This window comes from Leptosomus discolor, chromosome Z (assembly GCF_034619465.1).
Source record: "Leptosomus discolor isolate bLepDis1 chromosome Z, bLepDis1.hap2, whole genome shotgun sequence".
Taxonomy (NCBI): Eukaryota; Metazoa; Chordata; class Aves; order Leptosomiformes; family Leptosomidae; genus Leptosomus; species Leptosomus discolor.
This window is the reverse complement of record NC_141419.1, coordinates 50,460,336-50,604,514: the sequence shown is the minus strand read 5'-3', so window position 1 is coordinate 50,604,514 and position 144,179 is coordinate 50,460,336. Positions and strand designations below refer to the sequence as shown.

Genomic DNA, 144,179 nt, shown 5'->3' with positions numbered 1-144,179 from the left:
TGGCACACCCATCAAGTGAAGCGAGGCTTAAGCAAGATCTCTGCTTTACTTTAGCTATTCTCAGTGCCTATCTTCTCAAAGTGTAGTTGGAGAAGGAGGCTTGGGTCAAAGCAACAGTGAAATTGGCTGAGCTTTTGGAAGATTTTCAAAGGTCACCAGTGTTCCTGAGAGCGGGGAAAAAAAATTAGGACTTTTTTGTGTCCATTTTAATGACTTTGGAAATCTTTCAATGAGCACAAGAATTACTGTAACTAAGAATCAAGAACTGTCAAAAAAAACAGATTTATATATAGCCCTAAGGAAGAATGGGGTTCCATTCCTTGAACGCCTCTACTACTGGGACAGGCACTTGAAGAGTATTCTCTCTTATTCAAAGAGAAGTTTTCCATTACGCACTCCATTTTAAATAGCAGCAGACTGAACTATGAGTTTAGTTCAGCATACCCAGGACACCAAAACCACACAGGAAGACAAGATTTTTCTTTTTTTTTTTCCTTCTGTTTTGTGTGGGTTTTTAGTTGTAACAGTGATTAAGCTTAGTCCCAGAAAGCTGTCCGATACAGCTCTGGAAGGAAGAAATCATTATGACAAGTCACATCTTTTTTCCCAGCAAAATGGCTCAGAAAAGTAGATAAAGAAGGCACCCCTCAGCCACTGAAACCATAACTTTCCCATCATCTTACATGCTATCTTTTACAAACCTGTCAGACTCCATCTTGCTGTAATTCAGGCTTCTTAGGCTGTTCCAAAAAGATGACTTGCAGTTGCTAGAAAGCTGCTAATTTCTGTTCTCAACATATCGGTGATCCCTTGTTCATATGCCACCACTGCGTGTCATCCAGCTTAGCTCTTCTCACTCCCAGCTGGTTTTCCATTCCCTCTGCACTGAGGACTTTGTAGAGGACACTGTCACAGAATCACAGAATCACAGAATGTTAGGGGTTGGAAAGGACCTCGAAAGATCATCTAGTCCAACCCCCCTGCCAGAGCAGGACCACCTAGAGTAGGTCACACAGGAACACGTCCAGGTGGATTTTGAATGTCTCCAGAGAAGGAGACTCCACAACCTCTCTGGGCAGCCTGTTCCAGTGCTCTGCCACCCTCACCGTGAGCAAGTTTTTCCTTATGTTAATCGGGAACCTCCTATGCTCCAGCTTGCACCCATTGCCCCTTGTCCTGTCATTGGACATCACCAAGAAGAGCCTGGCTGCATCCTCCTGACACTTGCCCTTTATGTATTTATAAACATTAACGAGGTCACCCCTTAGTGTAACAGGTCTGCGTGGCAAGGTTTTGGTAGCGGAGGGGTTACAGGGGTGGCTTCTGTACAAAGCTGCTAGAAGTTTCCCCTATGTCAGATGCAGCCAATGCCAGCCGGCTTTAAGACGGACCCGCTGCTGGCCAAGGCCGAGCCAATCAGCGACAGCGTTTTTCGCCTCTGTGATAACGTATTTAAGAGAGTGAAAAAAGTTGTTGCGCAGCAGTAATTGCTGCGAGTGAGAGGAGTGAGAATATGTGAGAGAAACATCCTGCAGACACCAAGGTCAGTGAAGAAGGAAGGGGAGGAGATGCTCCAGGCGCCAGAGTAGCGATTCCCCTGTGGCCTGTGGTGAAGACCATGGTGAGGCAGGCTGTCCCCCTGCAGCCCATGGGCAGTGGAGCAGATGACTGCCTACACCCCATGGAGGGCCCCCACACCGGAGTAGGTGGATACCTGAAGGAAGCTGTGACCCCGTGGGAAGCCTGCACTGGAGCAGGCTCCTGGAAGGACCTGTGGCCCGTGGAGAGAGAGAAGCCCACGCTGGAGCAGGTTTGCTGCCAGAGACCCCATGAGGGGGGCTCACGCTGGAGCAGTCGGTTCCTGAAGGACTGCACACCATGGAGGAGACCCACGCTGGAGCAGTTCATGAAGGACTGAACCCGTGGGAAGACTCACGTTGGAGAAGTCATGGAGGACTTTCTCCCGTGAGGGGGACCCCACATTGGAGCAGGGGAAACGTGTGAGGAATCCTCCCACTGAGGAGGAAGAAGCAGCAGAAAACAACAGTGTGATGAACTGACCCCAACCCCCATTCCCTGTTTTTCCCCTGTGCCGCTGGGGGGGAGGAGGGAGGAAAATTGGGATCAAAGTTACGCCCGGGAAAGGAGGGAGGGGTGGGGGGAAGGTGTTTTAAGATTTTGTTTTATTTCTCATTAGTCCTCTCTGAGTTAATTGGTAATAAATCACATTTCCTTTCAGTTGAGTCTGTTTTGCCCATGACAATAAATACTGAGTGATCTCCCTGTCCTTATCTCAACCCCACAAGCCTGTTGTTATTTTTTTTTCCTCTCCTCTCTCCTGTCCAGTTAAGGAGGGAGAGTGATAGAGTGGCTTTGGTGGGCACCTGACATTTTGGCCAGGGTCAACCCACCACACTCAGTCTCCTCTTCTCCAAGCTAAAGAGACTCAGCTCCCTCAGCCTATCACCAGAAGGGAGATGTTCCACCCCCTTAATCATCTTTGTGGCTCTGCACTGACTCTTTCAAGCAGTTCCCTGCCCTTCTTGAACTCAGGGGCCCAGAATTGGACACAATATTCCAGAGGTGGTCTCACCAGGGCAGAGTAGAGGGGGAGGAGAACCTCTCTCGACCTACTGATCCCTTCTAATACACCTCAGGAGGTCATTTGCCTTCTTGGCCACGAGGGCACATTGCTGGCTCATGGTCATCCTGCTGTCCACCAGGACCCCCAGGTCCCTTTCCCCTACGCTCCTCTCAAACAGCTCAGTCCCTAACCTATACTGGTACATGGGGTTCTTCTTTCCCAGATACAAGACTCTACAGTTGCCCTTGTTGTATTTCATTAAATTTCTCCCTGCCCAGCTCTCCAGCTTGTCCAGGTCTCTCTGAATGGCAGCACAGCCTTCTGGTGTGTCAGCCACTCCTCCCAGTTTTGTGTCATCAGCAAACTTGCTGACAGTGCGCTCTGTTCCCTCGTCCAGGTCATTGATGGATATATTGAATAGTACTGGTCCCAGTACCGGCTCTTGAGGGACTCCACTAGATACAGGCCTCCAACTAGACTCTCTCCCATTGACAACAACCCTCTGACTTCTTTCCTTCAACCAGTTCACAGTCCACCTCACTACCCGATCATCCAGACCACACTTCCTCAGTTTAGCTGCGAGGATGCTGTGGGGGACAGTGTCAAATGCTTTGCTGAAATCAAGATAAACCACATCCACTGCACTACCATCATCTATCCACCTGGTTATGTCTTCATAAAAGGCTATCAGGTTGGTCAAACATGACTTCCCCTTGGTGAAGCCGTGCTGACTGCTCCTAATGACCTTTTTATCCTTGATATGCCTAGAGACAGCGCTGAGGATAAGTTGTTCCATCACCTTTCCAGGGATGGAGGTGAGGCTGACCGCTCTGTAGTTACTCGGGTCCTCCTTCTTGCCCTTTTTGAAGACTGGAGTGACATTTGCATTCCTCCAGTCCTCAGGCACCTCTCCTCTTCCCCACGACTTACCAAAGATGATGGAGAGTGGTCTAGCAATGACTCCCACCAGCTCCCTCAACACCCGCAGGTGCATCCCATCAGGGCCCATGGATTTATGTATGTCCAGCTTGCTTAATTGATCCCTAACCCAGTAGTCATCAACCAAGTCAAACTCCTCCTTTATCCCGACTTCCTCTTGGGCCTCAGGTGTTTAGGGCTCCCGAGGACAGTCTCCAGCAGTATATACAGAGACAAAGAAGGCATTCAGTAGCTCCACCTTCTTTGTATCCTCTGTCACCACGGCACCTGCCTCATTCAACAGTGGGCCTACATTGCCTCTAGTGTTAGTTTTGTCTGCAGTGTATTTGAAGAAGCCCTTTCTGTTGTCTTTGACCTCCCTTGCAAGGCTTAACCCTTTTCCCTCTACAAGATAAGCCTTTGCCACATATTACCATCAGGCCTGGTGACTTATAAAACCAGCCATGATGAAAGAACCCAAAGCCCTGCCTGTAGCACCAGTCTTGGAGTCAGGTATTTATGGACTGGATCCTTCTATTCCATCCCATATTGTCAGGGAAGGAAGGAAGAGAAAATAACTTGTGCACCAGACTCTTTCAGTAACTGTCCCAAGGTCTTAAAGTCTCTCTTCATTCTCCTCAGACTATGGGATGCAGCTTCCTCTCCTCCTGCCTGGAAGACCAGTAGTGGGTAATAGTCTGATAACTGCACTAGGTTGGGGAATTTCCTAGTGACATCCCTAATATCCTAAAATTCCTGGAGCCCTAATTCAGGCTCCAGGAAGACTACAGACTTCCCTATGATGAGGGCCAACCCAATATATTGGGCTCTCTGTTCCCTTTAGGAGTGAGTCTCCAACAACTATAACTCTTCTTCCTGTGGAGAAGGTTGCTATACGGCTGGAAGGCCTATCTGACTGTGGTAACACCTCCGGTATATCATCCACATCCTTATTAGACTGGCCATCCTCCAGCAGGGCCTCATATCTGTTTCTCAGAGGCACCTAGGGAGGTGAGGCAGGCAAGGAGGGTGCTCGCCTTCTGTCATGGCAATGAACTTGCCTCTACTCACCTCTCTCATTTAGGCTTCTGTCTTCCACCTGACACAGGCAGGATACAGGGGCCTCTTTAACCTGGGTGCTGTCTGCTGGGTGCTCCCACTTCAGTTGCAGGGAGGGCAGAGCCTGGTTCCACCAGTCTATTTCCATTTCAGCCTCCCTAATGCTCCTAAGCCTTTTTATTTCAGCCTCATCTTGCAGCTGTGCCACTCGGCTGAGCAGATTGTCTACCTGCTCACACCTTGCACAGCCGTACTCATGGCTGCCCACTGCTGCCAGTGAGAGGCTGCGGCATTCCCTGCAGCCTGTGAGCTGGACACCTGCATGTTTACCTGGGACCTCTGTCGGGACAACAGGTTTTGCCCGGGTTGCCACCACATCTGCCTGCACCACCGACTGCTCAGGCTGCTGCAGTACACCCAGTTATCACCAACCGAAATTACTGAGTTCACCCCTTGCACTAGCAGAGCTCTGAGATCTTTCCAAGAGGGTGACAACCACTAACGAGGTTCACGATTTTATGGTTGCAACCGTATCTGGTCCTGTCCGCACAGCCAACTGCTCAGACTGCTGCGCCACACCCAGAAGACGTGCCCCGCCCCCTTTGCTTGGCCTTGCTCCGTGGGCAGGGGCCTTAGGATGAAGCACCCTCGGCTTCTCAAGATGGCAGCCTCAGCACTCTTCCCTCACTCCCTGCCTGCGCGAACCGCTGCGCCACTCTCTGGCTGACACACCATGCTTTGTTCGCCCGCTCTGTCAGCAGCGCTCCCCAGGCCGCTTCGGTAGGCATCAGAGAGGGTGGGCGGCGTGGTCTGGCAATGTCCAGGTCTCGCCCGCATGTCCTGCGAGAGCTGCCGGCTCCAGGTGGGCCTCTGCGCTGCCCTGACGTCTCCTTCCCTCAGGAAAAACCACTGTGTGCTGAGATCTGCCGCTCTGATGCAGACTAGTCTGGCTCCAGAGCAGCTCCCCTCGGCGACTGGCTGTCACTTCACCTTGGCCCCTTTTGGCTGTGCTGTGCCTGCCAAGGTTATCATTTGTCACACCAGGTCTCATTTCAATATTGCAAGTGAGCAGTGCTGTGCAGTGTTTCAAAGGAGGCCTCAACAGGTCACTTGCAACTGAAAGTGTCTTTCCTCTCTGCTGGCGGTGGCCGTGACATAGCTGAAGAGCTTCTCCACAGCTGTGCCCCACCGGTACTCTGGTGATCTTCTAACAGGCATGCTATCACATGTTTTGTTTTTCCTACACCACCTCTGATGTATTTCCAGCTGATAACAAAGATTCTGGCTGCTGGTTCTCAAGAGCATAATCTTACCACTTTAGGTTACTGAAACTCATGCTGTATCATTCCTCTCATCTCCTTAAATAATCGAGTTCTAATTCTGGTGACAAAAAATCATTAGTAAAAACGTAAACAAGTTACGACATGACAGACTGGTCCTGCCTCTGAATGGGCTGTTGCAGTCAGCACCTACTGCCCCTGTCCTTCCTTCTGTAAATAAGCTATTCCTCAGCATCCCAAACCAACTTACAGTATGTCTATCCTCCTCATTCTGTTGTTTTAACATGACTCTCCTGAACAGGCATTTTCTTTATTTCAGAAGCTCACCATTTCCATTCCTAGATGAGGATCGTAAACCTCTCCACCTGAGAACAGGTTTCACTGCCACTATGCTTCTCTCCCTGAACATTTCTGTCCATCATGTTACACTGTTTTTATCTGGTCCTATGTCCCCTCCCAAGTACTGAACGCAACAACAAAAATTATTTTTTGGCTTTTCCTCAAACTATAGCAATAGCAATCTTAGTAGTTATTAACAGCTTAGCAGTCCCTCAGTAGCTTGCATCTCTTTCTGGTGAAAAATATGTTTCAAAGTCGTCTTGGTTTTCTTTAAGTAGTTGAAGAATGAGTTAACAATGGAAGCAGTAATAAAAAAGACATTTAAAAAAGGGAGAGAAACACAAACACACTTAACACATGGAAATCTAGAGCTGCAAAGAAAGATACCAGGTTCTGAGTATGATGCTTCAGGATATACCGTCTATCCAGGTACAGCAGCATCTTGCTATCAGTTTCTTGCTGTGTGCAATACCTGAAGAATATTCAAAGGTGAGAGAGGAGAAGATCTGTCATGGTTGGAAGGAGTTTGGGGAGAGCAAAGCATTGTGAAACACTGACAGTCAAAAAGAATGAAGCCATTTCTATGACAGAGGCTCCAAAACCACGAAGAAATAATCAATCCTGTCACCAAGCCATGGTTCCTAGGAAGCAGCTTGTCCTTCTACATGGAATAATACAGCATTTCTTCAAGGCTGTATGCTGCCTATGATCTTTAAAAAAAATAAAAAGCAAACAAGAAAAAAACACATAAAATGGCCAAACAGTGCCATCTGGGGACTGCTGCCATAAGAATAGGATGAGAAAAAGGCAATAAAGTTAACCAAGGATGTGCTTTTTCTACGCAGAATGAGCAGAACTTTATTCTGTGTGAAGTTTCGTTTATTTGCATGGGGCCAGTCTTGGGATCAGGCGCTGACCGGCGCATGCTGCTGCATTAACAGCCAGGACCGCTCCAGGAAAGGAACACCAACACACTTCTAAATGCAAGCACCATAATCAAGCAGCAGCTTTGTTGTATTTTCTGAATACAAGTAATTTTTTTCATTTGAAGTTTGTAGGGAACAGGAGACTACATGGAAATCAAGCAAAGGACAATATGATATAGCACCAAGGGAGAAATGCTTTCAGACCTTCCCATTTTATTACACTACCAAACAGGAGTTTATTTTACAAAGCCTCCAGAGCACAGTGTTCCCCCATTTAAGCAAAATGTTTTCAAATGAGCTCTTGAGATTATGCTTAAGGACTGCAATGAAATGGCAGCAGCTGACAGGTACTGGTTTTGATGAGAGCAAGATTCTGGTATAAATCCTGCACTATTTTATCTCTGCTGGGAGTTGCTGCAATGAAGGTGGTCCACTTGGACAAGGCATGGGTGTTTACATTGGTGTCTCACCCTTTATAGAGAGGGAATGCAGCAAGCACCACCATGTAGCTAGCTGTTTATACAAGCAGCAGGAATATGCTTGGTTTCCAGTCTGGCACAGCTGATAGGAATGGCAGTGGAGATCTCTTGGAAGGACAGTTGCATTGTTTCAGAATTGGCATGAGGCAAAGGAGGGTGTGGGAGCAAGGCACCTGGTAGTGCCTTCACTCAGCCAAAGATCCAGTCTGGGTGCTTGCAGGAATGAAAGAATAGCTGCCTGGAGAACACAGGGAAGGTTTGCAGGCTTTTCAGCAGAACGTAGAAAGCCCAGAGATGGACCAGAGCTGCTGAGCTGGGTGTTGTACAAGCACAACAAGGGGTGTCTGCTTTTATCCCAAAGTTGTATATACAAGTTGTATATACAAAAAGAAGTAAGAAGGTAACAAAGGCAATAAATTTTTGCATTTCTTTCAGAGGCCTTAGTTCTTTGAAGGATTGCAAGTATTGTGTTAAGACTTTGGCTTAAGCTGAAAGAGGAACCAGAGAATGAGATCATCAGCAAGAAGCTAGAAAAGTAGTGCAGGGTTTTTTTTTTGTTTTACTCTCTAGTGGCTCAAACTGACTACAAGATAGAGGGCCAGGCTAGTTCTTGTAAAACCAAAGTAACATAACTAGGTTTCATTAGCAGTCTGAGCAACGTTTGGCTAGCCATCTGTGGTATTTTAACATCTTCAAGCTTGCAAAATGTTCAGTACAAGTATTCCTTTCTGATATATTTATGGAATTTATATCATATGCTATTTATTCTGTTTCATATTTATAGTGCATTCATTTCAATTCACCTGCTGCAGTACACAGTTCATTTTCAACACATTACTTCTAATTTCAGTTCCTTTGCAAAGTCTGCCTTCTCTTGAGCTAACCCCTGGAACTGAGTTCTCATCTGGAGACCAGGGGCTGGGAAATCTGCTTAAACAACAACACATGCTCTGCATCGTCATGAATCTGCCTGACGTCTAGGGTTGCCACAGAGCTGATGTTATGCCTGCTGAGTCTGGACGGAGAACAATAGACACCAACCTCATTCCCTTTTGCCTATGCAAGGAAAGCAGAACAAGTCACACAACCACTACCGATGGAGTAAACCCCACTTCTCCACCTTCCCACTCAGTCTGAACAAACATAAAGTGATGTTTTGGCTGTCTCTCTGTTGTGGCCACTCTAGCCATGGTGCAGCCCTGAAGATATCATGAGCCTTACTGGGGACTGCTCTTTTTCAGAACAGGAACTAAACAACCTGCTCTGGAGGAAACTAATTGTCAGTGAAACAGAAAAGGCATAGTAAACTAACTCCCTCCAGCTCACGGCACTTTTCAGGCACAGCAGGCAGTTGCTGGCAGGCACATGTGTCCTCCCAGCACCAAGTAATTCCCCTCAGCTGCAGCCAGAGCCCCGCTAGTTCCTTGGGGAAGTTTCTGTAAGGCACAGCTGTGGGTCTGTTCACAGGTGCTCTCAAGACCACCCTTGAGCTCTCTTGAACACTCTGTTGCTCTGCCTTCTTGCACCCAGCTTCCTGGACAGCTTGACTACCCTGCAGCATGTTTGGCCGTTGTTACATAGGTGCTGCATCCTCTGTTTTCACAAAACAGTGTTCTTTAAAAGGTGTGTTACCACAGACAAGGTAGATGCTGTACACCAACTGGCAAAAGATGCCTCTTGCTGATAGAACTTCTTTGCTTGCTGGAGTTGCAAAGTTCGTACTATGCAAGTACACCAGGAGAACTAGACTAACAAGAAAGTTTTAGGTAGCTCCCAATACAAAGCATCAATAAAATCACACTTTTATTCAGTTCTCTGTATACAAAAGAACTATGTATTGAGTTCCTTTGGGAATTAAACCATTGACCTTTCTGTATGCCAGAGAGGCTAGAAGTAGGCCAGAGGGAGGATGATTATAATATCATTATAACAGCAAACTCTGAATTCTAGTTACTGTTAGACCTGATGCTAGCTGGGGAGAAGGAGGAAGACAAGATGCCTTTGTTAGACCAGGATCTGTCTGGAGAGGTGGGTGGTGGTTGCACAGAGGATGCAGGCTGGCACACGTTTCTCTGAGTTTTGTGAGGCATTTGACTTACTTCTGCATGATGCCTGAAACAAGTGACATCCTTACTAAGGCTGCAAAATGCAGGAAGCAGCAGTGACCTGAATCAGGAGGTTTTTCTCCTTGGGATAACCCTCAGAAGCGTGCTTCTGGGAGAGGCACTCAGGTGTAGTGTGTTGTCCTGGACACTGGAAGTCCCCATGTTGGTGGCACACTGAGTGGCACATACTCTGCTGCCAAAAGGGTTTGTCTCAGCGAGCTCCCTCAGCTCCAGGGCAGGTGGTGCAGAGCCCTAACCTAAGGGGATTCCCCTAGCGTGATTCCCCTAGCCCCTGCAGAGTCCCTTGAAAGACACCCCGCCCTGTGTGCAGACCCCCCTCATGACTCATAGCAGGTGTACAGGTGCCCCATGAAGACACACCCACAGGTCCCTCTCCCAGCCCACTGCTCAGGAGAGGGTGCAGTGGGCACTGCTCGAGGACATGGCTTGTGCTAACTGCTCGGCAGCCTTTGATAGTTTGTTTAAAGCCAATTTCCTCTCCAGGGCCTTTGGAGGTAAGAGAGCCTGATCCATGCCTGGGTTTTGTATGGTACAAGTAAATCCCTTTTAACTGTGTAGGTGTGGACAGCCCTCACTGAAGATGACACCAGGCTCGCCAGTGGCTGCCTTAGCCTGGGGCCCAACCTTGTGGTTCACTAGTGGGACTTGGTGCCAGGCCAGGGCTCAGCCACTGGAGGTACCTGTTTCTGCACAGCATGGAGGGCTTGTGTGTGCCAGCAGACATGGGTTTCATACAACGGGCTGAGACACTTCAGAATCTTGGCTTCCCCAGATGGCCCATCAGTAAGCACAAGCCAGCTTCTACAGCAAAGGGAAACATGAAAGGATAAGTGGGGAGAAGGCAGTATTTTTGGGAGCCCATTGCTAAGGTGACTGCATGTTTAAGCCAGTAGCTCTGTGCACTAGTCACTAGATTGCAGGATTACAGCTGAAAACCAAGCATACACCTCTGAGCTGCACACTACCTGGTAATGTGAAGTCCAGGCTGTATCAGGAGGAACAAGTTTTTCTAGTTTGCAGCTGCGTCTGCCTGCCTGATTTGCCAGCCAGTTGGGAGCAGCAAGGACAGGACAGGTGCTTTGCCAGTAGCAAACAGCCCCAGCTGTAGCTTTCTGCAGAGTCTGGTGGCAGACCAGGGTGCAGCCGCTTGTGGAGAGTATGGCCTGTGCCATTTTCATTTTGACAGTATTCCACATGCTGACAGTAAGTGTCCTCAGGACTGAACTGGAGCCACTATTTGGAGCCATCCCAACTGCAGTGATAAGGCAGGCATTTTCTTTCACAAGCCAAGAGCTAGCAATCATTTACTTACAGGTTTCACTCAACACTTTACTGCTGGTAACCAGATGACATTTATTAAAGCAACTTGGCCCTTGTGGGTTTTTTTTTTGAAAAGTTTCCTTCTGTCTTTACCTGTCACCTGTCCCATGTGAAAAGGCATGTCCTGGACAGGCTGATACAGGAACAAAGATCAGCTGTTTTCACAGGAATATTTGACTACTGTACATTTAATGAAAAACTAAAATTATTTTGGAAATTAAAGACTGCTAAAGAATTTTTGTTTCTGCTTCCAAACCAAATAAAATCTGTGTTTATACCCAGTGAGACAACCAGATTTCTTTACTGACAGTGGTGGGATGTATTTCCTTTGGAAAAAACTAGTGCACACAGTTACTGGCAGATACATCCCTGCCCGTTTCTAGGCTGCCAGAAAGCAGAGCACAGTATTTCCAGCATAGGAAAAGCTGCTTCCCAGGGTTGCTGTGAACAACTCCCAGTCCAAGTCGCAGTCCTTATGACTTAACAGTAGAGGGATGTTCTCAATGGGGAGCTGCTGTGTCATGCTGAAAGGGGCAGAGCTAAGGCTGAGTAAATGTTCTGACTTCCCTGTGTCTTGTTTAGCAGCTGCCTCGTGCTTTGAAGGGAGTTGTCTGAAATACTAAGAGGATCCCACAGAGAGGTCCCTCCAGGTGAGAGCTACTGAATGTCAGGATTCAAAATGCCTGAACTCCTAGGTTGGTGAAAAAATCATAAAATCATAGCATCATTAAGGTTGGAAAAGTCCTCTAAGATTATCAAGTCCAACTGTCAACCAAACACCGCCATGTCTACAAGTGCCACATCAACACAGATTTTGAACACCTCCAGGGATGGTGACTCTACCACTCCCCTGGGCAGCCTGTTCCAATGTTGGACCACTCTTTCAGCAAATAAATTTTTCCTAATGTCAAATCTAAACTTCCCTTGGCGCAACTTGATGCGATTTCCTATCACTCGTTACTTGGGAGAAGAGACCGACTCCCGCCTCACTACAACCTCCTTTCAGGTAGTTGTAGAGAGCGATGAGGTCTCCATTCAGCTTCCTTTTCTCCAGACTAAACAACCCCAGTTCCCTCAGCCACTCCTGATAAGACCTGTTCTCCAGACCCTTCACCAGATTCATTGCCCTTCTCTGGACACACTCCAGCACCTCAATGTCCTTCTTGTAGTGAGGGGCCCAAAACTGCACAGTATTCAAGGTGTGGCCTCACCAGTGCCAAGTACAGGGGCGCAATCACTTCCCTGGTCCTGCTGGTCGCACTATTTCTGATACAGGCCAGGATGCTGTTGGCCTTCTTGGCCACCTGGGCACACTGCTGGCTCATGTTCAGCCGGCTGTCAACCAGTACCCCCAGGTCCTTTTCTGCTGGGCAGCTTTCCAGCCACTCATCCCCAAGCCTGTAGAGCTGCATGGGGTTGTTGTGACCCCAGTGCAGGACCCGGCACTTGGCCTTGTTAAACCTCATGGCATTGGTCTTAGCCCACCAGTCCAGCCTGTCCAGATCCCTCTGCAGAGCCTTCCTACCCTCCAGCAGATCAACACTCCCACCCAATTTCGTGTCATCTGCAAACTCACTGAGGGAGCATCAATCCCCTCACCCAGATCATCGACAAAGATGTTAAGACCAGTCCCAATACTGAGTGCTGGGGGACACTGCTTGTGACCAGCCACCAGCTGGATTTAGCTCCGTTCACCACAACTCTCTGTGCTCGGCCGTCCAGCCAATTTTTAACCAGCTTCATGTGCATCCATCTAGGCCATGAGCTGCCAGCTTTCTTAGGAGAATGCTGTGGGAGACTGTGTCAAGGGCTTTACTGAAGTCCAGGTAGATGATATCCACAGCCTTCCCCTCATCGACTAGGCAGGTCACCTGGTCATAGAAAGAGATCAGGTTGGTTAAGCAGGACCTGCCCTTCATGAACCCATGCTGGCTGGGCCCGATCCCTGGTTGTCCTGCACGTGCCATGTGAGTACCCTCAAGATGAACCATAACCTTCCCCTGTACTGAGGTCAAGCTGACAGGCCTGTAGTTCCCCAGATCCTCCTTCCAGCCCTTGCTGCATCCAAATTCATTGTCGAGCAGTTCTTCTTTTTTTGAAAGTTACTTTGTTTGATTAGGCTTCAGTGACTCTTGCAGTATCTCAAACCCCAACACTAATCAGAAATATGACAATAGCTTTTGCACTCCTAGGACAGCTTCTGCAAGTCTGCTGAAGAACTACTGTGACTCACAGCACTGCAGTTTGTCTTTATCTCATCTTCTCACTGCCCTGTATTTCCAAGAAAAAAAAGGAAATGAAAACCAAAGAAAGACTATGATGCGATCACAAGGGGAGAATTGTCCAGATCATCAGTAGTCTTAAGTTTAGGTTGCCAAAGCTGAGGGAACTATGTTCCCACATCCCAGGATGTGTGTGGGGAGCACTCTCCATTCAGGAATGGAGGTTCATCCGCTTCTGTAGATTGTAACAGAGGTGCCTAAGGAAGGACTGGTGGTTACCCTGGAGATCAGTTTCCTAAGTGAATATCCAGCACTTCTGAGATTCTGTGGTAGCAATAGCTGCTGGTAACCAGCTACCAAGGCATATTTCAAGGCATGTTTGAGTTTTTCTGCAACTATACTGCCTGAGGATGCACAGGGAGCCTTTCCATCTCTCTCCCAGCTGCTGTTTGCTGATCAGCTCTCCATTGCAGGTGTAACCAAGACGGGAAAGTGTCCTGTAGGGTGCTGTCTTCCTACACCGAGATCAGGCCAGGAACTTCCATCATTTTTGTTTCTGTGCAACTAACTCCTACCCAGAAACCTACTGAAAACAGGGAGAAACAAAGCCTCTTTATTCCCATCAGCAGAAAGATTTTGTAAGCTACTAGGTAACAGGAGTGAGGGGGTGGTGAGGAGTTACTACCTTTGTAAGATTTATTTTGAACAGCTGTTTGGCTTGTAGTGTTGCTTGGAACAACTGAACAAGAGTATTAGCTCTGCTCCCTGGGGCTCTCAGTGATTAATTGACATACAGGCATCCAGAGCAGAACTAAAGGTTTGTCTTACAGCTTTAAGCTTTTTCTATGTGATCAATAGAAACTACAAAGCAGTTCATCTCGGGGACTATTATGCTGTCAGTACAGCTCTAGACTGTTTGAGACCTGCAAACAGGCCCCCGCAGAAAGCACCTGAACATCAACTGGCCGCAGTGTTTAACATGAGCTCAGACGAAAGCTGCCAAGAGGAGCGAGCCTCTGCAGGGATGTTTGTTGGTCCATGCTGTCCAGCTCTCCACTGCTCTCATCTAGATAAACCCTCCCCAAGAAGAACATGGTTCTGTTTGAGGGATGCAGAAGCTTCCCGCGCCTCAAGCACTACCTCAGACACTGCATTTGTGCTTGCTTCCCTGGCATTCTGAAACAGCAATTCAGGCATGTGGTGAGAAACAGGCTGTACTGGGTTAGCCAAAGGAAACAGTCTCCTGTTTGACTGTAAAGAAAATACAAATCCCTGGGTCAAACACTGTCATCAAGCAGGAAGGAGAAGAAGCAGTGGGTTTCTCCAAAGGTTTTAGCTCCACCAGCCTGGGGAAGAACCCTTTAACAGGAACCAGTTCCTTGTGGTGGAGGAGCAGGGTCACATGTACCTGAGAGAGAAATGCCACTCTACAATGTTAATTAGTGTAATAAGTACCAATGTTCCCCTGCTCTCCTCCCTATCTGAGCTGGATTGAGATGCAGTTCATGGAGGAAGCTCCCAATGAACCTCTCTGAAGAGGCAGAGCCCCCACCGCATGCCTTTCAAGGCCCATCAGCTCCTTCTTGGGGTGTGGTGGGACTCAAAAGAACCACAGCTCCAACTCAGAAGCTGGCAGTTTGGAGGCTGGACCAGGTGGGAAAGACCCCTCTTCCTAACTTTGAGAGCATTTGGAAGAGGAAAATTGACCCCCAGATCTGGGAGGATTTCTTCAGAACACTTTCTTAGTGCCAAAGTTGGTTACTTCACTTTCCCAGCAACAGCTGTGAGCTGCCCTGGTGAGCGACCCTGCCAGATAGTTTGCAAGGCAGAGGAAGCCATTGCCTGCTTATAGTGCAAGGCCAGCATCCAGAACTCACACAAGTTGTGCAATACCTCAGCTCCAGTCCCAGCCCTTGGATGGCACATTGTCCAGGGAGAGGAAGATGGAGCTCAAGCCTACCTGGCATGCTCCCACCTTCATCAAACTGGGAGGACACATGAGGGAGGAGGTGCTGTGCTCAGTCTCCAGAGGAGTCTCACAAGATGAACTGGGGACATTAGGATACTACATGGCCTTCCATTAAAAGTCAGTCATAAGGCAGCTGAGTCACACCTGTTTCTCACAAATTACACCCTGCCCTGTCCTTACTGCCCTCCCTGCAAGGTGATGGTGGGAATGACTTGGGTGGCTGCTCTCTGCATCTGATAACCCATGGACGGTCCTGGGACTCAGCCTTGCAAAGGACTCTGCCAGTAACTCAGGACAGAGTGTGATGGAGGAAGAAGGTGGAAATTTCCAGGCCATGGTGAGGGCTGGCTAGGTTTCATAGGCCATTCAGAGATGCAAGAAGTGACTGAACTTCACAGGGAGGAGAGCTTTTGGAGACCTTTGGTGGAACGACTCTTGCCAGGGCAGCAGCCACCTGGGAACTGCATCAGTAATAGCATGGAGATTACATGGATAACTGTATCAGAAATACCAAACCTGGCTATGGATGTAGGAAAACGAGCCAGTGGAGCAGCAGTAATTTAGAGGGACTTGTTTATTTGGGAGGGGTTTGAGCTGAGAAAGGGAAGGACAAGTGCAGCAGAGGATCAAGTAACAGCATACTAAGGTATGAAGTCAGGGCTGTCCAAGGACAACTGCCACGCAGCACTGCACCTGACCACCACAGCCTGGGGCAGAAAAAGAAACCGAAACTTTCTGTCATACCACATGTTACTGACTGCATCCAGGAGGGCTGAAGAGAGCCAGGAGCAGAGGCTGGCTAGCAAGGGAGCACCCAGGACAGACAGATCAATCATCCTCATGCCTAGACCCATTCCAGACCTGATGGCCTCAACATCTTCCTAACACGTACCAGATTCCTAATGTTACAGTTTTAAATCTTTGATTTTTCTTGTGAACACATCTGCATGTAAGTGCTCCCACCTCCCCATGTGTGCATAACCCCTTGGCAGATTCAAACACATGTGCAGGGAAGCAGGGAGACCTTTACGGTGTGAGACGCTGTTCAAAGATCTCTGGTTAGGCTGATCGTGTCAAATGTTGCAATGACAGAAAACCATTCCTCTCAGCTGCAACTTCAAACTGAAACGCTAAAAATGGACTAGAAGAAAAGCAGTCACTGTTTGCAAACTCATCCAGAAAGCTGAAACACGGAGAGAAGAGGTCTACTTGCATTAACCAGGAACAGAAAGAGCAGATAACCAAAATGAAACCTGGAGTCAAAGCCAGTTGATGAGAGGAGACTGATTATGAAGTCTTTCTTGGATCAAAATGCAATCTGAAGTGTGAGCAGCAGTAAGCACCTCTTTAAGTCAGCCTTCAAATGTTCCTACTTTCATACACAACTAGCCTCACTAGAGCAGTAAGAGCTGCCTGAAGTCCCCTTAATGTAATCGTTGCTTGTGGAAAATTTCCTCTTGCATCTTTGTTAGTTTCTCCCACAACATTTTTCTCTGAATAGGTGATCATTTCAGTCAGAGAGTAGGAGGAAACATCTGGCCACATCTGGCTCAATTAAAGTACCATGTTCCAAAAGGATAATCCACCATTTTCTGTTCATGTTGTTGTATTTTCACTTTTATCTGAAATTAGGACACACTTGGAAACACTAATTATTTCATGAACCATTTAACATCGGCCTTAATACATCTTTTGTTGTTGTTGTTGTTATGCAGAACCCTTACTTTCAATTCTTTTGTCCACCGATACCAACACTATTCAGCTTATCTCATTTCACGGCCATTAAAGCCTTCATAGCAGTAAATCTGGCCATGCGTATGGCAACATGCTCTTCATACCCAATGCATCTGTTCACTAGCAAGTTAAGTCTCTGTGCTCCAGCATACAGAGAGGGCGAGGAGGCAGCAGATCGTGCTGTGCGGACAACAGAAACGAGATGCTGTCAGTTCCCAACACCCAGACCCCCCAGCTGATGTGGTGCATCACCTCAGGGCTCTGCATTGTTTGCAACCCAGCAAGCCTTGCACCCAGACACGCAGCATGACTCCAAAGTATATACGTAAAAACTATTTTGGGGCCAAAACACACTCAGTGCTAGGTGCAGACCTTATGATCTCAGGCCCAGCTCCCTGGCAGCTCGTTGGGCAGAGGGTGGGAAGCTTTTAAAGATGCCATGCCCCACAGCTCAGAGCAATCGTCAGATGCTGGGGAGTGGGAGGGGAGCCTATGGGAAGCACTGGCCACTCCACAGTGTGCAGAAGGACCAGGCTGAACAGCAGAGCTTCTTGTGCTGTTGTATTAGGCAGAGACGTGTCTGCTGCAGAAGGACGTGTAGAAGACTTAAGAAGTGCAACTTTGGGCCATAAGGAGAACATGATGCCCTCTCCCTGCTGTGACACGAAGAGGAGCAGGGGCAGGGATCACCTCCTTCTCCAGGACATTTGTGACAGGATTTACAAGACATAGCAATGGGCTGGTTCCTCTGGTCTCCTGCCCAAGCATGAGGTTATGGCAGGGCAAAGAGCAGGAGCAGGAGAGCATGTGTCTCCAGAGGGCTGGCTGAGGGCACCCAATTCCTCGCCCCAAGGCACAAAAGGATACGTTGCCATGACGTAAGCCACTGGAGAAGGGCAGATCCCTTCTCTGATGCTGAACTATTAAACTTGCATTTGCATTGCACTGTCAGCTGTTCCAATGCTTCAGGGAGCTTTCCAGAAATACCTGGAGCCACAAGAACAAATGCACCAAGACCCTGTTCCAGGGGCCCAGACCACACAAGGCAAGTGGATCTAGGATGGGGTCCTTGGGGAAGCAGCATGCAGATTCCCATGTTTCCAAAATGTCTGCTCTGAAGTTAGAGGTCCAAGACTGCACCAGGTACCCAGCATCCTAGAGCTGCCCTACCCCCTGCAGCAGCCCCTGCAAGCCCTGAAGCAAACTCCTGTAGTGATGCTGAGCCAGCTCACTTGTCAGATTTTGGTGTTGAGTCTGCAGCAGCAGGAGCAGAATCAGTTCTGACTAGCAAGGTGTTTCTTCCAGCCAGAACACTGCAACCACCAGTCTGCATAGCTGCAAGCTGCTGACACAAAGCCCTATGGTTCAATTGGCCAGCAGTGGCTCCCACCACTCAGGATGCACCTAATCCTGGTGACTGTGCAAACCATGATATTGTAAGTAGGGAGGAAGAAAACAGCTCATGCCATCTCATCTTCGATGTCCCTAGGGTTGAAACCTCCATATTGGCATATCTGAAGGCAGGAAACATGCTAAGTGGATTTGTTATTTGCTAGAGATCAGTTACAGACTAGTGTAAATAGCTGATCTCCTACTGAATTCACTTCTTTATTATGCAATTTATTAGAGGATTATTCAGACAGCTCAGCTGGATCTTACTAGCACTTCAATATTTATTTTGCCCTTTAGCAAAAAGCAGAACTGCAAAGCACTAGTTTCTCACTTCCTGCTAGGAAGACAGCACTTTGCTAATGCCACAGAAACATTTTCTCTTCTCCACTAAGGCTTATGGCCTTCCACAGACTGATCCCTGGGCCTGGCTTAAGGGCACAGCCCAGGCAGCACCAGCACCCACACATCACCAAGGAGGCACATCTGCCCAGGCCAGGTACCCAGCTGCACAGGCTGGTCTTTGCTGCAGAAGACTGAGTTGTAGCTGAAAAGCTAAGTTGAGGTATGACTGCAGTTATACTTAATGTCAAGGGAAACACTTCAGCTTACCAAAAATACCATAGCAAGAAAACTAGAAAAATCACCACTATTTCAGATGACTCTAACACTGGAGTTGCAGAAAGGTGGATAAGCTGCATATCTGAAAACAAGGCTGTGCCTCAGCACACATTTGCCAAGAGTGTCAAGCTGCTTTCTTGTTCATGCTAATTGCTCCAACACTGAATGGCTTCAGCATCAGTAACTGGACATGTAAAGGGCAAACAAGGGCAAATGTTATCTCACAATCAAACATCTGAATATAGGAAACACAGAGGCCTGTAAGACCCATACTAAAGGTACCAAGCCTGAGATTTTTTAGAAGTTATCTAAATAATCAGATGTATTGACCTCCCATTGCAAAGTCCATGGTATTGTAGGTTGTTTGAAGAACTTAATTACTCCTAACTCTTGGAAATTCCTCACAGGGGAAGGTGGGTTTTTCCTTGCCACAAAGAACTTCGGAAATTTCAAGTCGTAAGAGGCCTTGCACTTGCCTTTTCTCACCTAGAAATTGTAGCCTTGTAGTTCAGCCATACTCGTAACAGACATCAAGCTTTGTAACATTAATTTGCTATACTAGACTTCAAGACTTGTCAGGCCTTGAACATCTCTTTGCTTGATTCAGCCATCTCTGCAAAATTAGCTAAGGTGCATCACCTGCACCTGCAACTTACTATAGAATTAGACACATAGTTGTCTAGCTTGTCCTAGCTGCAGCAGCAGTATTGTGTAATGGCCAGTGTCTGCCCTTGGCCTGTGGTTTTGAGCTTTTTTTTTTTTCACTATTGCCTAACCCCTTTAGCATAAGCTTTGTTTAGCTTGTGCAGTTGTGTGGTTCTTAGTTCCTAAGAAATCATATTGTATAAAAAGAAACAGCAAACCTGAGTAGTTATGGTATAATTAACCCTGTGGACCCATAGGAGAGAAGAAAGTATAACGTATTAGCAAGTGTGGGATTGAAGCATACAAAGATCATCCTAAATGTACCCAAGAACAAGAAGGAAGAAATTGCCCACTCTCAACAGAGCATTGCTCCTGCAAAGGATATGGGATAACAATGAGCAATGCACAGGAAGGGCTAAGGCAAGACGTTGATACAAGTAACTAGTGTTAGAGGGTAATCATTGTACATTTTTAGGGTAAGGTTTTTACTCTTTTCCTTTTCTCATGTTGGAGAAGCCAGCTCAGAAGCAAGCTGTACCCACAGATGAAGCCAGGACACATCCAGGCTCTGGGCCCTCAGCGAACACGTGCTTTGGGTTCAGACAGGGACAGGCTGCAGCACTGCTCCCAAGTAGTCAGCCGCTGGCACCCTTTATGATACTTTCCTTCCAGCTACGTACTTTCCTTCCAGCTACGTACACCTTTCCCAAGCCTTCCTATACAGGCGTCAGGAAATTTTCATTCATAAGACTCAAGCTGTTTCTAAGAGAAGGGTGGAAGAAAAATGCTTGATTTTTCTCATGTTGAACTCTGGTGACTTACTGGGAGAAAGCATAGAGGTGGGTCTGGCAGGAGGGCAGCAGGTGGATGTGTGCCTTCTCCTGTGTGTTTTCCAGTGGGGATCATTAACAATACTGCAGCTTTTGTGCAGTTAAAGGATGCAAAGTTGTGTTCTCCAGTGTTCTGTAGACCTGGATAAGTACATGGCCTTTTACCATCTCCTTCCTTGTATGCTTCTGCACAAACAAAAAATGCTTGTGCTAGGAAAAGTGCCTTTGAGAAATGCATTTGCATTTCAGTCTATCTACGGAAAAGGATAAGAAGTATTGAATACCATCACGGATCACAGCAATAGTTCTTCCAGCCTGTGCTAATATTCCAGCAGATGTTGATCTTCCAGCATCAGGAGTAGTCTTCTAATACTATTTGCATAGTGCTGAAATTAAAGAATGGTATTTATGATTTCTGAGTTGAAGCAGACACATTACACTTGACAGCAACAGAATTAGAAGTGGAAGCTCATCTGATTTTATTTACTATACACAAGATGCTTGATCATATTAAAGGTGCAGTTTCCAACCATTCCTCCAGGTAAAACTCAAACTTTGCTCTTAAGGTCTTGTTGGTATCAACTACTTGTAAATTGCTGTTACTTAGGGTGAATTTTATACCTTCCTGCATGAGGGTAAATAAATGCAGACCAAGTTTTCTTTGAAGTTGCTGGCATCTTTCTTCAGGCAGGAAACTTCTCATGGCAGATCTTAATACAGCACCAGCATCTAACGTGCTGACAAAATTAATTTGGTAGCGTTCACAGTGGGGCATAGAAACAGTGGTGAGAGATCAGTCTTTTCTATGAGAGTGTGTTGAGGATGCCCCACCCTTGAGACTACTACTTGACAGTGCAGGCAGGCATCCTTTGCGAACACCAAGGAACAGATGATGATGGCTCAACAGCCTCACCATGGGTGAAGCAGCCTGGGCTGAACAGTCAGCACAACCTCATTTACTGGGAGTATAGCAGATTTATTAGGACAGTACAGTAGATTGCACTGCCAGGAAGCTTTAGCTGCTTACTCTATTCTTCCTCCTCCCACTGCAGACAACTGTGTCTGAGTATCTGCACTCTTACACGTCTGTACTGAGGTCACATCTACTTGCCACAACCTGGTCACATGCAGTTCACAGCCCTGTGATCTACCTACTTACCTCTTAGTTTTCCTATGCTGTTTTCAGTTGTCCCGTCTCCTGCAGTTCAGAGATTCCTGTGGTGCATGTCTCCTCTTCCCCTTTTCTCCAGGTCTAAGACAACAATAGCAAGGTAGATTACTTGCTCCTGCTTCAAGTAGCGGATCAGCTATTGTCATGAGGTAGCAGTAAAAAAGCAGCAGAGGCAGAGCCTGTGGACTCCTGCGAGGGGGAAAGCAGACAGCAGCGCCCCAGCTTGAAACAGCAGCTGCAGAGCACATTTCCCAGAAGAGCTTGGGGAGATGAGCTGTGTGCCTCTGCCAGCCGCAGCCCCATAGACACCTGTGAGCCGTGCCTCAGGCATCATCAGCTCTATGAATTCAGACATCCTAAAGCAGCTCCTTTTCTGCAGCATTCACATACAAAATACACAAACACATGCAAAATTATTGGTGTGGCGCAGGCTTGGTTAAAAAAAGTGTGTGATACAAGTGTGAAATGGCTACGAAGACGTCCTTCTGCCAGCAGATGGCAATCAAAACAAACAATTACTTACAATAAATAATTCCACTCGTAGTCAGGTGCATTTTTTTTCTAGGAAGCAATGCAGCTGCCACCCACCACATGGGTGGCCAAGAGTTGGTGCTCCTCACTCCGCAGCTCCTGCCCCCTGACCGCAGCCCTACCTGTCATCAGAAGGGCTGGCTCAGGGCAGGCACTTCCCCTCCTCCTCTCCTGGCAGGATGGAGAGGATTATCACTTACCGTAGAGCCCACAAGCTCGAGGACAGGCTGATAAGAGCTGCTGGCATTAGGATATGCAGATAACAGAACAGAGACCCTTCTGCCACTCCCTCTTGACTGAACTCTGAGGAAGATTTTATAGTCCTAGGAAATCGCTCCACTCTCCATGGGAGATGCGTTCCTCATGGTGCCCCACACACAGAAGAAGAATCACAGAGGTCTGGAAGTGGCCCGTGCCTTGCACATGTGGGGAAGGAGCTGCAGCAGGTAGGCACAGAAGCAGATGAGGAATTTACAGGTCTAATAGCTTTTAGGTTAATGCAGAGCAGCAGAAAAGCCTGGTGAGGAGAAGTGGGAATGGGAGAAGGAAAAAGGAGGGCAGCTTCCCTGGTGAAGCAAGACAGTTGTGAAAAAAAGGTGTTGGTAATAAAAACCCTGCATTCATCCCTGGTTGAGGGATGAGTCAGTGAGGGCAGGAGAGGCAGGTTTAGCTATAATATACAAAAAAGCCTCAGAGTGAAATTAAGCAGAGCATACACTGGTTCAACGACCTTAATTCAGTCTATTAAAACACTTGTGGGAGTCCAGTTCTCATGGTTCATACATCTATATAAACCTGGCACCTTATTTGCATCTACAGTGAACAACAGCAAGGTTGCAGACAGAGCAGGCATGCAGCAGGAGAGGAGGAGCCATGAGACATCACAGCTGCTTACTGATGCAGGTTGACAGTTTATGATTCTGCTTTTTCTCTCTGTGGTCAGTTACCACATGAAGTCTGGTAAACCCACTGCTTTAGATACTCCAGAAGCCCACAGGAAGCTGAAGTCATGGAACCAAAGACAAAGGGAAGGCTCTGTGTCAAACACTCCATTAATAGCTACTAGGAAGTCTGTCTACATCACTTAGCATTTTTGAGATTCATAATGAATCTGACAGGACCTAGCTAGCAGGGATCAGGAGAGACACAGACCCAGTGGAAGCACTAAGCTCATACACTAAGCTAGGGAGCACTCAGCACTTCACAGCACATGACATTCCTAAATTAACAAACATCAAGTACAACAAGGTTTCTGACCTCCCTGTATTTTTCGAGGCACTTCCATTCTACTTCGTATGTAAGTTGTTCCACAAACACAATATTCCTCTTTCCAAAGCCAGGAAGGTTTAGGCTGGAACTCAAAATTCACAGCTATGTACTTCAGTGTATTTCTCCTGTTTCATACAGGAGAATAAAGAGATTTAGCAGCTGCAGTCTTAAACCTTTGAAGAGGCTTGTCAATATATATTAGTTTCCTGAGCAAGTTGCATGAGCTGTCCTTTCAAGTTTTGTCTTGCGCATTAGAAATCTGCTGAATGCATTGCATATTGTTTGGCAGGGAGGCAGCGCACTGACAACCCCATCTCCTCAGAGTGCAACTTGCAGAGTGCCTCTGCTGTTTTGTGGCTGACCAAAACCATGCACAAGGAAGCAAGCCATGAAGTTCACCCATTGATAATGGGCGAGGCCTTACTAAATGTGAGCCCCCAAACACTCACACAAAGATAACTCCTTAACTCTTAGGTCTGCCAGCAGCATTACACACCAGAGAACTTCATTATTTTGTGTGTGCCCAGACCTTTGATTAGGAGTGGAAGCCACCCCAGGAGAATAGTCAGCACTGTTTTACAGATTACAGGAGATGAATTCCTTACAGTTTGTGCTAAAATGGGTTCTTCCAGTTCAAATCTTCACCTACCTACGCTCTCCATTTTCCTTTCTTCTGTGCTGTTTGCTCAGTTCTGCTATAGAGGGTAAAAATCTGCCAGAAGGTAGTGGTGAGGTGGTGCTGAGGCAGGGCAAATTGTAGCCTCCAGCACTCCAGCATCCAGATTAGGTGTCTATGGTGCAGACTTGGAAGACTTTGACTCAGATTGCTACAGGCTGCTATACACACCACAGTACACACAGTATTCTGCACAGTTTCTGATGCCATTTTTAAATCCCCCATTTGCTCTCGCTGTTTTGTTTCTTCTGCTCAATACTGAACTTAAGGCCATGCTATTTCTTTGCAACACATGCCTACCTGGTGTAACTACTTAGTTGACATCCGCCAGCTTGACACTGCTGGATTTCCATCTGCTGTGGATTGTACTCCTAACTCAGTCTTTCTAAATACGTCAGAGTAGTCAGAGGCTTTGTATATGGCAAAGAAAGATGCAACTTACTAATGTTATCCTTCTTCGTTGCATCAGTAAAGGACTGGAAGTAGGTATCAATACATTTTTCAGCAGCTTTGCACATTAAGAGTAAACAGATTAACAGCAAAAGTAGCAGCATGATCTCTATGGGACACAGAGAGACTACTCAGAGAGAAAATTTTAAAAGACCTAAATATTAAGTTCCCATAAGCCCATCAGACTATTCAAAGTAGTAAGAATAATATGAAAAACATCCCTGGAAACATTCAGCATAAGGTTGGATGGGGCTCTGAGCTAGGTGAAGATGTCCCTGCTTACTACAAGGTCTTGGACTAGATGACCTTCAAAGGTCCCTTCCAACCCAAACCACTCTGTGATTCTATGAATGCTGGAGAAGGGGTAGTCGCTGCTGGGACAGTACTAGCAAGGTGCCTAGAAGCATCTTTTGACTCCATGCTCTCAAACAAGACTGGGGGAAGCAGTGTCTTTTATAGTTGTGAACAAGTCACTTGGTGACATTGACAAAGTTTCTTTAAGAAAAATAAAAGCATAGCAGTGTAGGTTTACCACAGGGGATCTGCAAAGAGAAGGGTGGAAAATGGGGAGGAAATGGGAGAATAGATGGGCATGGGGGATGGGTGGAATAAGCATGGGGCAGCAAAGAGAAGCGTTAGCAAGCTGAGCAGCAAGCACAGCAAAGTTCTGTTAGGGAAAGCTCAGGGTTGGGGCTTCCACTACCTCTCTGGGCAGCCTGTTCCACTGTTTCACCACCCTCATCATAAAAAATGTCTTCCTTCTATCTAGTCTAAATCTACCCTCTTTTAATTTAAAACCATTACTCCTTGTCCTGTTGAAACAGGCCCTGCTGAAAAAATTGCCCCAATCTTTCTCTTAGGCCCCCTTTTAGTACTGGAAGGCAACTATAAGGTCTCCATGGAGCCTGCTCTTCTCCAGGCTGGACCACCCCAACTCTCTCAGCCTGTCCTCGTAGGTGAGGTGCTCCAGGCCCCTGATAGTCTTTGTGGGCTTCCTCTGGACTCGCTCCAACAGCTCCATGTCTTTCCTGTGCTGGGGGCCCCAGAGCTGGACACAGCACTCCAGGTGGGGTCTCACCAGAATAGAGGGGCAGAATTATCTCTCTCAACCTGCTGTCCACGTTTCTTTTGATGCAGTCCAGGATGCGATTGGCTTTCTGGGCTGTGAGCGCACATCGCTGGCTCATGTCCAGCCTTTTGTCTACCAGCACCCCCAAGTCCTTCTCTGCAGGGCTGTTTTAAATCCCTTCCTCCCCCAGCCTGTATTGATACCGGGGATTCCCCCAACCCAGGTGTGGGGCCTTACACTTTGCCTTGCTGAACCTCATGAGGCTCACAGGCCCACTTCTCAGGCTTGTCCAGATCCTTCTGGGTGGCCTCCCATCTTTCAGGCATGTCAACCACACCGCTCAGCTTGGTGTGATCTGCAAACTTGCTGAGGGTGCACTCAATCCCACTGTCTCTGTGGGACACAATGTCCCTGTGTCATTGACAAAGATATTGAAGAGCACTGGTCTTGGTACAGACCCCCGAGAGATGTCAACAATCTTTATCTGGACATCAAGCCATTGACCACTACCATCTGGATGTGACCATCCAACCAATTCCTCACCCACCAAACAGTCCACCCATCAAATCTGTATCTCTCCAACTCAGAGAAGCATGTTGTGGGCAACCATGTCAAAGGCCTTACAGAAGTCCAGATAGTCAGCATCTGTAGCTCTTCCCTTGTCCACTGATGTAGTCACTCCATCACAGAAGGCCACTAGGTTGGTTGGGGAGGATTGGCCTTGGTGAAGCCATGCTGGCTGTCTTGAATCACCTCCCTCTGTTTTCCATGTGCCTCAGCATACCTTCTAGCAAGCTCTGTTCCACAATCTTCCCAGGCACAGAAGTAAGGCTGACAGGTCGGTAGTTCCCAGGGTCCTCCTTTCTACCCTTTTTAAAAATGGGTGCAAAGTTCCCCCTTTTCCAGTCACCTGGTACTTCACCTGATTGCCATGACTTTTCAAATATGGAGAGTGGCTTGGCAACTACATCAAACTATTCCCTCAGGACTCAGGGATGCATCTCATCAGGTCCCACAGACTTATGTGTATTCCCTCACGAACTTGCCAGATCTGCAGTCCATCACCGTATGTCCCTCTCCTCCACCCTCCCTACAGGCTGCTCATTCCTCCCTCCTGCCTCAGTCTTGTCCACTTGTTCCAGCCCTCCTTCCCTTTGACTGTCACACAGCTATGCAAAAGCATCTCTTGGGTGACAGGACGGCACTGCATTGCACCAGGTCCTGTGCAAGAACCCCTCACAGCATGATACAGGCAGCCTCAAGAAATTCAGCTGCCAAACCACAGAGCACACTGCAGGGACTCCTCTCCAACAGGAGAAGAGAGACTTCTGAAGAGACACTTGGTTCCTAAGAGGTTCAGTCAACCTCAACATACTAATGAGAACCATTTCACTAACACTTGCATATTGTTCTGCAAGAGGCAGTGGAAATGCTTTGGATACTCAGGTAATTTTTCCCTTGCTAAAGAAAGAAACGAGCAAAGTAATTTTGTTTCTTTTAATTGATCACTGGTTAAGTCATTACATTTAAAAGCGAAATACTCTGTTCAAGGACATGGTGCCAAACATTAAATCTACTTTTAAACAAGGCTTAATTTTACTATGTTACCTTTATATACATACAGGTATAATTTTCATTTCACTAGTAGCAAAAGTATTCAGTACATTGCATTTCCTGAAAGATGGCAAAAAAATAGGACTTTACTATCTGTTTTGTCCTTCCACACACCCCAAACCAGAAAAATCACAGGTATATAAAGTACAATCACAACTACAGGTAGGACCTCAGAGCAAGCTAAGTCCTTATCAGAGATAACAATCACTTCTAGAAACCTACATTGCAAATATACAGTACATTCCACTAAAGAGTTTTGGGAGTTCTCACAATGCCTCTTAATCCTCTTTTGGTAATAAAAGCTTCTATGACAACATGTATCCTTCATAAAAATGACTGAATTTATATTTTTGGGGCATATGTTGTAAGCTTAATGCAGTCTAAACTGCAGTCTACAATAAGCTCACCCAAACAGAGAGCAAGCAAGCATTGCAAGATTCATGAGGATCACAACCACAGCTCAGCTGAGTCACCCTTTGCTCCTAGTCACTGGGCATCTGGTAGCTAGAGCTACTCTGCACTAGGGACAGACTCAAGGGCTGGGAAATGATATATTCCTTCTACAGCTTTCACAGGTAACCACCTGCAAGTTCTTGACAGAAAATGTCAACTGACTCATAAGCACGGGCAACTTTACAAGACCTACTTGAACTTATTTACAAAGCGTTTGTTACATTGCAGTTGCTGGACAATTAAGAACAGAGCTAAGGAGCAACAAGTTTTCCACATTTACTCTCCTCCTGAAGTATTCCTGTGAGCAGCAGGGAATGCAACGGCCAATGACTATGCAAACATACTGCCACTGTTGGGAAACTGCAGTCTGGCCATGGGAGGTGGAATGGTGCACGTAATCCAGCAGTCCCAAAAGGCAATCAAGACTTCAATTACGCTCAAACTCTGCTTTGGTTTGCGCAAAATATTAATCCTGTGCATGCAGCTTTGAGATGTAGTCTGTATTCAGGAAGGAATTGTCACTCTCTGCTCAGCAAAACAACATTGGAGGAACTTGCTAGTATTAACATGAAAATGCGAGGTAAACAAGGCATTATCCATGAGCACAAGTTAAAGGTGCAATAACAAGGACTTGCCCACTGTTCCAAGGAAATGTATGTCATCAGCACTGTTGTAAGTTTTCCATTCTGTACTTGCTGAAAGAGGCTACCATTGATTAGCAAACTATCTGAACTTTACCCAAGTGACAACACAGGGGAACTTTTCCTCCCAGGCTTAACGTCAGGGAATCACTGCTCACTAACAATATTGAGCATAACCCCATAATTTAATATGAATGTTAAGTGCTTAACTGCTCATTTTCTTTCTCTTCACTGCTGTTAAGTTCCAGGAAATCTGACAGCACTAGGAAACACCACACAGGCATGCCCAAGGTTAAAGACACCAACTGATTTCCTCCAACATAGTCAAAACATGTCATTCTTCTTCTTGCAGGTTCTAGCCACACACCCTCTTAACACCAATTCTTCACTGATCTCTATTTTAAAAGTTAAGTTGCTTGACTTAACTTGCAAATCTAACAGCAATGTAACATAAGCAAATTAATCCAGAAATAACTAGTGGAAACCTGCCCTATTATTTTATAAGCCCTGCTTTACGGCAGCTTCTTCTGGAAAAAAAGAAAAAAAAAAAAAAAAAAAAAAGACAAGCACTTGGTACTGCCACTTGTCTATAGCCAGTCAGTAGTACTTCTAAAAGGGCTGGAAAAGCAGGCTACAAACCAGGTTCTCTCTACTAGTCTAGACCTGCTTTTAGCAGAGGTAGGTAGGAATAGGTCAATGAAGAGAATTAGAAAACAACATTTGAGGTCTGGATGTTCTTCTCTACTCTTCCCTTAACCTATGTTGCATTTTCTTTGCTCTTGCAATAACCATGTCAAGCACTTACTTTTAAGAACTGGATCCTGGTAGCCTGCAAAGAAGGCATGGTATTAGTCAGCTGTCATTAAGAGACAAAGGAACTACAAACTTGGGCCAAATGGCACTATGATTTACTGCAAGAGTCAATAAGATGCTTCACAATAGAACTTCAAGCTCCACATGTGAAGTCTGGTAGACATAACATCAACTACTGGCAACACCCAGTTACCACAACCTCAAGCTCTGTAGTCAGCAGAAGCAGGTAAGAAGTCTAGCTTTCAGATCATGATTTCACTTTGACATTTCAAAATGTAACTGTGCAATGAATAAGCAGCACAAATGGAAAACATACATTTTAAGCCCAGAAAGAATTCACAGTACCTAATCAAGTCTCAGCTTAATTTTTCTGTAGCCTATTCTAAAAGCTTTTCAGCTTGTGGACATTAAGAATACAGCTACAGTTAAACGTGTGTGTAACAGTTTGCATGCAGTCCTATGCTATACAGCAGACAACCAATTAACAATGAAGTACAGAGCATGAGAAAGGTTGAAAAGCCCTCATTCCCCCCGCCCCCCCCCCCCCCCCCCGCCTTTTTTTTTTTTAATCATTTTTTATTACTGTTTTAAGATTAAATCAAACAAAACTTCCGGACTTTTTCTGCCAAGTGACCCTCTCCTTTAAAAACAACATGGAGACTCAATATATGTTTACATATAATTTATCTTAACTTCCCTCCTCCCAGATTCCTGTAACTAAAAAATTTAATATATAAGCCTTACACTATAGTAGTTACACCTTTAATGGTCCTCATGCTGCTTTACCTTCTAAAGAAAACAAAACTTCAGTTTACTATGTTCATATTCATCACTTGAATTTTTAAAGTTTGCTTATCAGGCCTTACTGAAATCGAGTCTTGTATGCAACACAGCTAAACAAGTTACACACATAAAAAAAACCCCAAAATCGTTTCATTGTTGAGATTTGAGTTTATCAAACTGAGCCTCTCTCAGGTTCTTAGCAACAGAACTCAACTATGTACAAAGGAGCAGGACAGAGGACTCCCCCAGTTCCCCAATGAGGACCAGAGCTGATTAAGCCACAAAAATAAGTTGAGGGGTCCTGTCAACCTGAGTGAAGTTTCAGTAATCATCAAATGGCTTTTGGAAGAATCCACAGTGAAACTTCATGATTTTCCATAATTTTAAAAAGGGGGAATCAATTTCAAGAGATCTTTGGTTCCAGATAGAACACTTGCACTCATGTTTCCCTGGTCACTTAAAATCACACCTAAGGTTCTTCGCTGCTGTTAAAGAAAATTTTGCAAACAAGAACAGAGAAATAAAAACAGATAAATGTAGACATCACCCAGAAAATGCTACCAAACATACAAAGCAGATGAAGATATTTTCCTCTCAATTTTCAGTTCTCATTTTTTTTTATACAGATATTTCAAGAAAAGACCAATTAAAAATGTGTCCCTTAAAATTAAGTAGTTCGTATGTGCTGAAAGGAACATGCGTTTTTAAAGTAGTCGTTCCTTACTACAGGCAGCTCCCTCAGAAATGCTTTCTCTCTCAGCTGTATATAGGAGTGCAGTCACAGTCATATATCTGTGTATGTCTTTTTAAACCTATTAGTAAGTGTCATTTGGCCAAGAACTGTAAAAAGCCATGCAGCTCTCTTAGCAAACCTATCCATCAGCAGATGCATTTAATTTCCACAGATGCAGACCACACATGCAGAGAATTAACCAAGTAACCCAAGGAAAAAAATATTAGCTCTTACTCTAAATCAAACAGAAAGTTATCTGCTTTTTTATGAAGAAATCTATTTAGATTTAAGACTGCTTCAAAACAGTAAGTGAAATACAACTGCAGCCATGAATAACATGTCACCTTCCTGATCCATAACTGATCCTGGCTTCCATCTTAAAAAAAAAAAATCACAGTAGCTGAATATACATACATAAAAACCTTTTATCAGAGGTCAATAAGTAACTCTGTTAGATCTGAGCTTAGAGACTACGAATGGCAACCTGTGTTCACAAGTCTCTAACCCATCAGCTCTCAGGCTTGCATGGCAGTGGAAAGCCTCATCCAACACACTGCTCAGGTGGCTCATTTTTTCTGTTCAGATGTTGCTCAGCTGAACAGTTACCTCTGATGATGGTACAGCTTCCCTCTTCCCTCTCTGCAAAAAGTAGAAAACAGCAAGATGATCAAAATATCCCTTTGAATGCCCAGCTCTAAGAGAGAGATTGCTGCCAAAGCTTTAATACCACAGTACTAATTTTAAACATTTTCAAGCTTGATATGCAAATTACATTTTGTTATTACACAGAGTTTAACAGTCATTGGTCATTTCCATTCATTCACCCCAGAACTGGTGAAAAACTGCCTGCTGAATAGGGATGAGATAACATGGCAAGTTGTGTGTCTACTCATCTTGCACTAGCCAGTGCATGGAAGGTAGGTGAGCAGAAATGCAACAGGCTATCAATACACCCCATATTTTCACATACATTTATGTCATGCATATCTCAAAAATACAGAAGTTCAGACAAGCAGCACAATGTGTTAAAGCACTTTAAAGGTTCTCCAGATGATAAATAATGTGGTATTTACTGAGAGAAAAATGTTTTGTGCTTACAATTCAAGTTTCAGAATAACATTATTTCTACCAGAGTATCTGAAGCCCGATGGAAGGAATGTTCCAATGAAATTGGAAGCAAAAGACAAAATTTAAACAACTAGGAAAATATGCACTGGTCAGAGTACTGCCTTCCAAAGGTTCATAATAAATAAAAAAACAGCAGGAACATGCAGACCTTAAAGATTTGTTTCTAGATTCACGATATGTAAAAAAATTAAAAATCAGTAACAACCCTGGCTGACACTCCCACATTTGGGGTCTTTTTGGCTAAACAACTGTTACTTTATTGTAAGAACACAGGTATTGTCAGAAAACATTATTTACAGAATGATTATCAGATTGATTACATAAAATACAGATGAAAAGATACACCTTCAGGTTTGAGATAAGCCAAGCAAATTCACTGCTGATAACTAAAGCACTTTGAATAAGGCGACAGACACCGAACAGCAAAATTGAATCACAAAGCTACTGAAAGTAAGAGACAAATTGGTGAAGGTAGAGGTAAAGCAAAGATCAATGAAGCTGGAATGATTTATAATACTAGTACACCAGAAATCATGGAGCTTCATTAAAATTCTGTTTTAACATATATAAAACCAAAATGAAATCTTTACTCCCAAACTGTGATTTCTCGAAGTACTGAGCAGCTGTTTTCTTAATGCATCTGTGTAATGCTTTGTACTCTACATCTTACAAGACACATCACCACATTTAAGTGCATGATTAGAAACTGTGCTGAAATAATGGAAAAGCACTTCAAAAATGATAGACGCAGTAAAGTCACAAAAATGCTCAGCTCCAGTTTTTGGAAGTAGCTCTGTAAAAGGTGAAGTTTTAGAAAAGTGACTTCGATCCCTGGTTTTCAAACTCTGACCATGCATCATTCAATTCCATGAAGATCATTTTGGCATACTGCTCATAAGGTTGTCCTGTGGCCTGAAAACAAACAACATATCAGAAGCATAAAAACATTAGGAATTACATGACTTAGCAAATATAAAAGGGGTAAGATCTTTCCTGTCTCATTCAACAACTTTAGACTGCCGTGCGAATATAATTGTGCAGACACACAGCTCTCTTCAATCACACCCAAAGTTTGCCAAGAGTATTTTCAAAGCCAAAGCTTTGTTTTCCCTACATTACTTCAAACTTTTAATGCAATTAATAAATAACTGAAATTTAGTAAAAATAGTTTTCCAAGCTGTTCTTTTCATAAATATTTTTAGTTAATATTAGGTAATGATCAAATCCAGTCAGTTTTGGAATTGCTTCCTGACAGACCTTGCAGTAATGTACAAGAATAAAATTTAAGCACTATTTAAGATGACTCCTTTTGGATGTGACTTCCTGGACAGAAATCTGTTGCTGAATGTGAATGACATTAAGATTCAACATTAATGACAAAGCACTTCCTGTGCATTTGCCTCCATACTCAAATGAAGACAGTACACTACCAATTCCCTGCCTATTTCACAGCATCCCTGCTTCTAAGGCCAACCCAACCCCCCCGGTTAGTAACGATCCAGTTCCACTAGATGAGTCATTTTAACAGGTTCTTTCCAACAGAGTATCCTTCCCCTTCTGCTGCTTGGCTTTTGCCAGCTGCAGTACCTCATAGACACTTTTAGGAAGTGCTTTAACTAAAGTGGCAGAAAAATGCCTCAAAAAGACCTGTGTTCTGCCACTGATGCATTAAGGGGCTTACAGAAAGCACCAAAAAAGCCACCACAAAGGTGGAGGAAGCCACATGGCCAAGAATAGCAAAGGATGAGGAGAAGAAAAGAACGAATAATGTCTTGTTTCTCTGTTATGGGTACAAGACGACATGGGACTTGGACTTCTCCTCACTGAGACACCAGTAAAGGCAAGTCTGAAAATTCAAACCAGGTATATTCACTTATCTTTGTATTTAAAACACAGCCTAGAGCGATGACTCAGAACAAGAAGCTACCTTCATACATTGGGAAACTAAAACAGCAATGGAATGCATTAAATATTTTAAAAAGACAACTGGATTGGCAGTCATATTCATCAAGTATTTTTCAATTGCTAAGTAAAGCAAAAGTAAAGTTTACTTTTTCTAGTTCTTAATAAAGTTGCTTAGTAAAGCAGGTTCAGCAGGTTTTTCCCACCAGTTTTGCTGTGGCAGCCTCTGGGTCTTCATATACTGGTAAGTAGTCCTCAAGTACTGAAGTATCAGCTGGCACTACTCAGCACTAAACCTGCCAGCAGGCAGTCAGAACTCAGCACAACTGACTTCGGTGCTCAGTACAACCTTCATGGAATCTATCATCTGTTAACATTTATCTGCTGAATTCTGTGCTGTGTCAGGATGACAAGAAAAATCCTGCACTACTTGAATGCAGTAACACTCCAAATTCTGAAGACAATGGAAGCAAAGCGAAGAGCACCTAGGGTGCTGTCAAGAAGCAAGGCTGCAGCATCTGTCAGTGACTAGTACGGTGCAGTAAAAGCAGTTTGTATTCCTTCTGAAGGAAAGAAGATCAGAGGAACATCCTCACCTTATCTGGATGAACTACAAGCACTGCTTTCCTGTAGTACTTCTTTACTTGTTCAGGAGTTACTAGATCTGCCATGCTGACTGGTTTCCACTTATTTTCCCCTTCCCAAAGCACTGTATGAAGAGTGGATATTAATGCTCTGATATTTCTCTCCTTTCCTTCAATCCATTCAAGAATCTGGGAAAAACAGAATGTATAGAGCTGAATGCAGTACTGTAAGCATTTTCAGTCTATCCAGAGACATAACCATCACTCTGTACAAGACCACAATATTAAGACCCAAGTACAGTTGTCTTGGTGCATTTGCTCTCCAAGTCCAACTGTCTTACTACACTCTTCTTTCTGGCACCCAGACCATTAGCCACCCAAAAGTGATACTTTGCATCTGCCACTAGGGAGTAGCTCATTGTTATTAGCTTATCATAAATTCAGTCATTGCAAGGGAAATTTCTGAGATAGTTAACATACTACAAAAACCTGTAAAATCAGTGACAACAGAATTGACAGGAGTACTTAAAAACTTAAATTCTTACTTGATTTGTACAAAAGTTTCAGATTACATATATAAAGTTAATGTTTACTTAAGCAACCTGCAAGGATGCACAAACTAAAGTGTTCTTTCCGATATCCCCATGAAAGGTGATTAGAATAACGAGCCATTTCAGACTTTAACAGCAATATTCAAGCCACTGTGATATAGTGATACAGTGTCTTCATTGAACACTGTGTTATGCAATATGAAAATCTCTGTCCTCTATCAGCAATGGGTATGGCAAATAAAAATCTCTATTTATTTTCGTTTATGGTGACTGGTGTTAAAAAGGTACCCATGCAAGCTGTGCACACTCTCTTCAGGTAAGATACTGTGAAAACAAATTTCAGCATCCCTCCAAAGTTTGTAAAAACTTTTCTAAAGCACCGTAAAGACCACAAAACTGAAAGTATATTAATATGTGATATTATTAATGAGAAATACATAAAAAAAATCTGAACAGCTGATCAGGTATCACCCCACAGACTAGTTCTATAGCCCATCTCCAGAACCACATCTTTTACTAATGTTTTAAGACAGCAGTAGCACTTGTTAACTGCTAAATGCAAGTAAGTGGCCACCCTGAAGAGAGCTATTTTCACCTGCCTGTTTTTTAAAGTAGAGTTTTGTATAACCAGCCAAATCCATCTTTCTTAAGGAGGCCTTTGGGAACACTAGAGATAAAGAACAGTTCCGGCTTCAATAAACAGGCTCAAACAAGAAAACAGGTTCTTAAATTCTCCAAGCTCAGCTGCAACAGGAAGCGTTCCATCCACACACTTTTTGTGCTATTGTCTTCCGCTTCATTGTCAACTGACTCTTGTTCATGCTAATTAACTTCTAAGTCTTATGATTTAAATACAGATAAAATTTCATTTTGCTTTATTAGTTTGCTCTGTTAGTTGTACCTTCTGCTCTATTATCAGCAGTTCTAAGCATAAGCTCAGATTTTCACTTAAATCAAAATCACTGTTAAGCAAACCTTGAGTTTCAAGGGGTCCATATCTTTAGACATTTCTTGTTTCCTCATCTCAGCAATGGTCTTTGGTCCTTTTTTATCAGATTTAGCCGAAAATCCTTGATTAGATAAGAGATCCTCAAAGTCATTTTCAGAAACTTTTGGCTTCTGACCTATGAAAGAAGAAAAACATTAAATGAAAAGTTACATATGAGAATACATTAAGGGGGGAAATATATTGTCCTTAGATACACTTGCATGACATTTCCCACTACCATGATAAATATCCTTTAGTGGCTGGATGAACTCCACAAGGCTAACAGGATAGGAATAAAAGGGATCGTTGACAAGCTTTCAATCCAGAGCAGATAACCTCACGTGCTTACGTGTGGCTAAATACGTGCATGTCCTCATTTTTCCAAAGTGCAGTAGATCTGAGGGAGTACACATCTACCTATTAACGATTTTGGAAATGGTTCCATGTCTCCACTATAAAGTCATTCTAATTGCTGTGTAGCAGTTTTTCAAATGACTGTATACTCAACACTCTAGCCGAAAGTATGTTGTCAACATTTAAGTATGTTGAAACTTAGGCAGAACAATGAAGGAATAAAACATTAACATGAACAGTCATTACAGAACCACCAAGGTTTAGAGAACTGTAGAATAACTGAATTCTGAAGAGGCCTCTGGATGTCATCTAGTCCAATTCCCACTCAAAACAGGGACAACTAGACAAATTTCTCAGATCCTTGTGCAGTTGAGGTCCACCTGTTTTCAAAGATGAGAAATCACAACATCCCTTGCCCCGTTTCAGCATTTCATCAAGCTAATAGAAATTTTTCTCCCTGTTCTCTGATCAGACTTTCCTGTGCTGCAACTTGTGCTCACTGCATCTCCATCCTGTCACTTCTCTCCAGAAACAGACCAACAGAATCATTTCAACTTACAGAATTACCTGCTGTTCATTTATATGCCAGTTAAAGGGAGGCATAATCCCACTACTAAAACAGCAGGAAAACAAAATTCTCCATGAAGGTTAATATAGAAGAGGCCACACCCACCCCTATACCGCTAGGTTTGCCTAATCAGTTGGAACATCTTAAGGGACTAGTTCCGAGAATGATTTCACCTGCTCCCATCCCTTAAGAAACACAAGAATTTCCAGTAAGTTGACCCTCAATCTTTCTTAAGACTAGCTACTATTCTTCAGCTAGGAAAAATGTTGCATCCTTTTACTTTTACCCGTGTAGCACAAGTGGACTACCATGAAGCAACACTATCAACCATCTCTCCCTAGATAGATCAAATTTACGTTTCTAACCCAGCGATACAAAACCAGTACCCATGTGGATAAGTGAATATAGCCTTGAGTCTTTATGCCCAAACTTGCAAATATTTAGGCTGTGCTCATCTCTGATATTCTAGCATAGCTATGCATAAGCAGGACAACAGATTTGCCAAGCTCTTCTCTGATTTCTACTAGATATAACCTAAACATAAATAAAAAAATGAAGGTACAAGAGTTTCTACAGCTAACAGCACATCTGACTAACTTCAGAGGCCATTATAAGTAACACCTTCAGAAAACTTACCAAAGCTTGGGGTTCTGACTCCTCTTTCTTCTCGTCCTCCAATAACACTGAAGTTTACTGTGTAATTTGGTTTAGCTGTTGTGCTGGATTTAGTCTGGGCCTGCCATGAAGTACTTTGTGGTTTTGTGGATTTCTGCCACTGATTTCCCAGCTTCTGAGATGGAGCAGTCTTCTGACCAAAGCCACTACTTGAGAGTCCACCACTAGAGGAAACTAACAATAAATACTAAATTAGTTGTTCAGCTCAGTATCTGTCACCTGTATAATATAAGAAAGACAGTTTTGTCTTCACACCAAACCACACACTTTACAGTGATACCACTATACAAGAGAAAGCGTAACAGCAAACTGTGTGTAAAATAAAGTAACACGGCTCGTTAACAAATAATTTGGATGGCAGGAGCTAGAGCCATTACCAAAAGTCTTCCAGTCTCTCACAACTCAAGTTCTCAACTGTCAGTTTTAGCAGAAGCAATCACCTTTGTCTGATTGGCCAGGAGGCATGGGTAAGGCCAGAAAATAATTCTGCAGTGACAGTAGTTCCGCCTCCCAATTCATTACACTTCAACATCTGTTATACACAGAGGACTCTTAAAAACTAACTATATGATCACAAAAATGTAATACATTGAAAATATTTTCAAATGAATGCTTTCAAAGTCTTTAGTGATTTCTTGCACTACTGTTTAAGAAAGATGAGAGATTATATACTGCACATCAGTATAACAAGGCACTGAAGCCTGCAGGAGACACTGGTGTGATCACCCTGGTGTGATCTATAGGCCTCTGTCTTATCGACACAATATTGACTAAGATTTTAGTATCCCATTTCCCTTCATTAAACCACTAGAAATAACACTGCTTAGCAGCTTCACCTGCTACTTTGGGAAGAACACACAGGGCCTTTTCTCCACTCACTGTAAATAAACTGAGCAGAATGAAGTTCCAATCTTAAATTTATTATTCAGCTTTTTGTCTCACTGATGAGAATAAACTTGAGATTTTTTATTCTAAACCAAGCCACCATTAAATTGCCCTTGATTGACTTCCTTTGGAAAGATTCCTAGAAACTCAGTTCCCTTGACAAGTTGCATATAATGGGCGTATACCCATCACAGGGAAAAAAATAGCATGATTGAATTTTGACACATCTAGATTTTTTGCAAGAGAAACATTTTATACCACACTTAGGGCATCCTAAAACAGATTAAGGCCTCTTCATGTTGGAAGAATTCCCTAAAAATGACAGAATATGAATTCAAGACTGGTGCTCAAATATGGTTACACACCTGAAGCCAGACAGGAAGTATAACATGAATGAAATATTGACACCTCAAAACCAGAAATCCTTATCACTTGGTCTTGAATGACAAACTTATGATCTCATCTACCTATTTCTTGGAAGAATGTGAATTAATATTTGCCTTTCCACATACATTATTAATCCACTGCTGATTAGAACTTAACTTCCAGCTCAAACACATCCCAAGCCACTTTAAACTTACTTGTTCTCATTTCTATTTTTCCCCCATTTTACTCACCCTAAAGTCTCAGAAAAAACACCCAAGTTTATCTGGGTATGCACAGCAATGTAAACTCAGTTTTCTTTTTTAAAACTGGTTCCCCACACCTCAGCTCTCCTGATAGCTCTCTTGTAGCTGCTGCTCACAGTTACAACAGCTTACACAAGAAGGTGTCTCCCTGGGGCCATGTACAAGATAACATACTACACCTCTAAATACCACACCTGATAAAACCTAGTATTGCAATACAACACTTGATAAAATCGGATTGCACTGTTTTTTCATGAAAGCACCCAATCGCATAGTCAACTCAGTCTTCCATCACTTCCAACTCGTGAAATTAAAAAAAATAATCCCTGTTACTAGTAATAGTACATGATCTCACACACTGAAAAATAACCTCATCCTACTATTCTTTCAAAGCATTCCATATTCATTATTTCAGTCTTCAAGGCCAACCAATTCTTCCTGTAGGACAAGCCTACACCTCACTATCAGCAGCAACTTTTCACCACACTGCTCCTTTCGGGTACAAGATCATTCCTAGAATCAAGGAGTCTGAGAACAACTATCACAGAACTCTATTGGTATCCTACCACTGGCCTAATACACTACTACTACCTTTAGCTATTGTTTCTTTTCTGTTTATATAGCATTCCCAACTAAGGAGCTTTCACTCTCATAACCTTCTTCCAGAATAAAGACTTGTATGTGAAGGCCAAAAAACTATGAAAAACACAACACCGAGTCTAAACTCCAGTTCTTCTAACTCCCTGAAAATTCAGTTCAAGGCTGAGAAGGTTAACCAGCACATTGACATCTGGCTACTTCTTAATACAGTCATTTTTCCTATTGAAAATTAACTCAGACTAGTTGATCTAAATCCTGCTAAAATCAGTACAATTTCTTCCACTGGTTCAGTGTGCTATACCTGCACCTCTGAGTCAAAGATAATAAACTGATTTACTGTCACACCACCTATAGATTTAACAAGTCCATCTCAACCTGGATTAGAAATTTTTTTTGTAACTGCTTACTGCAGAGCAGCCTTATTGGTACCGCTTCAGCACTAAAATTTTGCAAGTAATTACGCACAGGCAACATAAAGAAGCCAAACAGCATATGTTACCTTGTGTTCATTCCAGCAAGGTACTTGATTCAATACACAATGCTAACTGACAAGGGAACAGGATGAAACCTGTCAGCTCCAAGCTAAGGGAAAAGCACATTTCTGCAATTCAGCAACTATAGGCTGTTCCAAATCATTCCTTGGACTCTTGGCAGCTAGTCACATTCAACATCTACAAATTATCCATTTGCTATGGCAGTGTGGTCCCAAAATGCAAGGACCTCAGCTCTTTTCATTGCCTGTAGTTTTTTCTGCTGTTTGAGAATGCTGCAGGGCTAATTCCCGAGTTTGGGCTGAATATAACATCCTGGCACAAGTGTTACTCTGCAATGTGTCTCATCTTACATAACTTCTAGTGCACACCACTGAAAACTGACAAATGTTCATAATGCTCATGGTATTGGTGTACAAGTAGGGGCTTGATTTGTGCTCATCTTACAAACATGACAGATTTGAGCAGCAGAGCTATGAAGGCCTACTGAATTTAAACAAAAGTATTGAATTAAAAGGAAAACAACTGTCACTGGATCTAACAAAGAATTTAATCCAGTTTTCATTTTATATCCTTCACAGCACAGTATCAATCAATGCTAGATAAGAAACCTCATGCTCAGTTACTGAATCAACAACCCCTGGTTTCTCTTACCTTCTCAGCTAGATTCTGAAGCATTAAGTATTTATACTGTTTCTGAATCACAGCTGTGGTTATCTTCTGAAATATTACTCTAGATGCTTCACACAGTCTCTGTAAAGATGCAGTCTTTTCTTGTTACTTGTCTGCTCTCAGAAACTGCCTCAAGCTGGTTGTTAACAATTAAAAGACTTTCCTTTATATAAGCTATCAGTTACGTTTATTGGTACAAGAAGCAAATCAATCCATAGAGGCATTAAGTGTAGCCTCTTACAAGTAAGATCTTACCTGGAAGACCACATCCAAGATTGGCTAGATCAGCAAAAGGATCAAAGTTCTGAGATTTAGCCTGGCTGAAAGAAAGACCTGAAGACACACTGGATTGGCTCACTGTGCTAGAGGCTTGACCTGTATAATAAGAAAATATATTATGTACTTGGTGTATCTGGAAACAGAGAGAATGAATAAAAGTACTATTTCCACACCACCTCACGTAAACCTCCCCAGCATTCTACTCCGTGACATCTTTCACAGTGACAAGAATCACCATTACTATAGACAACGGAAACTATTTGGTTCCTCTGCCTTGAACTTATTCTAAAAAAACTATACAAGTGCCTTACCAAAGAGGCATTTAAGTACAAGAGCACAGAGTCCTTTAAGCAACAAAGCAAAAAGGCATGAAGACACATTCAGCAGCTTCAGGTGATTAAACTGACCAAGTCTTGAGTATTCCTTATTCCTTCTAATGGAAAAATTTCATTTCATAATACCTTCAAAAAGAGGCTTCAATTGTGGTGACACTACACTGCTGGTTGCTGAGGAATCTGCCCAAGAATCCCATCCACCTAAGAGATCTGGGTGGCTTGTAGAAGATGATATTTTAGGTGGCTCTGGTGTCAAATTCCCTACAGCAGAAAAAGAGATCTTTTGATTATTCTTTTAAGAAAACCATCACAATAATGGATGTTTCCCCAATACCAGTAGAACTGTTCACCACATTATCAGCTACAATGGCCAACTACACGGCTTGCTTAAATTTCTCCATAACACAGTCACGCAGTCTTAAACAGGACTGAGAAGGTTTTCATCACTGGAATTTCTCCATTTGTATTTGAAACATCTCATACTTTTCATAGAGAAGGTATTTTCATGCACAGGCAATGCTAGGAATTTAACAGCTCAGGTCACTTAGGCAAAAGGACTAGCTAAGGCGTGGCTTCAGGGCATGCTGCTGTTGCAGGTAACTAGAAAACAGCACTGCTTCATGAAATAGTGCTCTGTATCACTCAGCAGTCTGCGTGCTACACAGGTGAAGCCAGGTCACTTTGAACTGCAGGTTTGTTTACCCCAGGCCTCATAAGACAAAGAGAGCTCTTGACAAACTCATTTAGATCCTTTTAGGTTCAGTACATGAATGAACGCACAAAATTAAAGACCAGAATACAGGAAGAGTAATCTTTTCTGGGAAGAGATTGAGAATCACTAGCTCCAAGGATAAAAACCGCTTTTCTACGTGCAAAGCAAAACCCACCACGCCAATTGAAAACAGACAATGAAACGCTCACATTCAAAAGGATGCAAAGGTGCTTCCACTAACCTCTAGAAAGTGTCACATCCAACACAGGGTTATAACTGCCACTCCTGATGCTTGCAAATTATTCCCCCCTTTCTCACTCACACACAGTATGAGGCGAGTCATCCTCAGAATGAGAGGTTCTAGGTATGGAACACTCAAAGTTGCATGCCAGCTCTGAGCACTCCCTTTGAGCACAGCTTGTAGAGACTCACAGTGAAGCAGGACAGCTTTTGAATGTAACCACCCCCTCAATGCTATGACAACAGTCAGTGCTACAGGGAGAGATGATATTTCAGCAAGAACAGTATGTTTAGCAGTGCTCTAAAACATTTTGAAGACCTAGAGTTCGGAAAGCTAACTCAGCCATCTTTACAAAAATAGCAACATTTTGATGCTTTGGATGTTTTGACTACTATATCACACCTTTTCACTTCTCTCAGCTTCTCAACTTTACATTCTGAATATTGATGCCAAATCATAGAAGCTTTTTTATCTTATTTGGGGAAAAAATTTGAAACAAATCAAATATCCCCTCCATCACCTCAGTCCACTAATTCTATTTATGCTTAGATCTTACAGTTGCAAAGAGAGCCCATCAAATACTCTGCAATAAATGTCTGCCAAGAGCCTGTATTACAGCAGTCACCTCTGCTGCGTGTGAAGGAAAACAGAGTAAAACTCAGGAAATAGCTGCCAAAGTCTTTCGGAGGTATAGTACAATTTTCAGCCCTTTCTCCAGACTCAAGCCTCATCTCCCTGTCTCTGAAACCATGGGAGAAACAGTACATATTTGCCCTAGTAGTCATGACCCCAGCTATCTGCTACACAGCAGTCACTAGCTGTAAGTATCAAACTATCCAAAACTGTCTCTTCAACGGCTTAGAAATTTGCTGTTACCATACCAAAATGTCAAGTGGGCCTTGAATTAACATTAGTAAAAATTTTTAAGCTAGAAATGATTTTGGCTTATGATCTCTGCTATTACAAGTTGTTTTGGGGTTTTTTTTTTGCGTGTGTGTGTCTTTTGGGGTTTTTTTTGGTTGTTATTTTTTGGTTTTTGGGGGGTTTTTTTGTGGTTTTTTGGTGGTTTTTTTTTTTTTTTTTACAGTGGAATGAAGAAATTTACAACCACTTACAGAACTATGATAAAACCAAGTTGAGAGAAATAAAAATAAACTATAGCTGAATGCATCTGAAAGATTAAGAACACACTATAGGAATCAGGTGTTTTATAACTGCTGTTTAAGAGCAGACAAGTTCATCACCTCCCCCACCCTGAACAAAGCAGGGAGTAGCCTACTGCTATGTACAGCAGTAAATCCACTATGAATAGTACAAGCTCACATCATTCACTACTTTTATGAGAAAAATCTGATACAATGGAGTACAATGTGCAAAATACTGAACAGATAAGATGTCCTCCTGGAACTGTTTATTCTTCTGCTGTATTCTTTATACTTGTACAACTTGGGCATTACAATAGATTTTAAAAGAAAGAAACAGCATTACCAACATGATACTCTGATTTCTACATATTCTGAAGAGGTACAACAAGACCACATGCCGAATCCCCCACTTTTGTAACCTGGGACACTAGAATTCCATACAGACACATTAAGGGAAAGGAGTAGAATATCTAAAGAAGGGGTAGAAGATGAAGCATAGCTAAATATTCTGGAAGCTGAAGCAACTGAGATAATGGGCAAACAGATCCATACCTGCTTGTCCCCCAAGTTGTTCTTTAATGCACATATTTATAATCCTTAGCCATACAGCAGTAAACCACTTGAGGTCAGGGCATAGTTCTTTACTAACACCGCTCAAACCAAGCTAAGATGTAAGAATAAGTTGGTGGTAAACAGATCACACTTTCCAGCTTCCCAAAATATGAGACCTGCATTTTGCTATATCCTACATACAATTTCACATTAGGTTTTCTTTATTTAACCTGTCATGTCTACAGGAAATCCTTTAATCACAGAGGACAACAGGATTTTCTGTGAACCAAGAGGCTGACTTAATATGATGCAAACTTATCTAAAGCCAGACAGAACACTGTCATCACAGAGTCTATCTTCTTCCGTACTTGGCTCAAATGTTACTAACAGGTGAACATTGATGGTGGTCTCCTTGAGGTCTGAGCACTCCCTTTGAGTAAACATTTAGAGAGCAAAAATTCTCATTTATCTATTTTTCCAACTTAAATTTAGTAAGTTTAGTACATAAAAGGGTTCTCTGTCATGTAGGGATTGAAGCACCTCTGATATGAGGACAGGCTGAGGGTGTTGGTATTGTTTTAATCTGGAGAAGGACTGGGGGTGGGCAATCTTATCCATGCGTATAAATACTCAATGGGAAGCAATAAAGGCTGACCCAGACTCTTCTCAGCGCTTCCCAGTGGAAGGACAAGAGGCAACCGGCACAAACTGAAACACAGTAAACTCCATTTAAACAGAATAAGTTTTTTCTGTAAGAATAGTCAAACACTGGCACAGGTTGCCCATAGAGGTTGTAAAGTCTGCATCCTCAGAAATAATAAAAATCAGCAAGGACATGGTCCTGAGCAGCCTGCTCAACTTGACCCTGCTTTGAGCAGGTCAGCTGGGTAGTCTCCAGAGGTCCCTGCCTCTGGAGAAAGATATATTTTGGCTGAGATGATGCTACACAGATCAGTATTGATCAAATCTTCTACTGAACATAAAAAAAGTCATCATCTGTTTGGTAACCTCATGCAGTGACAACAATAGTGTCATAACGAGAAGTGGTATAAAACTGGCAACCATAAAAGTATCCAATTAAAACATACAGCCGTTACTGTATCTATGGGACAGAACAAAAATACAGCTAAGGAAGCAGCAAGTGATCTTCTCAGCAAATCAACCACAGCTGGAATATAATGCTTAAGTACATGGTAGAGAGGGCAATCAGCTGGCTAGCCTTTTATTTCAAGGGGGAAGCCCTCATCTCAGCCAGGCAAATACTGCATCTATCTTTATCATTTCTCTCTAGCTAACACTCAGACTGCATCACCCACAGGCAAGGTCAACTAGACAACTGTCCAACAAGGAGGGGCAACTCAAAAATCACATGCAGTAAGCTCTGGGAAGAAATTGGTCCTAGACTAATGGTAAGGAATGTGATACCACCATTCCTAACTACCTCAAGTTTATAAGTGGGTGTCTGCAGGGGTGGCCTCTGTGAAAAGAGGCCTGGGCTGCTTCATGCCCCACACAGCTCCCACAGACCCATCACAGGACACAGCACAACCCCTCAGCCAAGACAGTGGCACCTCTGGGAAAACATATGGAAGAAAGGGTAAAAAAAACACTGCACAGCAGCTCTAAGGAATGAGAAAAGTGTGAGAGAAACAGCTCTGCAGACACCAAGGTCAGTAGATAAGGAGCTCTGCCAGAGCAGAGATTCCCCTGCAGTCCACGGAGAAGACACAGTGGAGCAAACATCCACACTGCAGCCTATGGAGGACCTCATGCAGGTGGGCATGTCCTGGATGAAGCCACAGTCCATGCAGAGGAGCCCATGCAGCAACAGGCTCCTGGCAGGAGCTGCAGGCCCTGCGGCACCCATGCTGGCACAGTGTCTTCCTGAAGGACCATACTCTGTGGAAACCTATGTTCTTGAAAGACTGTATCCTGTGGGAAGGACCTACGTAGGAACAGTGCAGGGATCAAACTGCAGAGAAAAGCTGTCACAGACTGAACACAACTCCCACCCCTGCGGAGAGACCCATGCTTTTCTTTGGAAGTCACGTTTGAAAAGCAACACTTCTGACACTACCACTCACCACTTTTGCAAGGGTATGTTTCTCTTTAAATGAGCATGCTTAGAAGCTCTATTTAGTAACACTTTGGAAATAACATGCTTAGGATGGAGATACGGGAAGACTGAATATATCACAAAGCTTTTTGCTTAAAGATGAATAGATTTAAAAATAAATGTGTGAGGAAAAGGCTTCACCAAGAATATATCAGCAAAATTAAATGAAACAAATAAGATTAGAGTATTACATAATGTAGTCCTTAAGTATATTACCAGAATGCATTCAGGTCAAGAAGGTCCAAGCTAGCCTCAGCTTGCATTTTAAGAACTGGTTAAACTATAACTTGCCTTGCTCATTTCTTTACCAAGGCTTCCAGAAAACTTTAAAATCTGAATACAAAATAGCATTCTGCCATCTAGAAAGTAAGTTTTCAAGCACTTGTGTACCCTCAATTCTAAGAGCTCTCAGAGGAAACTCCAGCTCCTAACGGAAAGTTAGCAATGCTAGAAATCCTCTTTCATCATAAATATTTATGATGACATTATACAGGGAACCTCGGATACTTGGTGCATTTTATCTGCATTCCCTGAACACTGAGCTAATTAAAACAGCAGTCACAACAAGTGGATCTATTAAGACACTAATCCACCTTGACTAAGCTGAAAGACAAATGCACAGAGCAGCCGAAACTGCTGAGAAACACAACATCAGAAGCACACTTACCTAATTTTAAGAAATCCGAGCTGGAAGAAGGTGGAAGTGAACTGTGTGTGGAAGGAACTGTACTAGCTGTAGATGTTGAGCTTGGATGAAGAAAGTCCCCAAAGAGGTCTGGACCAGACAGGGCTTGATTCTCTGAACTTGATGACATTGTGAATGGGTCAAAAGGATCAGCTAAAAAAAGAAGAAAACAAAATTATCTTACGACAAATTTCAGAATAAATGAGGTCGGAAAAGCCTTATTCCTCTGGGGGCACAGACAAAAAGTAAAGTTCATATCGGTAACTGCAGTAGCCTTCTGAGATTTTTTTGTGGCAAAGAGTCACCATCTGCCCCTTCCTCTAGACATCTGCACGTTCATGATGGTACAAGTAGTATTTCAGCCATACACAATATGAACAGCTATGTCTTCAAACACAAATCCTTAAGCAAGGCTGCATATACTCAGTAACATCATTAATTTCATCTACGTAAGACACACCTTAAATCTGTGTGGTCATCCACACACAAACAGAAAAATTACATTCGTTAAATGCTCTATAACACCACACCTCCAAAGAACTTAAACAAAACAGACTACTAAACTACTAAAGCACATCAAGTAAAACATTCATACTACCACTTTGACTTGAAGGCATTGGTGACTCTGGGACAGAAAGCACGTCAGCTCAAGAATGAAAACCAACAGAAGCAAGGCTTTCAACAGGTCTGTAGTGATCACAATGAAGAAAAAACTAACTGGAAGAGTATTTATAGTCAGCATGGAGTAACATGTGACAGTCAGCTGGAATCATGGCTCGAGATGCTCCTTTTTCTACTGCCCTCTAGAGTCAAAATCCTCAAGAGCCCAGGGACTCCTGCCAGATTCACTCAGAAACTGAAAAGAAGGAACAATCCTGCCATAGTGCCCTAGCACATCCTGAGGTGATAACCACATTGTACAGGACTCAGTAACACTTCAAAAAAACAAACCCTGGACTGTCATCAAGCTATCTTACTATAGCATAGCATGTACACAAAACCTCAAGCACAAGTTTGATGTGCGAATTGAAATTCAACAGTGGCCAAATATTCTCACTTCCACAATTATCTTTCTCTTATCCAATTCAAAGGTAGAATGAGACACATACATGACTACTTCCCAGGTGTTTCATGGAGTAGATATAAGAAAGGCATAGTTAAAGAAAGATTAAGTAATAACACTTCTCTTTGATAGAGTTCTGCATATGTAAAAAAGGTAAAGTGACTCCTCATTGACCACAGTAACAGTTCAATACTAAATTGCTTCAAAAGAAAGAAATACTGGAAGTCACCTAAATGCTCTACAAAACCACTTTGCAGCTGTATGTAGATTAAAGATTTTGTCTAAATTATCTTTGTGCAAAGCAGCTAAACCTTGTAACAGTTTCCCAGATTATTTGGCTAATATTCCCAAAAATCTTACTGTTAACTTCAGTAAGAATTGCTGTTCCTAAAAGATTAGTTACAAAGAGCTAACTATCCATTCGTAAGAGGAAGAGAACCTCTAAACAAAAACACCTTATTTCAAATACCAAATAGCAATACAAACCTGCCAACCACATCAGTGAAACCAGCATGAAAGCACCTTTTAGCAGTACACCTTACATTATCCTACTGATTTGAACAGTAATCTACAGGATTTCCAGTTGCCTAGCAGTCTTATGTGATAACCAAAAATCCCACACAGACATTTAATCAGCACAGCTTTGTACCACATTTAATGATATTGCTTTACATAAAGTGCAAGAAAGCAATAAGCTCCAATTCCATGCCTCAGTAAGAGAAATAATTTACACGTGGATTTAGAAAATGATCTAGCATGTAACATTTGTATGGGAAAGTTATGGATTCTTTAAGAATACTGAATCTCATTTAAATTCAAAATTTGATACTTTTCTGTTTACATGATTTAAGGCTAATAGGATATTGGCCAAATAACAAAATACCAGGATAATATATAGCAATTTCTCTCCTTCATGCACTAAGAACACCTACTCTATGCAGAGTCTTGCTATAGACCAACATGCCTGCACTGTACCAACCAAAACACAGTATTCATTTTCTAAGCACAGTGCAAGACACAGTTTTTATCTACTGGCCAGCCAAACAGTACCGATATTAAATTCACGTACCTGAAGACATCGCTGCTGCTGAAGACATACCCTGAGCAGCAGCTGGACACTGACTGCTGAAAAAGAAATCTGTTCCTTGTCCAAGAAGATCTCCAGTGGGCTCTTCTGAAATCTGTGATGCATTACCCACAAAGAGATTGTTCAACAAGTCTGCATTACTCGATGAAGAGTTTATTTCTGAGATAGGTTGTTTCTGTTCTGGTGAAATATCAGAGTCTAGTCCCAGTAGGTCTACATTCTCTTCAGGTAGAGGTTTTTGTAACAGTGCAGATGGAGCTTCAAAATTGGCTCCAAAAAGCCACTCTCCTTCTGGAGTAAGAGAGTCTTTTTCATCAACAACTACTGCACTTTCTTCAGCTGGAAATGTAGGGAATTCCTCATCTGAAGGATCACTCTCCTCCCTGTCATCAGATAGTTGAACACGATCATTTTTACATGAACTGTCCTCTATTCCACTTTCCGGACTTTGTCCTTCTTGAATAAAAAGAAGATTTATATTACCAGGATTCTTCTGCCAACCAGGATAAGACAGACTTATATGGTGAGATCATATGAAATCAATCCTTAATTAATCAAAGCTCACAAAAGAATTGATGAAAAAAATAAGAACTACCTGTTGCGCACCACCTCTTTGTACAGAGCAGGCAAAGGTGCCACTCACTACCATACTTGCCACTCTGCAAGGGTAGGTTTTATGAATGTTTTCAAAATGAGACTGACTTGGACATTCATCTCAGGACATTGCACTACTCGTGGTTTACAAGGTCACTCAGTAACTGCTGCTGCACTCAGTGACAGCATTCAACGACAGCATAAGCAGTTACTGTCATTTTTGCCAACAAAGCAGAACCCAGAAAAAGGACTTACACATGCACTATAAGGTTGCATTTTCTAAGTCCATACATACTGATCTGTACCCCACTGGCTAGTCTACTTTGTTTCCTTTGTTCGTCAGCCAGCCTAAATGGGGCTGTGGGAATGCAAAGGCTTCCTCACAGACCTTCAAGGTTAAGATCTTTGCAGAAAAAGAAAAATTTAGCTCAGCATTTAAGTTACACATAATACCAAAAAAACCAAATAAAGTGGAATGACCACTTGTTAACCTGCATAGCTCACTCATTTAAGTCGCTTTTTCTCATGATCTGGTGAAATAGTGGCTTTTGCTGCATAAGAAGGCTTAAGTACTCATTGGAAAGTGTATAAGACAACAAACATGTAACAAATAGATACTTCAGAGGAAAACTTGCACCTTTCCAGTCCAGAGAATGAAAGAAGTTATTTGCATCAGTACTACTGCTGTGTGGAGATCCTGTATCAGTAGGTGCACTTTCTGAAGACTCCTCCAGCTGGCATGCTTCTGCTTCATATTGTGCAGTTGAACCTGGTTGTCTTGGGAGCTCCGGCTTCCCTATAAAATAGATTTTAAGCCAGAACCCTTAGAGAGAAACTTCTAAAACTCAATCCTGGTATAGCAGCTGGTATTCAACTTGCAGAATGACTACTATAGTTAGACAACTGTTTCAAAGCATCTATTACCCTGCAAAGGCAAATTCCACACCCACCCCCCATTTGAAATTAGCATGATCAACCTTGTTTCAACTGCAAAAGATGGTAAGACCATATTTTCAACTACAACATTAAACTAAATCAGAGTCATAGCAAAACACTCAAGCATTCTATTTACATTGGTAGGAAAATACAATTAACACCTCACTTGTACCAACCATCACTAAAATACACAAAAACTATGAATAACATCTGCAATAAGGAATGCAACATCAGAAAAGAGCAAGTGCGCTATAGGAAAAAACCCAGAGAATAAAGCCAGACAAGAACACACATTTGTTAACAAACATCTCAAAAGAGTTATGCTATACACCGTGTGCTGTGGTTAACTACACCGTATGTTTCTTATTTCACTCAGATCAGGTATTAAGCGACTCTCGTGCAAGACTGAGTTGGGCTGAGTTACCTATTGCTGTATCTCTCAAAAACAGGTTCCTCAAGACAACTCCCCAAATTAATTAAGTGTTCAACCACTGTTTGAAAAACATGGGATGAATGCTTGGGAGAAAGCTATTTGTCTAAATCTAAATACCAAGCTGGTAGAACACTTTTTCACCTTCCTTTCACATACTTGGTTGTAGCTTACAGAGATGCGAAAGAAAATAGTCTCTCTTCAAAAACATTCATGAAAGATCATGATGAACGACATACTGCAAATTCCGTTTTAATAAGGCAAGTTTTATAAAATCAGTTCATAGCACTTGCTCTTGTCCTACTCCCTTCCCACCAATTTTAAGAGGTATTTTCAATGGAATCTGAAACCATTACATTTTATTTCTCAGAAAATGAAAGTGACTTAAAAACCATAAGAGCAATTTTTACAGATCCTCATTATCAATGAAACACCTTAACTAACTTCAGTAAGATGAAAGTTGTGTTCACAGTAGGAGTTTTAAAATCTATATAAAATAAGTTAAACGGAAAATTACCTAGATCAGAATGCAAACCAAACATATCCTGCTAAAACAAAGATAAGACAGAGCAACTACCTTGTATCAAAAGAAATGTAATTAAGATGTACCATTTTAAAAGCAGAGAAAGATCTCATGTATGGTGTACTAAAATCACCACAATAATCTCCATCTTGCTTTTTATTTGGGAAGCACAGAGAAGTCTTAAAAGCCTTAATGAACGTGTCAAAGCTAATCACTGATAGCAGGAGGAGAAGAAAGATACTGAACAGCCTGCATTAATTCCAGTTAATGCATCTATAGATGAAGCACAGAATACACAGAATCACAGAATGTTAGGGGTTGGAAGGGACCTCGAAAGATCATCTAGTCCAACTCCCCTGCCAGAGCAGGACCACCTACAGTAGATCACACAAGGACGCATGCAGGCAGGTTTTGAATGTCTCCAGAGAAGGAGACACCACAACCTCTCTGGGCAGCCTGTTCCAGGGCTCTGTCACCCTCACAGTGAACAAGTTTTTCCTTATGTTAATCAGGAACCTTCTGTGCTCCAGCTTGCACCCGTTGCCCCTTGTCCTGTCATTGGACATCACCGAGAAGAGCCTGGTTGCATCCTCCTGACACTTGCCCCTTATGTATTGATAAACATTAATGAGGTCACCCCTCAGTCTCCTCTTCTCCAAGCTAAAGAGACCCAGCTCCCTCAGCCTTTCATTACAAGAGAGATGTTCCACCCCCTTAATCGTCTTTGTGGCTCTGCACTGACTCTTTCAAGCAGTTCCCTGTCCTTCTTGAACTCAGGGGCCCAGAACTGGACACAATATTCCAGAGATGGTCTCACCAGGGCAGAGTAGAGGGGGAGAACCTCTCTCGATCTACTGACCACACCCCTTCTAATACACTCCAGGAGGTCATTTGCCTTCTTGGCCACGAGGGCACACTGCTGGCTCATGGCCATCCTGCTGTCCACCAGGACCCCCAGGTCCCTTTCCCCTACGCTCCTCTCAAACAGCTCAGTCCCTAACCTATACTTGTACATGGGGTTCTTCTTTCCCAGATGCATGCCTCTACAAGTTGCCCTTGTTGTATTTCATTAAATTTCTCCCTGCCCAACTCTCCAGCCTGTCTAGGTCTTGCTGAATGGCAGCACAGCTTTCTGGTGTGTCAGCCACTCCTCCCAGTTAAAAAAATTAAACATCTACTGGACCACATTAGGAAAAGTTGAGAAACTGAATTATGTTACTTGGCTACACATAAGAAGGACCTCGACAAACATTTTTAGTTCAGACCATTTGTAAGGAATGCTCAGATGATTTTAAGTGAAATGATAATGGTGCCAGTTTAGCCAAATACATTTCTTTCAAATAATTTTGCCTACAAATCATAGCTGTTACAATTCCATTTGCTAAAATCTCTGCAAATATCATATTCATAGCTTTAAAGCAAGCAAATGTAATGACAGTGGAGGTAAGTCAAGCATGATTATTAAAGGATAATTTATACTTGTTCATATAATGCAAATTTTTAGGTGATATTTACAAGAACACACCTTTTAAATTTCTTTCACTTAAAGGAATGTCAGAAATTAAACAAAAGCCTGAAACAGTAAGTATATTGGAAACTTTCTCTAGTTTTTCCAAGAGATACATTACCAAATTTTGATAAAATCTCTTGTTGTTCCTCTCGGGTGGAGAAAAGGATCTTGGGATTCAGTCCTTTTATATTCATGTTATCCCACGGTGGCTGTTCACAGCTAGGTCTATCTCTGGGCTCCACCTCTACTTCTAGATTGACTTGAAATAAATCAGGATATTTTTCTTGTATGTCACAGGCATCTAAATCATACCTGCAAAGATGCACACAAATAGATTCTTGATAATGATGGCTAACTAGATTGAATTCACTGCAGTCTAACACGAAACCTTAAAGCAATTAGTGTAAGGCTTAAAACATGCTGTATTTGTTTACTTTTTCCATATAATTTATACAGGTGGTATTTTGGTACAGATTTTTTTTTTTTTTATCATGAACAAAACCTTCAGTTTCCTTGAGGTGAGAAAACAAAAGAATCTTATTGCCCTTAAAGTAATCTACTTCCTACACTGACTATATTTCCTCCCCCCACCACATGTGGGTTTGGCAGGTTAAGCAGTTTCAAAGAAAACTTCTCCCAGTCTCCTACAAAGAGATGTCAACATACTTGGCAAATTTCACTGTGGTGGCATTTCGGGGCACAAAACCTGTGTGGAACTGAATCTGAAACATCTTCATTGAAGCCATCTGTTGAAAACAAGAAATACAGGGAAACTGCATAAACCCACATGAACAGTATGCACAGTGTTCTGCCTTTAATATAATGCAAAGTATTTTCACTATTAAAATATTTTGAAGTGTTTGCTTTGCTACCATTTCAGTTTAATTCCACGTATAGTTTATCTTGAGAGATTTAAATGTCATTTAAGACAGAACATAGATAAATCTATTACTACCAGAAACAAACCAAAAGACTTTGAACCAGTTACATCTCATCACAAATCTCAGATTGTTAAATATCAAAGTCTTAAATATTTCAAGACCCTGTTCTACAGGCTGAAACTACAGGACGTTTACAACTTTTCTGAATAACATACAATACATTAATCAAGAAATGTACGTCATATATAAAGGTGTCCATTCAGAACACTTTTAAATGTAGCACATTTCATAAGACGTGCAAAGAGTTCTATTTCCTGCGCAACTTCTCAAGTCAATTGTTCATCCCAGACAGAATTAAAGGGGTTTTCTGAATTGATTCATTATAACCATCCAACTTCCCTAACTCTTTCTTCTGCTGACAGAAAAACTACTTTCCTGTTCCTGATCAGCATGTAAGAATCCAGAAAATGCTACTGCAGAAGATTCATGTGGCTCCTGGTCTTACAGAAATCCAAATTACAAAACTGATAAATCCACAACGTATTTGTTCCCTGACTTCAGTTACAACATATGTGGAATAGTCTTGCCAGTCCTTACACAGCAAGTCATACACTAATAGTCCAGTAAATACAACATAATAAAACAGAATTATAAAAGCTTTCCTTGTAAATGAGCATTTATTGAACATCATAACCAGAAGTCAACCAACAACCAAAGCATTGCCAGCAGGTTGAGGGCGGTGATCTTTTGGGTCTATCCAGCACTTGCGAGGCCACATTTGAAGTGCTGTGTCCAGTGCTGGAGTCCTCAGTAGACGACGGGCGTGGACATACTAGAGGGTCTCTGTGATCCATCCATCCCTACCCTGAACTACATATGAAAACCTGAACACCCTATTAAATCAGTTTTCTTAATACCTTGCTATGCATGAAATTTCCTAGAAGATTAAACTAAATCTCTCTCAAATTAACTGTGAGCAAGTGGGAGACATTCACAATGCCCAGCTCTTAACAGCAATATAGAAGTGTCGCGGCTGATCTCCGTAAGAGTTCTGCAGAGAGCTTCAGTGGGCAATTTAGAGTACGTAAAACTAAGGACATGTCGAATATTGTTCCATCAAAGCTCCAAACCAGGATCACCACAGACACTGTTGAAGTATCATGTGTTACAGCAGATGGATGAGAAAATTCTCATCTTGTCCAGTCAGTGAATAAACACCAGAGAACCACATTAAAGAAACCCTAGCATCAGTGAAACAGAGATTGCACAAGGAGTTTAAGCTAGTCTCGGCCGAATTTTCCCCAGTTGTATGCTCTCTTCACTGATGACCTTGTACCATACAATAGCTATTTTTGTACATTAGAGAATCATTTCACCGAGCTTTCAGTTTTAGGGCTTCTGGAAGATCTAGCCCATAGCACTCTGGGGATATTAAGATTAAGTCTCAAACCTCTGCAACATGACAAAATGTGATACTTACTTTCCTATGCATAAAGTAGAAAAAAACATAGGGAAAACCATTTATTTCAGTAATAGTAGGTATGTACGAATATGCTCGTTTGCCTCAAGCGTACAGAAACTGTCTGAAGAACCTCTGGATCGATTTTCACAATGCTCCAAGTTACCCTAAACTTTGCACTACCCCTTCCTATCTTTTACATGGATCTCCAAGTTTAATTGGGGATAGTCATCTGGAGAAAAACCCCCGTGCTTCTTTTTTATAAATTTGAAGACAGGCTTCATTAGCATCCATAGTTGAATTAAAAAAAGCAAACACGCATTCTCCCTAGGAGAACAAAGACCAGTAAGAAAATCAGCTATAAAAACTCAACGTAGCTCTAGAAATAGGGTACAAAGCCACATGGATTTTTCTAGCCTGTTTTGTACAGGCAGTCCCTGGAATTCCACTTTTCTATTGAGTGGTATTTTTCCTTTGGTTGCAGTTTGTGTGTACAGAATTAAAAAGTTCTGGCTTGTGCAACTTAACAGATAACACTGCCTCAAAAAAATGGCTAAAGGCTTTCCATGCAAGTATAATAGCTATCACTACTGAAGCAATTTCCAGAAATGCTTACCAAAGCATCTACACACAATGCCCTAAGAATGGAAATACTTATTAGGCTTGAAAAGGCTGAATTCCCAAGTACATAAAAACCTCATACATTTCTTTGAACAAAGAATAGCAAATTATTAATGAGATCACAAATACAAGTAGTATACAAAACTGCAACAAGAAATAGCAAATCTTCCATGTAGTCTACTAAATTTATCATTACCTTGGCTTGTAGTCGACCTCCTAGTGTTGACCTGGCATGATAAATCACAATAAGAATGTCTCCCTGGACTGTTATACCTAGTGGAATTACTGCTTTCCCATCTTCAATTTTAAACTCCCTGAAGAAAAAGCATAAACACAGTTAATTTCTTGTACAAAAAACCCAATAGTGTATCACCTTATGTTTAGTTTGGTTTCTCCAAGGCCTTCATTATCAACCCATAAAAATCTGCTTCAAGTTCTTATTATGGAGAAGGAGTTAGCTCTAAATAATTAAAACTTAAAAGCTACTCTTAAAATAGTAAGATTAACAGTTGCCTACAGCAGAGCAACAGACACATTTAGAGGCATAGTTCTCAAATGAAATATGGAAGAAACATGTCTTCAAGGAGCTGCTGGGAAATGCAAGATACAGGACATTATGAAGAAAGCTGATCCAAAGAAAGGTGCAGAGAGAAACTGTAGCTGTACTGCTGTGCTATGTTAGGATTCCCACTGTGGGACAGTGGTAGAGAAAAAGAGGAAAAAATATTATTATAACAACCCACAGCTGTTTCTGCTCCTGCTTTCTCCAAATTCATTGAACTCCTTACAGAGCTTGAATATATAGGAAAGCTAGAAGGACTTTAGTATTCTCTCATCTTTCTTCTGTCTGTGACTATCTACACCTAGTACTGCTAGTACCATTTGCAATTCCTGTGCTGTATACAACAGCAGAGACCAGAGCTGTACAGCGAATAATAAGCACTTCCCTTACAGCCACCATGCCTGGGGGATCCTTACTGTTTCCATGACTGAGACATGTACACCAGGTTTCAGTCTTCCTAGTTTATGAAGCAAGAGGAAAGAGGGTCTTGCTCATCTCTGCCTCCCAGTGCCCACTGTGCCACCCCCCCCCCACCATTCTCACTTTCTACAGTAACAGATTCAAGCTGCTATTATAACCATGTTTTCTCTTCCCTACAATTTACTTTTCAAGATCAGCTAAAAGGGGACAGAGGACCTGTTCCACACATTAAAGAAGCTTTCTGCTTCACTGACACATGCAAAATCATGTTTTCTCCTCACAGTAAGGACCACCTATGTAAGTCCAGAAAAACATAATGTGCTGTTTCAAAGCAAATCATAACCTGTACTTACTTCATTTTGTCATATTCCTGGGAGGTAGTGGTTACTCTCTCATCTCCCACATAAACTTCACAAAAAGGCCTGCAGCCATTACGCTGCTTACTGAAAAGGGGAACTGGAGTCATGATGATTGACCTCACAAGGATAGGCTTGCTGTGAGGAATAATTGGTTCTTCAGCCATCATATCACACATGTATTCAATGTATCTGCCAAAATGAAAAGGTACTCATTTAGCCAGAGAACCAAACCCTAAAAATGGGTGAATACATGGAGGTGAGTTACTTCTGTTCATATCCAGCCACTGGGCAGTGACAAATGATAACAATAAAACACTGGGAACACTTAACAGCACTTCCAGCAAACCGATTTTCAAATCTGACGGAATTTCATGAAAGGAAAATAAAATAGAGATGTGAAGAACTATTTACAATTCCTAGCCAGCCTCTCAATTTAAAGACAGCAACACGCTTTTTGTACAGAAGTCTGATGGCTGCATCACAACAGAAAAATATACTGCCCAGAAGATTGAATACAGCACTGCACATGAACTCATCAGCACCTGTGTCCCACCTTCCAGACATTGCCTTAGGTCTGTAGTTTTACATATATTCACTTGTAAAACAAACTAACCACTCTTTACAAAGGACTTAAAACACTAGACTAGGAGAATTATTTGTTTCTTACACATAATGGATCAAAGTTGCATAGCAGTTCTCAAGCTAGTAACTCAAAGCTTCCTAAAGGCTTTAGATTTATCCTCACTAATATAAAGTAAACGGGTGCAACAACATAATCTGTCATTTACACTTAAATAACCTTACTTCTCACCTTTCTAAATCTAATCCTTTTTGTAGGAAACACCCTTACTACCAGTGTCACTTGCTACTGAGATTGTATTGTTATAAGATCTATCAAATTAAATCAAATAATCAGTCTAAAACATTTGTCAAATGCTCTGCATGCACTCTAAAAAGCAGAAGGCATTCTTACCTAAACAGAAAAGACTGACAGAAATCATTATTTGTCTTTCCACAGAACTTGTAGTGTTCTAACACAGTAAAACCTATTGTAATAAGCTAGCAAACATGGAATAAGTCTTACACATGTGTAAGAGGATTTTAAACTTAAGAGAGCATTCGAAAGCACTGCATACCCTCGTTTTCATTCCTAATATTTCTTCACTACAGGTCATACTTGACTCACTTTTGATAGCATCACGAGTAACTTAAGGGCTCACAAAATTCAAAACTACTTTCTCTACTCATCTGTTTGAACACAGACATCATAGAATAACACTATCTTCCTAAAAAGCATCCTGTGAAAATAGTGGCATATTCGCAACTGTGTAACTACTTGCTTCAACAGTACCCTAACAGACTGATACCGTACCTTTTATGAGACGGCCAAATACCAGGAGGACAGCGTTTCATACTGAACATATAAACCGCAGCTTCAGCAGTAGTGAAGAGACGACAGAAACACAGAAAAGAACAAACTACAACAGCAGATGCTGCTCTTCCATCCTACAAAAAAACCCAAAAAGACTTTGTTATTAAACCTAGTGGAAACACCACAGAAGTTATTGAAGAATATGCTATCTCCTTATTTAATGTCATGAAGTTGAAGGTCTAGTGCAATCATAAGATCTGAAGGTTGTATCTGAATGTGAAATGGTTTAATTTGATTTCCACACAGTACAAAAGATACTGCATATTATCTCCTTGGTCAAAGGTGAGTAATTCCTTTAGCTTAACAGCATTTGAAATTTTCAACTGATGTTTATTACCTCACTAATATCCATTTTTAAGTTTGTTTCCTGGCTGCTACCTGAAGCCCCAGTTCAGTGCTATTTTTGGCTGATAACCATGGACTTCTACTACAAGAGAAGTCCTAAGATTCAGAAGAACTAAGGTGCACTAAATTCTTTATTCTTCTGACTAAAACTACCTGAGATAAACAACCCGCCACAAAACTAAGAGAAGGAAATTAAAACACTGATCTTCTTCCTGCAGGGATCATGGCTACACACATCCCAGGTTCACCCCTACATTATAGGAGACTGAAGATTCAGAAGAGGTAGTGGTTGACAGAGCAGGACCTCTCAAGTTTTTTTTGCTAGGAACATGGAACAGCTTTTTTGTAGTTATTTGGCATACGAGTGTAGAAGTGGGGAAGAAGATGTTTTTCCTCAACTTGTTTTAACAGGCATTTCCTTCAAAGACAGGCTTCTATTGTAACCATTACTTATATCAACGACAAGAAGGTCTGCCAGCACCATAAGAGCCACATCTTTAAAGGGCAATTCAGCAAATCAATATTATTACTGCTGGTGTAATTAGCAAGCTAAATGATTACCAGAAGTCACTAAACTAGTCTATGATTCTATGGGCTGGACCCTGCCTTTCAGTTATAACTTCACACAGATGAAACAAAAACATGGTCCCTACCCTGAGACACCTACACTTAGAACAAAACATTAATGAATACACTGGAAGAATGAAACCACACTGATCAGCATGACAAGCAGTGACCTACGTAGACTTGCATTACAGAGCCACTTCCAAATTAAAGTACCACACTGAGGGGAGAAAAATTACTGTATAAAGAGGTCAGCAAGTCACAGCAAACCCTTTCCAACCATAACATGAAATCAGAGGACAACTTTACAACCAGAAATACAGCATTCAAAATAAAGAACGTCTTATTTATTAGTAAACAAATCTGATGACAGAACCTTGCCCTTCAGAAAGAAGCTTAATAAGTTGCGGAATGGGAGCAAAAGAAACACTCCTATACCAAGATGAGATAGTAAGAATTTCAATTCTAAACTGTATGTTTTTACAAGAATCATGGATCTTGGCTACAAAAGTAAACATTCCTCAGGCATAAACAATCATTAAAGTAGCGATAAAAAATTACTGGAAAAAACTAGATTTTGAGACTAAGTTTTATCTCAAAGCCTTAAAAAGCTGCAAGAGTTCCATGTCTAAACTATTTTTAGAATAAATAACTTTCATAAAATAAATTAAACCTAACTTTTCATAGTGTGCATATAATTATCTCAACTTGGTTCATTTAAACACAGGTCAAATACAGCCAGCTGAGAGAACACTTAAGCACACTTAAAGAGCTACAGCATACCCAGTTGCAAGTCTCTTTGTCATTAAGTTCCATCAAGATGATCTTGTACTCACACCTCCTTAAAGCTGTGCAAGTTTTCAAGGATCACCATCACTGCATGGCCCTCAATAATTACGGAGAGCAAAGTGTTACTGCAGATGTTCAAGAGTTCCTCCAGCCTCTGGCATGTGTGCTACATTCTTGCCATAACCACAGCACAGGATGCCAACTAAAAACAGATCCCAGTCATTGCTAGTCCAGATTTAACTAGCTGAAGCAGGGAGCTGCCATTTAAATCTTGTTTTCAATTGCTTGTTCTCAAGTGCATCACTCAAATTACAACAGTCACTGCATTATTTCAAACCTCTACAGTAAAGACGGAGAGACCAGGAAGCCCTGGTTGTGAATCCCGGCCACGTAGAGGCAAGTTTCACCTTTACAAGAAGCAACTCATGTTTTGTTACCCAAGAAAGTGTACTAGACTAAAACATTCTACCTCTACCAGACAAAGCATTCTTCTCAGCCTAGATTTCCTAGATGTTAACCCCACCTAACTTTCCATCCAGATGAATCCAAAACAGATATTGCTGCCATCATCCATTTCTAGTACTTCTGGTGTACGATCTTCACATCACACCTAGCATGCAGCAATACATATACAAGCTTCCCTCACACCCGAGGAAAAGGAACAATTAGGTATCTTAAAGAAAACACTTCAAGACAAAGATGTTTCAAAAACTGGTGCTAATTCACCACTTCTGCTTATTACCTACTTGACCAGCAATCAGGTGATACTGAGACAATGTAACCATCACTTTAACATAGTATGCGATTCCTAACCTCACAGCAGCACTGAAAGTCTATTGGTATTCAGTAGCTGGTATTAACTGATTTTTTTCCTTGCAAAACTCTGTTCAAGAAAGTACACTTTGCTAGATTAGCAAATCCTCTTAGACCCTGATAGTGGTGTTCCATATAGACTACTACATCATATCAAGGACTGGTTTTGAATGCTTTCTAGCAGCATCATAAGCATTGTAACAACTGTCACGTTTCTTTTTACTGCGCAGGAAAGCAAGAATATCAAAATTTTGCATGCAATTCTCTTACACAAATGTAACAGTAACCTCATGTTTTCAAACCCTGAGCATAGTAACTATACTTGAACTCATTTTCCCCCTCCATGTTTGACATGAGGTGGCTCTTTATGAAGAGAGTCACTGCTTTTTTAGGTTATATCAAGGTTAACGATACATTAGAGAACACTGCAAGTTACATATTCATCTGCTGCCAGCAAAATCAAGTTCCACCACAAGTCTCACAGTCAGTTTCTGCAATTCTGCAGATACCAAATACATTCTGAATGGACAGTAGAGGAAAATGCAGTGTATACCCAGCTGTTACCCACAAAACATAAACAAGAGAGAGAACACTGAAATAGTAGAGCAGATTCTTCCTCCCAAAGGCTACTTTGCCTTAATCCCTCCTACCGCCTTCCATGCTACATGCAAGTAAGCAAGGGCTACATTGCCCTATTAATTTGCCTAAGGAGAAAATTTATGGAAATCCTAAAGAAAGCAGAATGGAATTGCCCTCTGGCTTCACAGTAAAGACAGACAGTAATATTCACAAACTGAGTTGATACTAGCATCCTTATTCACAATGTAAAGCTGGATTGAGCAAAGCACTTCAGATTTAAACCAACTTCTTACAAGGCAGTGCACAATGCAAACATTTTTCTGGTCTTGTTTCAGCCATAAATGCATGTTCTTGCATATGGTATAAAGATTCTGAAGATTTGGTGCTCGTCTTGCTGGCCAGCCACATTCAGAAACCTGCAACAAGACAGACAGCAGAGGTGAGAAACAAGATTAATGAGATTACATAGTCACATACATTTACGTAGCATAAGATGTGTATACAAGAATTGATTTTACTCTTCAATGCCATCTTCAGGTAGAAATTAAGCAATATACTCAAGAAAAGTAGTCTTACACAGTGTAAGCATCACTTTATAAGGATGTAGTGCAATAAAACTCCAGTCCTGTTTATAGTCTGCTGCACTAGAAGGATCACAATTCTGTTTACTATCTGAAATTTTCTTAGAGCAAGGATTAAAACAGCTTTCAACTTGATTTTTGCACATGATCTTAAGCAAAGAAAAAAGCCCAGAAAGGCTTGGTCTGCTTTTACATTTGTCCTTTACTCAAAGGGCCTCAACAGTTCAGTACTATTCCTTCTGCAATTAGTGCTACAAAACATTATCAAATAATCAGCTTCACTGCTAAGAGTCTATATTGTTAAAATCAGCTGTCCAGTAAGAACGAAGTATATGAAACCTGATCCTCAAGCATATGCAACACCTAAAGAGTAGATGTTCTGCCAGGACCAAGGAAACAACTTATAAATCTGGGTAAGAAAACACATTGCTGTAGCAAAAAAATTTCAAAGGTTACATGGAGATGAATTACCTGAACTGAGTATCACAAAAAATTCTCAGCAAGATTGGTTTTGTGCCAATCTAAGGAAAAAAGGCTGAAATAAACAGTCAAACATACAAAGTCTCCTACAGCTTTTCACTGTATTCTAGCAATTTTAATTAAAAAGAGAGCAGTTTCAGAAAGTGCCACTTTGCAAGATATTTATATTGAATGTTCTTTGGTTAGTGAAAGCTTATGCAAAGTCCTTGCACAGCAGAATGATGGAAAGCGTGCAACCTCTCTGAGCAACTTACTCCAAGTAGGACTGAGAACAGCAGAGAATACTTCAAAACTACCATTAACTTTAATCAAGAAATTTGTAAGAGTTCCACACAGATAGCACACAGCAAGAAAGCAAGAATATGCAATTTCATAAATTCCTACTAAGCAAAGTGTCAGAATTAATTTCAGAAGCTGTTCTCATCTGATCAAGTTCAACGCTTGCCATAATCATCTTTTGCAGCCACTAAAGAAAAAGCAAGCTTCCTTAGCTTCCTATGGGTCTGTTCTCACCCAGCACTGAATAATGAAGTTAAGTGACTCAGTATTGCTCATTGTGCATCTGAATTTCAAAGATGGACAGGGACAATTTCCCCAATATATTTAAAGAGTTTGTTTTCCAAGTAAAATAGCTGCCTTCTTTTTTTTTAAACAGAAGACAATGTTTTGTAGAAAATTCCTAAATACTCCCAGCCAATAAAGCAAGCAGGAATCTGCACTGTTTTGACAAGTTATGATCTACTATGATTTACTATTACTTCCCAGCAAAACAAAGATCGTAAGACAAAACAAATCTCAACAAGCTAAATGTAGACCAGAAGAGTTCCAGATCATTGGTACATTTAGCTGTGCTCATATTACCATTCACAGTACCAATACATCAGCAGTATCAGTGTACAGACACCTCAGACTTGTATAACCAAAAAACTACCCCCAGGGTAAACAATTTCCCAGTCACAGAATTTCTCATTCCATAAACAGCTTTCTAGGATGAGGAGTAAATCAGTTCACTATGTCGGCCTCAGTGGACTTTCCAGTAATCTCGTGCTAAAAAGTAATATGAAATGCTAAAATGTTAAAATGCTAAAAGTAATCTAGTGCTAAAGAGCCGGTTTCCTGCATAATTAAGCTTTGCCTTCCATGCTCAACAGCTTCTGCCTGACCCTTATACTGAACCGGACGCAGACAAAGAAGTTGATTGCCTCCACGCAAACAGACAATAATTGTTTTTTCATGTGTGACAATACTTTGTCTTGTCTACAAGTTTACAAGGAAACAAAAGGAAGGAAGTGACAAGCACTAGATAGAATACATTAAACATACCCCAGCCCGAGAGTTTTAAATGAACTTGAACTGAAGGAATGCTAGGATGGATCTGCAGGATAAGGCCCAACAGGGGTTTCCTGTAACAAATAATGCTTCTAGACTCTCCTCTGGGCAGTCAGTATTGTGGGGAAGGGGCATTATCACTACCGACTATTTAGGTGAGGTCTAAATGTGGCCAGCGCTGGACAACTCACAACATGGTTAACAGTCTCCATGGGAGCTACGTACAGGACAGTTGAAGTCTATTTAGAAGCAGACACTGAAGTCCAGTATCTCAGCACCTAACAAGCTGTCCTCACTACTTTGTTATTGAGTTAGGCAAATATCTTCATTTTAGTATCAGAGAAATAGTCACAAAGGCTAACAGAGGCTAGGCTAAGGTATATCAGTATTTCAGGCCAAAGTAACAAGCAGTCAGCTAGGGCTGAGCCATATTGAAGTCAAATCGACAAAGAGAAAGTCCAATAAACAGGTTGTGCAAATCAGTTGCCAAAGGAGTACTACCTTTCATACAGGAAAACCTTTGAATGTAGGAGAGTGAAATTTTAGTAAGATATTTAATTGTGTTACATATTCTCCATATAAATCTGAAACACGTAAGGTACCTGTACGTGTTTTCAAAGATAACACTAGCCTAGGAAACACAGACTTCAGTTAGTAAGATTAAAGATTAATCTTTAATCAGTTAAGTTTTCTTTGAAAGCAAAGACAAGCAGCATATACGTTATCCTTTGATCTTATATTTATCCTTATTCTTTTGACTTTTTTTTCATTATGCAGCCTATCTTAACATATTTCACAATAAAAAGCTGAAGGTATAAACAAGACACTGTGTTGAAAGACCTTTTCCATAAATACACAAAACCTATACACACCCTATTATGGAATCTTGAAGGCCTGTATGTTCTTGGAGAGAGATTGTACACAGCGTAGTGGCCAGGATGTTTAGAGTCCAGACATAACCGTACATCTTCTATGTTATTTTTGATGGCAGATTCTACACCTTCAGCTGGAAAGGACATCACTGAAGACAGAATAACAAACACCAGGTGAAGTATTCACTGTTATCATATATTAAGAACAATTAGAAATTAAGACAACAGACATAGCTATCATACCAGCAATTCTGGAGGTGATGTATGATATATCCAAGTTTCCTTTTGCATAACTGAAACAGAACACATTGGAGTTAGTACTGGGAAATAGAACCATTCAAGCTGAAGTCTAAAACCCGGTTTCTCAGGCTACACCCACCACCATGAATAATGTTTCATTTCTTCCATCTGACGCTTGTTACTTCACACTTCAAGTGTGGTTAGGTTGAAAAAGCCCTAACAGAATTTGAATTGACTGCAATTATTCATGTAAGGTTGTTGTAGACAAAGAGTTTGTGTTCACTTCTAAAGAAAGAGCTTACACTGAGGTTAAGTGGCAACTTGAAACAGAAACGCAGAACTACTAAGAGAAAAAAAAAAAAAAAAAGACAGTTCTTGCACGCATTCCTTCTTGCTAGCAACACCACTCCATTCAGCTTTGCTTTTCACATTTGTCTAAATTAGAATGTAACATTATTAGAGGCATGGATCTCACCATACACACATTGCTGAAAAAACACAGCTTGGTATGTCATCAACAGAGCACAGCCAACTCGAGCTTGCTGTTTTGCAGGAAAAAATCTGTATGCATGTTACAACTGAAAAAGCTTCTGTTTATGCTGTCTTAATTAATATGTGGCTGCTGAACTGCAAAATCAACACAAGCCACCTACAACATGTGACATTGTCCTTGAATTACTATTCCTTGAACTTTATTCTGAAGATTTCAGAGCTATTTCAGTGGAAAGATTTGAAGACAAATACTCTGTTTTTAGTGGAGTGGTTCATGTCAGACAGGTAACTGAAATTGCTTTAAATGGCAGGAAAGTGAGAAAATGCATATTCTTCACACTGGTAAGCATTCCTACACATTTCAAGACATAACCTTGTAACTAAAAATCAGGAATAAAGTCTTTCCTATGATGTTGTTAACAGCAGAAATTTCATTTACATAGCAATGTTGCTGGCAGGTGATAAAAGCAGAAGAACAACATGCCAACAAATCAAGAGACTGCATGGAAGGTTTCTGGCTTGTGATCCATATGGTAAACTCTTGTGTGCTTTTTAAGGCTCTAATAAAGCTAAACCGGAAAGTATGTTATGACATCATTATTTAGTCACTTTTCTGAGGAGACCAGGCTACTTCAAAGCTTTGGTAAGAAGTCTAGTGGGAAATGTTGCAAATAAGAGATGGAGTATCATTTTGCAGAATAAATAGCTAAAGAAAATCAGAAATTTTAATTAGATGTTAAAAACTTTTCACTGTGTAAATGGTTGGCATTATCAATCTTGCCAGACACTTAAAGACCACAACTAATATTAAACAAAAGATCATCCCAGCAAATTAAGTGAAAAACATTCAAATCAAAAGTAACACTTAAATTCACAAACTAGTTAGCATACAACACAAAATTCTACAACACTGCATAGTTACCTTGTGTTACTAACAGCTGAAGATGGGAAAGAATAAAGAATGACAGACTAACCAGCACAGCTACAGTGCGAGCACACAAACCATTATCTTCAGTTAAACAACACTCTAACACAAAGCAATCTTCCTCCAGACATCTCTACACTCGTAAGATTAGAAAAACATCTGTCCATTAGCTAAACACCACCATTTCTGCAGTTCACTTTTTAAAAGCCAGGAAGAAATGCAGCACTGAAATTCACATCAATCTGTTCCCACTTGGTTTTGCTTCATGAAACTGAATGAATCATTCAACTACCTAGTGCAACTAAGATCCATGAAATAGAACATTAATGCAGCATCAAACCAGAAACAAGTTTACCTTAGAAGCAAAGAAAGCTAGCAATAAAAGGCAGCTAATTGTTCCCTAGATTTCTAGATCGTAATCTCTTCAGTGAAAGAGACTGTTCTGACAAAGGAAAACAAGACTGATCTTAAATTTTGCATGCTGCTTTCGATACCAGGGAAGACCAGATACTTAAACCATTTAGATATGTTTTTTGGCAGGGCATCTGCAACCTATGTGGATGCAGACTTAAGCATAAAAGCTGGTCAAGGGCACAACAGCAGCACAAGTAAGAGATGGACCAGCTGAACAGAGGTATGTTGAGGCCATACGGCTGCAGACTGAGTTATCAGGCACGCACAGGTACATCTGCTGGAACGAAGTCCCCTTCCATGCAGATGCTACTCCCTCATACCAGGCCCCTTCACAGAGCAGTGCGTATCTGCTCAAAGTGTATATACACCCTAGAATGTTCTTTCAGGTCAGTGTATATCAATAGAGGGCTGAACCTCTGCTGCTCTGTGTCCTCTCTCACGTAGCTACAATCTGTTTCTGCCTGACCTGCAGAATCTGCAAGTGAGGTGGCTAGACTTTATCACTTATTAGAATAAATAAGAGACCAAAATTTGAATTAAGATAAAGGCAGCTGTGGGACAGAAGAAAAAAATTAACTTTTTTGTAGCAACTACAAACCACTAACTCTTCCACTGTAGTTTGGACTCAGTGAGAAAGAGGTCTGCCTGCAGATAGAAGAAATAACTCCACAATTCAGAAAAGCAATTATAAGCAGAAAAGAGACAGCCTACCTAATGAGATGACAGACTCCAACACGAGGAGTGCTTAAGTGTGGTGAGGAAAATACACGACAAGGAAGAGACATTTTAGTGTGTCCACAATGTCTGCATCTCATGCTGGGTGAAGGGTTTTGGAAAGGCAATCAAGGATGCAACAGTAGAAGAGGTATTCTCACATGCCTAACAGTATCAGCTGTAGCCACAACACAAGTTTGTAAAGGTAGAGAATGACCATGACAAATAGATATGTCCTACAGTAGATGCAAACAAAGAATTAATACTTCAATTTGGTTAAATCATAAATAGTTTAAGAATGCACAAGCCCAGTGGTGGGTCTCTCACCAGCATAGTGAATGTTAAATGCTAAAAATATTAAATGCTAAAGAACCTGAGACTACCTTAGGTCCTGCATAACATTAAGTACTGCTCAGGTCAATCCATGTTTTGTCATTTCAGAGAACTGTTGAATACAGTTAAGATTCAAAATACATGACAGACTTTATGAAAGGAATGAAAAGAACAGAACTAAGGGCCACTAAAGAATACTGGCAAATTACAATTCGAAAGAGTTTCTCTTTCAGTATTGAATATATTAACTGGAAAATAAGTATTGAAGTAACTAGTTCTCATTAGCATAATTATATACTTGGTGCATTCCCTCCTTTTCTTTCACTTCCCAACCCAATGACCAAATTCACTTAGAAAACACAAGAAAACAAAAAGACAGTTGTATGAAGACAGAGGATCCTCCACAAAACCAAGACTTGTTTATGTCAGTGCAGAGTTTAAATGAAAATCTGATAGTCTCACATGCTCTGTCAGAGGTGATGTGCACAAGTCACCTAAACATAAACCCTTACTCAATCAGCTGAGTCCAAAACATCCGTGAGGGACTGATCTCCTCATGATTAATCTGAGGACTTAACATACAGTGGCAATTCCCTGTCAATCCATCATGGCCCATGGAAGCACAGTAGCTGGAGGAGAGCTGTAGCTCGTTGATCTAATTTGGATATTACAATACTCCCACCCATTAAGAGCTACAAGCCAAAACCAGGTCAAATGATTACATTCACAAGCTACTCAATTCTAGTAAATATCCTTATGTGACTTTCTGTAATTAAGACAAATAAGATGTAAAAGTAGTGAGCTTTTCTTTGACTAATATTAATAAGTTTCACAAGACATGCACTAAAATGTTTCCAACAGCACTTGCATTCCTGCAGGGGTTCAAACACTAGCACAAACTAGACAGCCATGCCAGGTCAGGTTTGAAGCAGTTTAGGGGATTTCAGAAGTTCCTTATATCCCACACAAATTTAAGGCACAAAAGATCCTGCCACAAGGGTCTGTGCAGGACTCAGTCTCAAGTTCCATCTCAATCACACTTTCCAATTTTTGTCAAAAAAGGGATTCTAACTAAAGTGCCAAGTATGCAGTTCAGCCACATAACACTAACTAGCAATTCAGAAGTAGCACGGTAACTTAAGAATTAGATGCAAGACTTATTTTGGGCAGTCACCATAATCTAAAACAATTGTAGAGAAAAGCATGTGAAATGAACAGCACCTTTTCAGACAGCAAGTACTTACTGTCCTGTAATTCAGAAGCTGCCAGATGAGCTCTGAAGATGCGGTTGGATGTACAGATACTGTTTTACTCCTTGCACACTACACTTACTATGGAAACAAAGGAAATCACACCAAGCAAAAAAGCCACAGTCACCTATTAAGTAAGAGAAATAAAAGTAAGGTGCAGGCACAGCATAAGCTATTTCATATTAAAAAGTCAATTTTAGACAGTCCCAATCCACCACTATAAAAGGTGAAAACGGCACAAGATGAAAATGGCACAAGATGAAATACAAAAAAGTAATTAAAACTTCCAGTGGCCTTTAAGCAAGAAACCGCTTGCAAAAGGAGGAAGAGGAAACTTTTTCAAACACAATTGATGGAGGCACAACAATCCAGAAAGTCATGTGGAGGCGGCGGGTCAACCTGCTAGAGAACAGCGCTGCAGAGAAGGACCTGGGAGTTCTGGTGGACAGCAAGTTGACCATGAGCCAGCAATGTGCCCCCAGGGCCAAGAAGGCCAATGTTATCCTGGGGTGCACTAAAAAGAGTGTGGCCAGCAGGTCAAGGGAGGTTATTCTCCCGCTCTACTCTGCCCTGGTCAGGCCACATCTGAGTACTGTGTCCAGTTCTGCGCCCCCCAGTTCAAGAGGGACAGGGAACTACTGGAGAGAGTCCAGCAGAGGGCTATTAAGATGATGAGGGGGCTGAAGCATCTCTGCTATGAGGAAAGGCTGAAAGGCCTGGGGCTCTTTAGCCTGGAGAAGAGGAGACTGAGAGGGGACTTGTCAACACTTATAAATATCTAAAGGGTGGGTGTCAAGAAGATGGGGCCAGGCTCTTTTCAGTGGTGCCCAGTGACAGGACAAGGGGCAACAGGCACAAACTGGAGCACAGGAAGTTCCGCCTCAACATGAGGAAAAACTTCTCTACTTTAAGGGCGGCAGAGCACTGGAACAGGCTGCCCAGGGAGGTTGTGGAGTCTCCTTCTCTGGAGATATTCAAAACCCATCTGGATGCAGTCCTGTGCAACCTGCTCCAAGCAAATCTGCTTTAGCAGGGGGGTTGGACTAGATGATATCCAGAGGTCCCTTCCAATCCCTACCATTCTGTGATTCTGAGAGACAAGAGCACAAGGAAGTGAACTGCAGGAGTACTTCAGAAGCATGTACTGTACAATCAAAATACAGCATCAGAGCAAGATCTAATACAGGAACAAAGGCATGGGAAAGTAGCACTTATAACTTTGTCAAGGTACAGAAGAATTTGTTAGGTGTCACAAAGGAAGAAAAGTAATTTCTCCACTGCAAGACTTAAATCTAAGCAAAACTGGCAGAATTTAAGACAAGGAATTAAGTACCTTCGAGTTTACAAATAGTAGAGCTTTCAGAGGCAAGGTATCTGAAGAGTATTTCCATGTTTTACCACACACACAATTTCATTTAACAAGACACCACAAAAGGAACAGAAGTACGACTGAAAAGGAGGGGGAGGAAGATCAGTTCCACAGAAGTTAGCAGGTACAAGGAGATAAGGAACAGAAGCCTGCAAGACAGCACATGCCAAAGAAATAAAATGGAGAGGGGTTTCTTAAAAGTTGTAGCCCATCATGTTACCTCATACATGGAATTCCTGCAGTTCTGCTAAGCTGCTAACAAATCACCATTTTTCATCATGACACAGTTCATTTCCCTTGTACACCTCCCTGTCTTCCTCTTGAGTCCATGTGGTTTCCTAAAGGTGAGCAGTTTGATGCTACTGTGCCAATTGCCTGTTGAAAGCTTAAGGACAAAGCTGCATAGCTGCAGACTTTTAAAAAATAGAAGACCTGGCCTAAGCCACACACACAAAGTTTAAAAGACTAAGTGTAAGAGCAAACAGCTAAAAATGCAATTGAAGTGGCAACAGAGGTGCAAGATCCACATATCTAACTCATCCAAGCATTACAAACATTTCAGAACAGCACTATGCACAAATTACACCCAGTGACAGAAAGACATGTTGCAAGCAATGGACTTCACAAGCCATAGCACAGTATCCCAATTAAAGTGCCACAGACCCTACAGTGAAGGAGAAGATTCAATATTCCTTAGGAGGTTCAGTCATGGTATTCAGTAGTGACTTACCTGCTTTTCCTAGAATTAAGAAAAAAAACTTTTACACTGCATAAAATTTTGAGTTAAAAATGTATGAATCATACAGATTGATTAACATTGACCACACAGAGGTACTAGAAACATTTGGTATGGGACTGCAAACCCGATTAGAAAAAAAATAATCACACACTAAGTATCTGAGACACATACATCAAAACAGGAGAGTATTCTTCCATGTAATGCAGGGCAAAGGAGCCAAACAGTGCACAGCCTCTCACTTTGCCTTGAGGGCACAGGATTCCACCTGAAAACTAAACTGTACAGAAGAGCTCATACACTATTTCCCTGCAGTTTTTCTTCTCACTTCCATTCCCTTATTGATACGTTTCACCACTCCATCCATTTTCCTTCCTCTGCTATTCACAGAGGCCCTATCTACTATTTCTATCCATTCATTCTGAACCATGATAGCCCTACTGCATACCTCTCTGCCCTGCTTCAGCCCCCACCTGCTCATCTCTCCCAAGCTTTCATATCTAAATTACCACAGGGAAAGTAGTACTTCTGGACAGGCTTTCGCCCCCAGCATTCTCATTTCTCATACATGATTGCTAAAGTAACTTTTGTATCATTCATAAAAATCTCAGGGCTAGCCACCAGCTATGAGAGCTCATACTTGGAAAAATATGCTGAATTTTATAATTTCTGGAGCAAGCTCCTGACTCTTTATTTAGAACTCTTACCAGCACACTTTTAAATTTTTATTGTTGTTTTTTACTCACTTGGCCACAGACTGGATAACTTTAGAAGATGTATCCTTAATATTAGTGAAAAATCGCTCTGTTCCACCCCTCAGAATATCAAAGAACCCTCCATAAGTCTGGTCACATTCGGCAACGGTCAGGCCTAGAGTAGTCGAATAAAAATAATTGTACTTTAAGTCACATCCTGGCATGGGTTCCATACTAAAGCAAGCTGCCTACAAAGCTGGAAGTGAATGCATATACAGGCTACGTCTTGCTGTAAAGCTCACAGTTCTAAAGTTCTCCTCAACTATAACTTATGCAAAAAATAGTACTTCCTGTGGTCAGGACGTACTAGCAAACGACTTAACACATTGTTTAGTTGACAGTTTGCATTTAAAAGAAAACAAAGTAAAAAACTTCTGAAAGTAAAGCATTTATTTCATATTGCCAGTGCAGCAAAATACTGTCTTTTTTTAGTATCAGTGTCTTAAAGTGTAGCTTATTGTTAGCAAATCTGCTTAAGCACCCCGGTAGAGACATTTTAATGGAGGGCTTCCAAAGCATCTGGCATAATTAAGTTACTTCTTAAGCACAACATCCCAGCTAGCACAGCATCGCAGAACAATATCCCTATTAATATGATTGTATACAATAAACAGAACTCATTCTTGCACGAAACAGATGGCCAGACAGGCTTTTAATCGTAATCCTATTAGGAAGCTGGAGTCTTCCAGAGAAACTGATACACAGATAACATTACTGCAATAAATATTATCCAATTTTAAAAGTTTCCCTGGAATATTAATATCCTTTGTTTCATTAGCAATTCAGCATAAGTAATATCAAGCAAGAAATACCAAGCTGGAAGGGAAATTGAAAACAGTATGAAATACTCCCTTGATACCTTCTACATCAATTGAAATGTTCCATATTCACATATGATGTACATGATGGGTGCAGAAATTGCTTTTTAATAATAAATTAGATGCAAATAAGCCTATCAAGCTTCTTATTTTCTTTACTATATAGACTGCAAGTACTTCCAACTGAATGAACTCTAGAATATCTATTTTTACTGACATGGACATGTCAGCTTTTAATTGTGTCACTTTGGAGACGTGTTTTGGTTGATTCAGTTTAGTACTGCTAGTCCAACTACTGTTTTTCCTCAGATGGAGCCACAACTCCTTCTCACCACTGAAGTCCTGTGGTGCAGCCATGTCCTGAAGTCCTCCCTGTACAATCCTCTCAGAATTAGGTATAGCTGGTACTGTCTTCTTGAGCCCATCTAATTCTGAAAGTACTGACAGGATTGCCAATAAAATGAGTTCTGGCTGATGCTTTTTCCCTTTGAGGCTGCCAGACATGAGTCTTCTGGAAGTGATAAAACTTCAAGCCTTAGACTATGATCACTCTGTCATATGCACTTCAAACTATCACATAGGGTCAAAAGTCTTTTTGAGGGGGAGGCAGGAGGAAGGAAAGTTTGACTCCAAATGCTTATGGAAGTATTTCTTCCTCATACAGGCTTTTTGCAGGCTGAAATAAATATGTCAGGTCAGTGACTCCCTAGCATTAACTAACTACTGTGGTCCATAGTCAAAATCCCTGCAATTGTTTCTGTGTTTCTTTATTGGACTACCTCAATTGTTAGACACCAAGCCCTTTTAGCATAAAGTTATACCAAAAGCCACACAATGACTGCTGTCTTTTTAAGTTGTTACATATTTGATGTTAAGTAGTTCTTCTTGGAAAGCAAAGACAACTGCCACTTTCTTTCACGAAAGATCCAGTATTGTGCACAAACTCAGGATATGTACTGATTTCAATAACTTCTGCCACAAAGTAACAAGGTTTCAGTTAAAATACAGCACTTCTGAGAATATTTTTACCAGTCCAAATTTGAAGTCCTCTTAAATTCTGCTCTTTACACAAGACACTTTCAAATATTGTTGCCTCATTGAATCAGAAAGCTTGTTTTAAAATAAGTCATTTTTATCCATTTGTCATAACCCAAAGACTACTTTCCCTACAGCTCTTGTTCTTAAGAACATTATTGATGACTGTATTCACCACCTTCATCAAGTTTTAGTTCACTTATTTCAACTTTCCTGCCTCTACAGGTCAACAAAGCATGTTAGATTCAATTATTTTACATAGGAAATTGAATTTTATCTTGCCCAGCAATGAACTAAGAAATTCACATTTGCACGTATCAACATACAACCAAACCCTGCCAAAAATAAAACAAGATTAGAATCAGTGACATAATTGCAAAATCGCTAGTAGTTGTGCAAAACATCTAAAACCCCCAAATGATTTTTTTCATATAGAAGATATGCAATTGGTTTTACACTAAGATAACATCTCTTTCTGCACTTACCTGCATTGTACATATTGTTGAGCTGTCCTGCAGGCTTAGAGCTCTGTGAAACGGAGGTGACTGATGTCCAAGGCTGAGCATTGTTTCCATAGCCTCCATTTTGTTCCAGGAGCTGAAGAGATCAATACTCACTATGAGTATTTTCTTGCCAATTTAGCCCATTTGTTATGCTTTGTAAATGACTTTCACTTGGTGAGAGCAAGCAAGCTGAACCTCAGGAGAAAGCCAAGTTGTTAAGATACACTAATTGATTCACTTGCAGTATTGCGCAAATTAAGCACCAACCAGATGACACTTAAGCGGGTTTCAAGTTAGTGTAGTCAGAGCCTTCGTACACCAGATTTTTTTCTATGCAAGGTAATTATGATTAAATGCAGCATGTCAAATAGAGCACTTGTGGACTAAAGAATGACCCAAGATCATGCAAGGTTTTTCAGCAAGCAGTAAGAACTACAAGTAGTTTCCTTCAATGTCATGCAAGCTCTGCGCTTTAAAAGGCATATTTTCAAAGATCCTACAAATGATTCAGATCAATTGATTTCCAAAACAAGTTAGTGTGAAATTTTCACAAGACTAAGGAACAGGGGACCTGCTCTGACATCTGTTACTAAACTCACACTCACTGGATAACAAGGGAGAGAAAGGAGACCTAATCAATAATACTCCTTATGACACATCTTTACCTCTGTGATGGGGGATTTAGGATTCACATTCCTAGCTGCTGCAATCTCCTGCAGTTGATTCACAAGTTCAGTGATCGTCAATCTCTCCTCTGGATTCACCTTCAAAGTGGAACCTAAAAAACAGAGATTCAGAGAATGTAACAGGCATCCTTCAGAGCTTTTTTCTCAGCATATATTATTAATTTCTTCAGTGCACTTCAGCACAATAACCAATCAAACATGTGAACAGAGTGGAGCAACTGCTAAATCCAAATAACATTGGCAAAACAGGCATCCACGAAAAAACACCCATTTAGGTTAAGAATATTTCAAAGAATATCTTTCAGGATCAGTTAATTAATAACCTCAGAAGTAACTTTATATTTAATACTGTTGGAGTTGGAGACATATTTCTGGCACTGTAATTAACGTTTTCAGTAATCTATTTGAAATTTAAAGAAAATATAATTTCTAAAGCAAATTCAAAGTAACCAAATGAAAACACTAGTTGTTCCTATGGACTAATTCAGATCCGAAGACAGACAACACCAGCAAAGAAACAAAAGTTTCATTTAAAATTTCCAAGTCTTTTGACAACGGATTAAAACTTTTTAAAAACCCAAGAAGTTGTTGCAAGTAACCTTTTCCACCATCACATGCCAATAACATGCCATATCAGTAAGACAACACTGTCAATAATAAGATGTTTCCATAGAGACACCAAATTAAATAACATTGTAAACTTACGAATGAGATCATGAAACACAGAATAGCGGGTGTCATTTTGTGGGATGACATATTTCCCATTGACTATGCGAAGTTTAGCTCCATCTTCAAAAGGATGTTGCCTAAAGCACAGCAAGTACAGGATACAGCCCAGAGCCTACACACAAAAAAAAAGGCAGAAATATTTCATAGATTCATAGAATCATTTTGGCTGGACAAAACCCCTAAGATCATCAAGTCCAACCATTAACCCAACACTACAAAGTCCACCACTAAAAACCACTAAGCACCAGATCTACACGTCTTTTAAATACCTCTAGGGATGGCAACGCAACCACTTCCCCAGGCAGCCTGTTCCAACGCTTGACAACCGTCTGGCTGAAGAAATTTTTCCTAATATCCAAACTAAACCTCCCCTGGCACAATTTGAGGCCATTTCCTCTCATCCTATCACTCGTTACTTGGGAGAAGAGAACAACCCCCACCTCACTACAACCTCCTTTCAGGTAGCTGTAGAGAGCAAAAAAGGTCCCCCCTCAGCCTCTTTCTCCAGACTAAACAACCCCAGTTCCCTCAGCCGCTCCTCACAGGACTTATTCTCTAGACCCTTCACCAGTTTCACTGCCCTCTGAACATGCTCCAGCACCTCAATGTCTTTCTTGTAGTGAGGGGCCTAAAGCTGAACACAGTATTCAAGGTGTGCCCTCACCAGTGCTGAGTACAGGGGCACGATCACTTCCCTACTCCTGCTGGCCACACTATTTCTGATACAGGCCAGGATGCTGTTGGCCTTCTTGGCCACCTGGGCACACTGCTGGCTCATGTTCAGCCAGCTGTCGACCAGTACCCTCAGATCTTTTTCCATCTGGCAGCTTTACAGCCACTCATCCCCAAGCCTGTAGTGCTGCATGGGGTGCTTGTGACCAACATGCAGGACCCAGCACTGGGCCTTGTTAAACCTCATCAATTGGCCTCAGCCCATTGATCCAGCCTGTCCAGATCCCTCTGCACAATCTTCCTACCCTCAGGCAGATCAACGCTCCCACTCAATTTTGTGTCATCTGCAAACTTGCTAAGGGAGCACTCAATCCCCTCATCCAGATCATTGATAAAGACATTAAAGAGAACTTGCCCCAGTACTGAGCCCTGGGGAACACCACTTCTGATCAGCTGCCAACTGGACTGAACTCCATCCACAACTCTTTGGGCTCAGCCATCCAGACAATTTTTTACCCAGTGAACTGTACACAGATGTCATGGTGGTGTCACATCAGCTAAAACACTGGCAGTGGCAGGTGGCAAAGCTGCCAGCCCATGTTGGGTTAAAAAGGGCTGTGCCAGCCCAGACTGGCAGACGAGCAGCCAGGTGAGCACAGGCAGGGAGGGGAGGGCACAGAGGCAGGGGCTGCCTGTGGTGATGAAGGGTGGCTGCTTTGTACTACAGTTGGACATCTGAACTGGGAAACAACCAGACCACAGCACAATCCTGTCCTCTTCCTTCTCTGCCACTGAGCTGGAAAGTTGCCAACAGTCTACAGGGCAGATAAGGTAACACCAACCTTCACCCCATGGTAGTCTTACACAGAGCTAGAAGTTCCACAAGCCATGGGCAAGGGGAACTCTGTGCCCTTTTTCACTTGGTACCCTGGGGTTGGGCTCCTGGCACCAGCCCCAGTGACGCAGTACTGGCCACATCAGTTGCCAGCACTTTTGGCCCACAATGGGTGGCCTCCTAGACATTAGGGAAGCATGGAATGAACCACCTAGGTGTGAGGCTGGGAAAGCCCCAGGTAGGGAGGCAGGGGCTGCCCATGGCAACCTGGGTGCTGCTTCAGTTCTCCTGTCTTTGACAGGTGCAGCTCCAGACAGGGACTTGAACAGGTCATGGCACACCTCTGCCTTCTTCCTCCTCAGCAAAGGAGTGTTGTGACTTTATACAAGAGCATTGACCCAAGAATAAAGAAACACATTACCCTGTACCTCTACACCTTATCTCATATTCTGTGATGGTCCTACAGGAAGCAGGAAGATTCCCTCAGCTGTAGACAGAAGGAGCTCTGCAGCACCTACCTTCTTTGTGTGAAGCTTATCACAGAACGAAAAAAGTTTATGAACACAAATTTTCTGATTCATAAAGACATTGGCTAGTTGTTCTTGTTTGTGCTATCTTTAATTCAGGCAATGATATTTAAAGCAGAATTTTAGACTATGAAATCAATTAAGCTTCCTAACACTGCCTGCAAATTGCATGTTTCAATCATCAACTGCTGATTCATGCAACTATATATATTCCCATTGCTTTAGGGATCAGCTTCACACCCCTATAAAAATAATTAGCCTTGATGTTTCTCTGAAGACAGAACACTTAGTGAAACATTCATTTAGCATGTCAATTAGAAAGCTCCAAGCAGCAATACTACTACTAAATAGGTTTGGGGGTCTTTTTCCCTTTCACGGAAGTTTTCAGGTTCAGGGATTCTCCTATTCCAGTCTTTTCAAGAATCACAGAACCATATAATAGTTTGGGTTGGGAGCGACTTTAAAGATCACCTAGTTCCAATGCCCCTGCCATGGGTAGGGTCACTTTCCACTAGACCAGGTTGCTCAAAGCCTCATCCAACCTGGCCTTGAACACTGCCAGGGAGGGTGCAGCCACGACTTCTCTGGGCAACCTGTTCCAGTGCCTCACCACCCTCACAGTAAAGAAGTTCTTCCTAATATCAACCTAAATCTAACCTCTTTCAGTTTGAAACTGTTACCCTTTGTCCTATCACTCCCTTATAAAGAGTGCCTCCCTACATTTCCTGTAGGCCCCCTTCAAGTAGTGGAAGGCCACTATAAGGTCTCCCCTGAGTTTTCTCCAGGCTGAACAACCCCAGCTCTCTCAGCCTGTCCTCACAGGGGAGGTGCTCTAGGCCCCTGATCATTTTTGTGACACTCCTCTGGACCCACTCAAGCAGGTCCATGTCTGTCTTGTGATGGGGGCCCCAGAGCTGGACACAGCACTCCAGGTGGGGTCTCACCAGCATGGAGTGGAGGGACAGAATCACCTCCCTCAACCTGCTGGCCACACTTCTTTTGATGCGGCCCAGGATGTGATTGGTTTTCTGGGCTGCGAGCACACATTGCTGGCTCATACTCAGTTTTTCATATACCAGCACCCCAAGTCCTTCTCTGCAGGGCTGCCCTCAATCCACTCAGTGCCCAGCCTGGACCTGTACTTGGGGTTGCCCTGACCCAGATGCAGGACCTCGCATTTGGCCTTGCTGAACTTCAGGAGGTTTGCACAGGCCCATCTCTTCACCCTGTCAAGATCCCTCTATGTGACATCCATTCCCTCCAGAGTATTGACCACATCACACAGCTTGGTGTCATCAGCACACTTGCTGAGGGTGCACTCAATGCTACTGTCAATCACTACAACAAATCCATTTTATTAATTTCACAGTATACAACAGTGAGTAGTCTTGCAATACTGAACATGTTCAAGAACAGGATTTTTCTTACAAAAAGGCTCAGAAGTTTTATTTCATGTCTTCACCCTGTGCTTCAAGAAGACTCATTTTATTTGTGGTGACAGAATTTAGTCTTTTGTATTTCTAACTCAGATACATTCTGTTATGCAACGCACCAGCTAGGTAAGCATTTAAGTGTTAATCAGTTTGTTTAAATGACACTAGGGGGACACACCACCATCTCTAAAATGCTTGTTTTGATAAAGATTTGAAGAAAATAAGCCTGAAATTATGGATCCTTTATTTCCTACAATCAGAAGGCTATTTAATTCTTGTAACAAAATTTAAGATCATTTTCAGACAGGCTCATTCAAGCCTCAAAAAAAAAAAAAATAAAAAAAAATCACAAAACCAGGACTACAACATCCTGGGAACTTTCAAGTTCCTTGGTGTGCCCAAACTTGAGACCTGTGCAATCTGATAAGGAAACAACCACCAAAGCCAGAAGTCAGTTTTGAATTTTAATGTGTGAATAGTCCAGGTGCAACAGATTAGTTAGGATAATGTCATCTGTTACTTAAGTAAATGTAAGTTGATACGTATATACATGTAAGTTAACATATGAAATATAGGAGCAGAGTTACACTATTGTAATAGGACCATGTTCTATCTGGCCTATAGAAGTTTGATAATAAAGCATCCAGTAGCTCCAAGAATTCCAGTGGAATTCAGTTCAATTTCAGTTTAGGAAATCACATTAATTTCAAAAAACTGCAATTAAAAGTATTTGGGTTCAGTGTTAATTTTCCGAAGATCTCTAGACATAGGTCGGAAATGTACAGAAAGAGTGGTCCAAGCCTAAGAACCTCTGATCTTACAATCAATATCTAATCACATTCCCAGCATAGAACCTATGCAGTTGATAACTAATGCTTCATCTATGCTGTTGTTCTAAGAAAGACATTTCTAACTCCTTCGTGCTTTTAAGCTCACACAGTGACAAGAACATAGACTCAACCACGAGTGTTACCCACCCTACCTGCTTTCTTCAGAAAACTGTTTTGTTTATCCTAACCACAAACTACAAGACCAGTTATGCTTCCCGAGACAGTGTCATATTCTATTGCCAAATACTTTGCATGTTTTCACTGAATCCAGAGCCTAAAGGAAAAAACACAGAACATGTTCTAACGAAGGCATGGTAAATGGAACAGATCTTCCAAAGACACACCAGGAGACAATAACCATGTTAATACTAAGCAAAAACTGAATTGCAACTGCCCTTTTGAGTTAAGCTTTTGTTAGACGCACTTCTATCTTTGTGTCTAACAGGATGTAATCTTGGCTCAGACTGCCAGTATTTAACACATGTGAAGTGACAGAATGGTCAGAAATAAGTATTTTTCTTGGTGTTTCTTCCCATGCCAGAATAAAGTTGCCAACAGTTGCAGAAGCTGAGTAAGAGTTTCTGCAATACCTTGCAACTAATTTAAGAAATTGAATGAAGTCCTGAGATTCCAAATAAAAACTTCTAAAGTACCAGTATTACATTTTGTCTATTTGTCTTCTGACACACTGCCAATACAGATAACAGCTGAACAGCTTGACACCTGCCTCTGTAATAAACATCCAATAAACTGAGCCCCTAAGCACAGAGTCACTGGGCAGTACCCCAGTACTACTACAGTATTACACAACTGAAAATTTAATGTTTACCTTTAATTCTGGCTACAGATTTTTTTGTGAATGTTAACAACTTATCATTCTCTCTATACAAAGCATGAATAATGTCTGTATAGTTCTCATCTTTGCTGACAGATCCAGATGCAATACCTCAACATAACTATTTTGAACTCAGCAATAGACTGTCCCACGATTACACTCACGGCAAAGCATGAAAGGCAAGAATTTGAATTTAAGGACTGTAAGTATTCTGGCTCTACAGTGGCAAGCTCCAACTAGGCAACAGTCCTGAATGTCAAAGAGGTTCAACATTGCCTCTCACAGTGGAAGTGAAGCTAGATCTGGGAGAAAATCTTGAATACTACATCTGATTCTTTTAATATTTAGATACGCAGTTCATACAACTCAAGTTTATTTTGACATTCTGGTGCTTTCATTTATTTTGCTGCAAAACCAGTTCACTATGACATGAGCAGCTATGATACAGCAAGAGAAAAGTTTCTTACCCAAATGTCCTGTTTTTCACCAATTGGAAAATTGGAATACAAGTCTATCATTTCTGGTGTCCTGTACATTGGCGTTGTATTCCTTGTGATCTGCAGAAGACAATTTCTTGAAACAGAAACTTGAATAAGCAGTTCTAACGGCATTCAACCAAGGAAACAGCTCTCCATGTAGAATGGATAGCATTCTCACTTCGGAAATTAATTTCAGAAACACTTGTCAAGGCAGAAGCCATCAATTGAATCCTGCAATAGTCACAACAGCTTTGATCTAAGGCCAGATACAGACAGTAGTATTCAAACAACACCAATATTCAAGAGTCCTTCCAAACTGCAAAGCATGTGAAATAAAATGACTGTTCTACATGAGGCAAAATGGGATATGGACACAAATACAGAAAACAACATAAACCAAGAAGTGAATTCATGTTCCAGCGTGTATTTCTCACTTCCTCACACTTAATGACAGTGCAGACACATCCAAAGAGTTAAGCTGTGTTCAGAAGGGCCCCTGAAGGGACCTTTTCCACTATCATTTTGCATAGACTACACAAGACAGTGGTACATCATCTTTTTCTTCTCCAGAAGCCAATTGATTGCTCTCCAAGGATGCTGGATTCCAAAAAAGGGAGAGTTTACAGAGACTCATGATATCAGAAGATGCACATATGAATTTTAAGTGTCACTGTATTTCTTCATACTTAAAAGTCTGAGTCCAGTTGATGTATTACATTAAATTTACCAATATTCCTCTCAACTCTAAACTAAGAGCAAATGCACAAACACAGTGTGCTTTACACTGTCACTGTAGTCCTAGAGGGACTGCAATACCACCTATTGAAATTCTGCTGAGCAGACTTGCCACTTCTTTATATAATATTTAACTGAGTAAAACAGATGAGAATGTGGGAATCACTTTGGCATAAACAATTTTTGACTTCCTGTTAAGAGTGCAATTAGAAGAAACTCTAGTAATCACTTCTGTTTCCACACTAGACTGCAGAATGGACACTGCTTGAGATGACGGAGTGTTTGGATATGCAGCTACAAAACACAAGCTACAATTGTAACTGTAGACAGTGTTTGAACTCTGGCAACATGAATACCTAACCAAAGCTTTACGAACAACACTAAAACTGAAACAATCTTCAGTTGTCTCAGAAGTCCCATGAATTAATATCAGATTAATAGTAACAGTTAAATGAATCCACTGTGATACTAAGATTAATCACATTAAAATAGTCTCACCTCTTCTTCAACCGCTGCTCTCTTTTGTGCAGACCAGTTATAGTCAGGATAGTAAGCTATAGTTGTAGCACTACCAAAGTCACAAAGTTTAATCGTCCCTTGGTTACCAATAAGCAAGTTTTCCACCTTTGAAAAGAGGCAAAATAATAAATTAAAGACGTCGTCTTTTCTGTACGCTAACACACATGCATTTAAACATCAACTCACTTGTGCTTATATATAAAAAACACTCACTTTAGCCCAGAACATTGTTTAGAGGAGCACAAAGATTTCAGACAGCACTGTAGGTGTATATGGTAGCAATACAGCCAATTTTTAAACGGAAGTACCAAAAACCAATATGAGCCAGAAACATTCAAGAGAGGAGGAATAAACCCCGACGGGGAGGGGGGGGGGGGGGATAAATTATTTTATTAGTGCTTAAGAGGAGGACAGTTTTTCAGACGACTACTTGCAAAAGCACTGCCTTGGAATCCAAATGTTTTCACGCATAAAACTGAACACTGTCAGCTTAATTGTAGTGGAGTGGAGGTTAGGACTGCTGTAGACACAAACCAGGAAGGTACCAGTAGAGAAGCAGGCTGCTGGGGGACACCCAGAAACTGGCAGCCGTGACCCTGTACAGAGACTGAAAACAGCTATTTGAGGACCATGTGCTGCCTGTCTAGTTCATCATTCACTCTCCCTTATTCTTCTTCTTCACAAAAACCAACTTTCCTGGATTGCCAAGTGAAATGGGGGGAAGGGTAAAACTAGATATCGGACAGAAGTATTGTGGGGTCATAACCAAAAAGGGTTGAAAAAGAAAATTTGTATCTCTGTATGAAGTCACAAAAAGGTGTAAAAGTTAAGAGGCAAATTACTAACATTACAACACTACACTTCAGATAACTAGGTTTGTTTTCCCTTTCCCTTTGAAACCACAACATCTCTGGACTTCCTTCTACAAAGCCTCAGTTTTCAGAACATCCTACTAGCCTCTCTTACACATGCTCCTTCCAACTTCTTCCACCATAAAATTAACTTTGACTATTCTGAAAGAAGACATAAGCTCCGTTAACAATGTGGTTAGAGTATTGACCTCAATAAGCAATCTGAATTCCCTTCTCTGTTGGATAACTTTGCTTATCTCCATGTATAGTAAAAGAAGGGTGGGCATTCAACATCAAATTAAATTTTAACACTAAAACGGTCACAGTAAGACCGGAGATCAAGCTTCTCTGTTTTTGTGCTTTGGTAAAGGTTGCTAATAATGTAAAACATTCTAGCTGATTATTCAGATTTTAAGAGGCTCTATGACCTGTTATGCAGACTAGCTGTGCACTGCATGGCAAATCCCGAAAACATCAAATTCAAACAATGAAAACATCAGAGAAGCACTGATATTTTAGAAGTCACCCTCTAACCAGCTTACATTTTTTACAACTCAACTAGATCTGTTCGTACAGCGCTGTACATACACATAAGTTAGAACTTCATCCAAAGAGGTCCAGGAACAAAGAATACAGTACACTGACAAGCAAGAGAAGGAAACCACAGGACAGAAAGCCACTACTATGAAGGTGAACTTGTTTTTAAGCTGCACTGTAGAAGTTCATGAATCCTTCCACTTTTAGCCAAAGTAACTGAGAAAAACCTGTTAGGACTCCACTCTACTACACCCCTCCCTAAAAGCTACACTAGCATCTTAGGTCTCATTTGAGGTTGGCTCACAACTTTGACACACAGGTTTTTTTATGCTGCTGTTCAGCCTTCTGGAAAGGTTAGCACAGTTAGATGATCCCTATTTGGCTCCTGATTGCAGTAATGTCTCTGCCTATTGCAGCACAATTATAATTTAATCTTGCTTTGCAGCCCCTGTAACATGAAACCAACATGAAACCAAATTCTGCCTTTTTCCATATTTTCTCTCTGCTGGGAACTTACAGTATTTGACAAGAAAGAACAGATCTTTAATTACAGCATTAGCTCAACTTCTATGGAGCTGACTACATAAGAAATTGTATATTTATTTGTAAATAGATTTTTACTCCTTTTTCAGAGAAGATATGCATCTTTTCTGCAAGCTTTTCTAGGGGCTGGTGCACAGAAATTTCAGACGAATAAAAGATTTTAGTCTAGAAAGCAACACCAAGAAAGTTGTATCCCTGATGGGTCAAAATTTCTTTGACAGGACCTAGAAGCCTGCTCAATGGTACCTGGAGGCGGGGCAAGGAGTGGGGCATGCTCCATCATCAAAACTATTTTAATATTAAGGGGCTATACTAGTGCTTAGCATCAAAGTTTTCTACAACAGTGTTGAAAACACTTAGTACACATTCACTTTTGAAAAGTGATTTCATTTTCCTTTCCTCAAAGTAAATGAGTACATGCTCACTTGAGGAACAAGTTTTCTTTTTTTTTTTTTTTTTTTTTTACATGCAGCTGACATCACATCAAGTAGGAAACAGACATGTGTGAAATTCAGACACTGTTTCAAGGAACAAGAATCTTCTTTCTCTTGTTTTGTTTACATTCAAGAAGACTACCTCCTTCCACTAGATTAAAATGTATTTGTAGAACAGCAGAATTTCACTGATGATTAGTGCTTCTTCATCTAAGGTATAGCATACATGTAAAGGTGACCCTCTTCCTTCAAAATACAAAATTCAAACACAGATTAAGTCCTTCCAAATCTCTGAAGTTTCTAAGGGGACAACACTTTCTAAAGCATAACCCTTGGTATCTTGGTAAAAGCTAACAAAATTAAAAATTAAGAAACAAATCTATCATGAATTATGCCTACAAAATTTCACAATTCAAGTTAAAAATAAGCCCTAAAATGCGATGCAAGTCGTTAGTTCTAAAACTAACAGCTTACTAATCATTATCAAAGGCTATATTATGTCTCACAGAGAATCCAACATTACCTTCTCTTCTCTGTCAAATTTACCTTTTCTATTTAAGAAAACCTGCTCGCCCCAAAACAGCAACTCACCAAGTTTTAACTAGTTATTTTATCAAAAGCAACCTACTTAAAGACTAACTTAATCAGCAAACCACGACATACTACTTTTCTGTCAGCTTGTTCAGATGGAGTACAAGTAGTACTAGCCACAAGAACAAGGAAAAGATCTTGATTGAAGAGATGCAAGTATTTCAGTGATGACCTTCACTGACATCCAGCAATCTTGGCAAGGCAATACATGTAAGCACTACGCTCAAGAGGGTTCACTGTATTTGATCAACAGTCTTAACACTGATCCAGCCCTACAGGCTCCTCTGCTGCTTAAAAATTCAGCCTGTATTTAAACATTGTAACACACCTTTAAATCTCTATGGATAATAGGAGGCTTCTGTTTATGCATATGCTGCACTGCTCTGCAGGTCTGATAAAAGATCTTCAAAACTGTGTCACAGGAGATAGGTCCTTTGGATTCTACTTTCTTTAAGAATTCCACTAGCTGTCCTGCAGGAAATCAAAGAAATTCTCATAAGTACACACAGAATACCACAAATTTTGAAAACTTGGCATAAATAGACAAACGCTTTTCTTGTCAAGGAAGATTTACTGTCTTAATTTGTAATATTAGATGGATATTCTGAAAATGGCAGATCCATATTGGCTGCAGTGCCAAAGGAAACGTTGCTCTGAAACTATTATTCCTCCTCTTCTTTCCTATGACTAGTGTCAAACACAAAGAACTTAACGATTATCCCATATTTAAGATGATGTTGAACTGTAGTCTCAAAGAACATGATCTTTATCCTATAAAAGACTAGGCTGAACTCCGGCTCCACCGAACTATTCTACCTTTAAGAAGCTTTCAAAGTTTCTAAGCTGTGAAGCAACCCATGCAAAACAGCTGTCAGAAACAACGTGTACAGCTGGGAAAAGAAGTGAAGTTTACCTTTACACAGTTCCGTAAGCAGAAGAAACTCTCCCTGTCCCGTGTCTGATTCTTCTTTCCCTATAGATGCAGCAGAGCAGAACTGGACAATGTTGGGATGACCTGAAAGTTTTTTCTGGAGATAACATGTTCAAGGAAGACGACTGCCAAGTTTATTGGTACTATTGTATACAGCAGTTCACAGACATCTCATTTGAAATGTTAGCTTAAAAATCACAGAAAGCATTAGAGCTGCAATTAAAATACTAAGCAGAACAGGGAAATCTATGCCTCAGATTAAAAAACCCAAATCAACAGACTTCAAGGGAAGACACTGAAGGTAATGTAATAAAAAAACAAAATAAAAACCACTTGTGATTAAGGCTCTGAGAAAACTGGACTTCATAACAGGCCTAGTTACTTCCTTCTGTCTTTTGACAATGACTGTAAGGAATTATCACAAGTAGAAAGACCTTTTAATTATCAGCTTCTTCTCCAGTTGGCTGATCAAGAAAGGGCTATTATATCATCACCTGTCTTTCCAAAGCAAGCATTAAGTATGTTATGTTTCAATTTTAAGTAATTAAAATATAGTTCAAAACAAATAAAAGCTCTAAAAGACCAAGGAACTTATCCTCCCATCATTAGTAATAATTCTTCATTCTAATACTTCAGTCATGTTTCACTTACAGTTCAAAAATTCAAGGTATTATTTTTGAACTACGTAAAGGGGAGTAAAATGTAAGTGATCTCATTTCCTGACAGTGGAAGTTACATTGCATTATGCCTGTTTGTGTTGCCCCTGATGTGTACTATCTTGGTCATAGTCCAAGACTCATGCCTATGAGACAAATGCACGCTATTTACAAGTTGCATTTACCAAGTCTGAGAAGAAAAAAGGAAAGACATTTTAAATACAACAAAGCTATAAAAAAAGGCAAATTTGATCCACCGAATTAGAATTAATCCAAAGTACTATTTTATATCTTATGCATCTCTTTACAAGCTTTCACTCAGAGCTGCAGGAATTAATTTCATTTCACAGTTATATCTTGGAAAGTTAGCAACAGTTAACCCTTGTTCAAGTTGTATATATGCTTTAATGAGCCTGAGCTGTAAAAAACATCCAAAGAACATTCAGTTCTTTACTCATGGCAAGATATAGTCAGAGTAGCTAGAAAATGTTTAGTGCTATAGTAGTCTATTCTTTGCAAGTGTACTTCCAGTGAACAGTGTTTAATTTAAGATTTTGACATACATTTCAGTAATCATAAAAAGAAATAGTTGAGTAGCTTAAATTGAGATCAGTGGTTTTGACTGGGAACTCAAAATGAAGCTGAATACTCAGAGTAGAAAACAGAACAACAACATATTACAGCTATTTACTGACTCTTTAAACAAACTGAGGGTCTTAGAGCAGACACTGGGGAGCCAATATTGAGTTTATTAAAGCCAAGGAGTGAAAACACTTCCAAGATTACATTATACTCTACCATCTAACATCATTAAAGACAAAAAGGACAGCAACGACACTGAGAAACATCTGCTTCTTGTTTCTGATGCATGAATTCTCTTGAAACTCTTTTCTTAATATTCATTATTATTTTTTAAAGCCAGATGCATCTGAGGCAGAAATTAAGAAACACTGAGAGTAAAAGCAAAGTTTTAAGTGGTCAAAAAGGCAATAAATTCAGTGCACATGAGGGAAGTCTACTTAAGACCCAAGTATCATCTGAATAGTCAAAAGGTCTCTTGACCACAGTCACAGGACTGCAGGAAAGCCCAAACAAGAATTTCGCTTCTTGCTAGACAAAGTCTACACTAGCTACAAAAGTTATCTGCACACATTAAATTCCTGCAAAATTTGAAGAACTAAACTTGCTGGATGATGATGCCAGATTCATGACAAACCAGGAACCCAGACCCTCCTCAGAATGTCAGTCCTCTTAAGCAGTGTATGGCATGGAAAGAACCCAATCTATAGAGCAGTCCTCCATTTCTCAGAAATGTTTGATATCAGGCAATTAAATCAAAACATTAAAATACATTCCAGAAAAGGATACCATAAAACAAACTTCCTGAATGATGGCTTTGTTCTTCTCTTCTTCATTAGACAACAATCGCTGTCAAAAACCAGAATAATTAAGATACAGTTATTAAAACTTACAGAAAAACAATGCACAGATTATTTTTTTTCTCCCGAAACACAAAGGATAAGCTACAGTCAAAAACCTAAAGAAATGTGATGGGATAGTAAACAAAGCAGGCTTATTGTACATCTGGACACACTGCCATAAATATAACACCCAGTTTTTCAGCTACTTGTACTTTTCTGGTTTACTGATAACTGACCAGTTGTAACCTTTGACACTCATAAGGTAACTGCTCTGATGGTTATCTGTTGCATAAAAAAAACCAAAAGCCTCTCAGCTACAGCACTGTGCACTGACAAGGGAAGATTCCTCTTCCGTCTCAAATCTTCAGGAACAACCTTTAACACGCTCCAACCAAAATTTCTCCAAATTACCTATCTCAGGTTTTTCAATGGTACCTGAGTAATCAGCAGCAAAACCAAGCATTACAATTTCCAGCATCACTTGGATTTGGAGTCAACATGTGACTAGAATCAACCTGAGCATTTGCTACAAAAGTACTCATTTTATGAAACAGAGGAAGTACAGAAATGATTCACACTTTATCTGTTATTTTTAAATGTGGCTACTTCTGGATGACATTTCGAACACACATACTACATGGGTTTGGTCACATGTTTTGTTACTGTAGGACATGAAAAAGAAAAAAAAAACCAGACCAAGTAATTACTGCAGTGTAATGCCATCTTACCTCTCCCACCTTGCATACTACTACCCTTTCCACTTTCTCTCCAAGATAGATGTCTTTATACTGATACAGACACAGAACATCCCTACTCCAAAAATGGTGCCATTTTGTGGTGAATACAAGTGATATGAGTTTTTTGGCAGCAAAATATGACTTCACTTTATTGTCCTTTCCACAATACTTCAGTTTCTCAGCTGTTACATGATATTACAAGACTTCAGAAAACAAGAACCCAGAGGCGTGTCTCTCAAAAGTACCAGGCTGATCAATGAGTCAAAGTGTGGAGCATTATTTTTAATACTGTTGAAACTTACTCTCAAAGTACAAAGGCAGCCTAACAGGTAGGCTAAATTTGCTTCTGAGGGTTGAAAATATTCCTGTACCTCACTTCAAGTAACTAGGAACGATTCTTCTTACCCAAGCAACAAAATGCTTGTGGCAGCGTGATGAATTTCTAGACCAAATGAAGACAAGTAGCAGTAGTACCTAATAGAGCACTTCCCATCTTTGCATCCACGTATAAAGCACAGGGTCCTAATAGGAATGACCATTCTAAATACAAATACAGCATGCAACAAACACCACTATATCACTCTGTTTTTCTAAATGACTTGTTCAGTGGCATACATCAAGGATTAACTGTCATGCAAAAAGGCAGACCTTATAAACCTATAGTGAAGTAAATTCATTTTACCTTTAAAGCATAATCTTTGCCACTTCCAAGATCTTGGGCTTCATATACAAAAGCAAATCCACCTACAAGAAGACACATTAACTCAGTTTCAATTTCAACATTCAGGTATATCAATCTTTTTAGTCTAATAGAGCTAATACATGAGTTTATATACTTTTCTGAATGTTAATAGAGCTAATACATGAGTTTATATACTTTTCTGAATGTAAGAAGTACACATATTTTTCAGTGTCTTGCCAAGAGTATGGGTAATCTACATATAAGAGCTAAAATATTCTCTTCCTTTCTTTTACACATGCCAGAAGCACACTGACTTTGTTACTTTCCTGCACTTTGTTAGTCTGCATACACAGATATCCTACAAAGCTTTTTTTTTTTTTTTAATGTAGGTCCTTATAAAATGAAGATTCAGTACAGCCAATACTACCTAATGATTTTAATTAAACTACTTCTTGGTTTTACACTGTCAGGCTTCCTACAAAAACAGCCATGACCAAGGCAGACAAAGTGTTAAATACACACGTTCTCACACTTTAGGGATAACTGCCATGCTTCAGGCTTCATATTAAAAGCAAGAAGTGTTTTTAAGTACTGAAGAACACACTTCCAATAAGGATGATGCTGTCACTAAATTGCAATTTGTCATTCCACACAATGTTATTTTCCATCCAACTCCTTTCATCAGAATATCCATTCCAAACACTAACATGCTCAAGAACACTGTTCAAATTTCTAGAAAGTAAAAAAGACTAAGTAAAAGTTACAGGTCTGCTAAGTTTTCTCAATCGCTAATTATGTTAATCTAACTGTATCAAAAGAACATATTTGTACAGTTCTACTCCATTTTAAAGATCCTGGTGTCACTTCCATTTCTTCTGAGAATGCCATCCTCATGGTTACACCAACAGTGTGGTTACATATACACTCTCCATCGATTGCAGAATATCTCTAGTAGAGTAGCAGCCAAAGTGACAAACTGCAATGATTTGCCTTTCTACTCCTTTAAAATAAACTCTATTTTCATTGAACTCGTAGGAATGTTCTCTCTAGCAATTATTTGGAGAAAAAGCACAGAAGATGTCAGTGAACTACAAAATTTTATTAGTCAAAAAGGCTAAGAGAATAGGATAACTAAAGAATGAACCACCACAGACAAGAAAAAAGTTGACAAGGCACCATTTTTTAAAAGACGCAGGACCCAAATCAGTACAGTCTCATTAATACCCAATACCTTCTCTGCAGATAAGGAATATTAACGTAAGGCTGAAGTGAACACAGTATTTGCTTTGTGAAATTCAATCAAATACACAGCTTTTCAGGAAGTACTCTCAGAAGTTTTACATGCCAATTGATCAGTGTTCTCCAAGACTACTGAATGGTACTGCCCATGTGTCTTGTTACTTTGCCAGTAGCATCCGCAACATGAAACAAATAGATGACAGGCTCCTGGATATTGCCTTTGGTTTTGGCATCTAAAGGGGAATTATACACAAAACCAAGATCCCAGTTGCAGGGAGAACAGCAAGAGGGAGTAACTAGTGCACCACAGAATAGTTAAAAGTAGCAACGAGAACACCGAATATGACAGACAGTGAACGCTGAAGTGCAGTCCCACCACACGTTACCCAGGCATTCACTGTCCCTATCCATTTACTTTGACTCATTCTGTGAAATAAGGTTCAGTACCGTGCACAATAGGAAGTTCTCTTAGCTATTCTGAAGTGCAATCACAATCAGCATTTTGGTCACTGACGGGACAGGGGCTGGAGACAGAATGAAGTCCAAACTTACCACCAACTTAGAGTATGACACTTTGACTTCACTTAGAGTGAAGACACTTTGCTCCTTTCTGAATGAAGATATATGCAAGAAAAACATGGTTCTGGACAGTGTTGATCAGCTATGACTACTGTTTACACATTTCATAGAGCTGGTGAAACAAGCAAGATAATCTATGAGTCACCGTTCCACTGAAGCTGGGTGCTGGGAAACCACGGGTTTTGACTGCTCTTCCCAACCAGTTCCCTATTTACATTTAGAGGCATGCCCCAGGTTTCAGAGTCCACTGTCCTAGTGAGTTGCAAGCCCCTACACCAGCGTACACCAGTCATTGCACCACAGAGCTACTGCTTCCATGTCTTTGTCCTACACAGATCCCACAGACCTTCTACACAGTGAAGGTACTGCTGGCCCTACAGAAGAAAATCTTTATCTCGATAATTTCTTTGATTTTACTCTAATAACACTGCAAGCTGCATCTTGAAAATATATGCTTCAATTTACAAAATTAGGGGCTTCAGGTCAGCACAATTTTCTAGTACACAAAATTACTGCAGTTAGTTTTCTGGAAGACACTCAAGAACAAAATGGTGACAGAGGCACTCCAGATTACAGAACAGTTATTCTGCAAGCTCAGCTCAGCTGTGTATATTGCCAAGGGTTCTACCAGGGCTGGAATGGGGCAAGTTCACTCTGCCTTTCAAGCGTACACCTTGCTAGTACCTCTATAAATACAAACGTCCCCAGACCTACATACATGCACTCCAAAATTTAACTACGCTTCATTCAAATGGCTCAAATGCCCTCCTGGAAGTTATAAAGCTGAAAGAACATACACATTAGAATTAACTCATCAGATCAATTCAATTCACCATTTTGAAGCATCTATCTGACTAAAAACCAAGCTGATCCAAACACTGAAGAAGGCCTCTAGAAGCACTGCTACCTTTCCAACTATTTCAAGTGGTTTGATAAGCTTTCCTACAAGCTCTTCCTCCAGTATAAGAAATGCTTACAATATAGACCAAGTTGCACATTATCACTAAGCTTAATCCTGTTGACACTGAGTATGAAGGAGTAAAAGGAGGTATCAGTTTACCCAACAAAAAAAAAAAACAGGTCATAGCAAGTCAGTAAGAGATGCATTTTGAATTTTCACAGAAGTGTTGATCATCATACAGTCCTCCCGAAACTCTCAACACATTCACAGTTGCCCTAAAATTTTCTTTCTTGGTTCACCAATTACCTTAAAATTCATGCCTAAAACTGAAAACCACACAAGCTCACTTCTTGATGGAAAAACCTAATTTTTTAAAACACTCAGAACCACAATGTTACGACCTCCTCATAAAGGCTTCTAAAGTTTAAGTAATTTTTGTTGCATTTAAATGAATCTCATTTCCAACCAAAAAAAGTAATTTCAGTCCTCTTAACTGCTACCTAGGAACCTAAAGAAATTTCGTATTCAGCTTCATAACAACTTAAATCATACGCTGATTCTTAGTTTCAACATTCATTAAAAATCACAAATGTTCATTTTGACTTAGCAACGCAAGTGAACACTTTGAGCAATGCAAGCCATTTAAAAATCATAAATTCTTGTTATCAACAGAAGTTAATACAAGCTCTGTTTAGGTTAAAGCACAGCTATTTGACTCTAAGTGAAGCATAATTGACATTATCTGGAAATCCAGTGAAATCTGCATACCAAGTGTCCAAACTAAGATCTTGCTGAGATCAAATTTAAAGCTGGTGAGACTCAACTTGTATATTAACAGAATACTTCGTTTAATTACTACATTTTCATGGCACAGGTTAATAAAAGGAAAAGTAATGAAGAGAGTCTTCTTTAAGGTCTTTTCAATGGTGGCATGGCTTACCAGAGCTCCTAGCAAGACTTATGCAGTAGGAACTCACAATTTCTATATACAGAGGTATTAGAATAGTAAGCTGAAGGGAGAAACTTCATTAAAATAGTGGTAGCTTGAGAGTACACAAGTAGCTTAAAAGATGCACTTTTATTTCAGCAATTGTACCTTAAAATCAAGTACTGAAATGCTCAACACAATGTTAAGTTCATTAAACCTCTCAGAACTCCAAACAAAAGCCAGTGGTATCATGCCTGGTTAAATTCCTACTTCATCGCACACGTTTTACAGAGAATTTCAACTGCTATGGCCTCTAACCTCATCCTTTACAGCTATGCCCCTGTCAAAACATCAGTTTTAAGTAAGTTTCTAATTTTGTCATTTCTTTGTTTCACCTGAACACAATTCAGTTCCATACAATACTGCTCATTCCAGGTGGTGATCGGTTCACTATTCCTGCAGTGCTACAGATGACACCCATGTTAAATCTATGGATTCTCTGGGACACAAAAGAAGGTACAACAATTTGTAAATGTACTTTTAATTCACTTTTTTTAAAACCATCTGTTCTTGGTGAAAACAATTCTTTCACAAACAGTAAAATTAGTCCTACTGCGTCATTACTAAAAGCAGTTTAGTTTAGGGTTTGATGCTGGCTTCCTTGTTGAGCTACCCTATTAAAACAGTTTTAATATGCAACGAATAGGGACAACTTTACTGGCAAAACTACTCCTTTGCCATAACGGTTTACTCCATGCCCTCTGAGCAATACAGTCTGCAACAAAATTTGCGAAAAATGAAAAAAAAAAAAAAGGCAGTTTCACTTGTTTAACTAGTTTAACTATAACCTCATGAAGTATTCCAGTCAGCTGTCAAGGGTTGAGGCTGGGCTGGCCACTAACAAATTACAAACGTTCTCTATCAACCACTCTCCCCTCCAAAAAGGGAAAGGGAGAGAGAACAAGGGAGAGAGACTCTACAGTCTGGAAAACTAAAACAGCTTTAATGAAACAATAACAATAAAAGAAAATATAATAATAAGGAAATAACGAAATATATACAAATAGATACAAAACCAATATCAAACCAAACTCCCCCCACCCTGATGACAATACATCACCGTCACCACCACGCTACAGGCAGTCCCAGGCTGGACACAGCAGCAGACAGGGATGGGATGCAAGAGCTGGACTCAGGCACTGGATTCAGGGATGCACAGATCGGGATCGACAACAGGAGAGCAGACAGAGTCCTCCTCAGATGTAGGCCATCGAAGAAGAGAGATTGGCCCTTGTGATCTCTCAGCTTTATGAGGTATATGGGACAGAATATTCTGTTGGTCAGTTTTAGGCCACCTGTCTGGTTCGCTCCTCCCGGCAGGTGCGACCTTTTACGTGCTTGCGACCCTTTTCACAACCGGCACCCCAACATGGAGTACAAGATTCAGCAGTGACCTTGGTCACTATAAGCACAAGTATAAGCAAGGGCCTCTCTGCATACCATTGCTTGGTACAAACTATAAACATCAGGCCTTATCACTGCTAGAAGCAGTCACTGTCTGGAAAAACATGCTGCTGTTTCAGAAAGTGCCGTCAGTTAGAGGAGACTTAACTGAAAAGTTAAAGCACTAAAACAGAATTAGTTCTGGTTTAGCCCAAACCAGGACATCAACACAGCCGTATCAGTCAAGGATCACAACCCTGTATCAATACACCTGCATGAGCAAACACCTGTACAGTAGACCCAACTAAGGCAAATGACAAAACGGAAGTTAAGAGTAGGAGGACTGCTTTGTTTTTTTTCCTAGGGGTATAGGAAGAATGTAGTTTGTAGTTTTATTTGGGGTATTTTCACCTGTTAATGTCCAGTCATAAACATCTGTAGACAGTTTTAAGTCAGATTTCTGAAGCTTTTATATGAGCAAAATCATCTCAGTATCTCCCTGTACAGGTTACCAGTGTGAAGTTTTTCCACCACTGAAGCATTTCATAGACCCATTTTCAGACCACAGCCCAAGCTCTCAAAATGGTCTCAGACTATTATCTTCTGCCACTGAAGTTCTAGGAGCACTCAGTCCCTCCTGCGACACATTTAGTCTGCACGTGCCTTTGGAGGCAGTATCAGTGCTAGAGATCATCACCAGCCCATCGTCCCGTCCGTCCCCCCCCCCTCCCCGCCTCTGGTTGCTTTCAGCTTCCTACAGCAGCACACCACGTTTTCAGTTAGCCCGGTCCTACCTCTAGCATGGCACCTCTGCAAAAAGAATGAGGAAACACATCCAAATGAACTGTGCAGCCAAACACATAGTTGCACCAACAGATGGACAACACACTACAGAGCCGGAAAGAGCTGCAGGGTGGGAGAACAACCTGAACTTGTGGTGCGATATGATACTGTGTAACTAAATCCACGGACTGTTCACATTAAAAAGAAAGCAGACCATAAGATCTTATGGAAACTACATCTATGCACCGGCAGGTCACGCACAGTTCACCATCTAAAATTTGATTTGAAATCCAAATTCAGAAAGTAGCACTTGACTTTGTAGCAGTGAATCTATCACGACAGGACTCCTTTAGAAGAAAAACAGATTCTGTATTTGTAAGTATGGAAGTGAATGCTCATAAGGTAGTTATGCAAGCATGTACCACAAGGTGTCAAGACACAGGTTCAGAGCTCAAAGATAAATTCAATTTCAGCAACAAAATAAATGACATGCTAAAGACAAATTCAAGTCTGAAGACAGCAGGAATGGCTGGGACTTCTATATTTTATATATATTTTATTTTTATACTGAATATACCGTAAGGGTTGTTTTAGCCCAGCTGTGTTGGCTAGAAAGCAACTTTCATTACTTTGTAGCAAAGGCAAGCAGTTAGGCCCAATTTCGGTTGGTGAAACACAGAGCAAAGAACATGAAATAAATTCGTAATACTGAGACAAACGTGGAACACAAAGCAGTGGTTACAGGTAAGTTCCCAAGAACACTAGACTTAAAGCATGTCCCCATTTGCTTTAAATCATCCAACTTGGCATCTCTCCCCTGACGTTTTAGAAAGCCTGTGTCAGATCCTAGGAAACAGTAGGCTGCTGTCAAAGTAAAGTATGAAATACTTGTTTCAGAACCAAGAACTAAATAGCAGATACATCTCAAACATTTCTTCCTGCCCTTCCCTTCCTTTGTTGCTCTCTGGAAACTGCTGTGGTCACTCCTGGCAGGAATGTCATAGTATCAGCAGCACCAGCCAGTTCGTTCGGCATTCACCTTGCACTCACAGCATATTGAGTGCCTACATTTCACTCGCAACCCTGATCTTTTGTAAAGAAGCTGTAAGTAAAGGCTGAAGGCAGAATAGGACTGGACATTTAGTGCTGTTCTAAATACAACTTACTACCTAAAAAACTGCCAGGTTTTGCCCGAGATCATATGCCAAAAAGTGCTTAAGTATTAAAGTAACAACCTACTTGCCCTTAAGAAGATAAAACAGTAGTGAAGACCAATGTCCTATTGTTTCACTGAAGCAAATTTTTGTAAGTTTAACTTAAACAGATAAACTTGAAGAATCTTTTTTTCTTCCATGCTGCTCACTAAGATTTCAACAAAAACCCACTCAGGAAAAAAAAAAGAAAAATCAATAAATCTCTTTATAATAAACTATTTAAATACAAGACAACTATAAGAAGCATCTACAGAAAATAACTACAGCAATAAAAAGAAGCTCTGAATAAAGCTTTGGGGTATTTAACCTAAATAACATCAAACAACTGTACAAAATTAATGAATTATGTTAACTGCATTAATACGGACAAATTCACATCTTCGCTTTTTAAGACAAATTTTCAATGTCTTTTCTGCTTGAAGAAATAAAGAAATTCTTCTGACCACAAGCACAAGATCCAAATTTCTGTCAATTTCTAAGTAATTTGCACATACCAAACACAGCACTCATTTTAAAACAGACTAGCAAGTGGTTTGCCAGGAAGTCTATCCAAGACATTTAATCGCTGTACTCCAGCAAAGCCTATATGCAGAGTAAGATCAGCCTCCTGACATTGGTATTTAAAGTTAACATTTTCCTGCATTTCCCAGTTTTCCAAACAACCCAAACCCAGGCACAGATAAACATGCACCTTCGCCATACTATTATACGTTATTTTTTTTTTTTTTTTTTAATACATACACAATCCAGTACTTCTATGAGGTCGTGGGTACTTTATAAATTCCTTTGAGAGTTGTGTTACAGGGTGAAAGTATCCAAATCATAAAGCAAGTGAAAGAGCTGCCACACAGCACACCGGCTCTACAGGGGTATTCTTAAAGCCAGCTAGTAACAGGAACAGTAGGCACTGCTCCTACACGCGGCACTTACATTAACTCAGCGTACCCATAACCCCTAATTAACGCAGCAACAAGGAGGCAAAAAGCCTTCCGGAGAGACCGGCTGCCCGCCCCGCAGGAAGCCGCCGGCTCCAGCCCCGGCCGGGCGGGCACCACCGCCCGCTCACCCTCACAAGGCCTCGCCTCGCGGGGCGCGGCCTGCCCAGAAGGAAGACCTCCCGGCCAGGGACGGGGAGACGGGGCAAGTGGAGCGGGAGGCCCGCAGCCCGAGGGAAGCCAGCCCAGCCCAGCCACGCAGCAGCAGGGTCCGCTCCGCCCGGCCCCGGGAGCGGTCTGCCGCCGCCGCCCACTCTTACCCTCCGCGATGACCCGCTTGATGCGCAACTTCATGTCGCCCATCTCCACCGTCTGACCCACGAAATCGTTCTGGTCGCGGCTGGCAGCCCCCAGGGAGCCGGGGCCCGCCAAGAAATCCAGGGCGGACTGGAAGAGCGACATGGCCCCGGCACGTGCTGATCGGCGGCCCGGGGAGGGGGTGGCGGCAGGGGAGGGGGTGGCGGCAAGGGAGGGGAGGGGAGCGCGGCGCCTTCGCCGAGCTACCGGCCTCAGCGGCGGGAGGCCGCCACCTGAGCCGCCGTTCCCTCCGCTCCGGGGTGCTTCCTGGAGCGCTACGTCATTTATGACCTCACGGTGCCGCCTCCTGCCAGCCCGCCCTTCCGCTCGCCGCTAGCGGCCCTCCCGGCCGGAAGGCGGTGTTTGGCAGCGCCGCGCGGGAGGCGGTGGCGGCTGGGCGCGGGGCACGGGGCACGGGTGAGGCGGCCGCGACCGACCCGACCGCGCTGCGTATTCCAGCCGCGGCGGGCATGTTGACGCCGGAGTCTGTTAACCCGGGGAAAGCCGGGCCCTGCGCCCCTGGCTGCCTGCCGGGGCGCGTTGAGATGGGCAGCCACTGCAGCCTGCGGGAGCACGGCGGGGAGGAGGGGCCGGGGCGGCCGGGCCGTGCGCGGGACAGGGAGGAGGGACGCCATTTCCAAGGCAGCAGGTTTTTCCGGCTGCTAACGCGCCGGAGCCTGGCGGTCAGCTAGAGGCACTGTTCCTCGCGTCAAGAGCTCAGGCCTGCACAGCGGGCACTTGGGCAGCGCGCACGCTTTGCCCACAGAGCGTTGCTGGGTTCTGTCACTGTTCGTTCGCCCTCGGGATCTTCCACCTCCTCCGCTTTTACCTGCAACCCTGACACAACGACCCCCGCCCTTCATGCGTCGCCACCGCCTGCACCTGGAAGCACGGAAGAACATGGTGGTCTTGCCTTTTCAGTGTCAGCACGGCAGGAATGATGAAGAGAAATTTTCTATTTTTGTATGAATTTTGATTTTGCTAACATTTGAATTTGGGATTGTGAAACTTTGGGTTGTGAAGCTCTGCATAGCCTCTTTGCTGATGAAAGAGGAATGTGTGGAAACTGCAGGAAGTGAAGGAGATGCCAAGGAGACAAAGCTATCTGTACCAGATGTTAAGGAGATATCAAGGAGACATCTAGCAAACATCTATGCGACTGATTGTTACGGTTGCAGAATAAACAAGAGGTTGCATCAGAAAAGGGGCCCTGGCTTGTGCTCAAGAAGGAGGATTCAACTAGAGGACATTGTGAGGAAGACTACGGACAACCACTAGAGACCCTCGAAAGACCACTGACCCATTTAGTTCTGCTTGGCAGAGGATGCGCAAGGGGGAAGGAACCTATGTAAAACATTTCTGGGAAATCATTAGAATAACACTGCCTTTTCAGGGAAAAATAATGAATGTATAATGAGAAAGGTCTATAAAGGCTGTAACCGTGTGATCAAAAAGCACACTCACCTTTGCAAAATGATTCGCATGTGTGCCCAGCGCTGCAATAAAGAATTTCTTACTTTCTAAAACCTACAAATCAGTCTTAGAGAGTGTTGATCCGATATTTAGGCAACAGGAACATGAATATTGGTAATTGCTATAGTCCGCATAGAATGTTAGCCCATGTGTTTAGGCATAAGGCTGACTGCTCTGTGTGATTGCACCTGCAGATCACGAACTCATAAGGCCTACCTGATGCATAAGGCTGTGTGACCTGGGACAGCAGATCCCTAAAGCAAGACTGTTTCGAAACCTTCTGTTTCAGAAAGAATACTGCTAGCCAGGACTCCAAAAAGTCATGTCTCTTCACTATTGCAGTCTGCTCCCTGCCAGCAGCCATCAATTTGAGATGGTCCCAGACATCTCCAAATTCTGTAAGATTTCAGGTGGCCATGCCTACTTTCTCCTGCATGGATGAGTAGTTAAATATTTTAAAGTTGTATTTCTCAACCAACTTCCATAAAGAATTTGCTGTTCTTCTTGCTACTGTGTAAATTACAAGGGATTACAGGCTGCCTAGAGAGGTTGGGGAGCTCCTTCTCTGGAGACATTCAAAACCTGCCTGGATGTGTTCCTGTGTGACCTACTCTAGGTGGTCCTGCTCTGGCAGGGGGGTTGGACTAGATGATCTTTAGAGGTCCCTTCCAACCCGTAACATTCTGTGATTTGGTCATTCACTGCTCTTGTCCTTCCTTCACTGTTCTGTAATGCCTCACCAGTCAAGAAGTGTGATCTTAAAGGCTGATAGATTTGTATGGAGATCCCATATTTTTATACTCCCATAATGTGGTGAGTTGACTTTGGCTGGATGCCAGGTGCCCAACAAGGCTGCTCTGTCACTCCCACTCCTCAGCTGGACAGGGGAGAGAAAATAGAACAAAAGGCTTGTGGGTCGAGATCACTCAGCAATCACCATCACAGGCAAAACAGGCTTGACTTGAGGAAAAATGTAATTTGTTACCAATCAAATCAGTTAAATGAGAAATAAACCCAAATCTTAAAACACCTTCCCCCCCCACCCCTCCCTTCTTCCCGGGCTTAACTTTATTCCCAGTTTCTCTACCTCCTCCCCACGAGTGATGCAGGAAGACAGGGAATGGGGGTTGCAATCAGTTCATCACAAGGTGTCTCTTCTGCTCCTTCCTTCTCAGGTGGAGGACTCCTCACACTTCCCCTGCTCTAGCACGGGGTCCCTCTCACAGGAGACAGTCCTCCACAAACTTCTCCAACGTGAGTCCTTCTCATGGGCTATAGCTCTTCATGAACTGCTCCAGAGTGGGCTTCCTCCATGGGGTGCAGTCCCTCAGGAACAGACTGCTCCAGCGTGGGTCCCCTGCAGGGTCACAAGTCCTGACAGCAAACCTGCTCCAGAGTGGGCTTCTGTCTCCACAGGGCCACAGGTCCTGCCAGGAGCCTGCTCCAGTGCAGGCTTCCCACGTGGTCACAGCCTCCTTCATGCATCCACCTACTCTGACGTGGGGTCCTACACAGGGTGTAGGCAGATATCTGCTCCACCGCCCATGGGCTGCAGGGGGACAGCCTGCCTCACCATGGTCTTCACCACAGGTTGCAGGGGAATCTCTGCTGCGGCGCCTGGAGCACCTCCTCCCACTCCTTCTTCACTGACCTTGGTGTCTGCAAAGTTGTTTCTCTCACATATTCTCACTCCTCTCTCCGGCTGCAGTTGCTGCTGCGTGGTAACTTTTTACCTTTCTTAAATACAAGATCCCAGAGGCACTACCACTGTCACTGATTGTCGTGGTTGGGACGGGACACGACAAGAGTATATGTAAGAAGGTAGTCTTTATTAAGTTACAAAAAGCCAAGATGGCAAAGATGGCGCAGCAGAAAAAGCATTCCCTTTTATAACCTTTCTTATCTGTCCACCAGTTCATGCACTAAGGCTGCTAAAATGATTCTCTCAGTACCTCTGTCCATTCACTTCTTCTATTCACATACTGATTGGCTGGAGCTCCTACTGTGTTTCCCACTTCATTCTCTTGCCAAATTTCTGCTCTGTGGTATTCACTTGTTTAGTCTCTTCTTTCTCAGTCTCTTATCACCTCCTCAAACCTGTTTACAACATTCTTCATCCACTTCTTTCATCTTCTTACGGGTATACTGGGATGCTGTCAAGGCCAATTTCATCTTCCTCAGTCAGACTATCCCTGACAACTGATGGGCCTGGCCTTTGCCAGCAGCAGGTCTGTCTTGGAGCCGGCTGACATTGGCTGTATCAGACGTAGGAGAAACTTCTAGCAGCTTCTCACAGAAACCACCCCTGTAACAGCCCCCCTCCCCCACCCCCCCCGCCCCCCCCGCCCCCAGATACCAAAACCTTGCCATGCAGATCCATTACACATTTAAAAAAAAAAAAAAAAAGTTTATTTTATCAAAGTCAGATTAGATGGAGGACTTCCTTTTATCTGTAACAGGACAACTGCTACTTTTGTCTTCAGTACTCCCTACAAGAAAACCTCTTTCGCTATCAGAAACCATACTGCCATCACCACTTTGATAACAGCAGACTCGGTATTCACAGGAGAGGCATCTGTTCTGCTCATTGTCTCTTGTCCTATCATTCACCTGCATATTCCTCTTCAAAGACCCATTCATACAAGACCACTGGAAAAGGAACAGGACCTTTTATAAGGAACCACAGAAGCAATCTGTCTGTGTTTGAAAGTCCAGATTTTATGTTAGCAACTTTCTTATTCCCAGAAGGAGGACTTTGTTGCAGATGGAATACTTCAGCTTAAAGGAAGACAGACATTTCTGCCATACCTTCAGTAACAGACTGAGGGGCCTGGGCTAAAACGACCTCTTTTTTGGGGGTTGTTTTGATTTTTTTCTTTTGCTAGCCAGATTAACATGGCCAGTTCCCTGACTGTTGTACTGCTAAGCCTCACATTTACCTCAGTGCAGAAGTGACGTCCCAAGGGCTGGAAGAAACAGCTGAGGATGACAAGGCAGCAGGACTATTTCTTTGAGTAGCAGTACGGGTTTATGCCTGCTTGAAATACCCCTAAATCTACTGTCTGAGAATCTTGATTCTCTGTCAATGTGTAAATCTTTAATGTATAAAAATTAGCAAATAAAATTCCATCAGTGAAAACTGATTGTGTTTAAAACTTTGTGGGTTTACTACTTTTATGCAAGAGATTTAAACCGATCATTGAGAAAGGATCTTGGCACAAATAATCCAAAATTTCAGTCCAAAAATCATATGCAGATAGGCACTAAGTGTGAGGTCTGATACTAAAAGCTGAACCTATAGATCTATACAATTCCTCTGGTTGCTTGAAATTGCTCAGATAGGACAGTCATAGTTTACAGTGTGAGTTTGTCCTAAGAAAGACTGCAGGAGCAGTAACTGTCTGTTACATATGAAAGAAGTCTAAGAAAAAAATTTAGGATAAGAAGCAGGAATGTTAAAAAAAGTCAGGATGGATTTGTCAGTAACTACTGGAGGTATGCTAGGAGAGCCTTGATGTAGATGCAGCTTTTCTGGCCAGAAAGTTTAAAAGAATGTCCGGGTAATATTTTACTGACCTACCTTTTTAAATATCTGGGACTATACTGGAGAGGTCAAGAAAACCACTAAGTAAGATGCAGTTTGAAATGTGTGCAGCTGTCTAGAAGGCTCTCTTTATTACTGGGGCTGACCTTTTTATTTATTGCTGAGACAAAATTGTGCTAAAATGCTCCAATTTTTAACAGTACTTGGCACAAGAATAATGAATGAATTTATTAATGCAGCTTGAGAGGCCTATGGATTTTTTTTTAAGTCGATGAAGGCAGTAAGGCTTATCCATTTGTATGCTGGCATCATCCCTGTTGAGAAGCAGAGGAAAACAAGGTTGTGCCATGTGTTACTAATTTGCATCCCTCTTCTGACAGCCACACTGGACTGCTGCAGGATGGTTGAGCTCCTGATTAAAAAGCTCTGCTCCAGCCTTCCCTCTCATCCTGTCCTCTTCCTTCTACAGGCCAACCCAAATGAGCCAAAAGTCATTCTGGCCAAAACTCTTGTGTGGGAAAGGTGTTAAAGAACTTTTGTGTAAGGTCAAGGCAAGGCAGAGGTATAAACTGGGGAATTATTAAATGAAAAGTTCATTCCGTCATGTAGTGAAGATATGCACTTGAATTTCCATTCCAGTAATTGATTTCAACTCCTTAGGAATTAAATTAATCAAATAGTAATGAATTAGCATTCTACTTTGCATTTCTCTATATAGCATTTAATTGAAATACAGCAAGGAAATGGCATATATAATAATGTCTGCATGGCTCTAGATAGGGTTTTTAGCTTCAGCACAGTATTTCAGAAGTATGTCTTGGAAGGAAGATTAAATATATCTCCAAGGTTTGTATTTTTTAGTGTAGCTGCTCTTGTGATGTACTCTGAAAGAATGAATCACAAAGCTAATCCTGACACAAAGCAAACAGAAGAGGTTTGACTTTTCTTAATTTAATGTCTTAATTTTGCATGCAGAGACCCTTCATCTTTTCTGATACCAGAAGGATACGAAAGGCACTTTTAGAGCCAAGCTGGCTCTTCTGTTTCATTCATTTTCTTCCCTAATTGGCTAGTCTAGGTTTGAGTAAAACTATGCCCTTTTGAAACATTTAGGTTTAATTCTGCTTCACACAATCCAGCAAGGATCATCAGCTCTTGGAAGTGCCCATCCAAATTACTATTCGAAAAAAATCTTTTCTAGAACAGCCACTAACACCTGCAATATAGATTTTTCTCTCCATTAATTGCATACTTCATGAAACTTTTAAGAAATCCAGCCTGTCAAGTTTGGTGAAAATCAGACAAGAGATTCAAAAGTTCTTCAGGACTGAGAAGATAAGCCTGTACCATTAGGTCTTAGGAGGCTGTACTACAAATAGGCAAGACCCTCGACCTCCTAAAAGTTCACGTAAAGAATCATATGAGTTAGTCACGTAAAGGGAGAAAAAGAAGGAAAAATGCTAGGGTCAAATTACAGCTCCCTGGAATGCAGGTGGGTAACTGCTGAACACAGGTGGGCAACTGCTAATAAGGACAGGTGCTGATCTGCTTCTCTCCTCCAGACCTTGCTTCTCTCAAACAAAAGGGAAATTCCCATGCTTCTTTAAGTGTAATGTTTGCCTAAAACATCTGCTTTTTCAGGTCCAGAAATATTCCAGAAAGGAACATATCTGGGTTGGCTGCAGGATGCAGTTTAAGTAGGTTTTGATTTTCTTGTCCTTCCTGACTGCATGGTTGCCTCAATGATGCTTGTGATCATAACTAAATTTTCACTTCAAGACAGCTCATGTCATGGCAGGATTTTTATTCTTGTTTTGTTCTTTAAATGCATACAATATTTCAATGGCTTACCAAATCTTAAGAGAGCATTTAAGATTCCTTTTTAATTAAGATTTGTGACTTCAAACAGGCTGCACAAATCTGCACAACATCTACAGACAGGCTCTCAGTGTTCTGTTTTTCTGATGCAGAAGGTAGGTTACACTTACACCTCATGAAGAAGCTAATTACTTAAGCATGTTCTTTTCTGTTCTGGGCTAATGGCCAATATCCCCAGAACAGCAACAGCGAACACCATACTGCCACTATTGCAGTAGAGTGACACTCGGCTTCTGTGCACGAGCAAGGGCAAATTACAGCACATAATGTCCCTCTTATTTCAATGGGATTGCTTGTGAAGTGAGGGCACCAGAACCTTTCCATCTTGTGGCAGCTGTCTCACAAGTTCTTGCCACCTAAAGGTCAAAGGCCTAGTATTCCTTTCAGAAAAAGCCAATATTTCTGGTGCCTTCCAGATGAGGCAGGGATTGGGAGTCTTACACAGCCTGTAAACAGCCTGGAAAGCCTAACTACATCTAATATTAAATTTTAATTCTGCTTTACCAAGCACAGCACACTACCACCTGGCTAATGAACTGCAATGTAGCACACTATCAGGGTTTCTGGGAGGTATAACATCATATAATTTACACCAGTCTTATTTATTCAGTACATTTTCTGACCAGATTTATGAATCGGCCCTTGTATCTTTTACTGGGTGCATGGGTGAGGGAAGTGCAGAAATGACAGCAATTACAGATTTATGATGGAGGTGAATTTCATGAGGTTAGGAACCAGAAACTTTAACATTAAACTGTTAAAGAGAGCATTAAAAATATGATTACCTTCAGTAAATACTAATAGCGCACAAACCTTATGATAGCTCCAAGGCATAGATCAAAGTTTTTCCACACAAGCAGTTCTTCAGATCTGTCTAATGTTCCTTAATGAAACACTGAGATCACAAGAGGATGACTCAGACTGATAGCATATGATAGCTGTAGAACATGCGCATACAACGCAAACACAGTCCTTCCTACGTTTTGCTTAAAAGAAAGGAAAGGCTTATCTTATGTATTCAGGGGAAGATTTTACGCACACCTTTCCTACATAAAGAAAGATAGGAGATATGTTTTTGCTATTTGTCTTTTATGTTAGAGAATTATGTTTTCCTCAGAGAATGCTCAGCCTGGTCAAATATCAGACCTAAGTGACATTCCTTAAAAGCAAACGAAGTACTTTGTAATCATCCTCAGATACTGCCATTCTGCATCCTTCATCCACAGCTAGACACAAGGATTTCATGCCTTTAAGATTGGAGAGACTGAGATCTACAAATATTTCTGGAGTTTTTTGCTGAGGCAGAGAAAAGATTATCTAGGATAAGACGAGAAAAAGCTCCATGTTCCTAAAGCACTAACAGGCTTGTTTTCCCAGAGTGAGTTATTTCCATGCACTCCCTGGAACTTCATCCAATATTTCCATGTACTTTCTAGAACACAGCTATCATAAGTAGTTAAAGTAACCCAGGAAGTATACCCAGGAAGTATACCCTGTAATTTACTTCATTCAAAGGAGGACAGAGGAGCTCTATAGCTCCTTTGTGACATCCAAGAATCACATTAGCTTCTTTTCACCACAGCACTGCACAGCACAGCACTGACAGGTTCTCCTGAAATGTGTTTGCTAACATATACTTAATTTTCTTCCATCATGGTATATTTGGATGAAAATATGTTTCACATGAATGACACTAAGCAATGCAAACCATTCGGAGGCTTTCACTGTCCTGCCTCATTCTGTCTGCTTTCTACAGATGTCAAGAATAGTCCAGTTCTATCCATATACTTCTTAGTAAGGAAGAATTGATTTTTGCTAGAAACTGCCCTAAACATGACTATCTTCCCCTGAGCTAATTTTGAGATCGTGCTAAGTCTATTTTTCATCAACCAGTAAGCTGACAATTCTGTATCACACTAAATAAAGCCTACATGGTATTTGTGGTAATATACGCCTAATTGGTCTGCAGTTCCCTCCATTATCCATTTGGCCCTTTTACTATGAAAAGGTTGTTATCATGGAAACAACATCCATAGCAGAGCCAGCTTAGTTGTCAGCCTCAGTGGAGGCTGGCAAAGTCTTAGTGTAGCACATAGATGCTAATGGACTGCAAACACTTTTGCATTTCCACTTGATAGAGTGTTCCTTTTGTTAATCTTTAATCCGCTTCACAGGACATTTGCGTTTCTGCTCTCCAATCCTCCGCTCTACTCCCATTTTATCTTGATTGCTAATATCTGACATCTCCATAGTTTGCTGTTAACAAAATCATCTTGTCTTGTCTAGAGTCAGGCTCAGGTACTTAAGGAGGTCCCTGGTGTGCGGAAAATCTTGTCACCAGCGGTCAGTGTTCACGAAGGAGACAGGAGTCCTGTAAAAATAAACTCTATTCAAATAAAGGGAGAGTCCACTGGGCATATCCTGTGGGGTCTCTCAAAGTTGATGGGGTCGCAGCCCCCTTTTTAGCCTAATTTCCCGGCCACATAGGACCCTCTCCCTTTCCCCATTGGCTAAGGTACTAGGAAGGCACAGACTTCCCGATCCGCCTACTACATATACTATATATTTACCCCTTAACATGTACCCCCCTTTGCATCATGCATCATATGTTTCATTACCATATCATTATGCATCTCCTGGGCAGAGAGGTTAATACTAATAAGCTTACTAAGCCTGCGCACTCTTTCCTAAAGTTGAAAAGTTCAGACTCCCTCTTGGCTATTTTCAAGGGAATTTTTATGATTTTCAGGTTATCTTTCCCTAACAGAGCTTTTGATGTCTAGCCAGTTCTCCTGATTGTTTCTTTCAGGTTGTCTAACAGAGCTTTGTAGTCTCATGAGTTCTCCTGATTGTCTCTGGTTACATATCTTACTATCAAGGCAGTATACATCTATATGTTGTAGTGGCCTTTATTTGTAAAGAGACATACATTTATTTTTTTCTATCAATCGATTAATATTCATGAACCTTCAGTAAACATACGTGTTCATCCCAGAAGTTCAAAGGTTTAGTCTTGTCTTTCCTGTTGAGATCCTCTAGTTACTGACATATATGGCACTATTTTTACAAGGCCTGGTGAGTAGTGTTCTATATCTGTGAAGATCCCCTTTTCTTAGTCTTATCATATACTAAAACATATGGCTCCTCTGGGTAAACAGTGCCATGTCATTGTATAAACACTCTCCTCCTTACTGTTTAGGTCTGTGATATCTTGTTCTAGCCTGGGTAAATAGTACTATATTTTTGTAAAGACATTCTTATAACCCTATCACTGGGAATTACTGGAAAAACAACATTCCCACCTAACTCAAGAATTAAGATGGTTATGTATGTGTTCAAAAATGCCATTCAAAGTGTGCATACCAAGAAATCAGAAGTTTGTCTTCTATCTCCTCAGGAAAAAAAAATGTCAGGAATTTGCTAACCATCACTATTTGCTCTTGACTTATTCTCAACCTCCCCTTTCATTGACAAACTCAAAACTTTAAATTCAATCAGGTATCAAACCATCCACATCATCTAAAGCAAGGGGCCTTGCTCCTAATTGGGATGTCTGGATACTATGTTGTTGATCATGATAGGATTATGAGAGTGTCTTTACAAAAGTATAGTACTCAATTTTCATTAGTGGCATAGCCAAACATCAAACCCCGCATTGAAAAGCAGGGAACTGCATTGAAAAATGGGGAAATAAGCCACTTGTTTCTATGTCTTTTTCCATTTCTCAACCTGTCTTTGCCACATAATACTTTAAAAGCACCCAAGTCTAGAAAGAGACAGCAGTAACATGCAGAATGAACACACTTTGATAAATAACCAGCTTGAAATAACATTTATGTATCTGCATGCACAAGAATCACAGCCACAGCAGGGTCTGATTCCCAAGGATGGCTCTGCCTTAAGAATCCATAAGAATCCACTGCAAAGGCTTGATAGACATAAAGCCCATAAAGCCTGCTCAGTCTTCTCTGCACACATGACAACTAAAATAACACAGCATTTGATGCCTAAAAAGTAGAACCAGGCTACCCAAAGGACTTGAAAGACCAGAAAGTGACACCGACTGACAAAAAGCTTAGCTGTAGTTCTATAGAGCTCTATCCACTTGAATATGGGAAAAGCCACTTTCACTGAAACTAGTGAAGACCATGTTACATTTTTGCACTTCTGGTGATTAAGAAAGTGCACAGTGTTTAGCTGTGAATTCTTAGACTTTGCTCAATAGCTTTTAAGGAAAGGCTCTGCTCCAATGACACCATACTTGGCCTCTTTACACTGTTCTAAGGCCACTAAAACTATGCAAGTCTTACAGTCCAGTCATAGTGAAGTGAGTTTTGTAAAGTTAGGTTTATATATTCTTGAGAGTTCACAAATTGCTAGAGAAGTTTTTAGGGATTATCTAGTTATCTCAGCTAGAACTTTTAAAACTCTAGGCATGTAAGCTTCCTATACTATGTTTCGCTTTGCTAATAGAAGCAGACAACTAGCACATTTACGTAACAGTCTCAAGATGCGGGCACGCTAGTGCTATTAGTTCAAACTTGAGGTCTTGAAACTGAGAGGACAGGTGTAATTCTACAGGCTGCCCCACCAAAGCTTGTTACATTGCTTATGATGACTAGGGGTCAAACCATTTAGGTATTAAAGCTGGGAGACAAGTGTGGAAAATGTTACCGGAAACTGGTGTTCAGTTTTTCTTGTAGTAGGTTCTACGGTTCAATAGAACTACAGAAAAGCTGTATATATCATGCATCAAAAGGGAAGACTGAAGGGGAATAGTCATGTAACAGGTTCCACTGCTGAGAGGAAGCTACTTTGGGAAATCCCTTAGATGCAAACTTCAAGTGTCATAGGCTTGTGCACCCCAAGGACAAGGAACATCAGTGTTAAAGCTTTCACTGTACCACTTGCAGAGGTAACCACCCTCTGACATTTCTGCAAACATTAGTTCTTCTGCATCAGAGAAGCAAGAGGTACCTGGGACTTTCAAGAATGTCTTTTACAAGTATGCCACCTTAAATAGCTTCTTTGGTACTAGGCACTAAAAAATGCCTATCTGTGAAGTGTTCTCCTAGGCCTGCATACACATTTCATTTTATTTTCCGGAAGATCATAAAAACACAACTTTGGCCACATGCAGAACAGACCTAAAAATGAACACATGAAGGATGTCACTCACCTTTGGAAAAGTGATCATACCCTATCCTCTTAAGGGTCTCTCTTACAATTTGTTGGTAATCTGCTGTAGCTTGGGATGTGATCTCCCCACAAAGCAAAGTCATTCCAGTTTTCGCTACACACTCTGCAGAAAGAAGATGAAACATTGGAATTTTACTGCTACTATTTTACAATTACACAGGGAGAGCCTGAAAATTATTCTATGAACAAATGATTAGTCATAGAGAAAACTCAGTGCAAAGCCTTAGCATACACATAGATCTGTGTGCAACCACTCTTCTTTTCAGCTGATATGAACATTAAAATGCCTGCATCAGGGAAGAGGTCCATCTTACCCAACTATACTATCTCCACAGTGGCCAGCAGCAAACATCTGTAAGAACAGGTCAAGCATATAGTGCCATTTCTCCAAGTATTTCCTGGTCTCCAAAAATTTCAGCTCAGGGTCTTCCTGAAGCTAAAGCGGCATCATTTATTAACAGACGGCATTACCAGTCTTTGATAGATTTTTGTTACAGTAATTCACCCAGTTTCTCTTGGCAACCATGAAAACTTTTAGCATCTACAGGATCCTGGAGCAAGAAGCTGTCCACACAAATTTTGTGCAGAATCATTTCATATTTTTTTGCATTGTTTTTTTCAAGTGTCCACCTGGCCTCCAAACATTTCTGTTTTATTTTAAAACATATAGCAAACAATCACAAGAAATTCACCACATCAATAGGATCTATAACTGTATAGCTCTTATTTTATATTTCATTCAATCCTCTCTTTTCCAGACTGGGAAGGCCTAGGCTATTCACTGAAAGACACTGGATGGCTATGATCATATTAATTTCTCTTGACACACAATCATACTATAGCTTTTTTTGGGATGGGAAAGAGAAAAGAGATTGCACACAGTGTTCAAGACAGGCAACCATTTCTTTTATATGACTTAATAATGTTCTCAGTTCCACTCTTCATTCCTTTCCCAGCAAGCCCCAACAGTCAGCCTGGGTTTTCACTGCTACTGAGCACTGACTCTTTTCACAGAAGCATATGTCTATTACAACTGCAAAATCTCTCTTCTGAATGCTTGCAGTGAACTGGAAAATATATGGGGAAAAGATTGCTTCCTTGTCCTGGTTTGGCTGGGACAGAATCATAGGCCAGCCATCCTAAGCAAGCCATCAGCAGTTTTGAGTCAGCCACAGCAGCTGACATGGGTTAGCTACAGGTGTAGCCCATACCGTAATGTTATGCTCATTATAAAGGGGGAAGATTTGCTGAGGAAGGGGAGCTTCTGTGGGATTGCTCCTGCTCTTCCTCTGGCTTCTCCCTGCTCCTGAGGACTGATCCCCTGTTGAATATGATGGCTGGGTATTAATTTGGCTAAGTATAACTTTCTATACCTTTGTTGGTAGTGGTGGTGTTTCACTAAATCTGTTCTTACTTCAACCCATCTTCTGCTTTTCCCAATACTCCTCCCTGGCTGGTGAGAGGTCATCAGGTGATAGAGCAACTGTTATAGTTTAGCCCTGGGTACAGGCTAAATACAGACATCCCTTGCATTAGCCTACACTGAATATTGTCCATCACTTTTTTCATCCATCTATTATTTGGATATACTTTCAAGATAAAGTATTACAGGCAGGAATATGCTATAAAATTGCACAACTAGGGACTGCAGCATCACATAAAGATAATCAAGCTTTAACTGGCAGCTTAGCTTAGACAATCCAGATAAGTAGTTGAGAATAGGGCAAGATTTCTTTGTTTATCTGCAAGAGGAATTAGTCTATACTGAACTGTTAAGTACACCCTAGTGGGCATGGTATCTCTGCATTACACTGTGGATGCAGTGAGAGTCCATAATAATAGAATAGCCCTAAATATATACAGCACATAAACCCCAGGTAGTGATACCACTATAGTGCAGGTTATCCTGGTACCATTATTTTCATACCCAGTCTTATGCCCCTGCTCTACTAACCAGCAGGGCTCTTCCTGTCTGCTATGCCCTAGCAGCCCACCTATATGTGTAAGGCATGTATGGTACTATGAATCCTGTGCTGGGAGAAGAGACCCTATATTACAAGTGTGAGGCAGAGAAGAAGGGTTCTCGGCTTTTCCAGTGTGGCCATTACAAAAAGGGGAAGCCTCTCTAGAAGAACACAAAGTTGGGGAACTGGAGCTTAGAGAGATGGAAGAACAAGGCTGCAGTTACCATCAACGGTCCCTGGAAACTCTCCCAGGCCCGCTACAGCCAAGCAAATCTTGATGGTGATGCAAGACTTCACCACATGATGATGCTTTGTTAGTATCAGGATAAGGAAGATTCATCTTCCTATCTTTGACTGTTCCATCCTGACTGAAATTTAACTCAACGAAAACAAAACACAACTCAGGAGCTGCACTATAGCTTCAAATTACAAGCGAGCCCAAGCAATACTTCCAGCTGCTCTACCCTAGAGAAAGTTACCATATGAGGTTTAGGGGCTTTTCACTGGCAGGGTGATTTCTTACGTGTTCAAGTCTCCTCAAAGGAGTATTTTCAACACTATTAATAGGTAGAAACTTCCACCTTTTCTTTTGCACTGTCTTGGTTTGTGGCCAATTTTCTCTCTTGACTCTCATTTGTTAGGCACACTGGGAAGGAGGGTTATTTTTTTTTTTTTCAAGAAAGCATTTGGCTTCACTTAATCAGAGAGGAAGCAGAATAATTGTTCTGCCTTCCACTTTATGCTACTTGCAGCCAGTATTCTCTTGTTTGACTTTACGGCTACCCAGTTTGTTGATGGCACAAAAAGAGACCAGCTCTGTCCTGCTGAAATGAGGTAGTGCCAGTGTAATAACTCAGAACTTTTTATGAAAACTTGCCAATCCTAAAAGTCCAAGCAGCGAATAAAACTTGGAGACCCACAGATACATTTTTCTACTGGTAGATAGAATCTAGTTTCAACACCTCTGTAAACTCATTTCATAGTTTGTAAAATGCAGTGTCACAGTGACTTAGTACTTGCATAACACTTTGAGATTTTTTTTCTGAAACTGAGGCAAGGCCTGCACAACTAAACTGAAATTCTAATTTTCACCCAGTAAACCCTGTATTTAGTGCCATAACTGCTTCCTGTTCTCCAGCCCACTACTTTTTAGCAAACTGTGTCTAGTTGACCAATTTTTTTCTTTAAAGACTTATGCTTTAATGTTATACTCAAGTTTTCTGGCTCCAGTCAGCAGTTTTGATAGTTTTTTTTCCCTAACAGATTAGAGAAATCAGGGATTTATCTATGTAATCATGTCACATCTCAGTTGTCTTTTTCGGTAAGACAAACAACTGATCATGTTTCTAATACCTCTTAAGACACATTTTTCAGTCCTTGACATTTTTGCAGCATTTCTCTGTTACAATCTCTAGCTTTTCAGCAGTTTTAGAAGCATAACTGCCTGCAATACTGAAATACATGCTTCATCAAGTCTAATACCTAAGCTAAACCCTCTCCCCCACGTCTCCTCGTGGCTCACATCTATGCGATCACACGAGATTTTTCAGATGAAGGGTCATATCAGATCACTGTATTTGTGAGATGCAGCTAGTCCTCTGTGCTGTAACTATGGCCTTGATGGCTTGTTCCAGGAAAAAAAAATGACTGCATCTGGAGAGGTTTTTAGACACATTCCCTTTCTGTGTCCATTCCCCCTTGGCAACCCAGCTCATTCCAATTTGATGGTATGTTCTTAGCCTCCGGAGGAGGTGATGTTGCTAGTGACAACATCCATGTAGGATACAGGGTAGTCCTATAAGAAAATCCCACCAAAAAGGCAGGCCACTCTGATCAGAATCATGTTTGAACGAACTATGCAGTTATCTTCCTGTCAACTAAGGGCATCACCCTGCTTTTGTAAAGGCATAGTAAATATCTGTTTAGCACTTCTGGATTTTGAGTTTTATGAACACCTTTTACTCACTCTATGAATAAATGCATCTTGATACATCTTTCCTCGGTTCTCTTCCCCCCCCCCCCCCTAATTTTCTTAGTTTCCTCATTATCATTAGCCCTGTCAACAATAGTTTTCCCTAATACCATTGGCTTCTCCTGATCTATTTCTCAACTTTCATAATTTTTAATTTGTACTGGAGTACTGAGGAGGAACAAGGAGAGAAGGGATGGAAAGAGTTAACAGGATTCAGGCAGCTCCTGCCCTGAGCCTTGAACAAGAGTAAAGGAAGATAACAGGGAAGAAAACAGGTGCAGACCATTAGGCAGGAGAAGAATGCAAGCCTGCAGGACAGCAGCCAATGGGGTCAGCGGTAGTGGCGCGTGGACAATGCCTGTACACCAATCATAGCTTACTTAGTGGCGCGTGTACTAGTAGAGAAAAGTATATAATGATGCTGTAGCAAACAATAAAGGTCTTCAATTCACCCTCAGAGTCCGCCCCTTAATCAGCCACAGAGTACTATGTATTTCCTTTATTTCTGTTCATTTTTTTGCAGTTTTTCCCTACCTTCCCTTCCTCCTGTAAATCAGTGTGCCAGAGTTGGCCTCTTGATTGACTGTGAAAGTATTGACTGCCAGCCAGCTATTGCAAGAATTTTGGATCACAGGATGTTATACCAACATGGATTACTTGTACTTCATTAATCTGTTTTTCTACCTTTATTGTACTTACTGTAGGTGACCTTGGCATCTGGATCAAAACTGAGATGAGCATCTAGAACAGCATCACTTATCTGGTCACACATCTTATCTAGAAGACAAAAATAAGACAGACATAACATTTCTTTTTGTGATAAAAACGTAAAAGTGATTTCTTAATAAAATTTAATTTCCAGTGGGCAAGAGTTTATAGAGCATCTGCTAAGAGGCAATTTTAGCAATTTATATCCTGAAGGGTATGTCTTATCCTGTTTTTACTCCTCTCATCAAGTTAATCCTGATATTTTACTATCATCTGCACAGGCCAGCAGCCTCCCATGTGAAGGAACAATGAAAAAGGCCTGCAAAAGCACTTTGAAATATTAGTTTCAGGAGAACAGGTGATACAAGTAGTAACCATGGAAGAAGTGCTTAAGCTAAGACCTTTCTGTAGGGATTTTGCATTCTTCCCCTCTTTATTTTAAACTTTGTATTGCATTTTCTGTGTGAATTACCTATTTTGATCTTCGTCTTATAACTGTCAGAGGTCTGCACTTAAGGTGGTGTTTATCCCAGTAGCTCCAGTGGGGACATCTGAAATCTCATTTTTTAGACAACAAGAGGCATTGCTGTCCCTACAAGAAGGTACCTTAGATTGAAGTCCTCTCCTGCAATTATCCACAACTATCTGGCTCATGTGACTTTAGAAAAGCATCTGCAAACGTTCTCTCAGGGACAAGCATTGGCCGCTCACAAGTTTTCACAGTTGTATTTCTGAGCTTTGGTCTTTTTTTTTTTTTTTTTTTTTTAACAAAAAAAAGCACTGGAGAGAAAAGTTTTTACGTATTCTGTCTTTAGCAGCTATGACTTACTGTCCAAGTAAGGCTTGAGTATGGCAAATGCATTTGGTTTGTTAAAAGCTAAAGAAAAATTTAGGGGACAAATTGAAATTCTTTGTCTCATCAGGGTAACTGAACGAGGTAAAAGCAATATCAATATTATTTCTTCAAACGTACAGGTTTGGAAGGTTGCATATCTGCAGAACCAACATGAGGAATGTGAATTAATCTTCACCCACCATCATTACAAAAAGAAAGGTATCCAAAATATGTTCATCCATACAACTACACAGCTGGATCTACAACACTGTCTGTAACAATGAGCCAGGTGCCTATATTGTTTGCAACAGCCTATGTAATTATCTATGTAATTGCCAATCCAAAAAAAACTTCTCTTGCAGAAGTGAGTACCAGACTCTAAGAGGAAGTTAATGAAGAAACATAACTGAATGTCCACTTTAAACTACTTCTTTACTTTTAAGGATCACAACAAACAAACATCAGAACGAAATTATAAGGTTAAAGTGGACTTATTCTGTACCCTATAAGATTTGTAAGTCAATGCAAAGTTTAAGTGCAAATTGAATTTTATACAATCATAGAATCATTCAGGTTGGAAAAGACATTTGAGATCATCAAGTCCAACCATCAACCTTGCTCTACCAAGTACACCCCTAAACCGTATCACCAAGCACCACATCTAAACAACCTTTAAACACACTAAAGGATGGTGACTCAACCACCTTCCTGAGCAGCCTATTACAATGTCTGACAACCTTTTCAGTGAAAAAAATTTTTCCTAATGTCTAGCCTAAACCTACTCTAGTGCAGCTTGAGTCCGTTCCCTCTTGTTCTGTCATTAATTACCTGTGAGAAGAGACCAGCACCTACCCCTCTATAATGTCCTTTCAGGCAGTTCATAGATCATGGAACAGTTTTGGTTGGAAAAGACCTTCAAGATCGAGTCCAACCTTTGTCCTAGCTCTATCGACACCACTAAACCATGTCCCTAAGTAAAACATCTACCGTCTCTTAAACACCTCCAGGGATGGTGACTCCACCACCTCCCTGGGCAGGCTGTTCCAATGCCTGACAACCCTTTCAGTAAAGAAATCCCTCCTAATATCCAGCCTGAACTTCCCCTGGTGCATCTTAAGGCCATTGTACAGAGCAATAAGGTTTCCCCTCAGCCTCCTTTTCTTAAGACTAAATAGCCCCAGTTCCCTCAGCTGCTCTTCATAAGACTTGTTCTCCAGGCCTTTCACCAGCTTTGTTGCCCTTCTCTGCACTCTCTCCAGCACCTCAATGTCTTTCTTGTAGTGAGGTGCCCAGAACTGAACGCAGCACTCAAGGTGCGGCCTCACCAATGCTGAGTACAGCGGGACGATCACCCCCTTACTCCTGTTGGCCACACTATTCCTGATACAAGCCAGGATGTCATTGGCTTTTTTGGCCACCTGGACACACTGTTTATTCAGCTGCTTGTCAATCAGTACCCCCAGGTCCTTTTCTGCCCATAGCTTTCCAGCCACTGGTCCCCAAGCCTGTAGCGCTGCATGGGGTTGTTGTGGCCCAAGTGCAGGACCCGGCACTTCATCTTGTTGAAGCTCATCCAGTTGGCCTTGACCCATTGATCCAGCCTGTCCAAGTCCCTCTGTAGAGCCTCCTTACCCTCAAGCAGATTGACACTCCCACCTAACTTGGTGTCATCTGCAAACTTACTAAGGGTGCATTCTATCCCTTCATCAACATCATTGATAAATACGTTAAACAGAAGTAGCCCTAGGTCTGACCCCTGAGGAACACCACTTGTGACCAGATGCCAGCTGGATTTAACTCCATTGATCACCACTCTCTGGGCCCGGCCGTCCAGCCAGTGTTTCACCCAGCAGAGCGTATGCTCATTCAAGCCATGAGCAGCCAGTTTCTTCACTAGCATTCCACGGGAAGCAGTGTTGAAGGCTTTACAGAGGTCGAGGTAAACAACATCCACAGCCTTTCCCTCATCCATCAGGCGGGTCATCTTGTCATAGGAGGAGATCAGGTTCATTAAGCAGGACCTGCCTTTCATAAACCCGTGCTGACTGGGCCTGATCACCTGATTGTCCTGTAAATGACTCGTAATTGCACTCAAGCTGATCTGCTCCATGACCTTCCCTGGCACCAAGGTAAGTATGAGAACTGTGGATTAATATCTTCCAGTACAATCTAAAAGCAAGGAAAAGTGAAACACGCTGGCCTGTAGCTTTGAATGGATAAGCCATTGTGCCATCAATACCACCTCACTCAAATGCAAAGTAAAAACAGGCTAAAAGCAAAGCGCAAGTGCTAAAAATGTGTGTGCCCCTTTTATTCACACAGGGTACAGTGATCTCAATGTCAGCATGAGATTTGCTTATGGAGGTGCACAAGTCTCTTCTTCACTGGCATAATTTTCACAATCTGAATCAGCAATTTCTGTACCTTTATGTTTTGTTTCTACTGTTTTCTCCAATTAAACTGAAGCTAAATATTTAACTGTGCATTTCATAAGCACTTGCGAAGCAAGTCAAACAATTTAGAGGCTTGGAAAAAAGCAAAACAACAACAAAAAGCCAAATGGATAGCTATCTTGAGCTACTTGTGCTGCATTGATCCCCAGCACAAGCATTATCTTAGCAAATTTTCTTCCTAGTATATTTACACAGAGAATCAGAATCCTAGTCAGTTACTCAAGTTATATTGCACCTTCACTGATAATAATTGACCACAGTTTGAGGAAACAAGGACTTGAGATGAAAGTCAGAAACACCATGTAGTCATAATTTTAGACCCAGAAATCATTTGTGCAATCAAGTATAAAATCAGTAAAGCCAAGTTCCAAAGTTTGTCATCTGGCTAGTTTGTCAACAACCCTGAGGCAAACTGAGTCCTGAAGATTGTGAAACTGATTCACACCAGAGGGCTGAATGCTCAAGCAGGAATGGCATGATCTGGAACAACTGGTAAGTTTTATTGCTTTCAGCTATTTACACCATTACAACATACAGTTCAGCGTTTTAAGGCAAACAAGTGGTTGTGGAAGTTCAAAACACAACGCTACATGCTGCAGTGGTCTTGCAGCTGTTGGGCCCTTCACTGTGGGCTTGGCAGACAAATACAGTCGATCTAATACTGTGCCATTCCCACCTAATGAATAAGAATCCTGAGAATACAGATACACAAGAAAAACTCCACTGCAAACCTTCAGTGTTTGACGCCACCCTCATTTTCTCACTATTATGTTTTCTGTCTTTCCTTCTACTATAGAAAAAGCAAGAGGTAATGTTATTTTTAGTCCTAGCATTAAAATGCTTCGTTTGAAGGTTCCACCATAAAAGGAACTGTTGCTACCTTTACTGTAAATTCAAGTCACTAGTACGTCTGCTAAAGGTCCAAACTTCCTCCAGTCCATCAGTTAACATAGCTTCAAGACACATATTTATGTAAACAAAGCTGTGTGAAAACCAGCTAAATTTAATGAACAGCTATTAGAGCTGAAGCATTGTCTTGCAGTCACACACCTGGAAAATACAATGACTTTGTACAGCCTACAGCATATGTAAACTTGTGTTAGGGAGAGCAATGTGGCAAAGAAGCATGTGCAGTATTACAGCAGTATCTGGAATGCAGTCCTGATGAAAACCAATCTTTAGTATTCCAAACATTTCAGAGATTCAGTGTTCAATGATCACCTATAACAAATATGCATAAAGTAATATTTTTTCATTACAGAATTAAAAATGAAATTGTAATTCCAGTATATGTGGCAGCTCCAAGTCCACCTGTAGAAGACCTCTTCATGCTTTTTTCTCTCAAGCATAAGTTTAAAGTTGCCAATGCTGGATTATATTGCATACTAAAAAAATAAGACACATTGAAGCAAACATAAATACTAATCTGAAGTCTATTCAAAACAATTAATTTGTTCTTTCTTTTCTCCACTGGGGGAGATACAACTGAACTTTCATCAGATAGCTTTCTTCAGGGCAAGTATTAATAAAAGCAAAGATTCAACCACCAGTTTTGCTTACCAAAATGTCCGCACCTAGTGTGCATACTGCATGTATCAACTAGTGAAATTCATATTATTCAATAATATACATATGCATAGTTTTTCCCTGAATTTTCATACATATTCATGTTGTTTCCAAGAAATTATTTACATCAAGTCTGCCTTTCTCTGGAGTGTGCGCAGTGAAGAGTATTCCAAGTGGTACACCTCCTTGTCTCGGTTGGCTGGTCTTATCCAACATCAAGGATATTTCTCAGCTGCTTATCTGTAGTAGTAGGATCGAAACTACTTCTACCAAAAATATGCATCAAGGATGGGATGTCTGTGCTGAAGTTTTGAGGCTACATTTACCAAGAACAGAGTGATTACCAAAAAGATAGTGATTACGCGTCAAATAAAAAGTAATTATTTTCTTGGGTAGCACATTCTATCAGCACATCCTATTCTATGTCTAAACTAAATGTTACTAACGTCTTTTCTTTACCCAAAACAAAACATTCTTTACAGCAAATTCCCATTCCTGTATCAGTCAGGCTGTCAAAATTCATTTTAACAGACCCCTTTTCTCCTACTGTTTGCCTTCATGAAGAGATACTACTAGGAAACAGCTGGACTCAAGCATCCAGACTAAGCGAGGAAGCACAGCCCATTTGGAAGCACTGTTGGCCTTTGACTTGCTTCAGAACACAGTACAACGGCACACTGGAGCACCTGAGTACAGCACAGGGTCATAAAGCTACCTAGGAATGACAACAGGTGAATCTGGTCTTAAAAACGCTTGTCCTGCTGAGCAGCTCTACACTGCTGCAATAAATCATGTTGAGCTCAGCTTCTCTAAATCAGTAGTCATTTCTGAAAGTGTTGTTCCATGTTGAACAGTAACAGAAGCAGTGCTGAGATGCAGGTACAACTGCAGCTACAACTGAAGGTTTTACTACTGGCCATTACAAGCAAACCACGTCCCCTAACAGGCCACCAGCAAACATCTCATAGGACATGTGTGTTCATTCTGCAAAGAAGTCTTTACTGCTAGGAAGCAGCATGCTGTCACTTCAGGACACTTCCCAGTAGTGACGTATAGGAGGTAATAAAAGCAGTAATGAAGGCAAAGCACTTAGACAAATGAGTCAAAGACGACCCTCAAAAAATAAAGAAAAATCACATTTCAGCTGCAAGAATGACTAGAGAAGGCACTGCCTAACTGTGGTAACTCAAGCGGTCACTACTATGCTGCAACAGGCCCATCACCGTTGGTGAAAGCCACCGGTCTACAAAGTCATTCATGAAGAGGTGACTTGGTCGGAGGAAAGAGACCATCTGCACCACTTTTTTTTTTTTTTTTTTTTTTTTTTTTTTTTTTTTTTTTTATCCTAGGAACAAAAGTTTTCAGCACATAACAGCAAAAACTACCAGTTCTCAGAGGACAAGGATTACTTAAATGTGTCTGAAGAATAGCAATAAAGGGGAAGACTTTAAATCACTGTTAATGATCATCAGAAGTGCCCATTAACTCATCTATTTCATTGCCATTCTTTAGCTTCAGAATTTATGATACAATACAAAATTAAATTAGTCATACAGAGATTTGTGTGCCTGGAGGTATTTCAACTCTGTGTAATAAATATGCTTTAAGCTCAAGTTACATGTTCCATAACACACTCCATACAAAGCATAGAAAAACATTCCTTTGAAGAATTTCAGTTGCCTCCATCACCAATTCATATTATGCTGATTTCTAAAATACTTGTGCTTTACATTGTGTCTTACACACTATTCTCATTCAACATACGCTCCTCAACATGTTTTATAACTAAGTCACTGAGAAGGGCTCTGGAGCCGCAGAAGGTTTCCCGCCAGGGGAACCTTCCTGAAACGGCAAAACCGAGGTGACAGAAGCACAGGGGGCATGAGGGTGCCCCAGCCCCACCCCCCGAGAGGAGCATGAGCTCCTGACGAGGGTCAGCTGTGACTCACCGTGGGTGGGGACAAGAGTGATGGTGGCCAACATGCTCACATGGAAGAGCAGCCCCCCAGGGAGCGCAACGAACCACACGGGCCAACAGGGCGTGGCGCGGCAGTTAGTGCAGGCAGTTGGCACAGGTAGGGCGTGCAGGGAAGGGTGCGGGCAGGGTGCAGTCTCTCTTCTGGCTTTAGAGACCGACAGACCTTGTGGTCACTGCCCTGCCAGAAAACGTGAAGCTATGGTTTCCACTTGGCTGAAAGCCATCGTGAGGAGGAATCTGGCGACCCAGATGGAGCTCCCGCACAGACATGCAGCTGTGCAGGTCTTGGGCTGCAAGGGGTGTCTGAGCCTGTCACTCTGCCAGAGGACAGTGGGGACACAACCTGTGTGAGGTGTGACCAGGTGGCCAATCTCCTCAGTCTTGTGGCAGAGCTGAAAGAGGAAGTCAAAATATTAAGAAGCATCAGCGAGTGTGAGAGGGAGATAGATTGGTGGAGCTGCACCCTACCATCTCTGAGGCAAAGGCAGCAGATGGAGACTCCACAAGAAGCAGAGGACCCCCTACCCTCTCACCACCAGGCAGAAGGAGGGGACCTAAGAGACAGGGGGGACTGGAAACAGGTCCTTGCTCGGGGCAGCAGGTGAATCCCCTCCTGGCCTCCCTCACCTACCAAATTGCCCCTACATAACAGATAATGGGGCTCTAGATCTTGAGGACCAGGCAGATAAGGAGGTAGCTGAAGTCCCATCTGAGGAGCTGCCTAGGCAGTCAGTCAGCTCCATGCATTATGACTGCCTCTGTTAAGAAAAAAAGGAGGGTAACTGTTGTAGATGATTCCCTTCTGAGGGGAACAGAGCGCCCCACAGGGAAGTCTGCTGTCTCCCTGGGGCCCAGGTTAGAGATGTTACTAGGAAACTCCCTAGTCTGGTATGGCCCTCTGATTACTACCCACTATTGGTTATGAGGCTAGTAGCAATGGGGTTACAGAGAGAAGTCCAAAGGCCATCAAAAGAGACTTCAGGGCGCTGGGCCAATTGCTCAAAGGTTCAGGAGCAGAGGTCATGTTTTTCTCAATCCCTTCAGTGGTGGGCAAGAATACTGAAAGGAACAGGAAAACACACCTGATTAACACACGGCTTAGAGGCTAGTGTCATCGACAGAATTTTGGTTTCTGTGATCATGGAGAGGTTTACATGGCAACGGGCCTGATGGCAACAAATGGAGGTTGGCTTTCTAGAAAGGGGAAAAGGATTCTAGCGTATGAATTCGCCAGGCTCATAGAGAAGGCTTTAATCTAGGTTCAAAGGGGGAAGGGGACAAAACAAGGCCCACCAGTGATGAACCTAGGGGTGGCATGCTGATGTTGGGGGTGAAATCAATAGCTCAGCTCAAGTGCATCTACACCAATGCACGCAGCATGGGCAACAGACAGGAGGAGCAGGAAGCCATTGTGCAGCAGGCCATCACAGAGACATGGTGGGATGACTGTCATCACTGGAGTTCTGCAATGAATGGCTATAAGCTCTTCAGAAGGGATAGTCAAGGAAGGAGAGGCAGTGGGGTGGCTTTGTATGTTAAGGAGTGTTTCAATTGTGTAGAGCTTAATGATTGTGAGGACAAGGCCAAGTGTTTATGGGTAAGGATGAGGGGGAAGGCCAATGAGGCAGATACCGTGCTGGGAGTCTGTTACAGACCACCCAACCAGGAGGAGGCAGATGAGGCATTCTACAAGCGATTGGCGGAAGTCTCACAATGGTTAGCTCTTGTCCTCGTGGGGGACTTCAACTTACCAGATGTCTGCTGGAAATACAACACATCAAAGAGGAAACAGTCCAGGAGGTTCCCGGAGTGTGTTGGAGATAACTTCCTGATGCAGCTGGTAAGAGAGCCTACCAGGGGAGGTGCATCGCTTGACCTACTATTTACAAACAGAGAAGGACCGGTGGGAAATGTGATGATCAGAGGCTGTCTTGGGCTTAGTGACCGTGAAATGATAGAGTTCTCTACTCTTGGTCAAGTTAGGAGGAGAGTCAGCCAAACCACAGCCATGGACTTCCAGAGGGCTGACTTTGGGCTGTTCAGGACACTATTTGAGACAGTCCCTTCCGAGACAGTCCTGAAGGGCAAGGGGGTCCAGGAAGGCTGGACATTCTTCAACGAGGAAGTCTTAAGGGCACAGAAGCAGGCTGTCTCTGTGCGCCAGAAGACAAACTGGTGGGGAAGACGACCAAACTGGTTGAACAAGGAGCTTGTGCTTGAACTCAGGGAAAAAAGGAGGGTTTACTACTCTTGGAAGAAAGGGCAGGTAACTCAAGAAGAGTATAGGGAGCTTGTTAGGTCATGCAGAGGGAAAATTAGAGAGGCAAAACCCCAACTAGAACTTACGCTGGCCACTGTTGTGAAAGACAACAAAAAATGTTTCTACAAATACATTAACAACAAAAAGAGAACCAAGGAGAAACTCCATCCTCTATTGGATGCGGAGTGGAATGTTGTCACCAAAGATGATGAAAAGGCTGAGGTACTTAATGCCTTTTTTGCCTCATCTTTAATAGTCAGACAAGCAATCCACAAGGTAGTCAGCCCCCTGAGATGGAAGACGGGGACAGAGAGCAGAATAAACCTCCCATAATTCAGGAGGAAGCAGTTAATGACCTGCTTTGCCACCTGGACATCCACAAGTCTATGGGGCCGGATGGGATCTACCTGAGAGTACTGAAGGAGCTGGCGGAGGAGCTGGCCAAACCACTCTCCATCATTTATCAGAAGTCCTGGATAACAGGGGAGGTCCCAGATGACTGGAGGCTTGCCAGTGTGACGCCCATCCACGAGAAGGGCCAGAAGGAGGATCCAGGGAACTACAGGCTTGTGAGCCTGACCTCGGTACCAGGGAAGATTATGGAGCGGTTCATCTTGAGGGCATGTGCAGGACAATGAGGGACTCAGGCCCAGCCAGCATGGGTTCATGAAGGGCAGGTCCTGCTTAACCAACCTGATCTCCTTCTGTGACGAGGTGACCTGCCTAGTCGATGAGGGGAAGGCTGTGGATATCATCTACCTGGACTTCAGTAAAGCCTTTGACACAGTCTCCCACAGCATTCTCCTAAGAAAGCTGCGGCTCATGGCCTAGATGGATGCACATGAAGCTGGTTAAAAACTGGCTGGATGGCCGAGCACAGAGAGTGGTGGTGAACGGAGCTAAATCCGGCTGGTGGCTGGTCACAAGCAGTGTCCCCCAGCACTCAGTATTGGGACTGGTCATAACATCTTTATTGATGATCTGGGTGAGGGGATTGATGCTCCCTCAGCAAGTCTGCAGATGACACGAAATTGGGTGGGAGTGTTGACCTTCTGGAGGGTAGGAAGGCTCTGTAGAGGGATTTGGACAGGCTGGGTCGATGGGCTGAGGTCAGTTGTATGAGGTTTAACAAGGCCAAGTGCTGGGTCCTGCACTGGGGTCACAACAACCCCATGCAGCTCTACAGGCTTGGGGATGAGTGGCTGTAAAGCTGCCCAGTGGGAAAGGACCTGGGGGTACTGGTTGACAGCCAGCAGAACATGAGTCAGTAGTGTGTCCAGGCGGCCAGGAAGGCCAACAGCACCCTGGCCTGTATCAGAAATAGTCTGGCCAGCAGGACCAGGGAAGTGATCACGCCCCTGTATTTGGCACTGGTGAGGCTGCACCTTGAATACTGTGTGCAGTTTTGGGCCCCTCACTACAAGAAAGACATTGAGGTTCTGGAGTGTGTCCAGAGAAAGGCAACGAATCTGGTGAAGGGTCTGGAGAACAGGTCTTATGAGGAGCAGCTGAGGGAGCTGGGATTGTTTAGTCTGGAGAAGAGGAGGCTGAGGGGAGACCTTATCGCTCTCTACAACTACTTGAAAGGGGCTGTAGTGAGGTGCATGTCGGTCTCTTCTTCCAAGTAACTAGTGCTAGGACAAGAGGAAATAGCCCCAAGTTGCACCAGGGGAGATTTAGATTGGACATTAGGAAAAATTTATTTACTGAAAGAGTGGTCCAACAGTGGAACAGGCTGCCCAGGGGAGTGGTAGAGTCACCATCCCTGGAGGTGTTCAAAAAACGCATTGATGTGGCATTTGTAAACATGGTTTAGTGGGCATGGTGGTATTAGATGAACGGCTGGACTTGATAATCTTAGAGGTCTGTTCCAACCTTATGATTCTATGATGTAGGGTATACACATACTCCAAGCCCAGCCTTGAACATAAAAGAAAATACAAAGAAAAGTCAACATTTGTTGTCACAATTGAGACGGACAAAGTGACACGACACAAATATCTTTTTGAAAGCCTGGTAGCTGCAAAAGCCTTTATTGCCTGTACATTTATACTCTCTTTCCCCTTAGCTTTTTCAGAGGTGTCTCTTTCTAATCGGTTCAGAATTGTTATACAATCTCATCATTTGTTATTTGTACAGTTCATTATAACTCATCCCTTCTGCCAAAAAGACATGCATGCTTTGTCTTGTAGTCGACACTTTCTCAGGGCTTGCTTATCTTGCAGGTGCAACTCTTCTTACTCCTGTCTGTTCTCTCATGGGTAGACCGGAATCCTCCCAAGGTCGAAGCCGTTCTGTTCAGGGGCCTCAGTCCAGCTGAGAACTCCCACAATTTGTAAATGAGAAACCAAAAAAAGTGGGCAAGAGCAAAGGGAAAAAGGGCCAGGGCAGGAGAAACATGAAGGCAGGAGGATGCTGGAGAAAAAGGAGGCGCAAGAAGTTGCCTGAGCAGGACTACAGCAGAGAGACACCCATGCAGGGTCAGATGCACAAAGGAAGACATAGGGCAGGCATGCTTCTGAGGTGTCTGCAGACAGTGGAGGAGCCCACGCCAGAGGAGTGGAGACAAATACACGGAGGAGCAAAAGAAAAGCAATCACAACACCAAGCCCAATCTTATGCTCCCCGTTGCCTCACCCAAGGGACTGAGACCATGAAGCAGGGAGGAGAGGTGTCCAGAGGGGAGCTGGGGTGTTTTCCCTAAGTGACCTTTTGTTTTCTTTATTTTTCAGTATTAGAATCAGTAATTAAAAGTTTCTTAATTGGTAATAAGTTAAATTCCCTGCAACAAATCTATTCCATTGCCTGTGGCAGTGGGGTTGTGTTTAACAAGGCAGCTGGCCCAGCCAAGATTTATCTGTTACTGGTCAATTTTTTCAAGGGATGTCAATTGCTTCTGTAAGAGTTATGTTTTCCTTTGCCTCTTTTGCTGCTGTTTCTTGACCGAGTGTACAAACAGATTCAGAAAGGTGCTATGGAAAATGGAGAGATGAACTGGAAGACCTTCTAAAAAATGCCATCACTTCAGCAGCTGAACTTTCAATATTGCTCTGCATCCCAGGACCTCACAAAAAAATTACTATTGGACCCACAGAACTGTACCTGTACGAGCTGAAGTCTGCATATTCTGCTTATATTTGGCACACCAATGCAGTATTTCAGCCAAAGGCTTGCCCCTTTTTGTTTTACAAGTTTATTTTTGCCACAGTTGTGCTATTTTCTCTCATCATCTATACAACACTTCAGTTCAACTTGTTTATGAAGAGATTGAGTTCTGAGGTCTCACAGCTGAAGTGGCTCTTCTGTCTCAGTCACTTCTGTAATCAGTTCAACAAGCTGCGCTCCAGCTCAGACCACTTACATCAGCAGCCCCAAATGAAAATGCCATTCATTCACATACTTGCCTCAGGAAACTTCTGCAGAACAAATGCTGTTCTTATGGCTAAGTGTATTCAGGCTGTTCTCACTGGACTATTTCTGACACTCCACCAATATCTCACAAGGTGAACTCCCAGCCCATTCTTTGCTAAGGCTCATTGCCAGTGCCTGACGAGAGTCTCCCCATACATGTGTTAAAAAGCTACTTGCCTGCTGCTTTTTTCCACGTAAGGCCTCCCAGCTTTTCAGCTCTTTCCTCCAGCCTCTTCTTGCTTCTGAGTGCAGCCAAGATTCCCAGCTTTTCTCATACTCTTCTTTCCATGTTTCAGGCCTATCACACTGTTAGGCTGATCAGTTCTGGCATATAGGCAGGTATAGAGCATCCACCCACTTTCTTGCAGACCCCAACCAGTTTAAGAGCTGACTTCCACCAGATGTAGAAATACCTATCTTGAGCAGAGTTTTGGGTACAGCTGAGTGATTTCTGCAAGTGCTTCTAACTATTGACTAGACTGTATTGTATTACTGTTATTTCCAACTCCTAGTTATGAATTTCAGAGACTTCCACAGCAGTTCTAGGGTATCTGCTGGACCCTTCCTTCCCGAAAGTCTATTATAAATTCATTCCAATCTGTCATACGTATTCAGCTGCTTATTTCTGATTGGGCTCTGTACTCTTGGCTTCAATTGATACATCAACTGAGGAAAAACGCCAAATGGTTTGAAGTGATGGTACAAGGTCAAATAGTCCGGTAAAAAAAAAAAAACAACAAAACAAAACAAACGGGCAAAATAGTTACTGTGGAATTCAGATACAGGTTTTAAAACACGAATTATGAACAAAGCTGAGAATCTCCAGACACTACAGTCTCTGTTAAGTGTAATCTCCGGTGTATACACACTAGCTGTGAGGTGCTTTGACGGGATGTACACAGCCGCACATCGTCTGTAACACTGTTTCTTCCTCCGGCGCCCACCAACTGACGTCACCTGTATGAGCCACTAGCTTTAATCCAGGGCAGCAACACAGACATTCCCAGATGGAAGGAAAACCGCCCTTAGCTCAGACGTATTTAGTTACCTCCAACAGCAGCACGCCCTACCCCCGGAAGCGCTCCGCCGCCTCCCTATACAGCAGACCCGCGAGGGCTCCCTCCGGCGGCGGCCGGCGGCTCCCGCCTCACCCGGGGCCGCGGGAGGGGCAGCACCGCTCCCGCCCCGCCCAGCGGCAGCCGCCGGCCCGCGAGCGGAGCGCGGCGGGGTTATGTCGGCTCCGCAAGCCGTGGTGGCGGGCCCCGGCGGCGGGGCGGCTGAACCGGAGCCGGTGCGCGGCAGGGGGCTGGGGCTGGAGCTGGGGAGCAGCATGCAGATGTCGCACCGGCTGCTGGCCTACAGCGATGCGTTGCTCTCCATCATCGCCACCGTGATGGTGAGCGCCTGGCCCGGTCCGGCCCAGCCGCGGCGGGGGGCCTGCCCGGGCCGGCCCCGCCGCGGAACCCGGGCTGGCGGCGGCGGGGCTCGGGGCGGGCTGGGCTGGCGCCGAGGGGAGGCCCGGGGCCGGGGCCCGCCGTTGGGCGGCATGAGGGAAAACGCCCGTGCAGCGGCAGCTTGTCCTGGGGTTCCCGCTCTGCGCCCGCGCCCTGTCCCTGCGCTGCTCTGCCCGCTGATTCCGAGGAGCCACCTTCTCTTCTTCCGCGACCCCGCTCCTGCAGCACTACCGCGACATGTCGGCGCCAGTCCCGGAGCCTGGGAGCCGAGTGCGGGAGAGCGCGGCGGGCCGGCAGCAGCGCACAGTCGGTGGGGGGAGGGTAACAGCGTCGTCCTTCTGCGGCCGAAAAGTGTTTCTGACTTCTAGAGCTGTACGCTGTTGGTAGCTGCGAGATTCAGGAACATTTGTGGCCACACGAAGTTTTTTACCGTTTAATAAAGCTCTCAATAAGGAAAAGAATGCCCACTACTAATAGTGTTTTGTTGTTTCAGATTTTGCCTGTGGCTCACACAAAAATACATCCTGATCAGGTATCATATATCTTTGGTTTTGTTCTTTCTTGTGTCTTTGCAAGTATGTGTAACATGCTAATGTAGCACTCCCACTTCATCTCAAGTTCAGACTTTCAAAAAACCCAAATGGGTAACCAACAGTAAAGCCAACAGAAATTTCCCCTAGGGGGAGGAGCTGCTGAACTTGTGGTGAAAAACTTAAATATGGAAGATCTATGTAATCTGCAGAAGTTGTGATATAAAGCCTGAATGAGCTGTATATTGTAGGCCATAGATTTTATCCAGTTACTTTTGTATGAAAAATGAATTGCCCATCTAGCAAAACATCTTTCAGAAAGCATCTGCTCTTTTTGGTAATAGATTGTCACTTAGAGAAGCTGCTTATGTAGTGCAAGCTGAATGCTGGTTTTAAAATCAGGTTAATCATAAATGTGATCAGAATAAGCAGAGGTGGAAAAAGAAGACCACAGACAAGAAACTAATTCTGAAAGAAACAGGAATGTTATGAAGCATAAATCAGTCATTTGAGAAAGTTTACATGTTTTTAAAAATTGTTATTTACTTTTCTGCTCTTAAAAACAGACCTAGACAAATATTTTATCTCAGTTTAGGAAACTGAAGTATGATCCATAGCATGGCAAATACACCCCATGAGTTTAGTTAAGGTATTGGGGTGGTATGTTCAAAATTTGCTGTGGTTAAGCCCTCCACTTCCTCATTGTTAACATTCATCACATGAAAACCTGTGATGTTTCTACTGCAGCAGTCAGTGCTAAAAAGGCATTTTGTGGCCAGCCCTCTGAAATGCATTATCACAGTAACAGCAATGAGGGAGTGCATAAATTAATCACAAGGTGAACAGAGCATTTCCGCTAACTATGCATTTCAGCATACTTCCAAGTGTCTAATAAACCAGTTCCTCTGCATGGTAGTAAAAAGATTGTTGAAAGAGAGCTACATTCTTGGCAGATATTTACAAAAACTTATTACACAACTGCATGTTCTTCTTCATTTGCAGATATTGCTAATAACTTCGCAATGTAACATTTCTTTGTTTCTGGGTGTCACTTTCAGAAACTGGGTGAAAGTGTTCAGCAACTTCTTCTAGCAAAAATTGCAGTCTACTTGATGACCTTCTTAATAGTCACAGTGGCATGGGCAGCTCATGTAAGGTAGGAACACAGTGTTTAAGTCCAAAGCTAAAGAAAAACTATTTTTAAAAGGACAGGAGGTAACCGTGTGTCTGATACATTTCTGTCTTGATGATATATTTCTGAATTGTCTTTCCTTGGATAATATAAAAATTCATTGTAAAGAAATGCTACCCTAAGCAGTGAATAACTGTACTCTTACAGAACTCACACAGTGATACAGAGAAAAATGAGCATTATATATCTTTTAAATTGAAGTGACTTTTCATTTTACTTCATATTCTAGATGGAGTTAAACTTCTAATTAAGCTGAAAAAGCATGACTTTGTAACTTGGGTGCTAACAAAGGAACTGATATAATACAGCTGGCCTAAGACTTGTGTCTTCTCAGTCCTCAGCAGTGCTTCTCACAAAATCAGTTGTAATGTTGCAGTTGTTGCCTTTCACAGAGCTGTGGACACCACCACTACCTGTGTCTTGGTAGTTAAAAAGAAACTGACATGCAGGCATCGTACTAGAATCAGGACAGTTTTTGCTTGAATTTTGAAAATGTTGCTATATTCTTTCCTTAAGTGGATTGACTGCATTCTAATTAGAGGTATCCAACCTGTAATTCAATACTTTAAGGTGATACTTCACGTCAGTGCTTTTATCACATTGTTTTTCTTTGCTTACATAAGTAAATGCTAAGGCATAGTCTTTGAATAATTTAGGGGTTTATGGAGGGTGATTGGTTCTATTGATTTGACACTTGTGAGGATCAGGAATTTCATTTACAAGGTGTGGGACAGTTTGGAAGAAATGCTTGTTTTCTTTGCATAGTAGTAACTATGCCTTATCTTCAGGAGAAGTACTTTTAAGCCTTAACATTCCGAAAATACTCTGTTCCAGACAGCATGAACTTGCCTACTCCCAAGTAAAACTCAGAGAAAATCAGAATAATAGCTCTTCACAATGGCATATGAGACAGAGAAAAATGAGACTCTAGGAGGACTCTGAACATCTGGATCTGCTCTGGAAGATCTTTGCAGTGCTACTGCAGGGCCCAGATCCCTACACAACATTGTTTCGTCTGACAAGTGAAAGTCAGTCTGGTGCTTATATTTTTATTTTGGCATCAGAGTATCAAATAATTTGTTCATATTCTTGTGTGAGCGGTGAACAGTGCCTGCTGGTGGAAGTCTGCCTTTGTTCATGTTTTAGAAGCATTTGCTTGAGCAGTGAGCACAGGCTCCAGTTAGTTCTGGGCTTTACCTGTGTGATTAATTGATGAGGTGATTAATTCACAGCTGATGATAGTTGTCCTGTGGCTCCCAAGCCCTGTGCAGCTCACTAGTGGTTCGCTGGCTGTCCTGTCCCAGGTGTGTCAGGTGGCAAAAGATACAGCTGTTCTGAAACAAAACTGTTGTGGGAGAAATCAGACCAGTAGTCTGCCCTGTGACCTGGCTGCATTTCATCCTACAGTGAAGTGGCTAGTCCTCCAGAGAATCGCTATCAACTCCTGCTCCCAAATCACCCCCTGTACCTTCCATTTTCCATGGAATGATATCCATCCGTAGCTCACTGCCTTCTTAGGTTTTTGGTGTGTGACTTGAAGGGTCAGAACTGACATCTGGATCACTTTTTCACAGATGAATTGGCTGTTAACAATGATGAAATTTACTTCAAAGTAAATATATAATTTCAGGTGTAGAGGAAGGAGGGGGGAGGGGCAGGGAGCCAGTTTGCTAAATCATATACCACTTGTCCTTCAAATAGAAATGAGATTCTTAATAACTGCTTCATGATTGAACTTGACTGTTCATACCTCACTTTTCAAATTTTTCAAACAAATTACTTCCATTACTTTGAGATAATGCATTTTAGTAGCACCTGGACTACTTGTATAAATTCTAGAGCAAAGGAAATCAGGTTCCTCTATAATATCATAAATATGCAATTTGTATACAGTGTTGTAAAACATATTTTGGGAGCTGTCTTGTTCATGATATCTTGCCTTGCCTTGACAGGTTGTTTCAGGTCATAGAGCTTATAGATGATGTCCTCGCTCTTCTAAATCTGGTGAGTCTTGTCAGACATGCTGGATATTTAACTAGCAAGTACAGGCCATTTTTTCTTAAGTCTGTGTGTACATATCCAAAAGTTTCTAATTAGCATAACTCTGCCAGATTCCCAGGTCAGTGAGACACAAAAAGCTTGAAATCCTCCTTGCCAAAGTGGTTGATTGATAACTAACTTGCTTTTAACCTGCATATAAGGTTTTACTATAAGCCAACATTAGCTCTGCAACAGGTTAGCTGGATGTTCATGTGAGGGAAATGAAGAGGCACCTGTGGCAAAAGTTTTTGACTGTTCTGTGTCCAGGTGAAGTATCTGTCCTCCAGGCTTAAGAAAATGAAATGTTAGGTCTTTTGTGGCAAAAAATCTTAGTGGTAGGTTTGAATTACAGTTATGTTTTCAGTCATTTCTCTGTTTAAGTTGCTCAAAAATTCATTCTGAAGCTTGTTTGAAACAGAGGATTAAATGGTCTTCCGAAAGCTACCACTGAGAGACCAATCTCTGAATCAGCGTTTTGAGCTCTAGCCTTGCCTCAATCTTACCTCTTAAAGATTCTTCATTTATTTATGTTTTTTAACAAGCCACCCTCTAATATCTTGGTTACTAATAGTTGTAATAGGATGCTACAATGGTGAACGTATTCTTGCTTTCACCTAGAGCTTTGTATTTTGCTATATTGTTTAAAATTCTGTTCTCTGACAGTGTGCAACCACACAATTTAATTTTGTTAATAAAAATACTGAGTTTAAACTCCATGAGATAATATTACAGAAAATTATGTCAAAGGACTACCTTAAGGCATGTAATTCTTATCTATAATAGCTTTCAAAGCAATGCTTTGGGCTTGAGGTGGTTTTTTTTTAGTTTATCTTTTTTATATATGAAATATTTATGATCTGAGATTAATGTTTTTGACAAATCAGAAACACCTCTTTAAGAAGTGTGGAACTTTTGGCACTGCTACTTTAGAAAGAAGTCTGTTAAGAACCATAGCAAAACTCTTACACGTCGTATTGGTAACAAAACTATAGTGTTTTCTGAAATTAGCCTGTACAGTTTGGCTAGCAAACATGAAAGATGTGTACAGAACTAGCCATTTGATATAGTCAAAGCTCAGCAACTTCAGGAATGTGGGGTTTTTTTCATGACGGAGCACGAGCATTTGATCTGTTTGTGTTTCATTCTCTGGACACATCTTTAATGAGAGAATTGCTTGCTTTGTATTTTACCTGGTGTTTCAGTACATTTTTTTCTTTTTTAGGCTTGTATGATGATAATAACTTTCTTGCCATACACAGTAAGTACTTTTCTAAAATTTGACAGATGTTTAAATTACTGAGTTTTTTTTCTTTATTTATTTGGATTATCAAAGTATTCAGAAACCCAGGAAAGTGTTACTGTTTTATAAACCCTGAATCCATGGTAATAGTTAAGCCTTAATTTTTTAAAATTCATGAGGACATATAGCCTTCAATTACTGCATGTTATAGACCTGGCAGAGATCATGGGAAGTCATAATTTCCCATGATTTCTTTTAAGAAAGCAGCTATATTGAAAAATATCAAATTTGCTTGATGAGAATTTTGCATTTTGTAAGGGAACTAAAGCTGTTCAAACTCCTCTTTAGATGACAGAACATTTTCCTTTTGTAATCTAGACAGTTTTTGGTATCACTTTTGACTTGTTCAGCAAGGTTGATTCTAGCAATCAATCATTCATTTTTTTAAATCTGCAAATTTGATGTTCTGCACAATTTCTGGTCAGATGACCTTTAGACCTAGCCAGAATATTTGCAACTGAACACCGTATTAGCAGAACAACACAGTTGCTTAAAATGTATCTTGACTTTTATTGTATGTGTAGAACAGATTTATATGACAGGCACCTGTTTCTTTTTGGATATATCTATCTTATATATTAGTCTGCAAAGAATAAGTTTGTGGTCAGTAAAACTGTCTTTATCAGCGAGATCACATACTTTTTACTTTGCCTTGGAGCTGAAATAATTTTTGGAAAGTTGTCAATGTTACCCTAATACTACTCCCTGCTTTTTTTTTTCCTCTAATGAAGCTGCAGAAATTAATACAACAGGGAGCCATGGAGGTAGAGAAATTAAAAGATTCCAAAAGGTATCCTAATATTAAGAATTTTCAAAGCTATGAATATCTTGTCCACTGAAAACACTGTTAAACTTTACGCTCAGCTACAAGCCAGTCTGTAGTTTTGTGGAGACATAGTATCAGAGAGGTTAAGGTTTTACAGTATCAACACGAGAGCAAAGCCATCTCTCCAGATGCCTTTGATTGGGATGCCTGCATGTATTTGTGGCTAGAAATTGCATTTAGTGAATGATGTTCAAATGCGAAGTATTGTTTAGGTTTCTGAGTTTCAGTATTGAATGAAGAGTGCTTCTGTTTTTCTACTGTTATTTACATTGCTTCTTGATTAAGTACTTGATTTAGTTGCATTTTTTTCTAGTTTTCCTTAATGGCCTCCTTTCCAGAGGTACCTTTCGGCATTTTCCTGTTCAGTGTCTGTGCTGTTGTCATTGGCCTTATACAGGTATTGGAGCTACCCATTTACATTTTCGCTTTGAATAGATTTTCTTGGGTAGAACTAAAATGACATTTCTTAACTATGGGTATAAATTGCTAAATGTCTTCTTTTTTTTTTTTCCTGTATTGTATTCTTTTTCAAAGTTGTGCCTGTTATTTTAATGTAGTGTCTGAATGTAAGGTGAGAAGTTTGCATTGTCACGGTCCTGTGAAGCTGATTTATGGAACTAAATTTATGCAACTAAATCAGCTGACCTCAAAGTCCACAGAATGGTAATTCCTTTCCCACTCTTTAAAAATGCCTTGGGGAAATAGCAATTGACTTTTTCTACTCAGGTTCTTACTGAGCCATGCAGCAGTGGCTGAGTGAACATGGGCTTTCAGCCTCAGTCCAATGGCACTAGTTTTCTCCTGGTGCAGTGCCTTGTTGCTTTCTGTTCATTATTGTGGAGGTCTTTATTCCTCTTCCTGTAAGATCCATGGTCATGATGAGCTCTGCAGCAGAGACTAAAATCTTGACATGCAGTGTATTGTGAGTTTCTAAGACCAGCCGTCCATGTGGGAGTGAAGAGTAAGGTTCTGAAAGTATTTTGGAATTTGTTAATTTATAGCTTTACAGTTTTATATTTTAAATGCTGCATGTACTTGTATGTAGTAACTTCACTAATGCGCTTCTCCTTGCAGGCTGTGATAGTAGTATATGGATTCTATCACCCACACTTACTGAATCAACAGATACAGATGTCTGAAAATCAGAATTTCTATAAACATCATATCTTAAAGATTATCCTAAGAGGACCAATTTTATGCGTTTTAGCAGCCATCTTTTCTTTTTTCTTTATTCCTTTGGTAAGTTCTCCCAGTTAACCGAAAACTTTGACGCGGCAGCTTATGGTAGTTGTATTTAGGACTGTGTATTGAAATAATGATGTCCATGTTAAATATGCAGACTTTCTCAGTTGCCAGTTCTGTAGTGGTGTGATCATGGCTGCTATTTTGCACTGGAGGTGTTCAATTCATAGATACCCATCCATAATTTGATCCATGAGTGTTGTGGTTTGAGCCTACTCAGTTGGCAACAAAAGCATCACACAGCCACTCGCTCACCCCTACCCTGGGAGGAGAAAATGCAACCAAAAAGGCTTGAGAGTCGAGACAAAGGACAGGGAGGGCTCACTCACCAGTTATGGTCACAAGCAAAACACAGACTGAACTTGGGGATAACAACATACATTTAATACAAAACAACCACCACCACCAAAGATAATGAGAGATACAACTAGGTCTTAAATACAACACACCTTCCCCCCCACACCCCTCTGGTCTCCCCAGGCTCAGCTCTGCTTCTTCTTCCCCCCTCAGCAGCGCAGGGGCAGGGAATGGGGGTTACAGTCCGTCCAGCACAAAGTGTCCCTGCTGCTCCTCCATCCTCAGAGAGAGAGGAAATTAAATTTAGTTTTTAGGTATGTCCTGAGCTTCCTTTCTTCTGTCTTATTCTTTAGGAACTGGTGGATATAACTGAATTGTGAGAAAGATTCCATGGGACTCAGCAGTGTTTAAATAATCCCTAAATTTGGGAGGGATCAGATTGCTGTTGATAAAAGGAATAGTTACGAATCCAAACATGAAAAGGCCTAATTTTATCTGAAAATATGTTGTCCTCTTGCACTCTTACTTCCCTGTTCTCCCTCGCCTTGTTCATGAGTGTTTTTTCTTTTAATATTAATAACAGTAAAATTAGTGTTCAAGTTGCTGTTGTGATTAGACCTGTGCAAAATCTGTGACCACTTACGTCTTTGGAACACAAGTAGTAGACTCATAGAATCATGGAATATCTCAAGTTGGAAGGGAGCCATAAGAATCATGTGGGATAGTTCTCTAACTTCCAAAGAATTCATTACTGCATTTTTGTTAGCAGAATTATTTCCTTTCTTGTTCAGCTTGCTTCATTACTGGTACTAAATTAGCTATCAAAAAGCAATATTAGATTGCACATGCAATATTCAGGAGGTGCATGTGCATTTCAGGTGAGCTGTTTCCATGTCATAAAGTCAAGATTTGGGGGTTTTTTTTTTATGTGATTGTACCTAAAGATTGAGAGTAATAGTTTAATATTAAACTTGGAAAGTAATTTGAATTTTGATAACTAAATTTAAACTGTGTTCATTTTCCTCTCCGTAGTCTTACGTACTTCTTGGGCTCGTAATCGTTTTTCCGCATCTCACTCGATTCTTTACATGGTGTAAAACTAAGATTGTTGGTGAGTAAGAATATTCATAGGAGTATGCTCAGATATGTTATTAGGCTGTCAATCTGTTATCCAAACAGCCTGGAATGAAGTAATTTTAGTTCTACTTCCATTTTCAGTCTTGGAATGTAGTGATTTGGGGGTTTATTGCTGTGCTTCCTAACAGTTTCTCCTCACTTCCTGGTTTCCCTTCATTTGTGACTAGATTTGTGTAAGGCACAACATTCAAAGATAATTTCTGAGTGCAAAACCTCTCTGGTTTGTCCTGAATATGCACGTGCACGCACACACACACAAGTACATGAATGATGGCTGCAGGCCATCTATCCTTTTTCTCTCTAAAAAGGGAGCATAGGGGTTAAAGAATATAGGAAGGAAGCTCTATGCCTGTATCACTTTCGTCCCAGCGATACTGGGTGGTCCCACATTTTCAAACTGGCAAGCACAGCACCTATAAATAAAACTTTTTCAGGGTGTTTAACTGTTTAGGGTGTTACATCTTGTTAATCAAACTGCTAAGTCTAAAGGTGTGCCTTCACACATGGCATAAGTCAGCCTAAATCCATGCTTTCTTCCCTCACGCTCCTTGCTCATGTTTTTTCTGCTCTCCTTGTGTCAGCACTAACAATTGCACAACCATACCAACAACCAGAGCTACTCTTAAACGGTGCTGAGAAGGAGGTTGCCAGTGGCAAAATAAAGGAGAAGGTGGTATCATGCAACCTACTCAGCCAAAAGGTGTAGTGTTCCTCTTTGAAAGGAATATAAACTGGTCACAAAAACAGTGAACAGTTCATGTCTTTGTAATTGGCACTGTTGAGGTGACTCAGAAGAATAACACCTTTGTGCTTCTGCTGCTGCTGTCAGCTTAGTACAAATCCATCTGTGTACACTGCAAATGGGAACGTACTTTTGACTCCCCCACGTGGCAGCAAGAATAGACAGGGAGGCAGAACTGCTCTGAAACAGCTAAAGCCAGACTCTCAGAGCCTGAGAATAAACTCATACAAATATTGCCTTTGCCTACTGCGACGGGGGCACCACAGTTTGCAGTCAGGTCATATCTGTGTATGTCTTACTGCTTCAGGTGGCTGACATAAATTACTGAATTGCGATTACGCTTGCTTTTCATTCAGTTCCTCTCATTACTTCCTCTGGAAGCTGTAAGCTTTTTCTTTGTCCAGTCTGTACTCTTGAAGTGCTGCAGCTTGGCTAGTTGGGCAGTTCAGAGTCCGGTCTTTGGGGATGTGTTTGACGTTTCCTGTAAAAGCTCCAGAGCCCCACCTTTTGACCAAAGACTGGATTTGTTTTAAAGCAGGCCGTTTGATGTCCTAGTGCAGCCCCAATGCTGCAGTGAGTGTTTTTTTCTCCCATGCAATATAAGTTCTCCACGCTGTCTTAGAGGACTTGCAGCTATTATGGCTTTCTGAGGCACAGCATCTGATTGTTTTAGCTCAAATGTTTTTTCAATTATAGTTTTGAGTCATTATTCACTTGGTGGAAATGGTCTGCCATACAGTTTAAGGTACAGGGCTTTTTTGTCCCTGAAGCACTTGTCCTGAAAGCAATAAGAACTTCAGGGAGAGGCACAGCTGCTGAAAAAAGTGGAGTGACTGACCTGTGTGGATGAACAGCACCCTTCTTTCTACAGAAAGATTTTAGCAGGTGGGGAGAAAGAGAAAGGGAGGTCACAGCAGGTTATTTAACTACCTTGTTTTATACTACCTGATTTTGTCTTTCATTGATAAACAACTGGATTTGTTTCCAGGTCAGAGAGATGAAGATGAGGTACACCATAGCTTAGAAACCTTCACTTTTTACCTCAGTGAGCCTCTGAGTAAGGAACGGGTAGAAGCATTCAGTGATGGAGTCTATGCTATTGTAGCAACGCTGCTCATTTTGGATATATGGTAAGGCTTTGTGTTGCCTAAAAGGTGTGTTGTTAAATATAATATTAACTTTTGTCTATATGTAATGTTTGAGAAAATAAAATTAACCAAACATTGTCTTTGACTTCTGAAACCTGCAGTGGTTACTTTGTGATTTTCTGGAAAGATACAGAACACAAACAAAATATTTTCTAGTGTCCACATTTCAGCAGTAGTGATCATTAGTGATCATCAGTCTATTTGGGGTGGGGAGTCTTGAAGAACAAAGCTTCCTTTTTGCTTAGTCATGTTTTCAGATAAAAGGCTTCTATCAAAAAAAACCGTTTAGTCATTGTGGCAACTTTATTACATTAACCTAAAGGAATGCCAACTTAGTTTCAGATTTCCTTTCAGATCTAATTTATTTGCAGAGTTGTTATTTGAAATGCTGATTTTAAGTTACAAATTAGAGAACTACAAGGTGGATGCCTGTTGTTCCCTACTTGCTCAGAGTAGCAACACAGCAAACAAAGCAACGTAGTTCAGTGTTGCTCCAGGTGTGTTTGTGTAACAGAAATATGCAAAGTAAATGAAGTTTTCTCTCCACAGTGAAGACAACGTCCCCGATCCCAGAGAAGTTGAGGAGAAGTTCCATGGCAGCCTTCTTGAAGCTTTAAGTGAATACGGGCCAAACTACCTTGCCTACTTTGGCTCATTTGTAACAATTGGTCTCCTGTGGTTTGTCCATCACTCACTTTTCCTTTATGTAACAAAAGCTACACGATTAATGGGACTGCTTAACATACTTTCATTGGCTTTCATTGGTGGGCTTCCACTAGCTTACCAGCTGACCAGTGAATTTGCAGAGAAGTCTCACAATGAAATAGAAGCCATTCAGATTAGCTGTGTTATCACTTTCTTTGCCAGCATATTTCAGTTTGCAATATGGACTACAGCCCTCCTCCATGAAAGGGAAACTTTGCATCCTTTTGCTAGATATGGTGGCAAGGAGCATGCCTTCATGTTTGCCAAGCTGGCTCTCTATCCTTGTGTAAGCCTTGGGGCCTTCTTTCTAACATGCTTGTTAAGTGAATTCAGCACAGCAATTTTCCATCTTATGCAGATTGTAATCCCATTTGCTTTTCTTGCCTTGCGCATTTTTGTTAGAATTTCTTTAACTATCATAAGGTCTGTAATGTCTCTCTCCAGACAGAAGGTTGTATTGTTAGAAGAAGAGGAGGCATGTTTGTCTCCTACTGAAACAGTGTCCTAAATTTCCACACAGTGCATGTGAAGTTACAACATTAGCTTCAGTTCTTCTAATTGACTTTACCTTCATGTGTGGATTGTATTGATCTAAACCAAAGCCTGCATTGGCCATAGCTAGGGCATATTTAAGTTTTAGCTGGTCATGCTTTAGACCCCCTTCTCCAAACCCTGTAGTTGAAAAAACTGGGTAAATAGAGGATACAAAGAAAAGCATGTTCCCCTTCCTTTACAGCTACCCTTTTGGGAAAAATGCTGTTTGACATGTAACTGCAGTGATGATTGATTAAGAAGTGCACAAACAGATGCCCAGCAAAATGCCCTTTTTTCTGACATATGGCTGTCATTATGGGTATAGAAGCTGGTTGTGCTACTGTAAGACAGGGCATGAGGCTTGGAAGACATGGAGACCTGGATTTCTGGATGGTGCGTTGTGGCAGAATGTTTGTGGAAACAGGTTGATCGTGGGCCCCCCCCCCCCCCCCTTTTTTTTTTTGTAATGGTTACAATGTCTTTTCTGCATAGTCACAAACTTGTGATAGCATTTTGAAAACTACTTGTGTTTGAGTGTCTCTCAGCATGAGTTTAAATGAGAGTTGCAATTGTGACCCATATGCAGTCTTCCAGGCTACCTGAACACAAGTTCTTCAGGCACATCTGTTCTTTTAAAAAAGGTTGTATTTAACAAATGAGGATTCATGTGGCTGTGTGTCCAAGGTTTGAACTGCCTTTGGTGTCTCCCAGGGAAGACATTCAAAGAGCTGTGGGACTAGAAGTAAATTTGTTCTCAATTCTGAAGCAGCTGCTCATCTGAAATGAAAGGTTTGGATTTCTCAGGCTTTTTGTGTCTGTTTTCATGCCTATTCAAAGGAACGTCCTTCTGTCATTCTGAAAGCATGATACCATATTTAGAGAGAGTATGAGATTTTCCTGCCATGTAAAAGAGGTCCCCATCAGGTAAGGGAGCTGAGGTTTTCCCTAAGTGGAGGCTAACAAAGGGATCCCACAGATTTCTAAGTCTCAGCAAGACAGCAAAAGAAACTAACCCTGTAGGAGTTTCAGGCCATGGCATGTTGAATTTTTTTACGCTTATGTGCAGTTTGATAAACTTTGTGCATATCAAACATTACCCTGCAGAGAGCTGTGCAGAAGGAGTGGTAAAGTCATTCAGCCTCTGGCTGCCCTAGAAGCCTTTTACATTTCTTTTTAGCAGAGCCATTAGTTTGTATCTCGAACTGTCTTAGTGCCTGATATCTTTAATGCCATATTTAAAGGCATTTGAAGGATTTTGTTGTTCCTCTTTAAAAAAATAATTAAAAAATACTGCGGCAGAGTATGCCTGGAGTAATTGTTAGTGAAGACAAATTCAGATACCTCGTTCCAGTTGAGATCCGTCTTGAAGGCACTTGTGCTTTTGGTTTGAAGCACCTTGGTACCAATATGTAATTGTTAGTATTTTGTACTTCTTGTGAGAGAGTATGTTCAGATATTCAAAGGGTTTTATAACTGGTTGAGGTTAAATGACTTGCAGTAGGATTCTGCATTGTGTTGTGCATCGCGGGGATTTTCTGATATTTAACAAAAGCACTTTTGGTTCTATATGGTTCTATATTTGGTTTCTAATGTGCAGCAGGCACATAATAAGCAGTGAATATGTGTATTTGTAATAAATTTCAGTCAGTGAAGAAACAAAGCTTCTAGCCCTTTATTTCTGCTCTGCAGGTGAAACTTGAATCTGATGTCTACAATTAAAATTATGTTGGACATCTTATATTTTTCCTTCCAAATCATCAAAGTCCCTTCCAACCTCAGCCATTCTGTGATTTTGTGTGAAACACCCAAAAGCTTTTAATGTGATGTAAAGAAATGTTGATTCTACTTCTATTGGTGCTTGAAGAAAATGAGGCCTGAAACTGAATCTGACTAAGGAGTTTCATTCCAGTGTTTACAGGGATGCTTTGAAGAGCAGTGAATTGCAGTGTATAAATACTACAAGTAACTGTATTGGCTGACATGAATTTTTCATTTTTTTTTTACTCCACTTGCAAGTAAGTAATTTGCTCTGCAGAAAGAACAAATATTTTTTGCCTGTAGTCAAGATACCGTTATTCAAACCAAATTTAGTAATATCTTAGAACCTAAACTTGAGGGCAAACTTGACCAGAGGTTTTGTGTAAACTGAGTTGGTTTAGGATCATTGTGATAGTTTTGCTAAGTTCTGGAGAAAGAAACTGCATTTCAGAATAATTCAGGCATTAATCTGAATTGTGGTATTCTCAAATAGAAAGAACGTTCCGAAATCTAACTTGACTAGCTGTTCTTGACAGAATTACTAATCACCACAGGTTTTTGTCTCTAGAAAAATTAAAGTGAAACAGTTACAGTGATTATAATCCCAGAATCACAGAATAGATGAGGTTGGATTGAACCTCTGGAGACTCTCTAGTCCAACCTTCCTGTTTAAAACAGGGTCGGCTAGAGCTGATTGCTAAGGACTGTGTGCAGGCAGACTGAGCATCTGCACAGATGGAGGCACCACAACCACTCAACAGGTCATCCTGTTTGAATGTCCTGTTGCTCTTAGACTAAAAAAAGGTTTCTTTTTCTTTTTTCTTCCATTTAAAAAGAATTTCCTGTATTTCAGTTTGTGTCCATTGCTTCTTGTCCTGTTACTAGGCAACAACTGAGAAGAGTCTGGCTCAGTCTTTGCTTCTCCCCATCAGGTATTCATAAACATTTATGACATCCCCCCTGATCCCTCTCTTGCAGGCTGCATAGTCCCAGCTCTCTCAGTGTCTCCCTGTATGAGAGTCTCCAGTCTCGTGTCTTCATCGTCCTTTAGTGGACTTGCCTGAGAATGTCTCCTGTACTGGGGAGGGGAAAGCTGGACACAGCACGCTGGATATGCTCTCACCAATCACCTCCCTTGTCCTGCCAGTGGCGCTTTTCCTAAGTCCAGGAGGCTGCTGGCCTGCTTTGCCAGAATAATAGTTTTAATTAAATAAAATCTTCTTAAAGAGAAGTGAAATTGCAGTAAAATACTGCAGGAAAACTGCCTTTGTAATCACGTTGAATATTTTTGCCTGTGGTACTGGTACTGCCAGTTAGGAACAACTGCCTCCTAAACTGAAGAGGTCAGGTTGGACAAAATGTGGTTGTGCACATGAGGGTATTTGAGAAGTCCACTGTCTCTCAGTTCACAATTGTGATTCCATAATGATGGCTGTTTTGTT

At 41.7% G+C, this 144,179-nt stretch overlaps 2 protein-coding genes across 2 annotated transcripts; one reads left to right on the top strand and one right to left on the bottom strand.

Annotated features, from left to right (window-relative positions):
- Positions 1-31,853: 31,853 nt before the first annotated feature.
- GAK (cyclin G associated kinase) lies at positions 31,854-98,696 on the bottom strand. The gene is made up of 28 exons (XM_086479059.1): positions 98,555-98,696; positions 90,213-90,274; positions 88,741-88,800; positions 86,699-86,813; positions 86,114-86,256; positions 82,809-82,934; positions 81,564-81,653; positions 75,941-76,076; positions 75,215-75,327; positions 74,532-74,643; positions 72,185-72,308; positions 65,209-65,258; positions 64,966-65,114; positions 61,997-62,119; positions 58,554-58,687; positions 57,176-57,370; positions 56,037-56,154; positions 53,546-53,625; positions 52,998-53,191; positions 50,118-50,276; positions 48,869-49,342; positions 46,719-46,889; positions 41,412-41,546; positions 40,927-41,046; positions 37,356-37,568; positions 35,785-35,933; positions 34,271-34,447; positions 31,854-32,684 (listed from the first exon to the last, which is right to left on the bottom strand). The coding sequence occupies exons 1-28, from the start codon at positions 98,694-98,696 to the stop codon at positions 32,583-32,585; spliced, it is 3,966 nt and encodes a 1,321-aa protein (XP_086335185.1). The 3' UTR covers positions 31,854-32,582.
- Positions 98,697-130,913: 32,217 nt separating this feature from the next.
- On the top strand, positions 130,914-140,953 carry TMEM175 (transmembrane protein 175). The gene is made up of 8 exons (XM_009961280.2): positions 130,914-130,972; positions 132,961-133,012; positions 134,271-134,306; positions 135,488-135,571; positions 136,249-136,413; positions 137,746-137,824; positions 139,581-139,722; positions 140,290-140,953. Exons 1-8 carry the CDS (start codon positions 130,929-130,931, stop codon positions 140,951-140,953), a joined length of 1,266 nt encoding a protein of 421 aa, XP_009959582.1. The 5' UTR covers positions 130,914-130,928.
- The last annotated feature ends 3,226 nt before the right edge of the window (positions 140,954-144,179 follow it).

Bases quoted from the DNA above. Each gene is read 5' to 3' on its own strand.
- GAK (XM_086479059.1), bottom strand. From the start codon at position 98,696: ATGTCGCTCTTCCAGTCCGCCCTGGATTTCTTGGCGGGCCCCGGCTCC. The intron at 65,259-72,184 runs GTGAGTAAAAAA...GTTCTGTTTCAG, and splicing joins GTTATCCAGTCTGTGGCCAA to TTATGCAAAAGGAAACTTGG. The intron at 34,448-35,784 runs GTTTGCTTAACA...TGTTTTTCCCAG, and splicing joins TGGACCCCTTGAAACTCAAG to ATTCTTGAATGGATTGAAGG.
- TMEM175 (XM_009961280.2), top strand. From the start codon at position 130,929: ATGACCTTCTTAATAGTCACAGTGGCATGGGCAGCTCATGTAAG. The intron at 133,013-134,270 runs GTGAGTCTTGTC...TTTCTTTTTTAG, and splicing joins TCCTCGCTCTTCTAAATCTG to GCTTGTATGATGATAATAAC. The intron at 135,572-136,248 runs GTATTGGAGCTA...TTCTCCTTGCAG, and splicing joins TTGTCATTGGCCTTATACAG to GCTGTGATAGTAGTATATGG.